Source organism: Dama dama, chromosome 26, assembly GCF_033118175.1.
Source record: "Dama dama isolate Ldn47 chromosome 26, ASM3311817v1, whole genome shotgun sequence".
NCBI classification, from domain to species: domain Eukaryota; kingdom Metazoa; phylum Chordata; class Mammalia; order Artiodactyla; family Cervidae; genus Dama; species Dama dama.
The window spans coordinates 25,133,555-25,254,692 of NC_083706.1; the positions used below are offsets into that span (position 1 = coordinate 25,133,555).

At 39.2% G+C, this 121,138-nt stretch overlaps 1 protein-coding gene across 1 annotated transcript; it reads left to right on the plus strand.

Moving 5' to 3' along the window:
- The first annotated feature begins 18,071 nt into the window (after nt 1-18,071).
- On the plus strand, nt 18,072-91,767 carry ENPP1 (ectonucleotide pyrophosphatase/phosphodiesterase 1). The gene is made up of 25 exons (XM_061130433.1): nt 18,072-18,290; nt 52,993-53,065; nt 55,683-55,799; nt 56,885-57,010; nt 57,893-57,953; nt 58,998-59,095; nt 60,911-60,990; nt 61,871-61,990; nt 62,868-62,977; nt 66,639-66,704; nt 67,009-67,081; nt 69,233-69,341; nt 70,540-70,671; nt 72,165-72,196; nt 72,968-73,095; nt 74,096-74,165; nt 75,103-75,190; nt 77,356-77,525; nt 78,360-78,411; nt 79,692-79,843; nt 81,697-81,826; nt 82,877-82,957; nt 83,785-83,917; nt 86,107-86,269; nt 88,456-91,767. The coding sequence occupies exons 1-25, from the start codon at nt 18,072-18,074 to the stop codon at nt 88,624-88,626; spliced, it is 2,754 nt and encodes a 917-aa protein (XP_060986416.1). The 3' UTR covers nt 88,627-91,767.
- The last annotated feature ends 29,371 nt before the right edge of the window (nt 91,768-121,138 follow it).

Below are 121,138 nucleotides of genomic sequence, written 5' to 3' on the forward strand. Positions count from 1 at the left end.
GATTAAATTAGGGGAAAGAGGATCAGGGAATATCCACAGTCTTCCTTATGAAAGGATATTTGCATGTTCCTTATAACCTGAAAACTGCTGTCATCTTGGAATCACAGACTCAAGGGAGTAAGAATAGTCCATGATGGGTCAAAGAGAAGTAATACTAAGCAGCAAACAAGTCTTATGTGATTTCTTTAGAAGTGAAGTTCTTTATAGTTGGGGGAGAGCAGAGGAAAGGCAGGTCTATTTATCTCACCACAGACCTTATTTTTTTTCAAAAATCACAGTGACTTTTACATTTAAACTCAAATTTTACTTTGAAATAAAAGGACATTTTTCTTGCACAGAGTTCGATATATTTAGAAATTTACTTTGGATCCTCAAACATGTCTATAAATTTACGCTTTATCACCTTGGGATAGAATGTCCTTTGAAACAATTAAGAAAAACCAGTTTGCCTACTCTGGGGTTACAACCTATAGACACGTTTTCAGGGTAAAAAAACCTGTTTTCAAACAGTCATGGTATGAAATTAGAAATGAACGTTAATCTAAAACATACAATATTTACAAGTTATGTTTCCCAATACTAATTTAGTTTGAAACTAAAAAAGGAAAATCCTAGGAATTTTAGAGGATACAACTGCCAACCCCAAAGAGACAAATTCACCCTTTAGGGATAAATAGTTCACCTTTGGTTTGTAACTATGCCATAGTAATTACAATAGGAACAGTATCACCAGCCCTAGAGGTCCCTTAAAATTTACAAAGTGTTTCAGGTTCAGAATCTTAATTAATATTTCAAACAGCATTTTTGGAGATTATCAGATAGTATTATTACCCTCATTCTTAAAATGTGGAAGCCAGAACAGATAGAAATTAAACAACTTCGCTCTGGTCATCCAGTCATTAACTGGAGAAATGAGGACTTCAACAAAGGTATTCTAATTCCAAAGCCTTTTCTCACCACGAAATGATGTTAACCACCTTTAAAAACAGCTGCAGACCCTTCAAAACTACCATATTTGAGTGCAGTCTGTTTGGGATCCATGGATATTGGGCACAACATAATCATACCCGTCCCCTTCCCTCTCTCCAGACAAAAATCTTCTAATAAAATACCTGCAACTAACAGAGGAAGTTGTATGAGTAAATATATTTAGGAAGCAGATTTTCCAAACAGGTTAAATCCTGAGAAACAACTATTTTTAATAACTTTTGTGACTACTCTGGGCTCCACATAAACAGATGGACACCTAAGTACTTAGCATGTCTTTAGCACATTGTAGAAATGGTATCATGAAAAAGTATGTGAAATACTGAAGCAATAATACAGGCATGGGCTTCCCTGGGGACTCAGTGGTAAAGAATCTGCCTGCCAATGCAGGAGACCCGTGTTCAATCTCTGGGCCAGGAAGATCCCCTGGAGAAGGAAATGGCAACCCACTCCAGTATTCTTGCCTGGAAAATTCCATGGACAGAGGAGCCTGCTGGGCTGTCCATGGGGTTGCAGAAGAATTAGACAACAGCTGAGGAGACTTACCAATTAGACAACAGTACAAGCATCCTGACTCAGCAATGACTTTTCCTTCTGTTTCTTCAAAATGTGATAAGTGTAGCTTCATGCTCTTCCCAGAGATGATCAGAATGATTCAATAACAATTTTTGGACATGCTATGTCTACATTCTGCTTTGGGTCCATGCCTGGCACTCCAAAAGAATTTATCTTTCTACCTTTCAAAACTATCTGTTCTCTGATGGAAAAAAGGACTACAGAATGATCTCACTCTTTTTTTTTTTGCAAACCTTGGACTTTTTATTTTGTATTGGGGTATAGCAAGTTAACAAAGTTGTGATAGTTTCAGGTGAATAGGGAAGGGACTCAGCCATACATATACATGAATCCATTCTCCCCCAAACCTTACGTCCATCCAGGCCGGCACAAAACATTGAGTAGAGTTCCATGTGCTATCCAGTAGGTCCTCGTTAGTTATCCATTTTAAATATAGCAGTGTGCACATGACCTTCCCAAACTCCCTATCACTTTCGCCTTACTCTTCCTTTTTAAAGGCTAGTACTCCCACCTTGAGGATGATGCTGAGGCCGTGAGAGAAAACACAAGTCCACTCCAGGAAGTCACTTCCTCTGCTATCTGCCTGCCAGATCAATAACTAGTCATGACTTGGGGACATGATGTGCAGCTGGGGAGGTGCTGGACCTGCTAGGGAAGGACAGGGACTGAACAGATGAGATATAGAATCTAGTCAATGCATGCAGGCAGTCTCTAGGAGAGAACTGTTGGGAGTGTGCCAGATCAAGTGGAATGGAATATAATGCATGATATTTGATAGAATAAAATATAAGTTTATCGACACAGGGATCCCCCTCTCTTGACACAGGGTTTAACGCTGGTAGAGTCCACTGAGGATGATGCTAATATATTGCTGGATTGACTTCAGAAACTTTGGGGAAATAATGGCTCACTCTTATTGAAGTAGAAATTCCAAAACTCCCTGGTAAGTGGTTAAGCAGGGGGTCAAGAGGCTCACAGAAGAGGGCATGCCAGAATGGATATGCTACATAAGCCCAGGAAGCCTACCAGCTGCGGGAGAGCCCAGAAGAATGCAGTTTACCAAGCCCACAAAAGGTGCACGGATGAGGGGGCACCAGTGTTACTGGGGGGCTCAGTGATGTTGTCTTCTGGAGGCCAGGGCTGGAGGTTAGGAGTAGCTCTACAGAACTAGGCTCCCTGAAAGTCATGGAGATAACAGAAGCCAGGTGATGGAATTTAACCTTCCGAAGCGAAGGAGATGTGATTATCATAATAAAGAGCATTGTAGGAGTAGCAAGTAGAAGAGCCTGAACCACCAAGAGCTATGCAGAAGGTTAATGGAGCATGATGTTCCTAGGGCAAGATAGCTGGGCAGACAACAAGGGCATTGTCCGGTGTAAGCTACAAAAAAAATCAGGATAGATAATTAGGAGGGTGAGGGCCAACAGCCCAGTAAATGTCACAATCCTTAGCCTCGTTTCCAGAACTGAGCCAGTTTTCAGACCTGTACCATACTGAGTCAAGGGCAGCTGTGTCCCCATGAGGGTGGACCACTGCCATACCACAGCAGGTGGAGGCATTGATGACTCTTTCCAGTTCTTTTCCAAAAGGGGTCTATGGCCATTTACTAGGTAATTATACTCTGGGAAAAAAGGATACACCCAGACTTTCTGAGAACTGTGGAATCTAATACCTGACTTGATATTGAAGTCAAAGACCTGTGGCCTCACACTGATCTCTCTAGTTAGATTAGGGGCGCGTGTTGGCCCAGCAGTAAACAGAGTTCTGGCTCATGCCTGGCTCGTGTGGGGCCCATGGATTGACAAAGCGCTTAGTTCCTCAGGCCCTGAAAGTATAACTGGAGTGGACAGATTTGGCATTTGCCCGAATGCTCCTTTGGATTCCTTGGCCGGTTGGTAACAGCTATCACATAGTGGGAAGGCCAAGTCCAAGCCTCTAAAAGTGCCTCTGCTGGCCAAAACAGTGAACCTAAAACAATTTCACGTCGCTAGAGAAATGGCAGAAATTTGTGTGACCCTTAAAGATGTAAAGGATTCCTAGGCAGTGGTCTCTATCATGCCTACATTTAATTTACTGACCAATTAAAAGGATGGCTCCTACATAAGCCAGAAAGAGCCTGGCAGATGACATTGGGCAACTGCAAACATAAACAAGTCATAACTACGTAACTGCAATTGCAGCTGCTGTTTATATGTGGTAGTGAGCAGTGGGGGCTGCTTTAGGAGGTCGGCAGGGAGTTCATACACCAGAGATGTCTTCAAGTACATTGACTGATGTTAAGGATCCAGCTAAAGTTGAAGGTGGTGAATGAATGATTGCATCTATTCTCCGATATTTTGAGCTTTAATGCTCAGAAACCTAGATATAGGGTCTAAACGGCTGTGTTTGTTTCCTGGGCTGCCATAAGAAAGTTTCATACACTAGATGGCTTGGGAGACTTCCCAGGTGGCACTGGTGGTAAAGAACACCACCTGCCAATGCAGGAGACATAAGAGATGTGGGTTCAATCCCTGGGTTGGAAGATTGGGAGAAGGGAATGGCAACCCACTCCAGTATTCTTTGCCTGGAGAATCCAATGGACAGAGGAGCCGGACAGGTTATAGTCCACAGGGTTTCAAAGAGTCGGACATGACTACTGAAGCTTCTTGGCATGTAAAACCATAAGAATGTGCTCCCTTGCGGTTCTGGGAGGCTAGAAGTCTGCCATCAGTGTCCGTAGATCAATGCACTCTTTGAAAGCTCTAGAGGAGGGTGCTCCTTGCCTCTTCCAAGCTTCTGGTGTTTCCTGGCTTCCAGTCGTGTAACCCCAACCTCCATCTTTACATGATGGTCTCCCCTCTCTGCCTTCTTCTCTGTTGTACGTTCATGTAGGAAAAGCCTACACTCATCCTCCTCGGCTTTTCCTCTACACTCACATTACTACTGTGCTCACAAGGCTTATGACGCCAGTTGTGTATGGGGTTTTCTTGTATCATACAATTCTGTGACACCAGCTGGGTCTCCTACAATTTAACTCACTTTTGACATTATCTATTTGGAGACCATGTCAGGTCCCATAGGTTAAGGACTCAGTCCCACAAGACTCAATCCACACCACTTTTGATGTCAATTGCAAGTGATAGGTCCCCAGGTTATCCACAAACTCTGACTTAGCTATGAACTGGAGATTCCACGGTCCCCTCCTCGGGTTAGATTAATTTGCTATATCAGTTCACAGAACTTGGGAAAACATTTGTTTAGGTTTTCCAGTTAATCAAAAATAGGATAAAAGATACAGATAGCCAACCAGATGAAGCGATACATAAGGTGAGGTCTGAGAGGATCCTGAGCGTTTCTGTCCCCATAGAGGTGGGGTGCCATCTGAAAAATGATGAGTTCACTAACCTAGAAGCTCCCTAAACTTTGTACTATTGGGATTTTTATGGCAGCTTCCTCACATTAGGCATGATCAATTATTAACTTCATTTCTAGCTCTTCTCCCTTCTGAAGAAGTGAGGAGGGCAGGGCTGAAAATTTCAAGCTTCTAATCACTGTTTGGTCCTTCTGATGATAAGCCCCCATCCAGGAGCCCACTCAGAGTTAACTGTTTAGAACAAAAGATGCTCCTAGTATTCTTATCTCTTTGGAATTTACTAGGGTTTTAGGAACCCTGTCTCTGGCCCAGGGTCAAAGACCAAATATTAGAACAAGAGATACTCTTAGTGTTCTTATCACTAGGAACTGGGAGCAGGTGTGTGTGTGTGTGTGTGTGTGTGTGTGTGTGTGTGTGTGTGTGTGTGTGTAATGTGATTTTGACACCTTACTTCTGAGGTGGAGTCTGTGTTTCTGTTCCTTGAAACTATTTTTTTTTTAATTATTATCCATTAGATTTCATTCATTCTGCTTTTGAACACTGACAGTCTTACAAAGGTCTGTTTTTGCCACTCCCTGTTTCATTTGGGGGTTATTTCCTCTAGGAATACACCTTTTGTATTAGACAGAGGAGCAAGTTTGTATTGACTTCTTAGGCAGTACATGGAGTAGCCTTTGTGACTAATGTGGAAGTGACAGTACATGATTTAGAAGCCAGGTCATAAAATTCAGTAACTGCCGCCTGGCTTTTCCGGCAAGTTTGTTCTCAGAATTTAGCCACAAAATTCTGAAGAAGCCCAGGTCCCCACATGGAGAGAGTACAAACAGGCATTTTGGCCAGTAGCTCAGCTGATGTCCCAGCTAATAGCCAGCTAATAACTGATATGAAAAAGTACTTTCAGATGATTCCAGGCCCCAGATGCCTAGTCACCCCAGCCCTCACGTCTTTCCAGCTGAGGCCCCAAACATTATGGAGCAAAGATTAGCCTTTCTTGCTCTGACATTTCTGAATTCCTAACTTAAAGAACCTGTGAGCACCATATAGCAGCTTTTTAGTTATACTACTAATTTGGGGGTGGTTTATTAAGCAGCAATGGTACCTAGAATAGGCAGGGGGAAAATAGAGTATTCAATAAATGGTTCTGGAAAAAAAGTAAGTAGACATTTGAAAAATAGAATCCATATCTCATACCAAAATAAATTTCATATGAGTCAAAAAGTGAAATGCATAAACTTAAATGAAAACATTACTAGGATACCATTGGAGAATTTAAAAAAGAAAGCTTAGAAGGAAGATTTGTCGAAGTGTGATATAAAATTCTGAAATTATGAACGATCAATAAATATGACTACATAAAATAATACATTGCTTGGGAAAAAATCATAATCAAGAGTCGTAAGTAAAGTCAAAAGATCTTGACTATATGATGGGTCAGTAAGGAAAAGACCAACAATCCAGAAGAGAAGGGGACTAATGAAAAGAACAGTCAATTCTCAGAAAAAAAGAACTGCAGACTCTTATATAAAGAATGTCAATCTCACTCATTATCTGAGAAATGCAAACAAACAGTACAATGAGGTACCCTTTTTCACTCAACAGACAGGCATAAATAAACCTGAATCATGAAATGTGGGAATTAAAAGTGTGGGTCCTTGAATCAAAGCTGACTGACTGACCTTGGGCATATTTGTTAATTTTTACCTGCCTCAGTTTCCTTATCTGTAAAATGGTGATGATAACAATCATATTTATCACTTATGGTTTGTGAGGATTAAGTGACTTAATGTATGTAAGCCATTTATAACAGTGTCCAGAATTATAGTAGGCTATTATTACTGTTAAACTGAGAGGTTAGGGTTGGGAACTGGAACACTTACACACTGCTTAAGTCAGAGCAAATTCATTTATTCCAGGTAAAGGGCCATTTGCCAGGATCTTTAGAAACTAAAGAGCTTCCGTGGTGTCTCGGATGGTAAAGAATCTGCTGCAATGCAGGAGACCTGGGTTTGATCCCTGGGTTGGGAAGATCCCCTGGAGAAGGGAATGGCTACCCACTCTGGTATTCTTGCCTGGAGAACTCCATGGACAGAGGAACCTAGTGGGCTACAGTCCATGAGATCGCAAAGAGTCAGACACAACTGAGCGAATAACACTGAACTTGTATCAATGTCTATTAGAGATATCAGTGGCTTGAAGCTTTTGCTCAAAAAAAGCATCTCTCGACTCTTTGCCAGACAGGTCTGTCACCAGCAGCTGTTTCCCATCCAGTCCCAGTCATGGCTTACTGCCAGGGAGTGGGAGAGCCTGCTTGAGTGAATCCTTAAAGTTCTTTTCATCTCCGCTCGCGAGTACTATCCCGTGTTTCCAGGACAGCACCTGCTAGAGGGTAGGGCCACCCATTCTGCTCACACGGCAGCCTCTGCTCCAAGCGTCCCTGCGGACAGACAGACCACGGCTAACCTCGTGACCCACAGAGTCCCCGTACCCCGTCTTGAAAGACATAACGTTTATGGACATGAAATTATGATACATTTTATAATTTGTGACTTAAAAGGTTCAAATATCTCTACTCTGAAGAAAGTGTAAAAATAACCAAGATGAATTTTTTATGCAGTATTTTTTCATTTTGTCAACTTGCATTCTGACGAAATGTCTTTGCAAGTGTAACTGTATATGACTGAGGAGAAAAGACATGACATTCATAACCTACTATAGATCACTTGCTATTTACAGTGTCTCAGAAATTAAAACAAAAAATATCTTTACTGATTTCCTTCCTCAGCATCATTCTGCAATTTGCTTTCTTCTTGGCTCTCCTTTCAGATGTATTCCTTCATATATACTGGGATGTCCCTTATTTTCAAAAAATACATTTGAATCTATTTCCTAATTTACCATTTCCTATGTTCAAAATGTACATACCTGAATTACATTTCAAATGTATATTGTTGTTATTATCCCTTTTAAGCTTTTTTTAAATATCTTGTCAATTCCAGTGCTTCCCAAAAGGTTTCTGGCAATATTGGGGGATCTTGGCTTATTTTCATGTATAGAAGGGAATCCACAAAACTGGATGTCCAAATAGTTTCCAGTTTCTGACTCATAGTCAATCTATCTCATTTTTTCCTATGCACAGATCTTACACAACCAACAAAAGCCATGTTTCAAAGTCATCTGGATCTGTGGTCTCCTTTCTATTAATACCTCTTCCTTATCTTTCAAACCTTGGTGCAAGCATTTTTTCCTCAGGGAATCCTTTGCTGACCACATGCTACTACAGATTGATCCACTCCTACAACAGACTGAGTCAGACATTCCAGTTATATATTCTCCCCTCTTATACTATTTTTCTTTACCATAGTGTTTATTATCACTTTTTCCTTCCAGTTCTCAGCACTAACTTGATTAATATCTATCTCCCTTCTCTAGACTCAAATTCTTTGAGAAGACTGATAGTCTCTTCCCCATATACCCTGAGCCTAGAATAACTCTTGGCTCATAGAGATTCAACAAATATTCTGTGAGCAAATAAATAAAAAGAGGTAAAAAAGTGAATGAATGACTAAAGTCCCCAGAACCGTGACCAGTATATGACAGTATTTAATAAAATGATAGTTAACATTATTACTGCTGGTTTCCATTCCAGAGCAGATCTATTTGCTGATTATTTCCAGTTTGTTGCAAACTTGATTGTGACTTCAGAAACTAAAAGTTATGTGCTCCTTCAAATATGTTCCTTCTTATAGTTGAGTTCTTGCCTATTGTGGTGCAGTATACAAATATGTAGAGATATAAAGATACATGTATATATGTATACATGTGAATGTGTATAAAGAAAGAATAAATCAACAAATTTTCAGATGCAAAAATATGTGAATAATCTTTCTAGTTAGTAATCATGCATATTAAACATATATTCATTTTGATTTCATTTCATTTCATTAATAAAATTTTAGTATAAATTTTACAAATTCTTATCAGGATTTCCAAAATCAAGAATATATGACTAGAAGTAAGCAAAGTTAATTATTCACATATTTTTTGGGAAAAGTTTGATTTTGTTCTTTTTAATTTGAACACTTTAATAGAAATTATAAGTTCAAGGTTTTCATTTTTTTTTAGAATAAAGTATGATAATCTCAATAATATGGGGATCTCTGGATAATTAATTATTTTTCTGCTAGAGTAAAGTTGACTTCCATTTTGATTCTCAATTTGGTAACAGCAAGGACTCAGAATTACTTGATATTAGATTCACATAGAAAGTTTGAGATTTGTGATTGAATACCATTTTATTGTTACATTTAACTTCTTAAAATGAATTTAGACAATGAAGATTTTGAAAGCACCCTTTCCCCGTTGAAATAATTTTCTAAACAGAATACTTACACACAGCAATACTTTTATAAATTTTTCTATTGGAACCATAATGTCACAGCTCATTCTGTCTTTTAATTGGCTTGTTAAACTTTTCAGTAAACTTATCTAGCTTTCTTTGAGTTGCAGAGATACGACTTGAAGATATGGCTGGACTCTTATTCACCCCATCACTTTGTCTATTCAGCTCCTGGAAGCCAACTGTACATCCCTGGTCTCTCTTTCTCTGCCTTGGGCTTCAGTGCAGACTCCAGAGCGTGCATTGCAAGCACACTGCTTGTGCCTGTGGGTTTCATGTGGACGGCCCCTTAACCCTGAAATATCATCCTTCTCATTCTTTGTCTGACTAACTCTTTCCTTGGATGTTACAGACTATTAAAAGAAGTTTCCATGATCCCTGTTCTAGTCTTTATGTATGAAAGTAGAGGAACCCACTAAAATCAGATTATGGCCCAAATGAGGGGCATTCTTGAGAACAGAGCCACAGGGAAGATCCAAAGACAGCTCGTAAAGTAAAGCTGGGTCACAGAGGTTGTGGGAGGGGGTGCTGAAAGTAAGGAAGTCACTTCACGGTTTTCCCTGACTCTGCTTCTTTCCAAGTGCGCACTCCATGCATCCCTTTCTGTCCCTACCACAGGCCTCTGCTGACTCACCTTGCAGTGTTCAGTGTGGTCGCTGTCAGCATCATGACTTTTCAGCTCTGATTGCAAAATTCTGAAGTGACAACAAACCTCAGCGCCCAAGACAGAGAAAACCCCAGTCGTAGCCGAGTGAATGGACAGGCTGGATTTCTGTGAGGCATCTGATCAAATCAGTTGTGACCACAAGAGCAGGCCCATGTTCCAGGATGTGTGGGGCTGTACTTTCTAGTGGCTTTCAAGTGAACAGGTTTTCCAAAGTGGACTCCAGGAGGTGTAAGTGATAAGAATCATTAGGACTATAACCCTCCAGTTTGGGATTGGCACCTTTCTATGGGCTCCCAACACATTGTGCCAGCCTTTGGTAGCTCTCAACATACTATATTACAGTTACAGTTAGTGAATATTTCTGGCTTCCACACTTGGCTAGGAGCTTCTCATGAGGATGGACCATTCTTGTTTTTCTTCTTTATCCAATGCTTCTAGTACAGTCCTTAGTATACAGTAAGTAATCAATAAATGTGTGTTCCAAGGGGTTGATGGATTAGCATTCAGTATGCACACCTACTCCAGTACTTTGGCCACCTGATGGGAACAGCTGACTTATTGGAAAAGACCCTGATGCTGGGAAAGATTGAGAACAGGAGAAGGACACAACAGAGGATAAGATGGTTGGATGGCACCAACTGACTCAAAAAAAAATGAGTTTGAGCAAACTCTGGGAAATGGTGAAGGATAGGGAGGCCTGGGATGCTGCATTCCATGGGGTCGCAAAGAGTTGGACACGACTAAGCAAGTGAACAACAATAGCGGTGCACGGTGGCGGTCTATCTTTCATACTAAATATATCTTTTGTGACTAGTAATTAACCAAATATGCTAATATGGTAGTTTCATGCCTTTTTGCTCTGGAGTCCTAGAGTCCAAAGGCTGTGTTTTATTTTCTCCACGGAATAAACCTCTGGGTTTCTGCTGACAAAGTGGAAAGAGATAGTCACCATTGCCTGAACTGGGGAGAGGGTCTGGCCCTCTAACTACTCCTCAAACAGACTTTGAACCAATTCGTCCGTTTTTTAGTCCTACCTTCACATTCTCTAACAGAAGTACCTGGTGTAGCCCATTTTATGTATAAATCTGGTTACGTCTTGCTTTACTTTACTTCTGGTTTAAATTTTCTTTGGTCTGTTAAAGCATTTATCAAGTGTCCATCTGTTTTTCCATCCAATTATTGTGTAATTGTAGTCATGTCTTGCCAATTTTCTTTGCCCCTGTTTTTATGCCTTAAAAACAAACAAACAAACAAAAATGCTCTTTTGGCCTAGTGTGGTTTTAGGAGAAAAGTGGAAGTAAATGTATATGTTTGACCCATCATCTTTTTCCAGATGTCCCTGTTTGCATTATTTCTTTTTTAAAACAAATTTTAAATATCAGCTTTATTGAGGTACACTTCATACAGTAGAACTCTTTGATTTTAGGTCTGTTATTCCAAGAGTTCTGATAGATATTTGCAGTCATGTAGCCACAAAAATCATGATGCAGAACACTTCTATCACTCCAGAGGGTCCCTGTGTGCCTGCTTACAGTCAGTTTCCTCCTCCCATCTGGGCAGACACAGGCCTGCTTTCCGTCACTACAGTTTAGCCCTTCTAGAATTTCCATAAAACTGTTTATAATATTCTGTCATCATTTTGATGCTTGTAGAATCTGCAGTATTCGTGTCATCTGCTTCACAATATTGGGAATTTGTGACTTTTCTCTTTTTCTTTCTGATAAGTCTAACTAGAGGCTTGTCAATTTTATTAAGCTTTTCAAAGAGACATCTTCTGGTATCATTGAGATTCTTCATTTATTTGTTTTTGATTTCATTAATTTCTATTCTTCACTTTGTTTCTCTTACATATAACAGTTCTTAGCTGCCTGTTATTAATATGATGAAGAAACACTTTTAATATGTTTTGTCTAATATTATTATACTGGTAATATAAGATTCCTTTGATTGCCAATTCTCCTATTATTAGTTAGGGCATTGCTTTGAATGTTTTCTTGGTCATACGCTTTTCTATTTTTGGTAAGTAGTTGGTAACTTTTTTTTTTTAATAGAATTGAATTGTCATTTTTTTAACTGTCTGGTGTTTCAAAATATCATTAACTTTAAATGATTATAAAGTTTCTTACAAATTAAGAAAGATCATACTTATCTCTCATTTATTCAATCTTCTAAAAAATGTTTGAAAGACCAGGAGCTATGAGGTAATTTTTTACAATCACCTATATTTTTTCATATGCATTTATGAGGGTTTTTATACATGTGTGTATATTTACATTTTTATCTTTTAGAAGTTTATATTGGAATAAAATTAATGCCCCCTTTTTATACAGTGTTTCCAATATTTTGGTTTCAGGTATCTTAAGGTGTAAAGAGGAAAAGCTTTTCCCTCTCACTATTTTCCATACTATGAGAGTTAAAGATCTTTCCTACATCGGGCCAGACCTAAGCATCTGACAAACTGGTTGATGTCACCGGCACAGTGAGAAAGAGGACATTCTTATTCTTTGGGGCCCACAGTACAACATTCCTCCTGTCTCCCAGATTTTAGCCTATCCTGCAATTGTTGTATCTTTGTAGCAAATGGTCTCTCAGATGAAAGAGAAGGAAGGCCGTGTATTTGTCTCAGACTTAGTCCTCTGTTTTCCACGATCACACTTAAATAAGCAGCTTTGCTGACCACATCAACAGAAAAAATGAGATGCCCTATATTAATGAATCAAAAAAACAAGTCAGGATCTTTCCTATATACATGTTATATGTGATTACATGACTTCTAGGGGTTAAAATGGATAATAACTTTGAAAAGAATGATGAATTAAATGATTATTTTTTTCCTCTGTGAAGGATCGAATACCAGGCCACTAAAATTCTCCACCTGCCTCAGAGATGGGAGAGGAAGATACGGCAGGCAGCCTTGGCTTTATTATGCCTAATATACAGATATATACATATTTTATACAAGTAATATACAAATATAAAGGATTTTTTTTTATCAGTTTTCAACTGCAAAAATATAGTTATAATATCTACTTCAAAGATATATATTGTAAAACCTATTTTAAAGACAGATACTCTTAAAAAAGAAAACAATTCCTAAATTTCTTAAGCTCCCACAAACAAATTAAGAATGAGGCCTGAAAGAATTGAAAGTTCAGTGTACTGTAAACCAGGGGAATACAGAACTCAGGAGATGATGCATAAGAAGTTCCTGCTACACTGTAATGAGAGAAAGTTGACTCAGATTCTGTGAAGTGTGGAAACAGAAGGGGGAGACTGAAGTGCGCAGGTAGACACCTTCATGACATTTTGACCTTTTGTGAGCTGAAATCCTGGATGGGAAGGTAAGCATTAGCTGGGCTGAGTAGAATGCCTGAAGCAGAAATGCTTCCACCCAACTTTCTGATTGGGCCTCTGCTGGCAGAATGTTCCCCTCGTCCACACGGAAAGGGCTTCTTCCAAATGAAAACCAGTCACACATCGTGGCCAGTCAGAATCTGAGGTAGCCCTGAGCCGTCACTGGCTCTCCTGTGGGAAAGGAGCAATACTGAACTTCCCACATGCCTTTTGGGGACGCCGAAGTTACCTCAGCCAGTAGAGTTACCCAGCGGGCGTTATAGTCAGAGATACTTGCTAGTCAGTTGTGCTCAGTCGTTCAGTTGTATCTGACTCTTTGCAACCCCATGGACTTTAGTCCACCAGGCTCCTCTGTTCATGAGATTTTTCAGGCAAGAATACTCCAGTGGGTTGCCATTTTCTTTCCTAGGGGATCTTCCTGACCCAGGGATTGAACCCGTGTCCTCTGTGTTGGCAGATGGATTCATTACCACTGAGCCGCCTGGGAAGCCCTAGTCAGAGATAAGAGGACCCTAACTGAGAGGGCCAACTGTTTAGACCATGTTTGGATGGAAGACGTGGCTGTACTCAGAAGTGGTTGCAGCCCTACCATGAGCTGGGGTAGAATTTAATCAACTCTGAAGGATTCCTGAGCCTTGTTGGAGCAAGAAGACGGGTCAGGCATTTACCAACCGCACTCTGAAGCAGCGCTCTATTATAACCTCTAGAGCCACTGCGCATGCCTGCCTGCTCAGCCGCTTCAGTCAGTCGTGTCCGACTCTGTGCGACCCCACGGACTGTAGCCCCCCACGCCCCTCTGTCCACGGGATTCCCCAGGCAAGAAGACTGGAGTGGGTTGCCATGCCCTCCTCCAGGGGATCTTCCTGACCCAGAGATCGAACCTGCGTCTCCTGCATTGCAGGCAGATTCTTTACCCACTGAGCCACCTGGGAAGCCCTCCTAGAGCAACTACCAAGAAAATAACTTTAGAAAAGCTAAAATTCAACAGATGAATTACCATGATATAAGAAAGCACATTTAAAACAGAAGTTTAAAGAAGTGAAGAAGAAACAGAAAGACAAAAAAAAGATACGGGGCATAGAGAAAACAAGTAGCAGAGTGGCAGGCGTGAATTCAGATGACTTGGCAACCCCAGGTTTTGTTCAAAATGAGGTACAAAAGAGACAGTGGGGTGGGGGACAGGGGTAGCAGAGACAGCAGACAACCAGAAAGTGAAGACTGTGCTGCCGTTCCCTTTAGGTGGGGTCTGCACTGGCCATTTTCCCACAGCTTCCATGACTTAATTGCATTCACTTTCAGATTTTGTTACCTGACTGACGAGGTGTTTTTCCTCCATCCCAGACCAGTCAGTATCTCTTCCCGGTACCCTGGGCTCTCCCTTCGTACATGCAAATCCAAATACCCAGTGGGGGCTCTCAAATCTTCCCAGAAATTATGCTTAGATTATATTTAAATCATTTGTACTTAAGTTGTATTTAAATATTTTAACCATGCATAATTTATGTAAAAATTAAAGTATTTAATTGTCTTACAGGGGTAGGGACTGGATGATTTAAATATGGAAAGGATCCGTCTAAACTTTTGTGTAAAGTTAGAGAAATGTAAAAAATTTTATTGACATATAGAGATAGTGTAATTTTATGTATTATTTGTAGCTCCAGTTTATAAATGAGGAAACCAAGGCACAGAGAGTTCTTATACTCTGTACAAGGTCATGTTGTTATCCAAGCTTCTTCCAGGGGGAATATTTTCACGTTTACAAAAAAGGAAGAGAAACCAGGATGTCATACAAAGCTTTAAAAATGAATTAATGTCATGGAAAAAATTTTTTTCTACATCTCATAAAGATGAAAGAGACTTGTGGGTTTTTTTTTTCATTTTCGACTGGCCTAGATGTCTTCCATGTTTCACTGGGGAACTGGAGGGATTTCAGCTGGAGAAGCTTTGGAGCAGCTGCTAAGATAATTACTCTATTGTATATTTCATTTTTAAAAAACCGAGAAAAGTTGTTTCTCAACTTCGAGAAGCCTTAGTTCCAAACACAGCAAGTTGGTTGCGCTTGGTGTTCTGGTCTTACTCACATCCCAGAGTTCCAGGCACCCAGGGGAGTGTTCACATATTTTTGTACAATACAACCTAAGGAATCATCAAATCTTACCCTCTCATCTCTACTGCCATCCTAGACTAGAATCCTGTCATTCAAGGCAGAATGGTTTAGGACTACAGACGACACATTGCCCACCTTTGCCCACCATAGATTTCTCCACTAACTGGAGAAGTCTTGTTACATCTTTATGTCTTTTGACCTTATTGTACTTTGGGCGTGTGGAGTGTTCACATATTTTTGTACAGTACAACCTGAGGAATCACCATATCTTACCCTCTCATCCTTACTGCCATCCTAGATTACAGTCTTCATTCAAAGCAGAACGGTTTAGGACTAAGGATGACATATCGCTTGTTCACTTTTACACTAACTGGAGACGTTTTGTTGCAGTTTTATGTCTCTTGACCTTATTGCACTTTGGTGTGTGAGGCTATCCCTCAGATCATGTTGAATATAAAAAAGATGGAGGCTAAACTTGTCTATCACTCAGTTTGTGGCTAAACAACATGAGTGGCCTTCTCAATCCAGTTTTATTCTGATTTTAGAGCTTCAATTGGATTTTTTATAGTTACCCATAAAAGTCCCAGTTAGCATGAGGCGAGGCCTGAGCATAAGGCAAAGGCCACATCCTGGTGGCCTGTGTGCCAGGCCCACCCTGCAGATGTGTTACGTTTTGTTTGGCCTTGAAAGTGGTTTAAAGAAATTGTTTTTCTGAATTTCATAGACAAAATTTTGCAATCTGGAGAATTCACATAAACATCTAAATTTCCTGTTTCTCTTGAAAAATCTGCCTATCTGGCCACAGTGGGCACAGCAGCCTGTTGAGTAAATGCCACCACCTTTGACAGGGTACAAACTCACATTCACTCTCTGCCTCACTCTTTTATGTTCCTGCTGGTCCTGGCTGTTTGAGTCCATGACCATGCAGTCCCCTCCACCAATGGGCCAACTCTTTAAAATGATTTGTTGCCTTGGGATGCAGACAATACACCTACTTCATTTGCTTTCCCAAGTTCAAAGCCATTGGGAATGTTTCTGCTGTGGTGCTTTTAGAAGATCTGACACTCATTTGACCAGTCTCCATGGTGTAAATCTTTGTCCTTGAATCTGACTTTTGGGAACACTCAAAGGAAAATTTAGAGCCAAGTTTGGGGTGAAAAATATGTGTGACCATGTAATAGTGAAACCTGTTTCTCTTGGGTGGTTTGGTTTGTAAGCTGACTCAAAGGTAATTAAGGGAAAAAAAGGCTCAATCATGTTCTGAGGCCTTTACTTCTTCCAGATGTCCATTACCCTTTCCACTGAGCTGTCATAATATCCTATGTGTGTTTCTATTATGCATCTATGATTTGGGCTTTAGTTTTTTGTTTACTGCCCTCTCTCCTCTTTGATCAGACTGGGAGCCGCTTGGGAAAGATCTACTTTTGTTCATCTTTGATCTTGTTGGAGGCCATTAGCACTGTTGAAAGCCAAGAGACTGAACTGAAGGATTCATTATTGAATGAGTGAATGAATCAAAGGACCTAAATGGAAAGCGGCCCAAGATAATTATTTTAAAGGGGACAACAAACTATATCATAGGCATACATTCTTATTAAAAAATATATTTGTATATATTCCTGAAATCAAAATGAATTGAAAAATTAATCGATATTGGATTGTATAACTTTCCCTGCTCACTAACGTCAGCTCTGGTATTGAAAGTCACTCGTGACTGCACACGTGTGGTCTTCCTAACTGATAAGCAAGGAAGTATAAAAGCTGTAGAATCAAAGGTGAATAAAAATCCACCAAGAATTACAGCCTACAGCTCGTGTCCTAGTTTGAAGCAAAGTATCAAAGTATTTCAGATGTTAAATGTTTCGGTAGCAGCAGCAACCTCACGATAGCGCAGCGCCGACACGTCGAAGCTTTCGATGTAGAAAGTCACTAATAAATATTTCACAAGAGCAGCAGCCCCACCCCCAACACCTAAAATCCCAGAAAATTAAACCTCATATATGTTGTTGCATTTGTAAAATCAGGTGTTTTAAGGTTGGATAGTCCTGAGCAGCGTGAAGTATTCAGGGAATTCTTGTCTGTTTCTACGTAGGAGAAAAAGAAGGGTCGCTTCCCGCCCCCGCGCTGTACCCTATAGCCTCTCTGCTTGTCCATCCAGAAACAGAGAGGTCCATCCCGACTCCACTCTCCCGCCTTTGAGAAGCCGCACAGGCGGCCGCATCCTCCCGGTCCACCCGCTCTATTTTGGGGCCCCATGATCTCATGCCCTCTGCAGACCACACGCTGCAGTTCCAGACCAGCCCGCGCCGCGAGGCCACGCAGGGCGATTCCTGCAAGTGTTCGGACGGTGCCCGAGGCGCGAGGTAGGCAAGGCTTGGAGGGGGAGGTTAAAGACACGCCCACGTGAAGGACCCAAAATAACCGACACGCTGAGTGCCCGAAATCAGACAGGAAGCCAAATAATCCGGGGCGTTGAGTTGCTTTCCCCTCACTCGCAGCGCCGGGCGGCGGGCGCCCAGCCAAGGGTCTGGCGGCGAGGGGCGGGCGCGGCGGCGGGCGGGACGGGGCGGGGCCGGCGCGGAGCCTATTAAAGGCGCGGCGGGGCGGCGGGGCCCGAGCGCCCGGGGCCACGATGGAGCGGGACGGCTGCGCGGGGGGCGGGCGCGGCCACCGGGAGGGCCTGGCCGGGAACGGTCGCGACCCGGGCTCGGGCCGCGCCGCCGAAGCGTCCGGGGAGCCGCCGGCGGCCGCGTCGCTGCTGGCCCCCATGGACCTGGGGGAGGAGCCGCTGGAGAAGGCGGCGCGCGCCCGGCCGGCCAAGGACCCCAACACCTATAAAGTGCTCTCGCTGGTAGGTCCCCGTGGCGCAGCGCGCGGGAGGGCGGGGAGGGCGGCGCCCGCTCCCGCGCTGCGAGCGTGCGGTCAGCACCCGCGGCCCGGAGAGAGACAGCTGTGTGCCGCTCTTCGTCGCCTTTTGGCTCTCCTCTGCGGGTTTTTATCCGTGCTCCTCACCACCGAGCCTTCTCTTCCTCTCGGGGAAATAGCCCACTCTCGCTGGCATTACTGATGCTCCGAAGGAACCTGTTTATGAAACCAGGCTGTTAAAAATCGTGATCTTTAGAAATCCCACCGCTTTCCCCCAGAGAGTACAAGGTCGTTCGTGGGGAAAAGTGACCAACCTGAAAGTTGTCGGTTTTAGGATGATCGACAAGGTTTTTCTTATTTTTTTTAATTTAAAATTTTAATGTGATTTTTTACCTCTTTGGGGATATCCTTTCTTTGTATTAACCGATTCCACTTGAAAGATGTAATAGAGTTCTTTAAGTTGTATCAGGAACTTTAGAAAGTACTTTTTCTCTTGGCTCTGCTTAGGCATTTCCTTGCAGCTGTTAAGAAACTCCATCAATATTCATGTTACGTGAATGTGAAGAAGTGTTTATGATTCGTCGTCCATTCTTCCAAAAGTACCTATTCGGCCTCTGCCATTTCGTTGGTACAGTTGCAGGATCCACAATCGATTTCAGGAAATGTGGGGGTGGTTTTCCCTTCCACATCTATGGCAGGAAGTACTGGACCCAGAATCCTGGGTTCTTGCTTTCATGGTCTTTATTAATTGCTGGGGCCTCCTATAACTTTCCCCAAACGTCAGTTTCTTCAATGTTAAAATGAGGACATCATCTCCGTGTGCATCACATAGAGTTATTGTGAGGGTCTGGTGGAATAATGTATGTGGGGAAGTAAATTTGAAAACCACAAGGAGATGTAATCATTTTATTGTATTATGTGGAAGTGCCATTTCCATGTAAAGTGCACCTTAAACTATATTGTCAGTTAAGGTTTTATGATTGGACAATGCAGTGTGGAGGACATCTTTTCTGATATTTGAAATCTTTCCTTTCATAAACTTTCCTTTTTCACTGTGTTTTGGGTGTCATGGAAATGATACAGTGCTTTGAGGAACCAACTTTCCTAAAGAGATGGTGTCATATAATTAGTACTTAAAAATAAGCTTAAGATTCAAAGAGTAAGTGTCTCAAACCACATAAATGTTTGTATCTCAAGATATATTTTGCATCATATCTCACTGTTTAAGAACACCTGATACTTAGGAGAACTTAGTCTTTTGAGTCACCATTTTTGTTTTTGTCAGAGGGAAACCTTAGCTTTTGCAACACTGTTACTTAATATTTTGCAGTTTGGCTCAGGCATTCAATAATTGTACATTGAATCTGTATGTAACTCCCATGTGAAATCACTTCTACCTGCAGTCTTAAAAGTTTGCTAAATTTGCCAGTTGCTAAATTCAGTTTTAAAATCTTTCCTATTCATTTACCTATAAATCCACAGTAGGTATCAGCAGAGATCTACCTTTGGAGCATGAATTTCAGTCTTTGACACCTGCCATCAGCTGGTCAAATAGCATTTCGTTTTACTCTGTTGATACAACTCTGGGCTTTGACATGGAAATTTCTTTAATATTGCTACAAGTAGGACAGTCATGAGAATGTTTAACACCATTAGGTGGGGTCTTTTGCTGTAACACATGTTGAATTGAAAAGAACTCTTACTTCATGTCTTTTGAGGAAATACAATGGGCCATTAATATATACCCAAACTCACTGCTGTGTTTTTGAAACTGTTTTAATGAATGGTTTCAGGTGAAAATGAAACCGTGTGACTCAGTGGTAAAGAATCCCCCTGCCAGTGCAGGAGACGGGTATTTGATTGCTGGGCCGGGAAGATCCCCTGGAGGAGGAAATGGCAACCCACTCCAGTATTCTTGCCTGGGAAATCCCACAGAGAGAAGAGCCTGGAGGGCTACAGTTCTTAGAGTGGCAAAGAGTCAGACACGACTGAAGTGACTTGGCAGATGCGGATGCACGCATCCATTCTTTCCCTTCCCTGCTTCAGTATCCTTCTTCCTCTAGACCTTCCCAAGTGATGCACTTCTAACGGGAAAAGTCTCCAAAAGGAGCTTGACAGTTGTCACCCAAGAGCTCTGGGGCATGTCTTCTAGAGAGAAGCTGCAATTACAGCAAGTGAAACATCTGCACTGTTTTCATAAAGCTGAAGAAATAGGTTGACTAATTGCATCTGAAGTTGGGATTACGAGAGCCCAAACACTGAGGGTGTCTTCGGTTTTCATCTAGCAGGATTAACACAAGAGTTACCTTCCGGAGAGATAAGCAGGGGCCACGGGACTGTCTCATTTTTTCTGAAAGTGCTTCAGATACACTTGAACGGTGGAGGGAAGGGGGAGTGGATGCAGGAGGCACAGTCCTGCCCTGGCTTCTCCACATATGACCCCTAAGCAGACCACAGGCTCTGCTCTGGAGACGTTGGCCCTGGTCTGTGGATGTACTCATGCCTAGGCACTGAGCCAGGCTGGGGGAAACTCCAGGAGGTCAAACAAATATATGCTTCAGTAGATATGTTAGATCGGAATGCTTTTTCAGGTCCCACATTAAGTTCTGAACTGAAATGTCTGCTTCCACTAAGGTTGTTCCTGGACATTAATTTGAAATAGCTTTCCTGTTCCCTGGCAGGGTTTTCAACCACATTGCAATACACTTTTCCATTCTTCAGTTCACTCTTCCACAACATCATGTTGTGTTTGTGACCTCTTGCTGTCCTTATGAATACATATACCTGTGTGTGCGCGTAGGTGGCCTTGTGTGTGGGTGGTGGTGAGTGAAGGCAACTTTCACCTTTTGATGAAAGAGTTCTTTGTAAGTGGCAGAAGTTGCCCTTGTTGATCAGAAGTTTTAGTGTGAAAGTTATTAATTCCGTTAGCTTCTCTCTCCCTTCTTGTAACACAGCATCTTCTTTCCAGACTACCACCTGGAGAATACTCAAGATAGAGCTCTGCTGGTAATCCAACTTGAAATTGACATTGCTTTTTGGTTTGTAAAATTTTATATCTGCCCAGCCATAGTTGAGCATTTTATTTCAAAAATGACCAGCACATCTTAGGGTCTAGAAATGTGTCCTGTTTTCCCTTTATGGTGTTTTGTTTCACATGTTCTAATAAAATGTACTCAAGGTTTCTAGGAACTCAGCAAGACTGTTGTGTTTACTGCTGGGCCTATGGTACCTCACTGTCAGTGTCTGCTTTTGGTTGAATGAATGCAGTACGTTTTTACTTAGACTGAGTAACACGTTGACTTGGAAGAGGGTAAGCTAGGAAGACTGAATACACAACTATATACTCATATAGTCGATTGAAAGTCAGGAATCCAAATACAAATGCACTGATTGGGCTTCCTTGGTGGCTCAGATGGTGAACAGTCTGCCTGCAATACAGGAGACCTGGGTTTGATCTCTGGGTTGGAAACATCCCCTGGAGAAGGAAATAACTACCCACTCCAGTATTCTTGCCCAGAGAATCTCATGGAAGAGGAGCCTGGCGGGCTGCAGTCTGTGGGGTTACAAAGAGTCGGACACGACTGAGAGACTACTGCTGCTGCTAAGTCACTTCAGTCGTGTCCGACTCTGTGCGACCCCTTAGATGGCAGCCCACCAGACTCCCCCATCCCTGGGATTCTCCAGGCAAGAACACTGGAGTGGGCTGCCATTTCCTTCTCCAATGCGTGAAAGTGAAGTCGCTCAGTCGTGTCAGACTCTTAGCGACCCCATGGACTGCAGCCCACCAGGCTCCTCCATCCATGGGATTTTCCAGACAAGAGTACTGGAGTGGGGTGCCATTGCCTTCTCCAGACCGAGTGACTAAGTGTGCAATAGAGATGACACTTGTATCAATTCAGGGATAGGATCAAAATGGGAATGTCATTTATTTAGCGCTTAGTGAGATAAAAGAGGCAGTGAATGAACGACAAACAAAAGTTCCCAACTAGGGTCAGCATACCTAAGAGGCCAGAGGGCCTTCATGATAACTTGGATTCAGAATCAAGATCTAGCCACTGGCCATGCCGTTAGAAAGAAACAGCCCAGGTACGGTGCTCCCGCGGGCACGAGTAAGGTCATCCCTCAGGTACAAATGAATCTCCTTTGCTTATGCCAAGGCCTCTTCTGTGACTTTGCTGTTACATCCCAGCTTCCATTTGTATGTGGTTCTTTTAGGGATCTGTTATCTTCAGCATTGCTTTCTATGACTTCCTTTCCTTCTGGTTTGAGTCAGATTCTAGTCTTACTCTCTCTCACCATTGATATTTCAGCTGTTGCTACTTCATGTGGCCTCTTAGGAACACACAGGTGCCCTTTTAGCCTTTCTGTTTTTTTCCAATCTATTCCCTCCACTTTTTCATTACCTCTAGGCTCTCAGTTTTGCCATCTCCTGCCACATCACATCCTAATCATGACTCTGAAGAGAATCTCTGGAACCATATTGAGAGACCTCATGCATTTTCTATGGTAAAGAACTGGGGACCAATAACCGTTTTATAATATTTATGGATTTTTTAAATCAGCTTCTTATCTTCCTCCAGGTAATCCTTTTTTTTTTTTTCCTTCTCAGATTTAAGTATTAAAGGCAAATGAAAATAGTTTTAAATTCAGTTTTGTTTTTGAGTCTGATAAATTTCATTGCCAACTATCTGTGTCACTGTTAAGACATAGAAAATGTATTTCATCTATATAATGGACATTTTAGAGAAGCCAAAGAACTTAATCATGATTCATGGCTTTTTGGAGTGGAGGGAAGGGGGAAAGCCACTTCAACGTTCAAACAACTTAGGGACAAAAACCTTTTGAAATACAACTTGTAATTAGAGATCTGCTTGTGGTTAACATAAACATGCCTCCATCAACCATGAAATATACCCCAAACAACAAAAAATAAACAAGAAACCTTTTAGCAAATGACACCAAGCAGAACATAGATTACCCTTGTTAGTCTAAGCTCTGTGCAACAAGAACTGATATTCAGAAGGCTGACCCAGTATGAAAACCCTTTGACATCAAACAAGAGGTAAGTTATGTATTTACCAAGGAAAGAAAGTATCAGTTCAGTTCATTTGCTCAGTCGGGTCTGACTCTGCAACCCGATGGACTGCAGCACCCCATGCCTCCCTGTCCATCACCAACTCCCGGGGTTTACTCGAACTCATATCCATTGAGTCGGTGATGCCATCCAACTGTCTCATCCTCTGTCATCCCCTTCTCCTCCTGCCCTCAATCTTTCCCAGCATCAGGGTCTTTTCCAGTGAGTCAGTTCTTTGCATCAGGTAGCCAAAGTATTGGAGTTTCAGCTTCAACATCAGTCCTTCCAATGAATATTCAGGACTGATCTCCTTTAGGATGGACTGGTTGGATCTCCTTGGAGTGCAAGGAACTCTCAAGAGTCTTCTCCAACACTACAGTTCAAAAGCATCAATTCTTTGGCGCTCAGCTTTCTTTATAGTCCAACTCTCACTTCCATACATGACTACTGGAAAAACCATAGCTTTGACTAGATGGATCTTTGTTGGCAAAGTAGTATCTTTCCTTTTTAATATGCTGTCTAGGTTGGTCATAACTTTTCTTCCAAAGAGTAAGCATCTTTTAATTTCATAACTGCAGTCACCATCTGCAGTGATTTTGGAGTCCAAAAAAATAAAGTCAGCCACTGTTTCCACTGTTTCCCCTTCTATTTGCCATGAACTGATGGGACCAGATGCCAAGATCTTAGTTTTCTGAATGTTGAGCTTTAAGCCAACCTTTTCACTCTCCTCTTTTACTTTCATCAAGAACCTATTTAGTTCTTCTCTTTCTGCCATAAGGGTGGTGTCATCTGCTTATCTGAGGTTATTGATATTTTTCCCAGCAATCTTGATTCCAGCTTGTGCTTCATCCAGCCCAGCGTTTCTCATGATGTACTCTGCATTTAAGTTAAATAAGCAGGGTGACAATATATAGCCTTGACATACTCCTTTTTCTATTTGGAACCAGTCTGTTGTTCCATGTCCATTTACAACCTGCTTCCTGACCTGCATCCAGATTTCTCAAGAGGCAGGTCAGGTGGTCTGGTATTCCCATCTCTTGAAGAATTTTCCACACTTTATTGTGATCCCCACAGTCAAAGACTTTGGCATAGTCAATAAAGCAGAAATAGATGTTTTTCTGGAACTCTCTTGGTTTTTAGATGATCCAACAGATGTTGGCAGTTTGATCTCTGGTTCCTCTGCCTTTTCTAAATCCAGCTTTAACATCGGGACATTCACGGTTCATGTACTGTTGAAGCCTGGCTTGGAGAATTTTGAGCATTACTTTACTAGCATGTGAGATGAGTGCAATTGTGCAGTAGTTTGAGCATTCTTTGGCATTGCCTTTCTTTGGGATTGGAATGAAAACTGACTTTTCCAGTCCTGTGGCCACTGCTGAGTTTTCCAATTTGCTGGCATGTTGAGTGCAGCACTTTCACAGCATCGTCTTTCAGGATTTGAAATAGCTCAACTGGCATTCCATCACCTCCACTAGCTTTGTTTGTAATGATGCTTTCTAAGGCCCACTTGACTTCGCATTCCAGGATGTCTGGCTCTAGGTAAGTGATCATACCATCGTGATTATCTGGGTCGTGAAGATCTTTTTTGTATAGTTCTTCTGTGTATTCTTGCCACCTCTTCTTAATATCTTCTGCTTCTGTTAGGTCCATACCATTTCTGTCCTTTATTGAGCCCATCTTTGCAGGAAATGTTCCCTTGGTATCTCTAATTTTCTTGAAGAGATCTTTCCAATTCTGTTGTTTTCTTCTATTTCTTTGCCCTGATCACTGCGGAAGGCTTTCTTATCTCTCCTTGCTATTCTTTGGAACTCTGCATTCAGATGGGTGTATCTTTCCTTTTCTCCTTTGTCTTTCGCTTCTCTTCTCACAGTTATTGTAAGGCCTCCTTAGACAACCGTTTCGCTTTTTTTCCTTTTTTTTCCTTGGGGATGGTCTTGATCCCTGCTTCCTGTACAGTGTCATGAACCTCCATCCATGGTTCTTCTATCAGATCTACCTCTTGATTCTATTTGTCACTTCCACTGTATAATCATAAGGAATTTGACTTAGGTCATACCTGAATGGTCTAATGGTTTTCCCTAGTTTCTTCAATTTAAGTCTGAATTTGGCAATAAGGAGTTCATGATCTGAGCCACCGTCAGCTCCCGGTCTTGTTTTTGCTGACTGTATAAATCTTCTCCATATTTTATAATAATATATTTAAAAGAACTTTTCAAACGAATGACCAGAATGTTCTGATAAATTTTAACTAGAACATTCTGTTTCCTGGGTATTTTAGTTATTTCAGATTTGATGACAAGAATTAAGATAGCATCAATAGTACTCTTCATTTTATCTTCCTGCTTTAATAGGGAATAATGTTTGGTGGAAGAGTAGGTGGTAAAAGTTCAGATGATTATGTTCATATAGCACCTTGCACTTTCAGAAGCATTTTCTCATTTCTTTTTATTTGACCCTTGTCATATCAGCCCCTCTGAAATAGGAAAGTATGGTTACAGATAAGGGAAACTGAGGCTTGCAGAAGTGAATGAGTTCTTCATTAGGGTGCATAGGTTCCAGCCGGGAGGTGTTAGGACCATAGACTCCTGGGCTCCAATCCCAGACATTGTGATTTAGAAGATAGGAAATTGTTGTGGAGTGAAGGCTTTTGTCTCATCCAAATTCATATGTTGAAGTGCCCACCCAGCCACGTGTGTTTATGGAAGTGGGGCCTTTCAGAGGGAATTAGATTTACATGAGGTCATGAGAATGAATCTCTGATGATGGGATTCGTGTCCTTGTTAAAAGAGGGAGAGAGAGAGGAGATCTGAGCAAACATGCCCATCTGTAGAGGAAAGACGGTGTGAGGACAGTGAGAAGGCAGCCATCTACAAGCCAGGAAAGTAGCCCCACCAGGAAACACATCTGTCAGTTCCTTAATCGTGGACTTCTGAGCCTCTACAGCTGCGAGAAGTACATTTCTGTTACTTAAGGCACCCAATCAGTGGTACTTTGTTTTAGCAATTTGAGCAGATTAAGATAGGAAGGGACCCAAGAAATCTTTTATACAAGTACCTCAATTTATTCAGATATAGTTGGTTCATTTACTCCACTTATAGAAACAGTGGGTTAAATTTACAGGCAAAAGTCACATCATTTGTGAGTAGAGGACTATAACTCAAAGGACGTTTAACTACAGATTTTTATTCTGGACTAATGACACACCCCCTCTCCCCCATTCATTTTCCTCTTATCAGTGGGAAGTCAATAATCATGTGAGCTTCCAATGTATACCAATTTTGGGGAAAGTGACTTTCCTCTTCTTAATTTGAATTTCCTTCTTGGTACATCTTTAGATGCACTAGAACAGGAAAATAGAGTCATGGTGGTCATTTTGGGGTGAGTGAATTTTCGCTAGCATATCTCATTTGTGGGTCAGTCATTTCTCACCATTTCTTAGAACTTGACATAGATTTAGGTGCAAATATCCTACCGCTGTGGTTTGAGTTCTTTAAAGATCTTTCTATCTTGGTTTTCAGGAAGTAGTCCTCAGAAAGTAACTTGTTCTCAGAGCCGGTATCTTCCTTTGATACACTTTTTGGCATTAACAAGCATCTGGAGCCTTTTGTCTCTCTGAAGAGAGAGGGAGAACTGAAAAAACTCAACAGTTTTTTAAATGATGCTGTGATACAATAAAATAAATTTAACCATCATTATGAGACTTTTTTTCCCCAAATAGTTTCATATTATTCCAGGTTACCTGTAAGTGATTTTGGATAAATGCATTTCAAGGCAAAAGGCAACACAGGTGGCAGAGTTTCAGCCAAAATATTTCAAGCAACAGTTCTCAAAGTGTGGTCTGTAGATCTCTGAGGGGTCCCTGAGAGCCTTTCAGAGGGACTATGTGTCTAAACCATTGGAACAATGATAGACATTATTTGGGCTTCCCTGGTGGCTCAAATGGTAAAAAATCTGCTTGTGATGTGGGAGACCTGGGTTTGATCCCTGGGTCGGGAAGATCCTCTGGAGGAGGGCTTGGCAACCCAAGTACTATTGTCTGGAGAATTCCCATGGACAGAGGAGCCTGGCAGGCTACAGTCCATTGGGGTTGCAGAGAGTCAGAGGCGACTGAGCGACCAAGCATGAAAACTGCTTGCACCTCAGTGGGAATGGGGGCGGTGGTACCAACTGTACATGGCCTCCTGCATTTGCAACTGAAACCAGAAAAGCCAGTTTCATGTACTGAAGCAGTAAAAATGTCCTCGATAGAGCAGATTTCATTATATCAACCTAAATTACCTGCCTTGTTAGTATTCTATGTGACACAATTGGAAGTCTGCCATTAGCACATCTGCTGCAAACTGAAGTATTGTTTCTGGAGGAAAAGCAGTCGTGTTGTTATTTGAGTTGTGAGCTGAACCAGCTGCCTTTTTTTGGCGGGAGGGAGATATCATTTTTATTTGAAAGAGTAGCTGACAAACTGGTTATTCAGACTTGGGTATTTGGCCCACATTTTCTCAAAAATGAATCGTGTCAGCTTGTCACTTCCAGGGAAACAAAGTAAGGTACCTGCTACCTGTAATAAAATCCAACCTTTTAGGTAAAAATTGAAATTTTGGAGAATTTGACTCTGCCATTGTAAGTTTGACAGCATCCCAATCCTTAAAGATTTTTCTGATGAACTCGATGGAGATAATAAGGGATATGACTTTTTTCATAGGCTGTAGTGATATATGTCAATGTTTGGAAGAATACATAGCTCAGTGGACCAATATTTTCCAAAGGACCAATGAATAGATTTACAAAAATATGTATGGGTATAAGTTCTAATCAATGTACAAGAAAGAATAATGGGTTTTAATGTAACAGTTAATTAATATTGTTTCAAGTTTGAGGTTGCATTTTTCCTTTAAGAAATTACAGCCCATCAATAGATGAACGGATACAGAAATTGTGGTACGTATATAAAATGGAATATTACTCAGCTATAAAAAAGAACACATCTGAGTCAGTCCTAATGAGGTGGATGAACCGAGAGCCTATTATACCGAGCGTAGTAAGTCAGAAAGAGAAAGACAAATATTGTATATCAATACATGCATATGGAATCTAGAAGCTAGAAAGATGGTACTGATGAACCTGTTTGTAGGACAGTAGTGGAGATGCAAACATGGAGGATAGACTGTGGACATGGTGGGGGTAGGGGGGTGAGGCGAGCTGAGAGAATAGCATGGAAATGTGCATTACCACGTGAAAAATAGACAGGAGGTGGGGGTTTGATGTGTGACCCGGGGAGCTCAGCTCAGCGCTCTGTGACAGCCTCGATGGGAAAGGGGCTCAGGAGGGAGGGGGCGTATGTGTGTCTGTGGCTGATTCATGCTGATGTGTGACAGCAACAAACACAATATTGTAAAGCAGTTATCCTCCAATAAAAACAAATACATTCAAAAACGAGAAATTACAGCCCATAAAATTTTGGTGTCATTTTAAAGAAGGATGTGCGCAATTATCTGAGAAGGCTTTGTAGGGTCCTCAGTAATTTGTAAGAGTATAAAGTGATTCTGAGATCAAAAGTTTTGAGAATATGTACTTTAAGGAAAGGTGTACATTCAGTACTATTTTAAGAACTAGGGAAAGAGGGAAAGGAAATTAAGACATATAAAAAGGATCAGCTATTTACAACAATTTTATCTTTATTTAGGTAAGGTCCTTTATTGATTTCAAAATATTGATACTTTTCATCTACTACCTTTGTTTGGTCCAAACCACAGCTCTGTCATTATCTTCATGTCAGAGATGAAAAAGAGCATACTTAGAGAAAGTTGGGGAGCTTTCCAAGATCACAAAACTAATAATTCTGTTAATCTCATTGCTGTAGCTTATTGACAAATGAAGTTAGACAAAATTGGATTTAAAGTATTGTTATCAGCTGTTTGAAGGTAGGGAAATAACTTAAATTTCCTGAATATCAGCTTCAATAATCATTAGGTAGACTTCATAAAACTCTGTTAGGTGTTAGGAGAATTAAATTAAATACAGTTTACAAAGTGGCACATAGTGTAACTTGAGTAAATAGTCATCTTTCTTGTTATTATTGAAAGCTGCAGTATTACTGAATTTTTTATTTTATTTTTTGTTACTCAGAAGATACTTACAGATATCTTTGCAACCCAAAGTGTGGTCTGCAGACTAGCATATCAGAGTCATCTCCTTGGAACTTGTACAAAATGCAGAATCTTGGGCCCCACCCTAGACCTACCATACCAGAATCTGCATTTTCATAACCCCCAGGGGTCTCTCTGCACCCTGAAGTCTGAGGGGTTGCACTCCATAGGTATACCAACCTGAATTTCTTTAGAGCTGGGGGTTCCAATCAACCCTTGTCCTGCCACTGACTTCATACATAATGTTCTGATTAAAAAACAACGAAATGTTCCTTAGTGACCTCAACTGTGTTGGCACTGGGTGGAAGGGGTGCTGCTGTTGGTCACATTTGTCGCTCTCCTTTTTGAAGTTAAGAGGCACGCTGGTTAGCGCTGCCCTGGCGCCTGTCATGCGTACAAACGTTGCATGAACAGCCTCTCACTCCTTCCTGTGCGTTTTCCCTTTCCTAGGAGTCTGCCTTTGCTCCGACGGCTTTCTTCAATTGCCTTGCCTTACTGTACCCCGGGCTTGTCCTTTAATTGTTCCTTTTTTTTTTTTTTTCCATTTATTTTTATTAGTTGGAGGCTAATTACAGTATTGTGGTTTTTGCCATATAGCTACCAGTCTTCTGTCTTTGCTATGATCTGATAACATGTCCATGTTCTTTCCAGTTCAGCCATTCCATCTATCAGAATATCAAGTGGATTTCACTTTACATTGCTCCATCAATAGAACTTTTCAACTCAACGTTTCCACTGCAGCGCCTTCTCAACAATCCACCATATACTTGACACAATGCCCAAACAAAGGAATCTTAGATCAGGGCTTTCTCAGGTGGTGTTGAGTCAGGTTCAACATTCTTGGCACAGAGTTTATTCCATAATACTTCATCTTTCAAACACATATGCTTTTGATAAACTGCCACCCAATACCATTTAGATTAGAATCTTTTGGAGACCAGGAGAAACAGGTGAATGAAGTGTATTCAGGTGGGAAGGTGGAAAGGGTGTGGTTTAGGAGCATTGTAAATATTGTTGGTCTTATCTGTTTTTGGATTAACTAGAGAAATAAGTACAGAACAACTCTGCTTGTATGGTATGTATTTAAATACCTTCCTGATCGGCTCACAGGAAGTAAATGTGAAGAATGTTGAGAGAGGAAAGTGTAATTATGCCTGTGTTTCTTTGAAAGTTTCTTTGAAAGTTTCAAAGAAAAAGAGAACATTGATTTTTGTGGGAAGACAGTCAAAGATCTTGAGAGACAGGGGTCATGTAAAGAGTCCTAGACTTGGAGTCACAAGAATAATTTGCTCTGTGACCTTTGAGCAGTTTTTTTTTTTTTTTTTTTTTGCTTTCTCTGACCATAGCCTGAGTGTTTTGGATTAGGTGGGTTTCTTCTAGGTCTAAAAATCTTTGTATGGACAGCTTATAATATTTTTCCTTTGTTATAAGGATACTACATATTGCAGAAAGTTCAGAAAGTACAAAAAAGTATTAAGGAGAAAATAAGAATTGTGTATGTGCTATTATCTGGTATTAATATTTTGTTCTTTTCCCTCAACTTTTCTGTGTATGTATTATTTTTTTTAAAGAAAAATGGAATCATGCTGCTGCATATACTGTTCTGTATGCTTTTTAAGCTTATATTTCCCTTATGAGATTTTCCCATTGCTAGACAGCTTTTTACTGCACCTTTCATGAATGGAATTTTGAGAATTTTATCAACTTTAGTTCATGGGGTAATCTTTGAAAGCATCTCTGCTCATACCTCAGACATAATCATTCCACAAGAATTTAAGTATTTTTTAGGACACAGTTTTTTCTTTTTAATTGGAGGCTATTTACTTTACAATATTGTGGTGGATTTTGCCATACATTGACATGAATCAGCCACGGGTGTACATGTGTCCCCCATCCCGAACCCCCTCCCACCTCCTCCATCCCATCCCTCTGGGTTGTCCCAATGCACTGGCTTTGAGTGCCCTGTTTCATGCATCGAACTTGGACTGGTCATCTGTTTCACATATGGTAATATACATGTTTCAATGCTATTCTCTCAAATCATCCCACCCTTGCTTTCTCCCGCAGAGTCCAAAAGTCTGTTCTTTTTTTTTTTTTTTTTGGCATTTTAATTCTTTTTTTTTTTTTTTTCCAATTTCTCCTTTATTTATTTATTTATTTTTTCCAGTGGGTTTTGTCATACATTGATAGGAATCAGCCATGGATTTACACATATTCCCCATCCCGATCCCCGCTCCCACCTCCCTCTCCACCCGATTCCTCTGGGTCTTCCCAGTGCACCAGGCCCGAGCACTTGTCTCATGCATCCCACCTGGGCTGGTGATCTGTTTCACCATAGATAGTATACATGCTGTTCTTTTGAAATATCCCACCCTCACATTCTCCCACAGAGTTCAAAAGTCTGTTCTGTATTTCTGTGTCTCTTTTTCTGTTTTGCATATAGGGTTATCGTTATCACCTTTCTAAATTCCATATATATGTGTTAGTATGCTGTAATGTTCTTTATCTTTCTGGCTTACTTCACTCTGTATAAGGGGCTCCAGCTTCATCCATCTCATTAGGACTGGTTCAAATGAATTCTTTTTAATGGCTGAGTAATATTCCATGGTGTATATGTACCACAGCTTCCTTATCCATTCATCTGCTGATGGGCATCTAGGTTGCTTCCATGTCCTGGCTATTATAAACAGTGCTGCGATGAACATTGGGGTGCACGTGTCTCTTTCAGATCTGGTTTCCTCAGTGTGTATGCCCAGAAGTGGGATTGCTGGGTCATATGGCAGTTCTATTTCCAGTTTTTTAAGGAATCTCCACACTGTTCTCCATAGTGGCTGTACTAGTTTGCATTCCCACCAACAGTGTAAGAGGGTTCCCTTTTCTCCACACCCTCTCCAGCATTTATTGCTTGTAGACTTTTGGATAGCAGCCATCCTGACTGGCGTGTAATGGTACCTCATTGTGGTTTTGATTTGCATTTCTCTGATAATGAGTGATGTGGAGCATCTTTTCATGTGTTTGTTAGCCATCTGTATGTCTTCTTTGGAGAAATGTCTGTTTAGTTCTTTGGCCCATTTTTTGATTGGGTCATTTATTTTTCTGGAATTGAGCAGCAGGAGTTGCTTGTATATTTTTGAGATTAATCCTTTGTTGCTTCATTTGCTATTATTTTCTCCCAATCTGAGGGCTGTCTTTTCACCTTACTTATAGTTTCCTTTGTAGTGCAAAAGCTTTTAAGTTTCATTAGGTCCCATTTGTTTAGTTTTGCTTTTATTTCCAATATTCTGGGAGGTGGGTCATAGAGGATCTTGCTGTGGTTTATGTCAGAGAGTGTTTTGCCTATGTTCTCCTCTAGGAGTTTTATAGTTTCTGGTCTTACATTTAGATCTTTAATCCATTTTGAGTTTATTTTTGTGTATGGTGTTAGAGAGTGTTCTAGTTTCATTCTTTTACAAGTGGTTGACCAGTTATCCCAGCACTACTTGTTAAAGAGGTTGTCTTTTTTCCATTGTATATCTTTACCTCCAAAAGTCTGTTCTTTATATCTGTGTCTCTTCTGCTGTCTCGCATATAGGGTCATTATTACCATCCTTCTAAATTTCATATATATGCATTAATATATTGTATTGGTGTTTTTTTTTTTCTGTCTTACTTCACTCTGTATAATAGGCTCCAGTTTCATTCACCTTATTAGAACTGATTCAAATGCATTCTTTTTAATAGCTGAGTAATATTCCATTGTGTGTATGTACCACAGCTTCCTTATCCATTCGTCTGCTAATGGACATCTAGGTTGCTTCCATGTCCTGGCTATTATAAACAGTGCTGTGATGAACATTGGAGTACACGAGGATACAGTTTTTGTTTAATTCATCCCTCAACTCCATCTCCATTGTCTTTGTTTCTTCTTACGGTTTGATTATTAGTTTTCTGAAAATAATGACTTCCTTGAACTGTATTTCCACTCTGAATTTCCCAGGTACTGCCACAGCACATGTGGGAAAATGTGTGCTCCTAGATGCAGTGGTCTTTTTAGCCTTATTTTTCATTATTCCAGTAACAGTGTTACCACTCGAGGGTTTAGCATTTATACCTTCATGCATTCAGAGCAGACCTGGGACAAATGTATGTAGCCATTTATCAGTCAGTATTTGTCAAGCATGCAGATCAGACTCATCACATGGTAAGTGGTATGTGCTTGTTGAATTTCGCATGACTTTCTTGAGTTTACTCTTTGTCCAACCCTAGGTTCAGCCCTTTATTTCCTTACTTGGCGTAGTTATGTAAGGCAGGAGGGAGCAAATGTTGTGTTGGCTGGTGACTGAGCCTAGTCTGGGACCCACATCTCAAGGGACTCTGTGTCCCGTATGTTTTAGGGGACTCGCACATCTTATATGCATAACTTGGATTTAGAGGTTCAAAGAGTTCAGGTTGTTTTTCAGCTTCTGCTCTGGTGGTATTTTACCAATTTTAAAGAATCATAAAGGGCCTCAAGATGCCTATCTCATAAATGTCCAGCTCTGTTAAAAAAAAAACAACAACAAAACCCAGAAATCTACATTACAGCTCAGACTTGTACTGTTCTCCAGATACACTTTGTAGAGATCATTTCTGTTTTTCACCCTAGGAGTGGCCTTTCACCTGCTTTTTTCTCATCTAACACCAGGCACCCCCTGAAATCCAACTCAATTCACCTTCCCAAAGGAAACACTCCTTTACTGCTCTTCAGCCTGTGTCCCTTGTCCCTGAATGACTCAGTTTCCACTTAATTGTTCAGAGGGCAGAGAGCTTGGTGGTTAAGGCCCCGAATGCTGGAGTTGCATTGTTTCTCTGTCGGTAACTGCTATTTCCTTGGGCCGAGGGCTTCCCAGGTGGCGCTAGTGGTAAAGAACCTGCCTGACAGTTCAGTCTCTGGGTTGAGAAGATCCCCTGGAGGAGGAAATGGCAACCCACTCCACTGTTCTTGCCTGGAGAATCCCATGGTTAGAGGAGCCTGGCGGGCTACAGTCCATAGGGTCACAAAGAGTCAGACGTGATTGAAATGACTTAGCACAGACACACGCATCCTTGGGCACAGTCCCTTAACTTCTCTGTGCTTAAGTCACCTCACCTGTAAATTGGAGATACTAGAAGGCAATGGCAACCCACTCCAGTGTTCTTGCCTGGAGAATCCCAGGGACAGAGGAGCCTGGTGGGCTGCCGTCTATGGGGTCGCACAGAGTCGGACACCACTGAAGCAACTTAGCAGCAGCAGCAATGGTAGTTACCTTGCAGATTTGTCTTGAGGATGAAATGAATTAACCTATGTAAACTCGTTAGAAAATTGCCTGAAAGATAGTAGATGCTAGATTAGGGGTTACGATTATTATGGTGATAGCTAGTAACTTATTCAACAAATATTTAAGAGTTCCTGTTGTGTGAGCAGTAATGGTTAAGAGGCGAGGAGCTAATTGGTAGTGAGGGGAGAGGAGAGACTTGTTCTCATGGTCCATCCCCATAGGGCTGGACGTTTACCAAAGAATCCTCCAGGACTGTTTCTCACCACCTGTGACTGGTGCTGCCTAGAGTATGCAGGCCTCTGAGAAGAGATAGTGAGAGGGAGTCAGTTTAGTCGGAGAGATGTAAGAGGGTGTCCAGGAGGAAGTGATGGGCAAACAGCAAAGGATTCTGAGGGGCAGCGGCAGCATGTACAGAGGGCCTGGGGTAGCACGGATGTGGTGTGACCCAGAATCGGGAGCTGACCAGGTTGCTGGTGGGCAGAAAGATATGTGGTGGGTAGAGACAGGAAGGGTAGTCAGGGGCCAGGTCCAGGCAAGGCCTTGCAAACCATCTCAGGGCTTTGGAGTTTTGCTTTTAAGAGCAGTTGGGAATCACCAAAATGTTTTTTTTCTGTTTAGTTTTGTTTCTATTTTTGCTCATAGTAACAAAGTTTCACTTACCTTTTGGAAAGGTCATTTTAGCTTTAGTGGCAGGAACAAATTAAAGAGAGTGTGTTGCATGCAGAAAGAGCACTATCTTCTTTTTTTACTTGGCTATTTCATAACTATTTACTTTCTCTTTCCTACTGGATTTTTAAGTTTTACATGTGGCTATGCAAGTTAAAATTTGCACTAATTAAAGTTAAGTAGCATACAAAAATAATTCAATTCCTCATCACACTGGCCACTTTTCAAGTGCTGGCCGTGATGTGCGGGCACCACCCTGAAGGTCAGCACAGACAAAGGGAACACTTTATCATCTTAAAAAACTGCATAATGCTGACGATTGTAATATCATAAGGTTTTTTTTTTTTTTTTCACTTTTATGGTCTTTTCCCAGGAAGTAATAATGAAAATGTACATAGAACAAATGTTCTTTGCTGAAGAAATGGTTGTTAGAACAAAATTAATTGCTTAAGAGGGGTGAGTTGTGAATGTTCTTACAAGTATAATTTTAAGATTCCTTATCCAATGAATGTGTGTAATTGAGTTGACTTAAGCCAGAATATACATATTAAAAGGTGACCTTTCTGAAATTATGGTTGCCTCCTAAATTTTAAACCTGTGTATCCATTATCACATTTTAAGTTCTGTCTTTAATTTGTCACTGTCATTGTGATTGAGAATAATTGTGATAGAGTGTTATTGTGATTTTATTGGGTCTTTACAGAAAGTAAGGGGTCATTTTTAAGCTCCCTGTTAATCCCATTCTCTGTCTTCAGGAGGAATGACCAAAAATCTTCTGGAAGTTATCTTTTTGTTGTCTGTTTCCACTGCTCATTTTTCAAGAATAAATGCAGGGAATGCTAGTCATTATGTTCCAAAAAATAGTTCTGAAAAAAAAAAAACTAGAAATAAATCACATAAACTGAACATGATGTTCTGTCTGGTTTTTTTTTGGTTTCTTTGTCTCTGACCCACCACCTGAATAGGCAGGTATCTGCTGAGGCAAGGAAAGCAGTGTTATTTGTATAAAGCCCATAGCACTTCACCTTAGCCCGTCTGTTCCATCCTCTGCCTGAGGGCGGGAGGGGCTGTCCTGTACCATTAATAAGCGAGTTTGCTCTCTTTCCTGTCTCATGAACTTAACAACACTAAAATCACTTAATACTATTTTTATTTAGTGACTCATGTCTTTCTTGATTGTAGGTTCTAAAGAAACAAATCATTTTCAGAATTATTTTGACAATGCTTTCCCCCACCCCCACCCCCCACCTCCTTGAATCCAGCTGAAGCAAAAAAGATCTAATTAAAATCTGTTCTGCATCTAGGGGACTGAGAATCAAAAACAAGTGAACTCTCAAAATGGAAAGTTCTTTGCCCGTATTAAATGTAAATTCATTTATGCCTTGGGGTGTGTGTATGTGTGTAACTGATGTCTAATTATTTGCTATGCAGCCAGGGTCCAATTAGAAAAATAAAATCCATACCTGGTAATTGAATCTAGAGAATTTAGTATAAGAAACCAGTTACAGAGGTGTTGGAAGAGCTGAAAGTCAAATGTTGGAAAAACTGAAAGCCGAGCGGGATGGTGCGTGGAAGAGTAACAGGAGGAAGCTTATACTACCTTGAAGGCAGGAAAGATGAAGGGAAAATCTGAAGAACGTGGAGCTGGCAGCCAGGAGAGAAGCTGAACCCTGGAGAGGTGAAGCCTCTGCCGAGGGGTCCTGTCTGAGGCAAGGAGAGCAGGGAAGATGTATGCTGACTGTATTTCCAGCCATCCCCTCTCCCCCCACCCCACATCTTCTGCGGTGTTTCCCTGGGGTGATGCTGGCGTCAGGGAGCCCCAGTAATGTAGTTAGTTAAGAGGTCCTTTCTCTGGGGTAGAAGCACAGGAAAAAGGCAGCATCGGAGTTTGGGTTTCTCAGGAAACAGGTTCAGAGATGGAGGCTGGCATGCCAGGGGTTTCATCAGGTTCGCTCTTGAGATCGGCTCCTGGGGAAGGGAAGGGACTGTGGGGAAGGTGAGGTGAGCTGTGATGCGGTCTCACCACGGAGGCAGTTCTTTCTGGCCTGAACCCTTCAAGCCATTGAAGAGGGTGCAGTCTTTCCTGGGCCAGGGGTGTGGCCTTGGGCAAATGCTCTCTTTAGCGGGGACAGTTCTTGTCTGGTGGCACCCCCAGCACCTGGAGGAGTAATTCCTTCTTTTTTGAAGGGGAATCCAGGCAGCTTATTGCAGTGTCCGCTGCTGATGGGGCAGATACGAAACCATGTCTGCACGTGGTTTATTTTTGTTAATCATATGATACTGAAATCATATGAAGTGTAAGTCCAGCTTTCTCACTTAACAATATCATTTATTGTTTAAATATTTCCATGTCCCAACCTATCACTCTGTTAAAAATATATATACTTTAAAGATTTATTGACAAAATAAGAAGTGCTTATCAAATAGTATTACATGTGAAAAGAAACAAAATTGTATATAATTTTTTAATTGAAAAAATTATATATAGAATAATTTCTCAAGTATGTAAATATATACATTTGTGTGTGTGTATATATATAATACATGCATATATATACCTGCACGTGTAAAAATGAATGTATATATATGTGCATTTTTTAAGAAGTAAAGGAAAATAGACCAACGTTTTTAAGTAGTGGAAATTTTGTAGTGGAATAATATGGATTCTTGCCTATTTCTTTTTTCAATAAACTTTTTATTTTTAGAATACTTTTGGATTTACTGAAAAGTTGCAAAGCTAGTACAGAGTTTTCATATGTCACACACCAGTTTCCCTGTCTTTAACAACTTATATTAGTATAGTACATTTGTCACAATTACTGAACTAATGTGGATACGGCCCTGTTAACTAAAGTACAAACTTTGTTCATATGTCCTTAGTTTTTTTGTGATGTCCTTGTTTGTCGTTCTGGTGTCCTATCCAGGAATACCAGGTTATGTTTCGATGTTATGTCTAGTTGGGTTCCTTTTGGCTAGGTTTCTCAGACATCCTCAGACTTTCTTTGTTTTTGATGACCTGGACAGTTTCAAGAACTGGTCGTGTATTTTGTGGAATGTGTGATGTTTTTCTCATGATGAGACTGGGATTATGTGCTTTTGGGAGGCAGACCACAGGGGTGAAGTGTCATTCTCAACACATCATATCAAGATTCTGTGCTATTAATATGACCTCATCGTTGATGATGTTAACTTTGATTACCTGGCTGAGGTAGTGTCTATGGGGGTTCCCACCTCAAAAATACTCTCTTATGCCTTTCCGTTTTGTACTCTTTGGAAGAAGTCACTGTGTCCAGCCCACACTTAAAGAGTAGAGTTAGATTTCACTCTCAGGGTGGAGTATCTGCACAAATTGTTTGGAATTCTTCTGTACTGGAGATTTGTTTTTTCTTCACCACATATTTATCTATTCAATCATTTTTTTGTATCAGTATGAACTCATTAGTATTTAATTTATACTTTGTGTCGTAACCTAATAATACAGTGTTTATAGTTTTGCTCAAATTGTTCCAGCTTTGGCCTTTGAGACCTGGCTTCCGTGTCCCTTTGACACACCCACATGGTTGGATGTGTGTGTCTTCAGTACGCCTTTACTTTCTGGTGCTAAAAGATGAGTCTAAAAGTCTGCAACTTCATCACACGTAGTTGCAGTTCTTTTTCTTGTGATGAGAATTTTCAGGACTGACTCTCTTTGCAACTTTCAAATATACATTTTAGTATTATCAGTTATGGTCGTGATACTGTACTTTTCCAGCACTTCTTACTTATTTTAGAAATGGAAGTTTATACCTTTTGTCATAGCCAGTGACTGTGTGTTTGTATGTATGTATGTAGCCTTCCCTTACTTTCTGGTACAAGATTCTCAGAGTTTTAGGCTCCTCTCATCCTATTTTTTCCCCCTAAATGTTTACTAGTCTCTTGATACTCTAAAACTAGTGAATATAACCAATGAGTCCACTTCTTCACCTGAAACTTAGAAGTGGACTTGTGTAAATGTGCATACCTGAGCTCTCTGTGCATTTACCAAAGGAAGAAAAGTATACGTCACACCACTCACATCTCCTTATCACTCTGTGGAGTAGTTTTTAGACATTTCTCTTCCTCTGTGAAGTGATGAAGACCCAGGTCATTACTTCTGAATGAAGCCGGCCAGTTGTGTACTTTTGGCAGAGTCAGCTCTTAGATTCCTTCACTGACCAGGGAATTTAGGCATAAAATCTGGGAGGAAGAAAAGCAAGCATGTTCCTTCATATGGTCAGGAAACCATATTGGTTAGTACTACCAACTTTGATAAATTTGTCTCTGTTCAGCGTCTGGTCATCAGCTCTAATAGACTCAAAAGCACCTCATCGTTTTTGATGGGTCAAGGATTCAGGAAAGGCTTGGCTCGGCTGGTGTGGCTCATGGGCATGCATTTGCTGTCAGTTGCAACAGTAAGGAATGGAGCTCCTTGAAGTTGGCCAGGCATCTGTCTCCCACTTCAGGTAGTTTCAGAACCTCCCAACTGGTCTCTGCTGAGATAGTCTGGGCTTACTGCATGATAATCTCAGAGTAGAATGCTTGCATTGGGGCTGATGGCTTTAAGAGTAAGTATTTCAGAAATAAATTTACATAATTTTAAAGTAATTGGATGGTGTTTTATATTGTTTGGAGTTCAGTTCAGTTGCTCAGTCGTGTCCGACTCTTGTGACCCCATGGACTGCAGCACGTCAGGCTTCCCTGTCCATCACCAACTCCTGGAGCTTGCTCAAACTCCTGTCCATCAAGTCGGTGATGCCATCCAACCATCTCATCCTCTGTCGTCCCCTTCTCCTCCTGCCTTCAGTCTTACCCAGCATCAGGGTCTTGTCAAATGAGTCAGTTCTTCACATGAGGTGGCCAAAGTATTGAAGTTTCAGCTAATGTACTTATATTAATTCAATTGTTTTTAACAGAAATTTATGTTATTTGCATATCTTTGCTATTACAAATAATGCTACAGTAAATAAATATCTATGCGTATCCTTATCTGCTAATGTGAACCTTTCTATCAGGTAAATTAAGAGATTTGGAATTGCAGGAGTCAGTCAGTCAGTCAGTTCAGTCGTTTAGTGGTGTCTGACTCTTTGCGACCCCATGGAATGTATAGTCCATGGAATTCTGGCCTGGAGAGTGGGTAGCCTTTCCCTTCTCCAGGGATCTTCGCAACCCAGGGATCAAACCCAGGACTCCTGCATAGCAGGTGGATTCTTTACTAGTTGAACCACAAGGGAAGCCCAAGAATACTGGAGTGGGTAGCCTATCCCTTTTCCAGCAGATCTTCCCGATCCAAGAATCGAACTGGGGTCTCCTGCATTGCAAGTGGATTCTTTACCAGCTGAGCTATCAGGGAAGCCACTTTTCTTAAGAAGCTGCAGTAATTCTGAAGATTAAAGAGAGGCCACAAAAGTGTATTTTTCAATATTGAAAGCAGAAGACAGTTAAATAAGCCATAGACCAAAATCAGTGTTGATATTTAATAATTTTGTAATTCCGTGTGGGCATTACCCACTCTTGGATGTAAATAGAAACTCTGGTTACCTGCCAGGTTTTTAAGAGGATCCTGCTTTGTGTTGAGGTGTTTCCTGTTACTAATCTTCTTGATTAGGTGTGTCTCAGGATTCAGTGAAGGTATAGCAGTCATGGAGCCAAGGTGGCCACCAAAGCTGAATCTCTGCTGAGACTGTTACTTTATACACCAAATGGACATTTTACACTTTGACCTTTAACTTCAGAGGGAAATAGTCTGTGAAAACTATCCCTGAAATCTGGGAGAAGTGATTTGCTCACTCAGGCAGAAGTTTAAAAAGTAGGGGATGTTATTTTCCTTTGAAAATGCTTGGTACTTTTGGAAACAAAAATAAATGATCATGTTTTTCTTTTTATTGTATCTATATGAAAGAATGGATGTTAGCTGAGCCTATTGTGGTAATCATTTCACTGTGTATGTCAATCAAACCATCATACTGTATGCCTGAAACATATATAGTGATATATGTCAATTATTTGTTAATAAAACTGGGGAAAGAAATCAGTGAACATGTTAGGAAAGGAGAATTACCAGCCTAGATAAATCAGTTCTCTGGAGACCTTTCAGGGTCCCAGGAAAAATTTCCAATATGAAGAATATGGCTCAGGTGAGTGTTTGACTTGTCTTCTGCTTCACCTGGGGAAGTAAGGCTTCAGGGCTACTGTTTCAGGTACTTCTCATGACAGGCCTAGGAGTTTATCCCAACGGTCTGCATTCAGGAAGAAATCTTAATATATGTATGGATTTGGAGTAGCAGTCCATAAGAGAGGAGGGTACAGGATGGGGTTGGGATGATCCAAATAAAGATAAGATCAAATGTCAAGGGAAAGTAGACTCATAGATACTATATATTTATTAGGGAGCATAGAAAATAGCCAATCTAAATCAATAAAGGGACTGTAGATGACGTGATTTTCTCAATGTCACAAAACTCCCAAAGTAATACACAACTTAATTTGGATATAAAGGCATGAGAGTTATTGATCTCTTTGAGATTAGGGCTGCAGCTTTCTTATAGTTATATGTTTAATTGAAAAAGGATAGAGTTTTAAAAATAATTTCCCTACAGTTTATGGTATGGTAACATTCTAACCTTGTTTCTGTTTTCTTAAGCTAGGATTCTCATTTGATAGTTCATCTTAACATGTTCTCCTAAAAAATTTTTTTTTCAATTATCATGACTAGCTCTTGTGGGCTACTGATTTGAACTTTCCTTGAAACATTTCTTCAAATGCTTATTTTACAGGCATAATTTGTTGAAAATTAGGAAAATGATTAAATTTGCTTAAATACCAAAGGTGTAAAACCCTTTTTTTGACTATTATAGCTTAGACAAGACTCTCACATTTTTATCTGCCCAAGAGACTAGTGAAACCAAGTGTGTGCTGTGCTTATTTTGACACTCTCCGACATAAATCACAGCAGGATCCTCTATGATCCACCTCCCAGAATACTGGAAATAAAAGCAAAAATAAACAAATGGGACCTAATTAAACTTAAAAGCTTTTGCACAACAAAGGAAACTATAAGTAAGGTGAAAAGACAGCCCTCAGATTGGGAGAAAATAATAGCAAATGAAGCAACAGACAAAGGATTAATCTCAAAAATATACAAGCAACTCCTGCTGCTCAATTCCAGAAAAATAAATGACCCAATCAAAAAATGGGCCAAAGAACTAAACAGACATTTCTCCAAAGAAGACATACAGATGGCTAACAAACACATGAAAAGATGCTCCACATCACTCATTATCAGAGAAATGCAAATCAAAACCACAATGAGGTACCATTACACGCCAGTCAGGATGGCTGCTATCCAAAAGTCTACAAGCAATAAATGCTGGAGAGGGTGTGGAGAAAAGGGAACCCTCTTACACTGTTGGTGGGAATGCAAACTAGTACAGCCACTATGGAGAACAGTGTGGAGATTCCTTAAAAAACTGGAAATAGAACTGCCATATGACCCAGCAATCCCACTTCTGGGCATACACACCGAGGAAACCAGATCTGAAAGAGACACGTGCACCCCAATGTTCATCGCAGCACTGTTTATAATAGCCAGGACATGGAAGCAACCTAGATGCCCATCAGCAGATGAATGGATAAGGAAGCTGTGGTACATATACACCATGGAATATTACTCAGCCATTAAAAAGAATTCATTTGAACCAGTCCTAATGAGATGGATGAAACTGGAGCCCATTATACAGAGTGAAGTAAGCCAGAAAGATAAAGAACATTACAGCATACTAACACATATATGTGGAATTTAGAAAGATGGTAACGATAACCCTATATGCAAAACAGAAAAAGAGACACAGAAGTACAGAACAGACTTTTGGACTCTGTGGGAGAAGGCGAGGGTGGGATGTTTCGAAAGAACAGCATGTATATTATCTAGGGTGAAACAGATCACCAGCCCAGGTGGGATGCATGAGACAAGTGCTCGGGCCTGGTGCACTGGGAAGACCCAGAGGGATCAGGTAGAGAGGGAGGTGGGAGGGGGGATCGGGATAGGGAACACATGTAAATCCATGGCTGATTCATGTCAATGTATGACAAAACCCACTACAATATTGTAAAGTAATTAGCCTCCAACTAATAAAAATAAATGAAAAAAAATTTTTAAAAATTGTTTTGAAGTGTGCTTTCTGTTATCAGTAACTCCTAACAGATTGTGGGTATCATCTTCTCTTTCATGTATATAGTGTCATATCTGAATGTTAAAACATATCTGTCTGCTATTATCTTTCTTTGTCACTTAGGAAAACAGTTAAAAGCTCAGAGTAAACATGGAGGGGGGAGCCATTAAGAGTCGGTATTTCATAATAATATAAATATTGCATAAATATTTAAATATTAATTTAATATTTAATTAAATAAATATCTAATATTTAATTAAATATATATCACCTTCTGACTTTATTTTTCCTTTATTCTTTTTTAAAGGGGTATGAGAAAAAAGAATCCCAAAGAAAGTGTGTAGCTTTTTAATGTGAATATTATTTCTTTTTACTTGTGACTAGAATTCACTTTGGTAAAATCTGTTATACTCAGCATGCTACTGATTTCCCTTATTCACTAAATATGAAAAGTAGTTGGTATTTTAAGAAATGTACCAGATTTCATGGTAATATTTCTGAATAAATTAGAAGTGAGTGCTGTTGGGAATCATGGTATACATCCAGCAATTCTATTAATCATTATTATAAAAAAAATTCATTGATGGTAGATTCTTGGAAAGTCAACCAAAAAATCTCTGTGATATGTCATTGAAGCTTGTTTTTGTGAACTCCTATCTTAGCATCTCTCATTTTAAAGGCAATATTTTCCCTTCTATGTTTGTGGAAACTGCTGGTATCCACAGAGCAGAGATTCTTTCTGTCCATAAAAGTAAGAGTCTCTCTGAGGGAGGTGCTATGGCTGGTGATCATAGATTGCTTGTAACTCATACAGAGGTCTTATTGTGCTTTAGCAGCTGGGTTTGGGAAGGTAATGACATATCCTATCCACGTTCTGGGCTTGAGCAGGTGGTTACCCCACATGCAAGGATCTGTGCAGAGTCAAAGGAGCCTACCGTGGTGTTCCTTTCTGTTACACTTTCATTAGCCTTCTGATTTGTCCTTCCGGTTATTCTTATAAGCAGTGGTTTGGTCGCCTTGATCACCAAGATATGTTTGGGGTTTTGCTGTCATTTTTGTGTATGTGTGTATTATAGTTTAAGAAATTGCAAGTTATTGCTTGAAACGTCATAAAATGAGTCTCCATTATACTTTTATTTTAGCACCTCTTCTCTGCCATTGTAATCTTCAGCCTATGCTAGTTATAAGCTGATAGATTTGTGATAATGACTTCCGTGACTTCTGATTGAGACTTGTCAATGAGAGAATAAATACTGTCATTGTTTCCATAATTGCCAAAGCTGGCATAATGGTGAGGGTAAAGGACATTCAGTTTAATACAGTTATCATATGAGATGTTCCCTTGTATAGTACTGGCAGACACTAATATTTCTTAAATTGATTTTGATTAGGTTGAACATGGGTCAGAGAGACAGAGATAAAAAAGATATGTTTTTGGAAGCTATCAGAAATTGAAATACAATTTTGAAGTCATGAACTTAGTTTTATAAAGAAATTCTGCCTGCTTATATATCTTATATGCTGTGTATTATATTATAAATATATTATGATGTATTAAAGTTAGAACATCCTCTGAAGGACCATAGCTATTGTGTAATTTGTGGTGTGTTTCCCATGTGTAAAGATACATACGAGGTAATCTCACTTGGGCTTCCCTTGTGGCTCAGCTGGTAATCCGCCTATAGTGAGGGTGACCTGGGTTTGATCCCTGGGTTGGGAAGATCCCCTTGAGAAGGGAATAGCTACCCACTCCAGTATTTTGGCCTGGAGAATTCCACGGACTGTATAGTCCATGGGGTCACAAAGAGTCGGACATGACTGAGTAACTTTCACTTCACTTAATCTCACTTTATCCACCTTAAGTTGTAAAGATGATCTCAAACTTGATGATTCTCCGATGTTTTTGGCAGAAGCAAACATAAATGCTTTCTTGAGGGAAACACCTTCATCCTAGGCTTCAAAGAATCCTGGAAATTTTTAGCATAAGTGAACAGAATACATTTAGAAACGATCAAGCACACACTGGGAGCAAAAACCAGCAGAAACATCCCACAGCAGAAGAAGACGAGCAACAACTTCAGATGATGGTATTATCAGACTCGGATTATAAAATTCTTGACCATTTTTTAAAGAAAATACGGGAGAAATAATAGGGAATTGAATTAGGAGAAGAATTTCTTGTGATCTTTCTTTGTGATACATACTAGTTAATGTCTTCCGAACTACCTTTCAGCTCACAGATTCTGTCTTCCACCACTCTTCCTTTCTTCTAATGTGAAGCCTAACCCCTTAATTTTGTTCATTTTATTTTTCATTTTATTCCTAGAAATTTTATTTGGTTCTTTAAAAAACTTTGTAGGTTTATTGATTTCTGATAATATTATCTATTTTCCTTTCATTTTGGACACTATTTGAAGAAATGATAACTTTCTCAAACTAATGAAAGACCCAATCCATAAAAGAGCTATATACCAAAAAAAAAAGAATAACATGGCAGAATATAATGGTAAAAATTAAAATCACTGAAGGTATAGAAGAAAAATATCACATTTTTTTCAGTGTGACAGGCAACTGAACTCTCAATAGCAATGATTAAAAGCATAAAATAGTACAAAGAGATGAGATCTTCACTGTGCCAAAAGAAAACAGTTGCCAGGCTAGAATTGTATACTCGTCCAGAAATATCTTTTAAGAATCAGAACAAAATAAAGACATGTTTATGCAAAAATTACTGAGAGGCTCTGCCATCAGGAAAATTTTAAAAGATTTTTTTAAGCAGAAGGTAACTGATTTCCCAGATGGAAGGTGTAAAGGAAAAAAAGGTATTAAAATGCATAAAGTTGTAAATATTTGGGTATACCTGAATGAACTTATAAAATCACAAGGTCTTAGGGGCTTAAAAGTTAGAATAAAAGTTATATTAAAAGAGAAGGAAGGTGGGAGGGGGGATCGGGATGGAGAATACATGTAACTCCATGGCTGATTCATGTCAATGTATGACAAAACCCACTACAATATTGTAAAGTAATTGGCCTCCAACTAATAAAAATAAATGAAAAAAAATTTAAAAAATAAAAAAAGAGAGAAGGAAGTCTAAAAAACTATAACCTAAACATCCATATCAACAACTTAGTAAAAGAAAATCCACTAATATATAAAAAAAGAAAAATCCAGAAAATTAGACCTGGGATATGGAAGAAAAAAAATAAGGATAAGACCAGAAGTCAGTAAAATAAAAAAATAAACATAGTAAAGAGATCGACAAAGTAAAAGACAATTTCTTTGAAAAAGTAATATTACCCCTAGTGAACCTGCTTAAGCAAAAAGAAGGCAGCACAAATTATATCAGGAATGAAAAAAACACAAATCCAATGCTACGGATACTGAAAAGATAACAGTTATTGTAAATCATTTATATCAATATATTTGAAAATGTAGATGAAGTGAAAAATTCCAAGGAAAAAAGGCACCTTATCAAAACTGAGTCAAGAAAAATTAGAAAATCTAAATAATTCTGTAACCCATGAAGAGATTGAACTAGAAATCAATAAACTTACACAGATCTTTCTAGGTCCAGACCTCTCCATTAGTTCTATCCTCCAAGGAAGAACTAACTCTGATCTTACACATCTTTACTGCTTATTTTATGAAGTTGGCATGGACTTTTACTTTAAGATCTTTTTATTGTTAGTGTCCTGGTATTTTACAGTGATGTGATTAAGTACGAGCCTTCGATTTATTATTCTGGATGCTTGATATTAGGACCTTTTGATTTCAGGATTTGTTCATATCTTCTTAAATGCCATTAACAATGCCATTTAGATGGGTTTGTTTTAAATATTTTTTTCCTCTTCCTTTTTTTTTTCTTTGTTGTTTATCTTAGATCTTTTCTTTTTGTTCATTTTGTATTCTAAGTTTACCTCAAATGATGGGTGAATCATGGTGGTTGTTCATTGATGTTTAGCATTGAGGGATTAGGTAGGTTGAATGGAGGCAGAATTTGTTGATTAGAGTTTACTTAGAGTAAGTAGTAAGTAAGTGAGTAAGTAAGTAAGGCAGGGAGGAGCTTCCTGTTATGCTGAAGATCCCTAAAATGCCAGAATGAGGTAAACTTTACTCTGGATCACTAATATCCATGCTAGCTTCTAGGTTCTCCAGTATACTGATCCTAAACGTATATGGGTTTGTTATGGAAGCTCTGAGCCCTTGCCATTTTGAAACCGAACCCCTTTCTGCCAGGCAGATGTCAGCTTCTTCAGAGCTTTAGGTTTCACTGAGAGTTTGGGTGTGAGGCTTGCCCCTAAGTGATGTGCTTGCCCAGGGTTACTGTCTTCTTTCCCCATTTTCATCTGACCCGTTATATAACATCTCACGCCATTTGGGGGAATCTTCATTGAGGTCAAATATAACTAAAATGATGCTGTGTGTAAGAGGCTGTACAAGAGTTAGAACTTTGTCTTTAGAAAGCTCCTCCATCCACTCAAGCAGTTGTTCTAACTTTTGTACTGAACTTTGTAACACTCCAGAGTTCTTCAAGAACAAGACATTATCTTTGGGCCTCTCATATCTTTGAGTCTCGAGTGGATATTTCTTGGCACCAGACTTTTTGCATTAAGATCTAATCCTCGTCCTCTAGGAAAGGAAATCCCCTGAAGACTTCAGCAGTGTCTTGGTCTGAGTTCTTTCAGAGTGGTTTCCAGAAGTACGCAGCTTTGGTCAAAGGTCAGAAGACTGATAGGCAATGTGGTCAGATAAGTAATTCATCTTCAAGTTGGGGGGGGGGGGTCTGTCACATTTGAATACCAAATCCAGCCATCTTCCATCTCCTTAAAAAAATTGCTTTTTGCCTTTATTCATTATAGGTGCCCTTTATATAAAGCAGACATAAAGGCACTTAACAAACTGATTGATTTTGTCAACTCACATGAAGAAAAGGGGGGAGGTTTATAGTTTTCCTCCAAGTTGTGTTTAATTAGTGTACTGATTTTTCAGGTCAGCAGTTACTGGACGCCTGTGTGTTAGGCCCTGTGCTAGGCCTGGAAAATACCAAGATGAGTAAATAAATCCATGCCTCCCTGGAGCTCACAGTCCAGTCAGAGGCAGACAGATAAACAGATCTCTCAGAGCACGGTCAGGCTGCAGTAACTGGGAGTGAGGAAGAAACCTGAGCGTCCTGAGGACAGAGCGTCTCCTGAGAGAAAGCAGGCAGAAGAGTGACTTCGCAGACTTCCACAGTGTCACCAGAAGACCTTTCTAGAATTTATAAATCCAGTCATGTTCCTTCCATGTTCAGACACCTCAACAGCTTCTCAGTGACTGCCCTGAAGGCCACCTTTCAGCCACTCCACTGGTCCTCCCCCACCACCGACTGCCCACTCCCTTCACCACCTGACCGCTTAAGTTCGAATCTCACCCCCGTCACTTACGAACTGTGATCCTTGGCAAGTTGCTAACCTCTCTGCAACTATATCTTTAAACTCGGTAAACACAATCATCTGTGTCTCAGTGTTACTGTTAGGATTAAATGATTTGATATAAAACTCATAGAATAGTGCCTAGCACGTAGTAAGTACCACCGAAGGGATGGTTACTACTGTCCTGTACAAGTGATGGCTCTTACTGCCATCATTGTTGTTTCCTCTTTCCCAGACCAGTATGATTTCCTTCCCTGGCATCACACAAAGCACCGTTGCATAGATCTGTTCCAGAATTAGACATCAGGCCCCTCTGTTGGGGCCCTAGCTGAACCAAAGCTCCCCCCAACCCCTGATTGCTCAAGGAGTTCTTTCCCACTCAGGTGTGTGCTGCTAATAACGAATCTGAGTTTGGTGCAGGCAAGTCAGGCTTTTACTCAATGACCAGAGAATGGAGAAGGGGTGTTCATGCTCCCAAGGTACGTTCTCCCCGAAGGGAGGGGAGTAAGTGAATTTTAAGGGTCAGGAGGCAGACAGGACATCAGGGCTCTAGGAAAGGGGTGGAGACTTCTGGGGCAGCAGGGACATACACAGTCCTTCCTGCCCCTTTGCACATGGCACCAGTTGTGCCTAGCAGAGTACAAATCCCCCTCTTCCCCCAGGTAGAGATGAAGCATGGTGATGAAGCAAAGGTAACTCTTGGACATCTCCAGGTTTCATCTGCACAGGCGAGATCCTGTGGTCAAGTCAGGGCCAGTTCAGAGCGATTGACCACTGTGTGTCTCTCAAAGCACATATCTCTCTCAGTAAAACTTGAAAGCATCTGCCCAACACCAGGTGCTTTTGAAACATGGAGATGAGTCAGGGCCAGTGTCCAGCTCTTAAGGGTTGGTATGGGAACACAGAGATAAGTCAAGGCATGGAAAGTGGTGACATTTATCCTACTTTATCTGCCCTCTTGGAGCTGACTGGTTCAGTCTGGTTTTGCTGCAGGACTTTGTGGCATCATGTTGATGAGCCACAACTAGCCTTTACAGTTAAAAAACAGTTTCTGCACCTTTGCATGGGTGACACATTGGCACTGTCTACATTAATTCTTAGGTTGCTTCTCACTATCTCATATCTTTATCATCAATAAATTCTAGAGTTGTTGTCCTGAGTAGATTATCAACTCAGATTAGAGATTTCACCACAAATTCTTTTTTGCTTTAATTTTGTACTTCTCCACAGAATTGAAATCCCATGCATATTGCAGGCACTCAGACCTTGTTTATTGATTGAAGGGGAAATCCTTTTTTGTCCAGCTCTGTCTTCGTGGTGTCTTTTTATAACCATTCTCTCCTTTTCTTTCTCCACTATACTGTTAGCATGTTAACACTTTTTTTACATATTTCTACTGTAGCTCTCGTCCAGTTCTGTTGTAATCATTCATTTTAATGTCCACATGCTTTGTTTCTCTGGCAGGACAGGAATTGCTTTCATTTGCATCTCTGGCCTTTAGCAAAAGGGTTTCACACAATAGCCACATATTTAGATGAGTACTTGATAAAGAGAATAATATGCATTATGTTAGTGAAGTGAAGTTGCTCAGTCATGTCCGACTCTTTGTGACCCCACGGACTGTAGCCTACCAGGCTCCTCTGTCCATGGGATTTTCCAGGCAAGAGTACTGGAGTGGGTTGCCATTTCCTTTTCAGGGAATTGGTGAGAACAAAAAAAGACTGAGTGATTTCTTTGTACCTATTTTGTTTCAATAAATATCCAAGAAATAATTCAGATCCTCTAAACAAGCAGGAAACTCCAAGTAAATATTCTTCTAACATAGAGGCAAAACATGCCAACAACTTTTCTTATATGCCTCCAAGCTTCATGATTTTTAAGGTAAAATGTAGATACAGCATTGTTCAAACTATTCTTGACAGGTTTATTACAAAGAAATAAACTTTAATTTTCATGGTTTAAGTTGTTGTTATTGTTTAGTCGCCAAGCTATGTCTGACTCTTTTGCAACCCCATGAACTATAGCCCTCCAGGCTCTTCTGTCCATGGGATTTTATTACAGAATGCTAAATACAGATTAGTTCGACTGTTTTTTCATTTCCCTATATATTTACAGTTGACAATAAGAGAGTTTTTGTTGTTTTTGATAGATCCTTTAGAATCACCCTTCTATAAGTTTGTGTCGCTTTATACCATCAAGGCTTAAGAAAACTTATTAGTATTCTCTTTTGATACCTTGTTCTGTTTGCTATTCTTTACTTGTTTGTTCAGGCTCTTCTTCTGATGGCTATTTATTTTAATGGACATATATACGTTTAGGTTTTTGATTTCCCAAAAAGGAAACTGACCTAGACCCTGTTGCATTTTAGGCCTGCTATTCTTTTACTATTCTTTCCTTTCCCCTCGTTTTCCTTTGAGATGAGTCAGACCTGCTTCCTTAGTTTTCCTGCCCCTCCGTTTCTCTTTAGTTCTGCAGTCCCTTGACAGTAGGCATCCTGAGGACAGAGGTCATGTCTCCTTTTTACCAAGTACCCAGTACTTAGTCCGCAGACCAGCATATGGTCAATACGCAGTATATTTTATTTGAGGGAATGAGTTCAGGAAAGTTAAAAGCCTTTACCCACCATCCACCCTGCACCATTCACCCAATCCTCCTGACTCTGTTATCGCTTCGTTTTGGTTTTCAGGAAATGCCATACCACCTTCCCAGCCTGCAAAAGGAGGCTACTCATTACTCATCTGCTGCCTCCCACATCCCTTCCATCCTGAAGGCCTTGCTTTATGTGGGTTTCCTCTGCTTGTCCTCTCTTCCCTTCCATCAGCTGTGCCTGGCAGTAACACACCATCATGTCTCCCTTTCAGAGCCCAGCTGAGAGGCTTCTTTGGTGAAACCTTTTCTGATCTCCTTCTCACTAAACACCTTAGCCTTTCTTCTTTAAACACTAGAATTCTGCAACCAAATATGCGCCATTTGTGACTTTGCTTTTTCCCAAAAAGCAAAGCTCCCTGGGGTATCTCTTACTGTCTGTTTCAGTGCATGATGTAATCTTTACATGTAGTTGGTGCTCAGTGCAGATTTTGCTGGATTGTCCAGAAATGTGACATTCCAGAGAACTGCCGCGGGAGCTCCATTCCACTGAGAAATATTGAAGACAATTTTGTAGATTTTTCTGCTCCTTTTTTTTCTAACTCACAAACTTCTGTCATTGTTCTTGGGAGTTGTATGGTGTAACCACTTATATTAAAATGTCAAAGTCCAGAGTACTGGAGAATGAGAAGGTGGCAAAATATTAGAACTGGAAAGATTTTTAGGGATCCAGGGAGTCCAGCCCTTTAATTTTGTAAGTGAATAAATTGGTGTCTGGAATGTTAAAGTGACCTGCACCAAATCTATACATAGTTAGTTTATGGTAACATTTGGGTCTTGGATGTAATCTTTCAACCCTGTCTGTTGCTCATTCCCACAAGCTGTCACAGTATATATGAGGACACTGTTTAGGTTTGTGTAACAAAACTGTTAGAAGAGGCTTCTGATATTATCATATTACCTTTTATGGACTAAAAAGTAGAAAATTGAGTCGCTTATTAGGTTTTCCTTTCCTCTTCTTCAATTATAAGTTTTTGGACTGGATTCACTTGCATCAACTGGGAAATTTCTGACTATATTAACCTAGGAGGGCATTGATTTGTTTGCTAATCTTTAAGTAAGATCTTCGGTCTTTTGGTTGAAGTCGAACACACATACAGAAAAGTACATGAAGCGTAAATGTGCAGTTTCAGTTTTTACAGTGTACATGTCGTGTGACCAGCACCCAGATCAGGAAACAGAGCAGCACCGACATGTTTGGAAGCATTTAAAGAAATAAAACATTTGAAGAAATAAAAGGGCTTTGAATGAAACGACATCATTTTCTTTTTTTCTCCTGACAGGTATTGTCAGTCTGTGTGTTAACAACAATCCTTGGTTGTATATTTGGGTTGAAACCAAGCTGCGCCAAAGAGAGTAAGTAGTATACTAATTCATGTGTGCCTGGGCGTGTGTATGTGCCCCGCGCGGGTGCAGGTGATAGCCTTCTTGAGAATGTGATTGAGACAATAGTTATGTCCTCATCCCTTGAGTACTCCATGCATATGTGTGCATACTCAGTTGTGTCCAACTTTTTGGCGATCCCATGGACTGTAGCCCACCAGGCTCCTCTGTCCGTGGGATTTTCCTGGCAAGAATACTAGAGTGGGTTGCCATTTCCACCTCTAGAGGTGAGTACTCTATAGATACTGCAAATTTGATGCTAGTTTGAGCATTCTTCTTGAAGATCTTTTATTATTTTAGCTGTATACTATCTACTTGCAAAACTTCATCCCAAAACAACAAAGAGGGGTTATGACCGCCCCCCCCCCAAAAAAAAACAGTGAAAGGCCTCAAAACAACAAAAAAGAACAAAGATACAAACAAGCAGACATGGATGACAGGTTCTTATGCAGGAGCCTGTCTCCCTGACTTCCTCCAGGGACTCCCACTTTTACTCTCTAAGGCGTTAGGTGCTGGAGCAGCCCTGAGGTTACTAGGTAAACAGCATGCCTGGGCAGCTGGAAGCATCCTTACATGCTTGTAAGTCTTTTAGAAGTGCAGTCATTTCAAAACAATAGTGATATTTCTAAGCTGTTACTTACATTTTTCTTTTTATGAAGTTTGGTAATCATGCCAACATGGAAAGATCACTATAAATAATAAAACTTTGAATCACAGTACATTGTAGCAGTCATTATTTTGGATTTGAAGTAGTTTTTTATTTTTACTCCTTTTAAATCATTGATGAATTCCTAGGGAATTCAGTTTTGAAAACTGAACAAATCCTTCTATTCAACTATTCCATAATTGTACTATTAGTCATTTTTTTAAAAAAAATAGTGATTGTTAAGTTTTCATTTATTTTTAAAATGAATGAAATGTAGTAATTTTACATATTTAGGCAGCAACAATTCAGAGCAAACATATCAACATTTAGTAAAATTAAGAAGCTACATATTTTAGTGTTCACCTATGTAGCGTTTAAGCACTAAGTAATTCACCTTGAGTTTAGTTTAGCACATAAAAATAGAACTGAGTGATTGAAAACACAAATTTTAATCTAAACTCAAGGTGAAATACATATTATTTTTTAAGTTAATGAAAGCATACTGATGATCTGCAAGTAATAGCTATTATTATGATAGTTTTCCCCCTTGGATCAGGAAAGTTAGTATTTTTGACCCTAGAAATTATTATTGTCATTTCATGTCCTTAAAATTGCCTCATTTCCTGGTGTCAAATGAGAGTTAAATTCCGTGACAGTGTCTTCTTGGGTCAGAGGACCATGACAACCATGAGCAAGGATTATTCCTTTTTTTTTCTTTTGGACTTCCATTATTCTACAAGTGGGTTGTTTTTCTTACCACCCTGATTTATTTTTCATTAAACCTAGATCGTTGCTGACACCTAGTAAAGAGTCACAGCGTGAATGTTTTAGATTAGTTGTTATTGGAGTGCAGTTGTTTTGCAGCACTGCGTTAGTTTCACCCGTAGAGCAAAGTGAGTCAGCTGGACACACACCCCCTCTTGTTTGGATTTCCTTTCCACTGAGTCACCACTGAGCACTCAGTAGCGTTCCCTGGGCTATGCAGTGGGTCCTCATTAGTTATCTCTTTTATTCAGAGTGTCAATCGTGTATATATGTCCATCCCAATCTTCCAATTCACCTCACCCCTCCTCCCGTCTTGGTGTCCATCCATTTGTTCTCCTTGTCTTGTAAAGTTGTTTTTAATGCAAAGTGTTTTCCTTCCACGTCTGGCATTTGTCCATTTAACAAAAACTCACTAGTACCAACTGTAGTCACGGCTCTTGCTGGATTCCTGGGGTACAGTGTGCTGGCCAGCGTCCAGATGTGGTCCTTGTCCCTAAGAAGTTTGTGGTCCAGGTTGAGACTGGGTTAGTAACCAGATGATCTAGTTACAAATGAAATTCAGTGACTGAAAGGGAGGATGAGGTTTCATATAAACTTTAAAAAATGGAAAAAGCATCTAGACAGGGGAGTTTGGGAAAGCTTCTCAGAGGGAGCCAGGCTGGATCTGAAGGTGCAATGGACACATCAGGTGTGGTGGGAGATGAGTCCAGCAGAACATTTTCTGCACAAACACATTACTTCTTTACACCAGACTGAGGGTGTCGTAAGTCAGGTGCTCTTTGTCTTCATGAAGTTTTCAGAGATTATCAGTTTTTAGAGAACCCTACATAAAATATTCAGAACAAGCTCTTCTTATTTTTCCTTTATTTAATATTCTATATGTATTTAAGTTTCATTAGCCCCTTAGGGTTTATACTATATAAAAGAAAAAAAATTATCTTTTGTTTCTATGGCAAGAGATAAAATTGCAAACTTGATACATAAGGTTACTGCCTTCTGTCTGTGTCACTTTCTATAGGTATTTGTGAAAAGATTCTTGGTTAGCTTTTTGCCCATCCCATCTGTGTTTTCTAAAAGAGTATTTAAACCAACTCAATACTGAACTTAGGGTACATTAGCTGATGTTTGCTTTGTATTTATGTAATGATTAGAAACATCTAACTCATTCGATATTTTCAGTTAAGAGTTGCAAGGGTCGCTGTTTTGAGAGAACATTTGGAAACTGCCGCTGTGACGTTGCTTGTGTTGACCTTGGAAACTGCTGTCTAGATTACCAGGAGACGTGTATAGAACCAGGTAAAAATGTGCAGGGGAAAAGATGGGGTAAAAGAGCAAAGGAAAGTTCTGCATCTTTTAGGTATGTGATTTACCTAACCCATTTGAGATTTTAAAAAATTTGTCCTTTGTATTTCCTGACACAAGCAAAATTTGCATATCTTGCCTTTGTTAAAAATTTTATGGATGGCAGCACTGTGCTGGTTTTCAGTATTTGCTGACAGCCTATATAGTCTAATTTGCATTTTACCTAAGTTCAAAAAGGCTGATTAAAAATATATGACTCTTTCTGTTATGGGCTTATTAAAGCAAGAGTTCTTAAGACATCCACCTAAACTTTAAAATAAAGCTATCAGACTGTGAAAAGTTTGATTTGATCTTTTTTACGTATGAAAGTGAAAGTATTCATCACTCAGTCTTGTCCAATTCTTTGTGACCCCATGGACTTTAACCTGCCAGGCTTCTCGGTCCATGGAATTTTCCAGGCAAAAATACTGGAGTGGGTTGCCATTCCCTTCTCCAGGGGATCTTCCTGACCCAGGGATTGAACCCAGGTTTCCTGCATTGCAGGCAGATTCTTTACCATCTGAACCACCAGGGAAGCCCATAGAATAATAACATTTAAATGATAGCTAGATTTAGAGAAATTTGGAGAACTCTGGCAATGACTGGTGGAATAAGCCAAGATTGACATGGGAGTTGTATAATAAAAGTTACGTCTGTTTACATTTTATTTTTTATTTTCTTAATTAATTTTTATTGGAGTATAGTTGCTTTACAATGTTTTGTTAGTTCCTACCTTACAGCAGAATGATCAGCCATATGTATATTAATGCGTATATTCCCTCTCTTTTGGACTTGCTTCTCATTCAGCGTTTACATTTTAAAATGATGAGATTCTGGATTTTTAGTGAAATGATAATTGTTGCCTGCGTATTTTCTGTTGGTTCAGATTGACCACTGTGGTGAAAAGTTCTGTGAGTCACTGAGGGTGAAGAAATGGTCCATCATCTCTCATAGATCACGTTCTAGAAGACAACTCTGTGTTCATTTTGGACATGTTGAATTTGGACCATAAAATGTGTTATGTTGACATTTGTTTCTAGAGCGGATATGGACTTGCAGCAAATTCAGGTGTGGTGAGAAAAGGTTGTCCCGAAGCCTCTGCTCCTGTTCAGACGACTGCAAGGACAAGGGAGACTGTTGTGTCAACCACGGATCCGTATGCCGAGGTCAGGAGGTTGTACCTCACCAGGCTCAGACACAGGCTGACATCTTCCTAGGCCTCAGAGGGGGTTGGCATGGGTGTGTTTTTTACAGTCGAAGTCATAGTTATTGACGAACCATATTGGCTGAAAAAATATCTTAAAGGCATTTTTTTGAAGAAAGTTTCAAACATATATACGTGAATAGAGAGAATATGTAATAAAGCTTGCATCACCCAGCCTAATAACCATGATTGTCTACACATGGCTAGTCTTTTTTATCTATAGTCATACACTCTGCTGCTGCTCCACCCTCAGGTTATTTTGATATTAGCTGCATATTTAATGCTGTATTTGTGGAACAATCACTTCACAATCTTGGCTGACTATGTAACAGGTTCTTTCATCGTAAACGAGGACAGTGTCTGCCTGATGTTGAGAGAAGTTAGTGTCTAAGACTCTATGTAAGCTGGTGTTACTCTGATGTCTTGCCTAGGTGTTGCAGGGTTCCTTGAAGTTCTTTGACAAAATTTGACTCTGTATGAGAGGAACTAAGGCAGAAGATTCTGTTGGGTGGATAGGAGTAGGGTTATAAATCTTGGCTGAAAATATTATTAATGACAATTTGAAAATGGAAAAGGTGCCTTCAAGTTCTCACAAATACAGCAATATGTTTTAGTCTTGCAATTATAAATTCATTCTTTAATTCCTGATATCAACTAACTCTTACTTTGAAATAGAATAACTCTCTATTTGTTCTATTTCCTGAGAATCACACCCCACATGATCTATGTATCTCTTAATTTTTTTTTTCTTTTTTGGAATGTGTCCTAATGTGTCTCACAAACATCACGACCATTGTTTCTGTTGAATGTGTTCAACTCACTGTACTTCTTGAAAATATTTTAGGGGAGAAAAGCTGGGCAGAAGAAGAATGTGACAGCATTGATGAGCCACAGTGTCCAGCAGGGTAAGATAATACTCTGAGATACTAATGTTTTCTTTTATAGAAGTACCATTCTTTCTCTTTCCAAATTGAAAAGATAAAAATAATAATAATTATTCATTGGTTCAATAAATATTATTTTTAGTTAGGCCTTCTTTTGGCATTGGTGGTATAGAAGTGATTATGGCATGACCCTCTCCCCCAACGCCCCAACCCTCATCCCCCACTTCCCACTCCTGGTCTGGAAACTGGAAAAAAAAGAGAGGTTATGAATATTTAATGTTAATGAGTGCTGGGTGGAAGAATTTGTGTCTTCCTTCTTAGGAAAAAAGGATCTTTACTTTCATTTGAAGTTTTTCAAGTTGAACTTATAACAAATTACTTTATAACTTTAAAAAAAAAATTTTTGGTTCACTTATGTATTTTCAGGATAACATGTCTATGAGAGATGTTACATAATTTTTATAATTTGTATTTTCCATTTTTTGTCTAAAGTATTTTATACAATACCTTATGTTTATAAGGTCATCAGGAAAGGTTAGTGTAGAATTTGAAAAGTGGAAATTTGGTGACAGTGTTAGACATGTTTATCTTTGTTCCACTTGAGATCTATGTAATTTGAATTATTAATCTTCAGAAATATATTATGTGTTTAAAATAATGATTTTTCCAAACTGTTAAACATTATAAAGCTGCCCTAGTAGAAACAAGAACACAATTTAGAATATGCTGTTTGTTAATATTTATTCTCCTACAAATTGGAGAAATATTATTGCATTTTGGTTGCATTTCGTCTGTCTTTTAGAATAGCAGGGACCATAAATGATGGTCTTTGTATGGTGCCTCAAAATGGGATGAGTGCTCAGTCAGTACTATTTGATAATGTACATGATGAAATACAAAATCATATATATGAATATAGACACTTCTAAAATATTCTTTATAAAGATGCTTGTTGAGTTTGTTAGTTTACCTTAGATTACATCCCGACCTCAGTGGAAAATGTTTACTGGATCTGTGTCTTCTTTCTTCTTTACACATTTTTTGTCTTTCTTTCTCATTACCCAGGTTTGAAACACCTCCTACCCTCTTATTTTCTTTGGATGGTTTCAGGGCAGAATATTTACACACTTGGGGTGGACTTCTTCCTGTTATTAGCAAGCTGAGTGAGTAACAGAGTATACTATTGGAGTGCCACAGTGTCAGTAGACTAAGGAGGCAGTCTCTTTTTGGAAAAATACGGCAGAATCTGTGTTACTAAACTTCTCCATTGTAAAAGAGTTAAACCCTAGTGATAAGGACCTAGTCTTTAATATTATAATTGTTCTAAAACTGCCTTTTAAACAACTGTAAGATAATAATGATTATCTCGGGGTTTTTATTCCTTGGTTACAGATGTTAAGGATAAGACATACTTTTTTTTGCCCTTAGACTTTGGATTCATTTTGTGGACAAACTATTTATATATTTATTTATCTAATATGACTACATCTTAAAGTAGAATTTCAAAAACTGAAGGTATTTCTTAGATGAATCTAGTAGTGCAGACATAGAATATTTACTTGTTATTTATTCTTTAGTATCATGAGTCATCCTTCCAATTTCTTAATTAAAAGTTAGTGATGCAGTAGTAGAATAGTCTTTTCTTAGGATGAATGCAAAAGTTTTAAATCATTAACCACCAGTAATATGGGTATCACTCGTATCATCGTTATTGGAAAAAAAAAATTAAATATGGGTATAAAAGCTGAAGAACATTACTTGTTATCAGTGATCAGTATTTAAATAGCCACAGTGTAATACTGGACTGAAATGGAAATAAGTAAATTCACTATTTTGGTATTCTTCTGGAGTTCTGAGACATTATTTGTTGGACTTGAATATTTAAATGTCAAAATCACTCTCCATAATCACATAGGTCCATTTATTGTACTTCCTTTGTAAGAAACTATTTGGAGAACTAAAAATTTCAGTTTTTAATTTCTACTGGGAAGAAAGTAGTTTTTATAAATAATCATTTGACACAAAAGTCTTTAGGAAAGAGCTTACATGGACAAGAAAGACTCTGTTTTATCAGCCAGGCTCACGGGCTTTGAGGCTTGCATCTGGCCCTTTGTTATCATCGGGGGGAAAGTTTGTTTCCATAGCATTGAATACAATATCCTGAGTGCAGAAGTAAGGAGCCATAGGTACCTATATGTGAAGTTGGAAGGAACTCAATACATAGTTAACTAAAGTCCTTGCTTTGGGTAATTAGGAAGTATAGCCTATAATTCTGAACTGTTTGGAATGCAAGGAGATAGATAGACATGTACCAGCCTGAGGAACATTTTGAGCAATGAGGTATTGAAATGCTAGAATCATTAGTGATGTGTTCCCTGCTCAGTGGTAGAGACAGAAGAGGAAAGTGACTTTAGGGCTAAATCAGGAACAGTTTGACTTCTGTCCTTCTCGTATTAATACTTGAAGCCAGAAGATGCCTTTTATCATTAAAGCAGTGTTGAATTTGTCTAGAGTTAACTGGTTTGGACTTTAGGGTGGGACAGTGTCCTCCTAGCTACTGCTTCATTCTTGTTTTCATTTTGCTGAGTTAGCAACTAGGGAAGTTTGTAGTTTTGTTTTGGCTGTTTGTTTTTTTTAAAAACTACAGCTTGTATTTAGATATGTTACCACCAAGTAATAGCAAAGATCTAGCAAGCATCATTATGGTCCATCTGGAACTTAATGTTATTAGTAAGTATGGGATAAATATTTCATTGGCTTAATTATTTTAATTTTTTTTAACTAAAAGGAAAAACTAGCTCTCAACATTGAGTTTGAATCCACAATGTTGCTTTGTAATTCACCCTGAATTTTTAAATGGTTGTAAATCCCTTCTGGATTCATGTTTTAGTACTATTCAGAAGTCTGTGGTATCAACGCTAAATGAAGGAAACGGATTGTTAGTTGTATTTAATAACAATCTTTTTTTCCCCTTGTAGAAACCTGTGGGACATATACTAAAAACATGAGACCAGTATATCCAACAAAAACTTTCCCCAATCACTACAGCATTGTCACAGTAAGCTCTGGGTTTCAATTTTTATATGTTCACAGAAGTGAGATGTAAATATAACATTTTTCAAGAGAATAATCAGATTTCAGATCAGAAAAAAATAACTTCTTTTTCATTGTGTAGTTAAGCAGGGAAACTGAGGTTCTGGTCCTTGCTCTTCTACTAACCTGTTGTGCCCTTGGGAAAGTCACTTTACTTTCTGGGTCTCCATTTCCCATCTGTGAAAAGAGGTGATTGAAGACCCCAAGAAATGATTTCTTAATTCCCTTTCAGTTTAAGATTCTTAGGTTCTGTTCTTTCTGATTAGTTTTTAGCTTACTTTATTTGAGCCCCAGATTGTCTGCACTCACAGGTCCTCAGCCGTCTTTCCAATCATTTCAATGTGTGAGTCTAAGCAAACCACTTTGCCTGACTCTAGATGTGATTACAGCTCTCTTTTTGTTTCACTTTCAGATTTAATTTGGATCCAGAAAAAAAAAAAAAATGTAGAATTCATTAGGCCCCAGGGTTGAAGCCAGAGAATTAATACTTGACTTATATTGGTACAAGCTATTCTTGGACCCCAATCAAAAAGGATTTTGTAATGCAGAAATTTTTCACTGAGCAATCCAAAAGGACATCTCAGTAATTTTTTCAAAATTAAGAGGCTGCCACCATTCCTAATTTCTTTTCTCCTATTACATAAATTAAAGCACAAGTACTACATAAAACCTTAAGCAGTTGGTTGTATTTTGATAATACGCAGTGTTTTGTCCTTCTCTCCTTAATTAAGCTAGATTAAATTCCTTGTAGCTTCAGTTGTGTATTTCTCTCTGATGATTTTGTTCTGTAACCTTAACATTAAAAACTCATAACGTGCATAAAACTTGTATTTTATGTTTTTTAGGGACTTTATCCAGAATCCCATGGCATCATTGACAATAAAATGTATGATCCCCAAATGAATGCTCACTTTGCACTTAAAAGCAAAGAGAAATTTAACCCTGAGTGGTACAAAGGAGAACCAGTGAGTTGTTTATTTAGCTGTGAGCCAGTTTTCTTTTCTGCTTAATGCTACCTTTTTGTCCTAGTAGCAAGAGCAGTAATCCGGGGGTAATATTTTGATTTACACAAAACTAATTGTTTCTGCAGGAGTAAACTATGACTTTGTTTGCATTTGCTGACTTAGAAGATTCTGATTGTGATTTAGATTTTAATTTTTTTTTTAAATTTTAATTTTAATTTTTAAAAATTGCCACAACAATTCTATAAGGTCTATTTGAATAGTTTTGATATCCCTCTTAAAAGGAAAAGAGCATGATGTTAATTTGCATGTTATAATGTCAGATTTTTAGCTCTGATATTTAAAACTGTGATTTTTGGGCAAATTATTCTTTCTGTGCCCCAGTTTTCTATACTGTAAATAATTCTGTTAACTACCTCATAGAGTTATTGTGATGATTATTTAAATTAATAATCTAAGTTGCTTATAGGAGTACCATTTAGAACTGTAACTGGCAATAATAAGTGCTCAATAAATGTTAAGTTACATAAGCAAAATATGTCAATAAGTTAAATATATATATATTTGTGAATTTTTCTTTTTTTCATGATTTTTTTTTTCTTTTAACAGAAGCCTATTAAGTAGAAGCAAGTCTATAAAAGTTGCAGGAGTTACCAATTGTTTATATTCTTTAAGTTAATTTAATTTCTGATTATTTAATTTCTTTTTGCTGCTGTGCAAAATCTCATTACATGGTTGTTTTGTAGTCTAACTGCTGGAGCTTATTGACATCAAAACTTTCTAGCATTTGAGAGGAAAACATTGACAGTTGCACGAACACAGTTTCCCAAGAAATCGGTGCTTCCATAATTTCCTAATTTTCCTTCCCTGTCTTCTCCAGATTTGGCTCACAGCTAAACATCAAGGCCTGAAGACAGGCACGTTTTTTTGGCCAGGATCAGATGTGAAAATTAATGGAATTTTCCCAGACATCTATAAAATCTATAATGGGTATGTATAACTGTACTTTTTCTAGGACCTATAACATAGAACATTTTATTTTCTTATCACAGCCTGAGTTCTGGCATTTGAATGATATGTTATCTGAAAAATGAGAGCTATCAAAATAAGAACTCTATTTCAAAGAGTTTTAAATGGATGGATGGTAGATAGATAGTAAAACTAGATGAGGTGATTTTTTTTTTTTTGGAGGTTTTCTAGAAAGCACTGGTGGTAACATGTTGGAGTTTGTGTTCAGATCTTTGGATAGGAATAAGAATTGAAGTCCTGGTGAAAGTAGCGGTCCTGAACATTTTCACTCCAGGAAGAAAGAACTAGGAGAAGGAGCCGAAAGTATTAAAGGGACAAATGTAGGAGTGACCCTCTGGTGTCCAAAAATACTATTTGAAAGAAGATATTAATGGCACCTCTAGATTTGCATTTTCAAATTACTTTTTTAAACATTCCATCTATAGTGGAACTGATTAGAGTAACCTCCCTTTGATATTCAAAATCCATGAGGTATTGTGGAAGAAAAACAAAAACAAAAACATGCAACTCACGCAACTTTTTTTCTGGAAGACTCCCTTTGGATCATTTTAGTGAGACTAGCAAAATAATTTGGCTTATACTTGGGGAATTTATGTCATAAAACCAATACAATAGTGTATTTGAGGGACGAAAGGGAAAGTTCATAAATTCCAAATAAGAAATGCATATTTTCTTTGGTAACCTTATGCTATTGTTTATTCTTTGTGGTTCATGTAAGCACCTTGTTATTTGCCATTAATTTCATTCCGTGGATGGTAATTGAGATTCTATGCACCAAGCACTGTCTTAGACTTGGAGAATTTTGCAGAGTAGTGATACACGTTGTCTGGCCTCTTGAGTTCTGATAGAGACCTTCTCAAGGAACAACCTAGTGTACTTGGGGTTGGGCAAGCACTCTGATGGAGACCTGGAAACAAAATTCTGTGCCCAGAAGAAGATGTCATTAATTCTGCCCAGAAACTGTTGCCTGGAGAACTGTCTGCCCATCAAGTGCCCGTTTCCCAATTTTACTGAGAGTCATCAATGAGTGGGTTCATCTTCATGAAGTCTTCATGAGGAAAGAGTGTGTTGACACATGGGTTATTCATGACATGGCAGTTCCTACTCTCAGGTACAGGAATAAAATGGGAAGCAAATTTTTACCCCCGACTACAACTTTCATTTTTTTACAAACTTTCTGTTTGTTTAACTTATACTCCGAGCATATCATGAGAAATGCCGGGCTAGGTGAGTTACAAGCCAGAATCAAGATACGTGGAAAAAACAACATCAGATATGCAGTGGCAGAAAGTGAACAGAAATTAAAGAGCCTTATGATGGAGGTGAAGGAGAAGAGTGAAAGAGCCAGCTTAAAACTAAATATTAAAAAAATAAAAAACTAAGATCATGGCATCAAGCCCCATTACTTCATGACAAATAGAAGGAGTGATGGGGGGAAATAGTGACAAATTTCCTCTTCTTGGGCTCTAAAAATCACTGCAGATGGTGACTGCAGCCATGAAATCAGAAGATGATTGCTTCTTGGCAGGAAAGCTGTGACAAACCTAGACAGCGTGTTGAAAAGCAGAGACATCACTCTGCCGAAAGAAGGTCCAATATAGTCAAGGCTTTGGTCTTCCCAGTGGTCATGTACGGTTATGAGACCATAAAGAAGGCAGAATGCCAAAGAACTGATGCCTTCAAACTGTGGTACTGGAAAAGACTCCTGAGAGTCCCTTGAACAGCAAGGAGATCAAACCAGTCAATCTTTTTTTTTTTTTTTTCAGTGGGTTTTGTCATACATTGACATGAATCAGCCATGGATTTACACGTATTCCCAATCCCGATCCCCCCTCCCACCTCCCTCTCCACCCGACTCCTCTGGGTCTTCCCAGTGCACCAGGCCGGAGCATTTGTCTCATGCATCCCACCTGGGCTGGTGATCTGTTTCACCATAGATAGTATACATGCTGTTCTTTTGAAATATCCCACCCTCACCTTCTCCCACAAAGTTCAAAAGTCTGTTCTGTATTTCTGTGTCTCTTTTTCTGTTTTGCATATAGGGTTATCGTTACCATCTTTCTAAATTCCATATACATGTGTCAGTATGCTGTAATGTTCTTTATCTTTCTGGCTTACTTCACTCTGTATAATGGGCTCCAGCTTCATCCATCTCATTAGGACTGGTTCAAATGAATTCTTTTTAACGGCTGAGTAATATTCCATGGTGTATATGTACCACAGCTTCCTTATCCATTCATCTGCTGATGGGCATCTAGGTTGCTTCCATGTCCTGGCTATTATAAACAGTGCTGCGATGAACATTGGGGTGCACGTGTCTCTTTCAGACCTGGTTTCCTCAGTGTGTATGCCCAGAAGTGGGATTGCTGGGTCATATGGCAGTTCTATTTCCAGTTTTTTAAGAAATCTCCACACTGTTTTCCATAGCGGCTGTACTAGTTTGCATTCCCACCAACAGTGTAAGAGGGTTCCCTTTTCTCCACACCCTCTCCAGCATTTATTGCTTGTAGACTTTTGGATAGCAGCCATCCTGACTGGCGTGTAATGGTACCTCATTGTGGTTTTGATTTGCATTTCTCTGATAATGAGTGATGTGGAGCATCTTTTCATGTGTTTGTTAGCCATCTGTATGTCTTCTTTGGAGAAATGTCTGTTTAGTTCTTTGGCCCATTTTTTGATTGGGTCATTTATTTTTCTGGAATTGAGCTGCAGGAGTTGCTTGTATATTTTTGAGATTAATCCTTTGTCTGTTGCTTCATTTGCTATTATTTTCTCCCAATCTGAGGGCTGTCTTTTCACCTTACTTATAGTTTCCTTTGTAGTGCAAAAGCTTTTAAGTTTAATTAGGTCCCATTTGTTTAGTTTTGCTTTTATTTCCAATATTCTGGGAGGTGGGTCATAGAGGATCTTGCTGTGATTTATGTCGGAGAGTGTTTTGCCTATGTTCTCCTCTAGGAGTTTTATAGTTTCTGGTCTTACATTTAGATCTTTAATCCATTTTGAGTTTATTTTTGTGTATGGTGTTAGAAAGTGTTCTAGTTTCATTCTTTTACAAGTGGTTGACCAGTTTTCCCAGCACCACTTGTTAAAGAGCAAACCAGTCAATCTTAAGAGAAATTAACCCTGAATACTCGTTGGAAGATTGATGCTGAAGCTGAAGCTCTAGTATTTTGGTCATCTGATGCAAGCAGCTGACTCATTGAAGGACTCCCAGTCCTTGCTGGGAAAGATTGGAGCAGAAGGAGGAGAGGACATCAGAGGATGAGGTGGCTGGATGACATCACTGATGCAGTGGACATGAACTTGGGCAAATTTTAGGAGATGGTGAGGGGCAGGGAGGCTTGGCGTGCTGTAGTCCACGGTGTTGCAAAGAGTCAGACATGACTGGGTAACTGAATAATAATGAACAACAACAACTTTCAAATGTGTAAAAGCTTAATGTTTGTCCATAGGTCGGGAAAACAATTTTAAGTTTTCAGATGAAACTCTTACATTGCTTCAAACACATTTGATGTCTTGAATTGTTTTAATCTCTCTGAATGCAGTTTTTAGTAAGACATGCATTGATATTTTAAACCCTAACACTTGTCACATGTTTGTTTCATTTTATCTTTCATTTTAGTTCAGTACCATTTGAAGAAAGAATTTTAGCCGTTCTTAAGTGGCTACAGCTTCCTAAAGATGAAAGGTATGTAGATGATTAATTTCCACTCTGAAATACTGCTTTGTTTCATAAAAATGTCTGAATATTTTAAATAGATGACAGAAAACTTTGCTATTGCCTATGATGTTTTATATCCAAATGAACTTTTTAGTGACTATTACAGCCGCGTTTCGAAGAATTCTAAACATGTAAATTATTTCTCAGCACTTTTAGAAATGTTACTCCAGTGCTGTATAGCTTTTATTCACTATCATTTGTTGAATTATTCTTTCTATTCTGTTTTACAATGTGTTCGTAAAATATTACATTTTGATACTGTTTGATTTAGACCACACTTTTACACTCTGTATTTAGAAGAACCAGATTCTTCGGGTCACTCTTATGGACCAGTCAGCAGTGAAGTAAGTACGTTTTTATCACTGGTTATTTCATTAAACCTGGTAGCATCTCACTGAACCTTGCTTTGAAGCAGATTTCTTGATCGAATCCATGATTTCTAGAAAGAGTGTTAAGGACATTTCTATTAAACTGAAAAGATGCACTTTAATCAAAAGAACTGGGAACATTGTTTGATTTTATGCTATCTACGGTGCTGAACTGAACAAATGATGAGTTAAATTCTGTATTTTTAATTTCGAATGAGACCTGTCACTCTCCACCCTCTGTCCTCTTTCTAGCAAAACCTATCTCCACGGATTTCAGTGTGGTTACGACCCTATGTGCTCTTGCTCTGATTCTGTCTGCCAGCTCAGCAGAGATGCTCTTTCTGAGAGGTGGGAGACACGTGGCCGACAGCACGGTCGTGTCATCACTAGACTGAGGAAGGTTTCCCATACCTCTTATGTTAGTCTAAGCAATTGGCCAGATGCTAATATAATTTTTATTCTTTCACTGTCAAGATCCATCTCTAAGTCAGTTTGGCTACAAGTAAGTCTAAGGGTCATTTTGTAATGGATTATCAGATCATATAAATTTTAAGACCAAAAAAAAATTTTTTTAAGACCAGTATTACTTTTGTGTTCACTAAAGATTTCCCTCTTGAGAAACCTGTATGCAGGTCAGGAAGCAACAGTTAGAACTGGACATGGACAACAGACTGGTTCCAAATAGGAAAAGGAGTACGTCAAGGCTGTATATTGTCACCCTGCTTATTTAACTTATATGCAGAGTACATCATGAGAAACGATGGGCTGGAAGAATCACAAGCTGGAATCAAGATTGCCAGGAGAATATCAATAACCTCAGATATGCAGATGACACCACCCTTGTGGCAGAAAGTGAAAAAGAACTAAAGAGCCTCTTGATGAAAGTGAAAGAGGAGAGTGAAAAAGTTGACTTAAAACTCAACATTCAGAAAACTAAGATCATGGCATCTGGTCCCATCACTTCATGGGAAATAGATGGGGAAACAGTGGAAACAATGGCTGACTTTATTTTTGGGGGCTCCAAAATCACTGCAGATGGTGATTGCAGCCATGAAATTAAAAGATGCTTGCTCCTTGGAAGAAAAATTATGACCAACCTAGACAGCATATTAAAAAGTAGAGATATTACTTTGCCAACAAAGGTCCATCTAGTCAAGGCTATGGTTTTTCCAGTAGTCATATATGGACGTGAGATTTGGACTATAAAGAAAGCTGAGTGCAGAAGAATTGATGCTTTTGAACTGTGGTGTTGGAGAAGACTCTTGAGAGTCTCTTGGACTGCAAGGAGATCCAAACCAGTCCATCCTAAAGGAAATTAGTTCTGGGTGTTCCTTGGAAGGACTAATGTTGAAGCTGAAACTCCAATACTTTGGCCACCTGATGCGAAGAGCTGACTCATTGGAAAAGACCCTGATGCTGGGAAAGATTGAGGGCAGGAGGAGAAGGGGACGACAGAGGATGAGATGTTTGGATGGCATCACCGACTCAATAGACATGAATTTGGATGAACTGCAGGAGTTGGTGATGGACAGGGAGGCCTGGCATGCTGCGGTTCATGGGGTCGCAGGGAGTCGGATATGACTGAGCAACTGAACTGAACTGAATTGAAAGATTTCCCAACATAACTGCTTTTCTGATTCATCTTCATTCAGCGTCCAGTCCATTGCTTTTTAAATCATATTCGTCAATTTATAAACTCGGTTAAATGCTAGTATTATTGGCTCATCAAAACCTACTTTATCTTAAAACTTAAAAATCCCAGTCCATGTTACTTGGATATCTTTCAGTCGATGAGAGATCATGTTGAAAGAGCATGTTTCATAATACAGTAAAATACACAGACTATAAGTAAAGATTAGACTGGTTTGCTATAGGCAAAGATGCACAAGAATTTCCCTTGGGTGATTTTGCTGCAAGAGAGGAGCAGAGAAATACCAAAGGCAGTTTGCCAAAACCATATGCCATTCTGTGTCCTTGTGAGAGTCATGCAAAATAATGCAGTTTGTTTGGAAATAATGGGTTTTGTTCCTAGAAGTTCTAGTTTTAAAAAATTAAGTACACAGAACCCTAAGAAGCATTCCATGAACACTTTTAACTGCATGACATGAGACTGTCTCCCTTTCTTAGGTCATCAGAGCTTTGCAGAGGGTTGACAACATGGTTGGCATGCTGATGGACGGTCTGAAGGAGCTGAACTTGCATAGATGCTTGAACCTCATTCTCATTTCAGATCATGGTAACCTGAGTTTATATCATTTATCCTTCAGGTTAAATGGAGCTTCCAGAAGTTTACTTGATTGATTACTGTTTTATTATTTCCTCTGACTTTTATAGCTAATTATTTCTTGAGGAGAACCTTTAGAAAATACTACATTAAATATAACGTACAAGTGAAACAGAGAACTCACAGACACCTAAGAGCTTATTAACCACGATGCATTCGTCTCCTGATTTGGGGAGGGCTTACGTCAGGAACTTGGGTTTTTTTTCAATATTAGATTTTGGTAAATCTACTCTAAACATTTTAGGCATGCTTTGAACAGATTACTATGTGCTGCTTCTATTTTCTCTAGAATGATATATCTGACTTTAAAAAGGAGTATGTGTTAATTTTGGCAGTATTTTGATCTAACTCTTACTTACTGTGACCTTTGGAACATGTTTGTATGCAGACTTGGGACTGTAAAAGTGATGTGTATTACAGGAAAATCAGAAAAAGCTTCTTTTTGTTTGTCCTTGTTGTTATTATTGTTTGCTTCAGAAATAATTATTGAAAACTATATTCTAGAAACAGTCCTAAGAAGATGTATTCTAAAGAAGCCTCCAGTCTGAAAATGAGATGAGTGTTTTAAACTCCTAGTTAATATACTAGTTGATTATGAGAAAATAACTGTGCTTTCATATTCAGGCTAAAACTGTGATACTCTTCCCCATTCACATAAAAATATTGTAATACATAAATAAGAAACACTGAACTAATTTTGGATGAAGAGAAGGGAAAATATTTTTTTAAGTGAAGTGGTAAATATATGTGAAGCTCTGTATCTTACCTGTTAGATGTTCAACTATCACAAGTGCTGCATGCGTGTGTACTAAGTCACTTCAGTCGTGTCTGCTCTTTGTGACCCATGGACTGTAGCCCACCAGGCTCCTCTGTCCATGGGATTCTCCAAGCAGGAATACTAGAGCGACTTGCCATGCCCTCCTCCAGGGAATCTTCCTGACCCAGGGATCGAACCCACATCTTTTAAGTCTTCTGCACTGGCAGGCAGGTTCTTTACCACTAGCGCCACCTAGGAAGCCCATCATGAATGCTGACCTCATGTTTATTGATTTTAATTCTGGAAGTGAAAGAAATTCTGTCCTACATGTTAAAGGTTTTTTATTAAAGTTGCAACATGTGTGGGGATTTTTTTTTTTTTTTTTGCTCCTAGGCATGGAACAAGGCAGTTGTAAGAAATATGTGTATCTGAATAAATACTTGGGAGATATTAAAGATGTTAAAGTTGTATATGGACCTGCAGCTCGACTGAGACCCTCTGATGTTCCAGATAAATACTATTCATGTAAGTCTATCTCTGTGCTAATTTTGAATATGATTATATTTACAATTAGTGTGCATGTGCTCAGTCATGTCAGACTCTTTGTAACCCCATGGACTGTAGCCTGCCAGGCTCCTTTGTCCATAGGATTCTTCAGGCAGGAATACTGGAATGGGTTGCCATTTCCTACTGTAGGGGATCTTCCTGCAGGTGATCCCCAGTACGGGATCCCTGACCCAGGTATCAAACCTGGATCTCTTGCGTCTCCTGCATTAGCAGATGAATTCTTTACCACCTGGGAAGGCTCTATATTTACAATACACTCCTCTGAATCATATCTTTAAATTAAAGGTGATCAATTAATTTCTTTTTCATGATTAAATATCCAGGACTGGCCTTCTGCACCCAAAGGGATTTTATGGGACTGGATGTGAGGGCAGAAGTCTAACCGCTAATCTGTTATTCATGACTAAGAATGTTATTTGATGAGCTTGGTACAGTTTTATGTTATCATGTGTATTTTTCTGGGGCTTCCCTGGTGGCTCAGATGGTAAAGCATCTGCCTGCAATGCAGCAGACCTGGGTTCGATTCCTGGGTTAGGAAGATCTCCTGCAGAAGGGAATGGCAACCCACTCCAGTATTCTTGCCTGGAGAAGTCCATGGACAGAGGAGCCTGGCGGGTACAGTCCATGGATGGCATCGCAAAGAGTCTCAGAGACATGACTGAGCAAGTAACACTTTCACTTTCATATTTTGCTTGTGTTGGATTCCAGATTACTTATAGGGAAAAAAGCTCAAAATTTCAGCTACATTTATTCAACTTTAATTAATATTATTTCATTAAAATTACTTACAGATATTATAGCATAATATTCCATTATGAGGAAGAATGCTGGATGAAATGATTAATTCTATAAGCAACTAATTTCTCTTCCCAGAAATGACTTTCTTAAACTATTCCGAAAGCAATGAGAATGTGTTTTGTGAGCAGAGAAGAAGAAATTTCACATTCTCTCTTGACCACATGTCATACCCAAACTGCCAGGAAATTTTAAACATTCATTCTTTTGAAAATTAAGCCTGTTTAAGAACTGATTGTTATACCCTTCTTTTCGATTACCATCCTTGGTAATTGTAAAATACTAAGAGTAGTTTTGTTTATCATTCTGTTACAATTACCTTTGAAATGGAAAGAGAAAAGAGGTTTTTCTGACAGTCATCAGCATTGGATTAGGTTTGGGTATATGCAGTGCTATATGTTTCAGTAGATATGGTTGAATATTCATGAGGAGATGTGGATTTCCCTCCAGGAAAATTGTTATGCAAGTATATTAACATAGTAACCCAAAGCATAGACTCTAACTTGTACAATAACAAGTTTTAATTAGTACTTAAGAAAAATTATTAAAGTAGTGTGTGATTGTTTTAAATGGATTTGTGTCTGACATGCTGTATTTTTGTATTATTTTTAATGGTAGCATACCATTCAACTATTCTTGTCTTTATCTCTCTTCAGTTGATTATGAAGGCATTGCCAAAAATCTTTCTGTGAGTATCTTTATTCCCCCATTACCGTTTTGTTGCTAGTTTTGTATAAAATATATTTAGAAGAAAGTTTTGGTATTTGATTGGGAGATTGTAAGACTTTAACCTTAATCTATTTTTTTTTTTTTTTTTTTTTGAGTATCTGGGCCAACATTTAAATGCCCTGTGGTTTTTAAAGGCCTTTAAGGACATATCTCAATAATGTAGGTTTTTAAAATTTTAAGAATTTATTTACTGACATTATTAAATTTATATGACAGTACAAGAAATAATTGAAAACAATAGGAGGGGAAACCCTGTGGCCATACTACCATAAACACTTAGCATTATGATATATTTCCTACAAGTTTTTCTTGTGTTGATTTCTTAAACTTTTGTCCTGATGCTAATTTACCTATATTCCATTTTTTTTTACTTGATGAAAATTCTTACAATTTTAAAGAAAGTTCTTAAAATTATTATAAGAGTATTTGAAAATAGATTATCAGTAGTAGCATAAATACAAACTGGTGTCTCAATCTAAACATCCTAGGGCTCTTATGCAATAATTAGAATTTCCTATAAAATAAGAATATATAATAGTTGGGAATATGCAACTTGTACATTATATAAGTAGTGAAAACTCAGTTATTTTTGCATCTATGACTTATTGGGCATACTGATTAAACATTTGGGAGAAAAAAATTCATATGGACTTAGGAAGCAATTTCAAGAGCAGTTTACACTGAAGAAAATATGGAAATAATGGTTTTTCTTTGCCTCTTACAATTTCAGTGCCAGGAACCAAACCAGCACTTCAAACCTTACCTGAAACAATTCTTACCCAAGCGTTTGCATTTTGCCAAAAGTGACAGAATTGAGCCCTTGACATTCTATTTGGATCCTCAGTGGCAACTTGCATTGTAAGTTCTGACAGTCTCCCAGGTAAACCTAGTCATCCAAGGTAACCATTGGGTCCTTTCCAATGATGGGGTAATATGAAGACTTCAAATATGATTCTTTTTGTCCCAGTTTCTCTCAGCCTTGGACTATTGACATTTGGGATCAGACAATTCTTTGTCCTGTGTGTTGTGGGATATTTGAAAACATCCCTGGCTTCTACTCACTAGATAAAAAAGTACTTTTGATAGTTGTGACAACAAAAAATATCTGCAGAAATTGCTGCAAATTCCCTGGTGAGAGGGGTCACTTCCAGCTAAGAACCACTGCTCTATCCCCTCACATCCATCTTGATTATTTCTTATGTTCCACTTGCCATTGTGTCTCTTCTATATGTTATAGTTATGCCTAATAATACCTTCAAAGTCTAACAAATGATTGGCAAAAGCTCTTTACTTTATAATAATGAGCAATTACCATCTTCATTAGACAGAGATTTTTTTTCATTCTTGTTATACTAAATCTATCAATAAACCTCAGTTTATTGGTATGTTCAGCAAATTATTTGGATCATGCATATTGTTAATATCTCAAACTTGATCATTAACTTTTGGAAACCAGGAAGCCAGAGATGATAAATACATACCCTGTCCAGCAAAACTTAAGCAGTAAACCAGAATTCAGTCAACAGAATTACACTGTCTCTCCCTTATTAGAGAACTGTACTTTCAGTGTTTAGAAAAAGAATATGAAAGAAGAGAAGGTCCTTATTCTCATGAGAGAACTAACATTTAGTTCTCTAATATGTTTAGAGAACTAAATTTAGAACTAATATTTAGTTCTCTAATGATAACATATCTACTATGTTCCAAGCATTTCTTTAGGCTAAATGGTATAATTTTTACAAATAAATTGTTAAATACAAAGAATAGTTACTCTTTATTAATGGAGATAATGTCATGAGTGTCGATTTTGCTTTATGAGTGGACTTTGCATTATTAATTTGTATTATGTGACAATTAGGAATCCTTCAGAAAGGAAATATTGTGGAAGTGGATTCCATGGCTCTGATAATGCATTTTCAAATATGCAAGTGAGTAAACCTATTCTACTTTAAAAATTATAGTTTATATCTAAAGAAAAAACTGATATATAAAATTTTAGACTTAAAGACATAGACTGTCATTATGTGTCTTTAAAGAGAATTAAAGAGGCACATTCTTTCATATAGTTGTTTTACTTTGAACATTAATAGAATTTAAAAAAATTTATGTTTCATGAATGTGTGACTTACACTTTGTGTGTGTGTATGTGTGTGCGTGCGCGCGCATGCGCACACTCAGTCGTGTCCAACTCTTTGTGACCCTGTGGACTGTAGCCCACTAGGCTCCTCTCTCCATGGGATTTTCCAGGCAAGAACTCTAGAGTGGGCTGCCATTTCCTCCTCCAGGAGATCTTCCCAACCCAGAGATCAAACCTGTGTCTGCTGCATTGGCAGGCAGATTCTTTCTCACTGAGCCCCTGGAAATATGGAAGCCCATATTTCATACTATATTTCTAATAATTATTTTTTCATCTATTTGTACTTCATTGAGAATGTTGCTTCACAGTAAATGAAAGGCAGTAATTAATAGGTGGAAAGATAACATACTTATGTTCTAAATAAAGATAATCCCCTCCATTTGCCTAGAACTTTAAAAATTTCAAAATACACTCATATCATTATCTGATTTGATCCCTACAGCATGGTGAATGATGGGCAGAGTAAGATTTAGATCCCATTTCACAGTTGAAAAAAGATTTCATCATCATTTTGTTCTGGTTGTCAGGTTAGGAATTGTGATAAAGTTAAGAAAGATATCCTAGATGTCTTTAGATTAAATGTGCAACAGGGATTAAAATAATATCCTAGAAGGTCCGCTGGGCACAGTATTTTTCCACTTATCTTAATATAACCAGTTTGTATATGTACAATGGGCAAAGATATAAAATACCTTTTTAGTGACCAGTTTCTTTTCTGGCCAACGTAGGCTCTCTTTATTGGCTACGGACCTGGATTCAAGCACAGCACTGAAGTTGACTCCTTTGAAAATATTGAAGTCTATAACTTAATGTGTGGTAAGTGTGAACGGGTAGCTCTTCTCCCTTCTGAACACAGAGCTGGAATAGATTGTCAAAAGTAGGTCACATGCCGGGCACCTTTCAGGAAATGATGATAAGGCAAGATCCTCATATTTCCACCTTTCTTCTTCCTGACCCAGAGTCATTGAAAAAATATGCAAAACATAGCTATCTGTTTCCACTAGGCTGCACAGTGGTGAGATATAACAGTCAGAGCAGACAGTCTATAAATGCCAAGCGCTTGGGACTTTGCTAGGCCCTAGACTTAATGAGATGACAGTTGAACCAGATCAGGGTGGAAGCCAGAGAAAAGAGTTTGGAGGTTGTGAAAGGTAGAAAAAACAGGTGGATCCTCTAGTAGCAATAATAGTTGAATGGACGGCAGTGTCAAGGTTGCAGAAATGGAGGAGAACACTCTGGCTATATTCTTAGTTTACTCCATACCTTCTCAACTAGAGCTTTTATGGTTGAGTATTGCATTTAAAATATTGCTTCCTTTTTCTGATAACAGTACTGGAATTTATAAAACCTTAAATGTGTCCTAAGTATTGACATAATTCTTTTAGTGGGAGCCTGAATACTTAAGTGAGTTAATTTATCCTAAAGCATCTAAACAGTGCCTGGCATATAATAAGTGCTTTACTGTGTAAGTGTTTGCTGTTGTTATTATTAACAACATGAGTCTTAGACTTGGACTGAGCTGATTTTGAATCCTAGGTCTACTATATTAGTAGCTTGAGACCTTTAGCTAAGGAAGCATGCTGATTCCTGGCGTGCATGTGTACCAAGTCGCTTCAGTCAAGTCCAACTCTTTGCAACACTGCAGACTGAAGCCCAACAGGCCCCTCTGTCCATGGGGCTTTCCAGGCAAGAATACTGGAGTGGGTTGCCATTTCCTCCTCCAGGAGATCTTCCTGACCCAGGGATCGAACCCACATCTCCTAATTCTCCTGCATTGGCAGGTAGGTTCTTTACCATCAGCGCCACCTGGGAAGCCCACCTTGGAGAAATTGAAATTCAGTTCTAGACTATTGCAATAAAGTGAATACTCTAATAAAGCAAGTACATGAGTTTTTTTTATTTTCAGTGCATATAAAAGCTATTTTTACACAATAGCGTAGTCTACTAAGTCTGCAATAGCTTATGTTTAGAAAAATGTACAGACTTTAATTAAAAAGTACTTTATCGCTAAAACATGCTAAGCATCATCTGACAATGTGGGACTGTCACAGACCTTCAACTATAAAAAAATCTCTGGAGTGTGATAAAATGAAGTACAATGAAATGCTTGTTCCTCGGATGAAAAGCTATGGCAAACCTAGACAGCGTATTGAAAAGCAGAGACATCACTTTGCCAACAAAGTTCTGTCAAGTCAAAGCTATGGTTTTTCCAGTAGTCATGTACAGATGTGAGAGTTAGACCATAAAGAAGGTTGAGTGCTGAAGAATTGATTCTTTTGAACTGTGGTGTTATAGAAGACTCTTGAGAATCTCTTGGACAGCAAGCAGATCAAACTAGTCAATCCTAAAGGAAATCAACCCTGAATATTCACTGGAAGGACTGATGCTAAAGCTCCAATACTTTGGCCACCTGATGCAAAGAGCCAACTCATTGGAAAAGACCCTGATGCTGGGAAAGATTGAGGGCAAAAGGAGAAGGGATGACAGGATGAAATGGTTGGATGGCATCATTGACTCAATGGACATGAGTTTGAGCAAACTGGGAGATAGTGAAGGATAGGGAAGCCTGGCGTTCTGCAGTCCATGGGGTTGCGAAGAGTCAGACATGACTTAATGACTGAATAACAATGAAATGATGTCTGCCTGTATTCATCTACCAAATATTGACAACTTAAATATATTTAGCACGATTGGCATATAATAAGCATTCAATAGGGGATAACTATAGTTATTGTTTACACTAAAATTTATAAATTTTTATAGAGAAGCACAGCATGCATATCAATATTTCCATCAAGAATAACCTGATCATAAATATTCTACAACATGAGAGAGAGAGATTTTTAGTTTTATTTTAGGTAAAGAGTTAAGGACTCTTATGTAGATTTGGATTTAAAAAATAAAATTCATAGTGCAAAACTACTATTTAGTTTTGAAATTTCTTAAGTAAATCTTTATTTACCATTCTTGGAATTGTGCAGATTTACTGAATTTGACCCCAGCTCCTAATAATGGGACTCATGGAAGCCTTAATCACCTTCTAAGCAATCCTGTCTACACTCCAAAGCATCCCAAAGAAGTCCGCTCCCTGGCCCAGTGCCCCTTCCCAAGAGCGCCCAGGGAGAGTCTCGACTGCTCGTGTGATCCCTCAGTAAGTATTCCGAAGATATTTAGCCCAGTGGCTATGGCTTTATAGCACCTTCTGCATAGCGTATGCTGCAGAAATATATGATGATTGAATTAAAATCTGTGAGTGGGAGCGAATGTACATATTTTCAACTCTAGTGACATATGCCGACCTTTTTATTTTTCATTTTTCCCCCTCTTAGTTTTTACACCCTCGCTGTATTTTTAATCCCCTGGTATTGAGACTTGATCTGGCTGCAGGCTGCGAGGAGGCTAGCTGAATTCTGAAATATACTCAATCCCAGAATCCGGGCTGCCCTCCTAAGCAGTGAGGTCTTTTATGAACCAATCTCAGTATTCCCTCTCTCAAATACATCCCAACCTATTTTAAATTTAGAAGGAAAATATTTTGGGGGATGAAATGAATTTATGACCCTTCATTTTTACTCCTATCTTAATATGTAATTGTTGTAAGGAGATGACAATATATGACAAATTATAAACAAAATTGATCGTGTCCATAAAAGCAGACATTTGAGTAGCTCATCTTATGCTCTGTCTTTTGTTTTAGGCTTAATTTATGCTTGTAAAAGACCATAAGAGTAGAGATAATAATTATAAACAGTAGTTATATTCTTATTTTTAATGACTTGTGTTCTGCTGTGCTAATAATTTTGTCTTTTTGCAACTATTATCCCTATGTTTTTATCCTCTTCTTCAAAAAAGTAACTTCACTTGTACAGAATGGTTATAATTTTATCTTTGTTGTGTGGTGGCATACTTAAGCTGTAGAAGTCATTTGTTACAAAATTAAAGCACACTTTTCAGTCCTCAAAAATTGTATCATTAATTTTTTTAGATTTTGCCAATTGTGGATTTTCAGACACAGTTGTATCTGACCATGGCAGAAGGTAAGCAGGCTTTTCCTCAACAATGTGAAGCTCAGAATTAGTTTGGGGTCATTGTTTGAGAATAACCAATAAAATAAGGTAGCAGTGGAGGACCAGCTGATGAACTGGGTGAACTTCTTAGCTTGACAATCTAAACTGTTAGTCATAAGGAAGGAAAGGGTGTTTACAGTGGAAGTGGTATGTAATGTAATTAGTGGAAGCTGAATCACTCTTTATGGACTCAGTGGAGTATTTTGAGATTTTTGAAGATATTTATAGGTTTATATTATAATAATAGGTCCTCAGATTCCATTTAAAATACCTAAATTTCTGTTTCACTTAGTTCTTAATTATAAAGGAGTATAAATTGATTTATCTAAAGTTACTTTTTCATAACTCTCGAACTAAAATTAAGCATATGCAGACATCTGACGAAGTGTGGATATTTAGTATCCCTTTGATATCCCTTGACACAGTCTCAGATCCTTAAGTTACTTGGCTAACAGTTTTTTCTTGCTGAAATACAAAAGTGAATTCTGCATGCTCTTGACTTGGACTTCTCTCTATGAAATCTCTATAAATGTGCAGATTAGAGAAATTTTAGATGACCCCAAGGTGGCAAAGTGTCATGGTGAAAAATGACACCTTTGGAACTGAGTAGATATGGGTTTGAATATGAGCTTAGAAACCATATGTCCATGTAAAAAGTATTTGTTCCCTATAAGTTGCTCTTTTCTCATCTATAAAGTAAGTATATAGCCTCAATTTATAGGAGTCCATATGAACTAAATTCAATGATATATACAGAGAATTCTATAAAGCATCTGATGCTTGAGAAAAGGGCAATAAATGGTATATGTACTATTATTCCATTTGGTGTAGTCTCATAATTTCAGTTTAAAATTTTTGCTTTCTGAGTATACACATCATCCAGAAAACTTTCTTTTGATATTATGTCTTGGAAAATAAGTAATAAAGATAATATTAAAGAATTTTAGTAACATAAGTCCTAGTTACTGAAATTCCCAGCAATCTCGTGTAGTATCTTCTTGTGATATCTTAATATCACATTGATATTTCAGGATCTACATAGGTACACACTGTTGTGAACCCCTTTTGTTTTTTAAAAAATTATTTATGGTTCTGTTATTTGTAAGTAGTTTGGTTTTACAGTTACAAATAATTTTTCAATGGGATTAAGTAGAGAAAAGAATCAGATGAGTGTGTATCATTATATCTTACCATGGAAAGCATACTAAGTGTGTTTGAACAGTGGTTTCACGTTCCCCCTATGACCCAAGAGAAGACCATTAAGCGTGGCGCTTTACCCTATGGGAGACCCAGAGTTCTCCGGAACAGCACTGTCTGTCTGCTTTACCAGCACCAGTTTGTGAGTGGCTACAGCCACGACATCCTGATGCCCCTTTGGACATCCTACACCATCGACAGAAATGCAAGTATTTGCCACCTCTTTGCCTCTGTGTGGTTATTTTATATTATCACTAAGCAAAACTTTGACAGCATCATTTCTCACTGTCAATCTCGGCTCTGTAACCAGCTCCCAAATTAGAAGATCACTGAACCGAGAGTCAGAAAAATTAGGTCCTGGTTCTAGCTTGGCCACTGACTAGCTACGTGGCTTTGACATTCAGAGCAAACCTTTGTGAAATGAGGGTATGCAGTGAAGGTTTCTCCCAGGCTTTGTTTGTTTTTTTTTTTTTTTTTTCCTTGGTTTTAATATTTGATGATGCTAATTTCTAATTTCATGACATCACTTTTACAATCAATTAGAGTTATTATTTCTAAATACAGAGCTGTGTAAGTACAAGGATTTCCCTCAGCTGCCCAAATCTTGGGCCCTCAGGGATGGAGCAGGACATGGAAGCTCAGTAACCTCACTGCGTCTCCCACCTGCCGGGAGACCTCCCAGAGCAAATCAGAGAGAGGCCTGGGGTCCTGTCCCCCACCCAGACTAGGGGAGCTCAGCCTCGAAAGGAGCCAAGATGTTCCAGAATAAGACCACCGTTCTCCCTCACCCTCACCCTCTGGATGCTGTGGTAGCAAGATAAATGAGGAAAGAAATAGAGCTTGAGAGAGAGAATGGGGGAAGGAGATGAGTTTTACATCTTATCTGGAAGTAAAGTTTTAAACTAGTTGTTCACTCCCTAAGTCGTGTCTGACTCTCTGCGACCCCATGGACTGCAGCACGCCAGGCTTCCCTGTCCTTCACTGTCTCTTGGAGTTTGTTCACACTCAACTCCATTGAGTCAGTGATGCCATCCAACCATCTCATCCTCTGTCACCCTCTTCCCCTCCTGCGAGGGGGAAGAAACTTTCCCATTCTTTCCCAGCATCAGGGTCTAAACCAGACTGACCAGATGTTCAGAAACTGAAAATGTCTGGTAAGATATAGAATGCCCTTAAGGGATAGAAAGGGGATTTGAGAGAGTTTAGTTGACTATAGCAGTTAGATTTTAAAAACAGTTATTGTTACTACTCACTAAGATTGTTCATGTATATGTAATTTTTGTATCTGTGTGTAGAGAGAATACACACACACATTCACATATATATGGAAAGTTTCTACCTTAATTTGATGTTTAATTTTTGAAGAACATCTTCAAACATTTCAAACACTTTTTAATTGACTTTATAATATTGAGTTCGCCAAAAACTTGATTTGTGTTTTTCCATAACATCTTCAAAACACTCGAATGAACTTTTTGGACAACTCAGTATATAGCTTTTTACCCAGTGTTTTGTAGGTCCCCATCCTGTTTATTATAGTTTAATGTCTTAATTATAATGTCCTTGGACTCTGTTTGAATTTTCAGTTTTCTTATATAATGAAAGCTGCAAAAATTGAGTCATCACTGCTCATGAGGTTTTCATATCAAATTACTGTTCAGTGGCTTTCCCCCACTGCCCGCCCCCCGCCCCCCCAACTTTTGGCTGTGTTGTACTATGAAAGAGTCTGATCTCTAAAAATCAGCAATTCACTACACAAAAGTTAGAAACTGAATAGACAAAAATATTATAAACAAAAGTAGCACAACATGGTAGGAAAAACTTGCGCATATATGACAACTGATTAATATCTTTAATATTATAAAGAGTTTTTACACTTTGGTTAGAAACAAGATGAATACACTAATAGAAAACTGAATAGTGGAGCAGGGCGTGAACAGACAACCAGAACTCCATGATTTTATGATGTGGTTTACCTTTGATTTATTATAAAGCTCTAGCGTTTTGTTCTGTTCTGTATGCCTCATCCCTGATTGTCCTTTTCATTTTGTTCTTCAGGACAGTTTCTTTACAGAAGACTTTTCCAATTGTCTTTACCAGGATCTCCGAATTCCTCTTAGTCCTGTCCATAAATGTTCATTTTATAAAAATAACGCTAAACTGAGCTATGGGTTCCTCTCCCCACCACGTAAGTTTCTTCCTCTCTGCTGTTCCCTTTCCCTTATGTTTTTTCTTTCTTCCATTTCCTTTTCTTTCTTATGGAGAAGTGTACATCTTGTTTATTTACTGGTGAAAACTGTGAATGGGACATAGAACTATGAGGGACATTTTTCAAGTATCTAAAACTTGAGTTTTGGAAACCTGTTTACTTTTGTTTGGAGGGTGATGGATTTAGGGTAACCACTGTAGATAGAACATTCTTCACTTTTCTACATTTCTTTTAAACAGAATTTGAGAAACTCAGGTCAAAAGGATGCATCAGGGTTCTTAGGAAGGAGATAACCATTTTGTTGCTTAAAAAGAAAACTCTGATTTGTCAAAGAATGAGGTTGGGAGAACCTGAGTTTCCTTGCTCTTTCACTGATACAGGCCCCTGGGGAATGGCTTTTTTTTTTTTTAAATCGTGTTCTATTTTTTCAAGTGGCAGATCTGTATGTTAAATAGAAGACATTTTGAGGCCAGCCTAAAAAGGAAAAAGTCAGAGGACTCCAGTCAATACACTCAATAGCCAGTCCAGTCCCCAGAGCAAGCTTCTGAAGTCAGAACTTGGCTTTTGCGTTATAAAAATAGGTCCAAGCCAGAAGTCCATACAAAGAAGCCTTGTACAGCATTTCAAGGCAGACATCCCTTGTGATGTTTTTTTTTGGTTAGTAGGTGTTCTGAAGCCAGATGTTCTCTTTTTTTCTTTTTTCTGTGAAAGAGTTCAAGGAAAGATTGTTGACACAATATACTTTAGTTGAAAATAAGGCAAATGAGGTAAAATTTGAATATGTTTCATTTGGGCCCTTCATATTAAAGATTTCATTTCTTTGATAAATTCATTTTGAAGAAGAAAAGATCCAATTTTTTTTTTAAGGGACCTGATCACATTGCATTTCCCCCCCCTTGATCTAGTACCTAGGAAAGTTTTACGAGTTTAAGATGATAACCCATTTTTTTAAATACCCCCATGAGAAAGTATAGTTCTTACTGTGATTTGTAAAGAATGAAATAGTTGTTTTTGTTTTTTTCTTTGTAGAATTACATAAAGGTTCAAGTCAAGTATATTCTGAAGCATTACTTACTACTAATATAGTGCCTATGTACCAGAGTTTTCAAGGTAAAATTTTTAATCTTATATCTTATAGTTTCAAGTGAATTTCCCAAAATTATAGGTATGATTTATATGTAAGTGACTGATCCTCCAAATTAAATGACTAAACATCAAATATGTTCTTATAGGTTTGTTTAACTTAAAAAATACCAGTACACAAAAAAATCGTACAAGAATTGAATTATGATATAGTCCCATATTTATTATTATGCTTTATATTTAAGTGTCTACAAACACTTTTGTGGGAAAAGAATGTAATGTTCTTCCTAACTTATCTAGCTAACGTAATCTACTAATATATATTAAATTTCAGTCTGTTGCCTTATTTAACTATTTAGAAGTTCTTAATAATTGTTTTTAATTTAAAATGAATAGATTTTACATCATTATTAATTATTGCAGCTATTGGCTTTTTTAAGAATAAATACACATTTATACTTTAAGTAACTTACAGAGCATACAAGGAAAATTTTATTGTAGTTTACCTCTGGAATGCTTTTGAATAGTTCAAAATTCTCTAGAATATTTCCCCCAAAATACAGATGTTAACAATAAATTTGAATAGCTTGCCTTGTTTGTGTTCTTATATTTTTTATGCTTAGTGATAGTATTTGATCTCAGCTTCATGGTAATACATATGTTCAGGGATGCCTGAAGTAGAATTGAATTCAGCGTTTGCTGGTTAGTCTTTCCAAGAGCAAAAGCTGATTGTTGGCCAGACTTCACTTTATCCCTACTTATGACAAATGCTAATTTTGATTCATAATTTGACTCATGGTTGATTTAAGTCATCTTGTTCTTTTGACACTGTAGCGTCTTCCTTCTTGTTTCAGTTATATGGAACTACTTGCATGGCACCTTACTGCAGAGGTATGCTGAAGAAAGAAACGGTCTCAATGTTGTCAGTGGTCCTGTGTTCGATTCTGATTATGACGGACGTTATGATTCCTTGGAGACTCTGAAGCAGTAAGAACATATTTCATTTACTCTTAAATACAGCTCTCAAATGGGACTACCATCCAGTTGAGTCAGCAGAACTTGTTCTATCTAACTATACATATTTGTATAGCTGACATTTCTGATTATGCAGGAAGCCCCTTGAAATAGCTGATTAATTTTGATGTTTTGATATTCAGTAAAATATTTTTTAGATGAAAGTAGTGTTTATCCCCCACTCAGCTTAGGTGAATCATTCTATAGCTCATATTAAATACTGAACTCTGCCTTTTGTTAAGAAGATAACAACAGTGTTTAAAATCTCTTTCTGTGGCTATTGGGAAGATGCCGTTTTAACTAGCAAACTGCCAGTTTCAAGATAAAGAATGAAGACATAAAGCCATAGTGCCGCGGTGTTGCCGTAGGTTGAATGTCGCAGCTTTCGGTTTTATCCAAGTCTGCTGCAAGGGGAATTTGTTGCAGGAACAAACGTGGGGTGGAAGAGGATGGCCATGTCCCAGGTCACTTCTGAGTCCCTGGGATGGCCACCAAGTGTGGGTTGCTGGCTCCACACAGGAAAGACTTCAAGAGCGAGCCATAGTAAAGAGAAATGAGGTTTATTCAGGGAGATACACACTCCATAGATAGAATGTGGGCCATCTCAGAAGACAAGAGGCCCCAGGGTATGGAGTGTCAGTTTTTATAGGGGTGGGTAATTTCACAGGCTAATGAGTGGGAGGGGTATTCCAGCTCTTTTGAGGAAGGGGTGGGTATTTCCAGAAACTGGGCATTGCCCACTTTCTCGTCTTTAGAGTCGGCCTTGGGACTGTCATGGTGCCTGTGGGCATGTCATTTGGGATGCCGATGTGTTGCAGCAAGTGTATACTGACCCCCAAGGTCTAGTGGAATTTGAATCGTCCGCCACCTTGGACCTAGTTTGTTCTAACCAATTTATGTCACATCCTTGGACTGTGTTATGTTTTTAAAGGTTGTGCCCTGCCCCCTTCCGGTCTCAGAATGATACAGTGACCTTGAGAAACCATCAGTGGTGCTCTCATAAAGGAAAGAGGAAGAACATTTTAGAGATTGGTTAATCTTCATTAAAACAATTGCAAAAACTTTTGCATTCATACTAAGAAAAGACTATTCTACTACTGCATTACTAACTTTTAATTAAGAAATTAGAAGGATGCCTCATGATACTAAAGAATAAAACAATTGCAAAATTTTTGGAAGCAATTTTGGTTCTTCAGTCTATGAGAAAAGTGGAGTGAAACACCCACTGGGATTCAGCCCCCTTCTGAGAACCACTCCCTTAGGCTGACTTAGAGGTTACTGTTTATACATGTACACCTGTGACCACTTCATTTGTAAAATTATATTTTTAATATATTCTTTAAGGCATAAGGATCCTATGTAAATGCCTCAGAGGTAGCAGCAGGAGAATGGGTAGAGAAGAGAACTTATTCCTTTCCCATTCACAGCTTCAACTGGAACACGTTTTAATCTGCTTCGTGTATAGTGGCTCCACATAAGATTGTGTTTGTTTGTTTTTTTAATGATACCACCACTACCTTAAATTTTGAAAGATAACTAAAAAACCAAATGAATCTACCTTTTTTTTTTTCCCCAAACAAATCTAGTCTTCAGATCTAAGGAAATAGAATTAAGATGAGGTAAATGTGTCACTTGGGACATCTTTCAGAATATGCTTTAATTAAAAACAAAAAGTAAAAACAAAGTTATAGGATAGGAAAGAAGATCCAGTTAAAACAACAGCTTCTCTGAAGGAGCTGGAATGAAAAAATCTCAAACCAGTTCTTTCTCTTTCACTCTCTGTTCGTAACTGCCTGGAGTTTAAAAGATTCTCAGTAATGCTTTAGAGTCTTGATTGTACATTTTCAAAATTGATGATTTTTTTCCCTTAGTGTCTCAGTTCCAATATGTTAAGGTGGAATTACCAAAAAAATACAAAGTTTTAATAAATTTCTATAAAAAGTAACATTATTTGGATTGTGTTTCTATGTCTTCTAATTCTTCTTTCTCCATCTGGCAGAAAATGTTGAGGTATTATGATGACTAACTTCTTACAGTATGTTTAATTATTTGACTGAATTCTATTGGGGGATGTATTGTATTAAAAATATACTTGAGTGAGATAGTAATTAAAGGGAAGATAGTTATTTTTTTCTTAAAGTGCGTATTACCGTATTTTACAGAAACAGCAAAATCATCCGTAATCAGGAAGTTCTGATTCCAACTCACTTCTTCATTGTGCTAACAAGTTGTAAAAACACATCCCAGACTCCCTTACAGTGTGAAAATTTAGATCCCTTGGCTTTCATTTTGCCTCACAGGACTGATAATAGAGAAAGCTGTTCGGTAAGTGGCCTTTGTAATTTATCTTTAAGCATTGATATATAAATATATTTGTGCATGTCTTACATCTGACATTACTGTGGGAAAAGAAGACATAACTAGAACATACATGTTTGAGATTATAGAATGGTTTTAAACTTGATCCTCTTAGTTTATTCAAAGAAGATCATTCTTGTCTGTTAAAAGCAGTAACAGTAAGATCAAAATGTAAAAACTTGGTTGACGTCATATGGCTTAGCCACTAAATCCATGTATAAATTCTGGGCCCTTCCCTGGAAAAAAAAGGCTGCAATAGATTTATGCTTACATTTCACTAACCAAACTGATGTTAAGTGCCTTGATTTAGGTGTTTTCCTTTTCCATCTGTACCATTCCAAAAGCTAATACACCGATAACTTAAATATAAGCATTTAACAAATTCTATAATGGCAGTATAACTAGAATACACTGAATATTGGACTTGAACCAGAAAGTGAATCCTTTGAAGGTGCATCACATGTACTTGGTCTTCCATGGTGGCTCAGATGGTAACAAATCCACCTTCAAAGCAAGAGACCTGGGTTCGGTCCCTGGGTTGGGAAGATCCCCTGGAGAAGGGCATGGCAGCCCACTCCAGTATTCTTGCCTAGAGATTTCCCATGGACAGAGGAGCCTGTGGGCTACAGTCCATGGGGTCACAGAGAGTTGGACACGGCTGACCGACTAAGCACAGCACATATACTTACTGACCCCTTCTGTTTCATGTCTGATACAGTGACCAAAGATTAGCTGGATGTTGGCGTGAGAGAACAGATGTCTTTTATTTATTCATGTAAATGCTGGAACAGATGGCCAATATCTACTGGCCGAGTAGTCTACTGAGTCAGGCTCTGCCCTTGAAAGCCAGGGTGAAGGTCACTGGAGTGGAGGAGACTGATTGAAGCAGCTTCTGGGTGGCGGATGATTGGAAGCTGATGGGAAAATGGAAATTATTGATCTGTTCCCTTTTATGTGAAAAGTCTGTATTTATTATTTGCAACTAATAATATCGTCAGGGCACATGAACCTTTACTGAAGTATGTCTTTAAAGTATAATCATAGCACACCAGCCAGTGGATATGTTCTTCATCTGACTTTCTCCAGTAGCCATTTTCAGAAAAATTTACACCAACATATGGATGTATGATTTCCATCCCTGCTTCCATGTGCCAGAGCATAAGCCTTTAATTCTTTTTTGGTCTCATATTAGCTAGAACGTCACTACTTCTCCAGAAGTGAAAGTGTGTTTTTCCACTTCCCCTAACCCTTTCTTCATTGGAACTGTGTAGATAACTGATTCTGATAAGAACTAGCATTTATATAGCTCATTTGGACACATCATTGTGTTTGATCTTCAGAACAACCCTGTGAGGAGGGCGCAGGTAAGAGAATTAGTATTCAGATGTTAAATAACTTGCCTCAGTTTACCTGGTAGGATAATGGTCGAAGTAGAACTTGAGTCCAAGTTGTTGTTGACTGTTTGCAGCTCCATGGACTTCAGCATGCCAGGCCTCTCTGTCCCTCACCATCTCCCAAAGTTTGCACAAGTTCATATCCATTGCATCAGTGATGCCATCCAGCCATCTCATCCTCTGATGCCCTCTTCTTTTTCTGCCCTCAATCTTTCCCAGCATCAGACTTTTCCAATGAGTTTGCTGTTTGCATCAGATGACCAAAATACTGGAGTTTCAACTTCAGCATCAGAGCTTCTAACCAGTATTCAGGGTTTATTTCCCTTAAGATTGACTGATTTGATCTTGCTGTCCAAGGGGCTCTCAGGAGTCTTTTCCAGCACCATCGTTTGAAGACATCAGTTCTTCGGCATCAATCCAAGTTCCTTTATGCTAATTCCCATATTCTTTGCACCATGGCATGTCGCTTCTGTTTTCCAACATTTTTAATCCCATACTGTTTCTTGCACCAAGGCAATGTAGGTACATCTGTTCCACATACACTTTCCTCAGATTTAATACATCTATTAAACAAACATGCGTGGTATGTATTGGATGGTGAACTGCTCAAGAGCAGGGATTATGCCTAACAATTCTCATGGCATCTGCTATTTAAGAGACAGGGTGTCATGGCTGATTACAATGAGGGAGATGCAGAGTGTGTAGGGAAGGTGGATTGAATATTGTCCAGTGACTTTTCTTCCTTTCCCACCCTCATAGCATGGGAAGCATGAATCTTTATGGGTTGAAGAGTTGTTGAAGCTACACAGAGCTCGGATCACAGATGTTGAACACATCACCGGACTCAGCTTCTATCAAGAAAGAAAAGAGCCAATTTCAGACATTTTAAAGTTGAAAACACATTTGCCAACCTTTAACCAAGAAGACTGATACTTTATTTTATTCCAAAAACAGGACAGTAAATCTTTGTGAAAGAGCCTTCTGTTTTATACATCCTCTATTTACACTGTTGGATTGTTTGGAGACTGTTGACCAGAGTTAGAACTGGGAATCCTCTGTGATACACGACCTTCTCAGGGAAACTTGTGGCCTCCGCGTAACAGTAGGAAAGTGTTCCTACTGAGTCTCACACATGTTTGAATGTGTAAGAATTGTTCAGATTTGGGAATAAAGACAGATCATACCTAAAACTGCTCTTCTACTTCTCTTAAGGGCAGAAGGAGCTGTGAACATTCTCTGGACACCAGATATTTGAATCATATTATCATTAATCAATTTCTATGATGCCGACAAACACTAGACTAGTGAATAGGATTGGAGTAGACCATGTTTCATTAGTTTATTCACAGGAATTTAAAAGTGATTCTGGATTCTTTTTAACTAGGATATTCATTTATTTTCATTTTAATCAGAAAAGTATATGGGAGCAGAAATATTTGAAGCCCTATTTTTATCTCTTTTATACACCCCCTCAAAAGCTTACTATTTTTTAATTGTGACTGAGTTTCTTCAGATTTAATGATTCTTTCAGGTTAAACTTTAAGGGACCATCTGTATTGAGTGTATCTACCCTTTATAAAATTTTATTCTACATTTGTACCAAAAAAGAAAAATATTCCAATCTGATCACTGATAATATAGGTTGAAGATAACTCCAATAATTGTTACTTTATACTATTAAAAGTGTGTCTTGTCTTAGTTAAACTTCATGGGGCTTGTCAATTCATGCAAGATAGCATTTTTCATCCAAATAATAGGAATGTTTTCCTTTATAGACAAAAATCACCCTACTAGCAACAGAGCTGTCCTGAGATGTTCATTCTGAAGTTCCATTGATTTGAAGAGAATGTATTACCATCATTTATTATCTTCTTAATACTCATGATAAATGAACTTGATTTTCTTCACTTCGTAGACTATATATACCGTTCAGTACCAACCTGTGAATGTTCAAAAGCTACATTCATTTTTTAGGCTACTTGAATCTGATTTAAGTGCTATATTAATACACCAAAAGTCTGTATTTGTCCTTCACATTCCACTTGTTCTTCAATAGCATAGGGGCCCCAAACCTTCTGATAATACAGCTTGCATCTGAAAATTATTTACTAATTTAGAAAGTTTTGTTGATTTTATTTTAGTCCCACAGATCCCTGAGGTTATATACATTTCCCACCCCCCCAGACTCTTTTTTCTGTTTTTCAGATTGGGCAATTTCTATTGCTCTATCTTCAATTTCACAGATTCTTTCCTCTAATTCATTTTGCTGTTGAGCCCATTCATTGATTTTTATATTTCAGTTATTACAGATTTTTTGTTTCTAAAATTTCCATTTGATTCTTCTTTTTAGCTTTTTCCTTGCTGAGAATTTTTATCTCTTTGCTGAGACTTTCCAGTTTTGCATTTGTTTCAAACATGTTCATAATTGCTTATTGAAGCATTATGTTGGATGTTGTAAAATCCTTGTCAGATAATTCCTACATGTGTTGTCTTTATGTTGGCATCTGTTATCTTTTTTCATTCAAAAATATTTTTCTGGTTCTTGTTGTAATGAATGATTTTCAACTGAAACCTGGATATTTTAGGGATTATGTTTGAGACTGTGGATCTCATTTACACTTTCTGCTGTAGCTGCCTTTAACAGGGGAATTGGGGGCACTATCCTATTAATGCCAGTTGTGTTAGAGTCCAGGTTTTTTCACCCTCTATTGACACTTGGAGTGAGGAGAAACCCTTGTTGCTGGACAGAGTGGGAATTCAGTATCCTCCTCTGTCTCCATTGATGTCTCCCTGCCTGGGATGTGCTAGGCTCCTAATTAGCGCTTCCACGTGGTCTGCACTGATGCTGTGGACAGGGGTGGCAAGGAAAGTTGTTTTTTTTTATCACTAGTGGGAATAAAATTACCAGTTTCCTACTCAGCCGTCTCTGATGCTCTTCTGGCAGAGAACTTGGGGCAACTCTTCACAGCCTGGCAAGCCTCTGTCTTTCCTGGCATGGTGATGTTTTTAGTTGGAGTGGAGTGGTTATTGTTTTGTTTCTTGCTAGGCCACTCCTCTTCTGGTCCTTTGGCTGGAGAGATAGCAGGCCTTTCTTGGGGTTTCTTTTTGTCCTTACTTGTTGGAATATCCAGGTTGCTGACTTTTCCGGCAGCAAGTCTGGGATATATGAACTAAAAGGAAGCCCAGGGGGACTCATTGCATGTTGCTGCTTGGGTCTTGAGGTCCCTAGCCTGTCTGCCTTCTCCTCTCCACCTGTTAGAATCTTCCTATCTTTCTTTTATATATAATAACAAAGCTTTTTATCTGCACTTCACAGAAGGATATCTACTTCTTTATAGAAGTATCTTACTGATTTTTATATATTCTTCAAAACACTGCATAGAACATCTTAGCAGATCTTCATTAAGTGGATAGACACCTTCCCCCTTTGCCAGACACCAGGAATAACAGAAAAAAACAAGTTACAGTCTTTTCAGTCTTGAAGAAAGGGAGGAGACATAAGAAATGTAAATAATCCCAAGTGTGGTAAATGTTCTAAAGGAACCATGGGGCACGAAGGAGGCCCTGGTGCCCCTTGGCAGTGAGGGTGATGGCTTACTAGAGGAGGTGATAGCTGGGCTCAGACTTGAAGGGTGAGTTAGAGCTCTTCAGGGAAATGGGTGCAGGAAGGGCATTTTAGCCTCCCTTGGATGCATACATTTTGGGCATTTTTCCATTTACTGCTATTGCAGATATTTTCTACAAGTGTCACTGTGACCAGTTTACAATAAGCAACTATTTCATTTTTTTGTTGTTGACCTCCTGTTCTTAAAGGAAATGTCAGAATATAAATTCTGTGCTGACTCTTTAAAGGGAAAGGCATGCACATCTGTTCCTACTTCGTTTTCACTTGCTCTTATACAGCATTCTTTTTTTTTTCCCCCTCTTGTCTGGAAAGAGACCCTTTCTTCTACTCTTTAATCAACTTAAAACATACGATTAGTCTCCAGTTTGAATGCTAAATTCACATGATCATGTATGGAAATGTTTTTATCTTACTTTTCTCAATAAAGGCCATCCTTTCCTTTCAAATGAACAGCAAAACTTTTATTTATGCCTAATTTTACTGCCCTATCTCTCGTCAGTACTTCTTAAATGAGGTAAGTAACTCTCATGCAAAATTTTCTACTTGGTTAGTCTAGTGTGGCAGAGCAGAAAATCAGGTGAGACCTAAAAATATTTCCAGGAATCAGAGCAAAGAGGGCAAGCCTTAGGGAGAATAGGTGAATGTTTAGGTTCCAGCGGGATAAGGAGATCCATAGGACAGCTGGGCTGATTGGTCCCGTTTAAGGAGATAAGACAGACCAGGCGGAGAGAGCCAGACCACCGGGTCCTGCGGGAGGCTCTGACCCCCTCGTGACTGTTTTCTGCCATTAGCTGCAATAACTGTCCCGCCCGGATCTGTGGGTACGTGTTTATCTATGATTGAAACTGTTGAACTTTGAAACTTAAGTGTGATCACACTTCCTACTGAAGCCTAGCACAGGAATTAGGTATGTGGGTGCTTTCACAAGCACCAAGTAAATTTTTTTATGACTATACTTCAAGGACATTTTCCCTGATTTTTTGGCCAGTCTAAATATTGTTAAGATAGAAAAAACCTCTATAGAATAAGTGTCTCTAAGCTAAGAAATGTGGATTTACAAATAAAAGTTGTGTATCCAGAAGACCGGCTGCTTTCCTGCGAGGACGTGTGTGTGTGTGTGTGTGTGTGTGTGTGTGTGTGGAGGGCAGGGGCGGGGAATGGGTGGGGTTGCATCTCCGGGGACTGCTATGAGTTCAAGGGTTGTAGACAATTACCCACAGCTGTGTTGTCCGAAGGAGAGACAAGATCCAAAGTTCATTTCAGGTTAACAAAGTGAACAGCCATTTCTGATGTGTGACTGACTATGCTTGTTTTTTGGTATTTTAATTACACTTAGCTATATTTCAAAGTAAAAACAAGTAACATATATAAATGCAAGGCATATAGAAATATCTTTCCAGTGTTTAAAATGATCTGAAACCAGAAGGAAAGACTCCAACTTAAAACTTATATAAATTTTTTCAACATGAAATTTTCGTATTTATCTTCTCCATAATATATAGTGACTGGAAAAAAAAAAGATGTTTACTAGAAATCATATGTATACCAGGAACCATAAATGTATAAAATACAGTTAGTTTACTAGGAATGAGTATTACGCCTATGGGATGGTAAAAGGAAGCAATATAATCCTACCCCAATGCAATTGTTTTTTGGTTTTTTTTTGCAATTGTTTTAAATTTAACTTCATACTTGCCCCCAAGCACTCAATTCAAGGGACAATTTGAGGGTTTTAATACAAATATCTAACATATTATTTTTAAAACTCATATCCAATTTCACTGTAAATCAGAAATTCAGAACTCAGAATAGACTTCAGCTTTCACAGAACAGAGATACAAAACAATTTAATAAATATACAGGAAATGAGTTTTTTACATCTTTTGATAATTTTGTCCAATGATGTCCAGGTATTTTTCACTATCAAATATCATTTCTGCCTACACTTAAATGCAGTAGTTTGGGGTTTAAACAAAGGAAGAAAAATAGGGGTCTCAGTGGAAAGTTTATAAGCTAATGAAAGCTTGAAATGATTTTAAATGAGAACAAAATATTCTCAGTCCAATGAATAGATCTCATTGCTCCAATTTTCACAATTTAAAAAAATCTCAGATAAAACCTACAATTCTGAGTTCTTGCTCATAAACTATTATATACCTTGACACAACTTCACTGTCTTGAGTTACTCAGTTTTGTTAAGGTCCAAACAGAAACAAGCTGGTAAATCTATGAGGCTTTTATTTGTGTACTATCTTGTTTTTAAGGTAACACCACTGATTAACTCAGTAGCACACTTTAAGACCACAACTAGATTAGATTCAATTAGAACAAAACTGACAGTAAGTTTCAGAGCTGGGCTTCCTCTGTTAAGGAGTTAGGCATTAGGGATGAATTGGGCAACAGGGCAGATGGGATGCCTGTCCTCTTCCCTGGTACTTACTAAGTTCTAGCCCAAGGCACATTGGGGCTTCCGCTCTGCAATTCAGGAGACCTGGGTTCAATCCCTAGGTCAGGAAGATCCTCTGGAGAAAGGAATGGCTACCCACACTCCTGGTATTCTTGCCTGGATAATTCCATGGACAGAGGCTACAATCCATGGGGTCACAAAGAGTCAGACACGACTGAGCTACTAACCCTTCACTTCCAAGGCAGATGTCCTTAGGCATCCTCTTCTCTATTCCCCTAAGGGACTGGTCATGTGCTCATACCCTCCTAGACCTTGGAGACTGTAGACAGCACCTCCCCTCAAGACTAGACATTCTTGTGCAGTTGTCCCGACTGCCTGTGTTCCCTGACCTGGGCACAGTGTTGCTAGATGGCGTTGAGACCTAAGAGATTGTCCCCAGACTCCTTAACCCACTCCCATGCTAGGTCTAAGTACCTGGCTTGCTAAAGGCAGTCTGCAACCATAAAAGATAATAAAATAGTTTCAGGGTAATGTGGTTATAGGTATAAGAGGATTTTTAGCTTCCAGCTGGGGTTTCCAGGAAAAGACCTGGCAAGATCGTCTCCTTATCATAAACTGTGTAAGGAAAATGAGAAGTCCCAAGAAGCTGCATCATCTATACTTCTGTCAGCCTGTGATTTTCTGTTAACTTTGCTGACTGTATCCTTTGAGCTTATTTCAGAATACTGTAACTTTGATAAGATGTGTGTTGAGTGAAATTGAGTTCACTGTTTCACCAGGGGTACAACTCAATACTGTGGGATATTACCCCCTCTCCCCCCTCCCCCGCCCCTGTGGTTTGAATTGTCAACAAAAAATTAATCATTAATCAATCAATCAAAGAAAGAATTGGGAAATTTTAACTGAGTCAAATTTGAGGATTATAACCTGGGAAGAGCATCTCAGAAAGCTCTAAGAACCGTTCTGCCCATTAGAAGTCAAGGCACAGTTTACATAAGTTTTTTGAGGCACAGTGCAAGTTGCTCAGTCATGTCTCACTCTTTGCAACCCCATGGACTATGGAATTCTCCAGGCTAGAATACTGGAGTGGGTAGCTTTTCCCTTCTCCAGGGGATCTTCCCAATGCAGGGATTGAACCCAGGTCCCCCACATTGCAGGTGGATTCTTTACCAGCTGAGCCACAAGGGAAGCCCTTGAGGCAGAAGGCTATATATTAAATGAAGCATTAATGATTATATAAACCAGATTTCAGCACCATGATGGTGGGTCATGTGGTCCTTTACAAAATCAAAATACTATCTTCTAAGGAGTTATCTTGTTGGTACTAGGGGAATGTTGCTGTTTATGGTTGAATAGGTATTCCTGGTGATGGGGGAGGTTTGGTCCATTCGTAATGCAGCTACACAATGCGTGGTGAAGGGAGAGAGGAGGCCAAAGAAGACTTTTTATGTTTACATTTTTCTTATCTTGCCATAAATATGAATTCCATTTCACATAACTCTCATTTGGTATTTAGCATGTATTTCGTAAATTGATCAATGGTTTTCGTGTATTTATTGTCTTGTCTCCAAAGTTATTTCTCACTGAGGACAGAAATAATCTTTATATTCTCTGTCTCTAGCACAGCACCTTGCATGCAGTAGCTGTTCAATTTGAAAAATGACCAAGTGAATAAAAACCAGTGAGATGATCCTAGCAAAGCATCCATTTAAGATTGCCAAGGCATCACAGGTTGCAGAAATGCAGCTGAAGGACAATCACACTGAAATGAATAATTCTTTGCATCCCTATTTTTAAGTTCCAGATGGAATTTTCAATAGAATATCTTTTTAAAAGAGTTCATTTATAGATATATTTCTAGTGCACAAAGCAGAGTTTTTTAAAATAATAGATCAAGAATCCTTTCAAAGGCCATTCACAGTTGTTTCATTGACTGTATCCTGTGGAAAGTATGATGCCTGATGAACTGAAAGCACAAGAGGGAATTTTTAGAGCTTTGACGTGTCAAGTGAAAACCCCTCCACAAAGCACGTAGTGTTTCCCCAGTAATAAGCTGTCATCATAAATATTCACCGGCAAAGGTGGATCTGCATTGCAGGGCCACCCAAGCGATGTAACCCACGCCCCAGGAGCGAAAACTTCTTTTTTTTTTTTTAACCATACAAGCTACTTGTGTTTTATCACCAGGATACCACAAAGGCCTGGAGCAAAATCAAACTGAACTGGTTTAATCCAAGACAGTGGACAAAGAAAGCTAAAGGTCACTACTTTCCATGCCTTGATTTCTCTGTTTCCATGCCAACCCCTCAAGGACTGACACTGGCCCTGGCCCATTCCTGTGTTTGTTTCAAAAGTACCTGGTGTTGAGCAGAGATGCTTTGCAGCTGTGCTGGGAGAGACGCCTGCTTTGAGAGAGACACAGCAATCAGCTGCCCCCAGCTGGGCTCTGACTTGACCCCAGAACCATGCCCGCACAGGTGAAACCTGGGGGAGAGTATAGTTCCCTCTGCTTTATCACCATGCTGAGATCTCCCCGCAGGGAGGGATTTGCACTATGCTTGGCACAATTGGTGCTGTATGCAAAGGAGCTTGGAAGACTGCACGTGTCTGGGCTGCCCCTTGAAATCCCCACCCCTTTCCTGGAGCCCTGCCGACCTGTCTGCCTCTTGATCTTTAAAATTCCCTTACTCCCTTCCCCTGGGGAAAGGTTGTTTTGGTGCTCAAGCACCTCTTCTCTAGTCTCTGGCCATTGACTTTTCATTCAATGGCTTGGTGTAAGTCTATCTTGCTTGCTCCAACTGTTTCATTATTGACAGTGCAAACCTGAGCGAGAAAGAACCTCCTGAGCTCAGGATGGGGATGGGGGTGAAGGGAGTTCAGTTCAGGTAGGGCCCCAAGAGGGGCCCTCACATCTGATCTGGTTCTCATGTTCATCCACTCCAGTAACACCTTCTGCAGTAGGGGAAAACAGATCAGCCTGGAAGGAAATAAGTAGGTGGTAACAACCACCCCGGAGCACCTGGAACAAATGGATTTCAGGCTACTTCTGTTTACCAAAGAGGAGAGATTTTCCTCTTTCCTAACTCTTCCTCCTATTTTTGAAATTTAGGGCAGTGGAATCTAGCATTGCCTATGATGGTAGTGAAGTAAGAAGTGTTAGAGGTGGGTTAAGTCACCCCAGCCCTCTCTGATGGAAGGTTAACAAATGACTAAACTTAAATTTTCAAATAACCAGTGCATCAATAATATTATTATGACAACAAAAGTCTTTGAAATGAGATCAAATATGATAATTATAATAACTACCCATTACTGGATGCTTATCTTGTTCCAGACATTGCACTACATGGTTTACATATATTTTCTGAACAATCCTGTAATGTGAAAATACTATCTAACTGTGGCTAGTGGGTTATCCCTGGCAGGGACTTGAACTCAGATCCTGGCAAAGTTCATATGTTTAAGGAGTATATCATGTTGCCTTCTTAATAAACACATGGAAAATGTTCAAGTCATCAAGTTCTACTGCATCAGTAACTGAACTCTAAAACAGTTCTTGAAATACATTTATTAATAGTGTAAATATTAATAGTAGGACATATAACCAATTTTTCAAAAAGCTTTTTAAAAACATAAACAAGATACATTAACCCTCTATTGCAAAATGGGCAAAAGTTTGGATTAAGGCATTTGTAGGAAAAAAATGCAAAGAGCAAACCTAAGTGCATAAAAATGTTTTACTTCATTAGTTAACATTTTTGTGCTTACCCCACGGTGAAAAAATTAAAAAGATACACATCTCCACTGTTTCAAAGTTAATAGGCAGTGAGACCTTGAGAACGGCATCACAAGACAAGATACTCTGACATCTCTGACAGCAATTTGATGACTGTGTTCTGAAATCTAAAAATTGTCCATAAACACTTCAGTCTGAAGTGTTCAAATCTGAAGTCTTCAAATTTGTTCTAAAGAAACCATTATCCAACTGTCAGAAGATACAAAGTAATATTCAATCTAAATGGTTGGCTATTATTAGAGAAACAGTAATAGTATAGTATATTCATATAATAGATGCTCTTAAAATGTGATGCTTATTTAAATTTAGTAAAGTAGAAACTTCACTTTCAATTTCAATAGGAATTGAAAAGGACAGCTTCTAAAATAGTATATGATAATGTATCCATTTTCATGAAAGGAAAAAGAAAATCCCTTTTCTTCCTCTTTCCCCTTCTTTCTTTTCTTCCTTCTCTTTCTCTCTGTTGTTCCTTCTGGAGGTAAACACCTTAAAATATTTACAGTAATTGTATCTGAGTGGCGGGATTTGGAATAATCTTCATTTCTTGTTCCTCTAGAATGCATTAATTTCATAATCTGAAAGGAAACAGTAAAATTCATTTAGGAAAAAAATATTTTAAAAATTCATAAAGTATCTGATGGAATTTCAGTTGAGCTATTTCAAATCCTAAAAGATGATGCTGTGAAAGTGCTGCACTCAATATGTCAGTAAATTTGGAAAACTCAGCAGTGGCCACAGGACTGGAAAAGGTCAGTTTTCATTCCAATCCCAAAGAAAGGCAATCCCAAAGAATGCTCAAACTACCACACAATTGCACTCATCTCACACGCTAGTAAAGTAATGCTCAAAATTCTCCAAGCCAGGCTTCAACAGTACATGAACCGTGAACGTCCCGATGTTCAAGCTGGATTTAAGAAAAGGCAGAGGAACCAGAGATCAAATTGCCAACATCCGTTGGATCATTGAAAAAGCAAGAGAGTTCCAGAAAAACATCTATTTCTTCTTTATTGACTATGCCAAAGCCTTTGATTGTGTGGATCACAATAAACTGTGGAAAATTCTTCAAGAGATGGGAATACCAGACCTCCTGACCTGCCTCTTGAGAAACCTGTATGCAGGTCAGGAAGCAAGAGCTAGAACTGGACGTGGAACAACAGACTGGTTCCAAATAGGAAAAGGAGTATGTCAAGGCTGTATATTGTCACCCTGCTTATTTAACTTATATGCAGAGTACATCATGAGAAATGATGGGCTGGAAGAAGCACAAGCTGGAATCAAGATTGCCGGGAGAAATATCAATAACCTCAGATATGCAGATGACACCACCCTTATGGCAGAAAGTGAAGAACTAAAGAGCCTCTTGATGAAAGTGAAAGAGGAGAGTGAAAAAGTTGTCTTAAAGCTCAACATTCAGAAAACTAAGATCATGGCATCCAGTCACACCACTTCATGGCAAATAGATGGGGAAACAGTGGAAACAGTGTCAGACTTTATTTCCCTGGGCTCCAAAATCACTGTAGATGGTGATTGCAGCCATGAAATTAAAAGACGCTTACTCCTTGGAAGAAAAGTTATGACCAACCTAGACAGCATATTAAAAAGCAGAGACATTACTTTGTCAACAAAGGTCCGTCTGGTCAAGGCTATGGTTTTTCCAGTGGTCATGGATGGATGTGAGAGTTGGACTGTGAAGAATGCTGAGTGCCGAAGAATTGATGCTTTTGAACTCTGGTGTTGGAGAAGACTCTTGAGAGTCCCTTGGACTGCAAGGAGATCCAACCAGTCCATCCTGAAGGAGATCAGTCCTAGGTGTTCATTGGAAGGACTGATGCTGAAGCTGAAACTCCAATACTTTGGCCACCTGATGTGAAGAGCTGCCTCATTGGTAAAGACCCTGATGCTGGGAAAGATTGAGGGCAGGAGGAGAAGGGGACGACAGAGGATGAGACGGCTGGATGGCATCACCAACTTGATGGACATGAGTTTGAGTAGATTCCAGGAGTTGGTGATGGACAGGGAGGCCTGGCGTGCTGCGATTCATGGGGTCACAAAGAGTCAGACATGACTGAACGACTGAACTGAACTGAAAACTGAAACTGGCAGCATCTGAAGTGTCTGTCCCCACGTCTATATAGGTGGTAAACAGTCCAAAGAGCAGAAAGTACCCAGGACCGAGGGATATTGACTAGATACAAATTAGGAGTTTATATGTGCCATGCACTCACACTGCTGGTTGCCATGGCAATGCTAACACAATTCCAAAAGGCACGTTCTGACCTGAATTCTGCCATGCTGCACAAGACATGTCTTTTATCATCTTCCTTTCCATCTTCTGCGTGCACACACACCTGATCCTACTTCCTTCTGATCCTCCTTCCTTCTGATACATCAGAGAGGAAGTGTGGTTCTTTTCTTCCCCAGACCTGACTCCTCACTGCCTGGAGGACTTTTTTTTCTTAATGATTGACCCTTCTTTCTCACACACACGTCTCTGATTCCTACTTCTGAATGATCCCATGCCTCTGCTTTGACTACGCGTGTGTCCTTCTATTTACGTAAAGTATTTACCCTGTTGCGTTTGCCCTGTCTGACCCCCTCACAATCTTCTCTCACTATGGGAGAGAACAAAAAAGTGACTGGTCTTTATTTCCTGACTTTATTTCTACCCCAACCTCCCCCTTTGTTTGGAGCTCCGGTTTCAGATCACCTCCCCAAACATCCTTACTTCCTGTAACCTCTCTTAAAAATGTCATAATTCCTGGCACTCCCTGGTGGGCCAGTAGTTAACACGTCACCTTCCAATGCAGGGGGTGTGGGTTCAGTCCCTGATGGGGGAGTTAAGACACCTCACATGTCATGGCCAAAAAACCAAAACATAAAGCAGAACCAATATTGTAACAAATTCAATAAAGAATTTTAAAATGGTCTGTATCAAAAAAATTTTTTTAAATAAATTTTCCTAATTGATAGATTTAATTTTTATTTTGGAAATTTAAAAATATATTGTAAAATATAAGGAAGAAAATAGCACTCATCAACACAGGCTCCCAGTGATAACATTCTTTCTAGTTTATTAACTTCATGATTGTTGCATTAATCTTTTTGTTTTGTATTTTCAAACATTATGAGTATTTCAAGCATCTTTACATGATCCTGATTCCATTTTTCAGCAATATTTTTCTTCTTTATTTGTAATTTATTTTTTCTATATTATTACTTCTTTGAGCCTGTTATCCCCCTTTTTTAAAAAATCCTTCTGTTGTTCTATGTCTTCCTTAAGTTTATTTTTTGGATTCATATTTCTATTAACCTGTTCTGTAATGTGAAACATTTCTTCCCACTTTTTTGACCTATGTGTTTTTCTTCTAGATGAAATAGATGAAATGAACCCTCCCTTCCTCCCTTTCTACAATCCTTCCTTCCTAACCCTCATCTACCCTCCCTTCCTTCATCCTTCCTCCTTTTTTATCCTGCAATAATTTGCTGAGTTTAATGCCATTTCTTTTTATATTACTCATTGCATATTATTCTGAGATGAAGCAATCATCTAGTTGCATCTGAGAAATGTTTGTGTTTTCCTTTAAACTACTGTGTCAGGGAGGAATAATTTTGTCTGCTATTCAATTGTCTGAAGCTCAAGGGCAGAGTAGGGATGGATTGAGGTTGTCTTAGACTTTCTATGATATTTGGGATCTTTCCTTCTGCAGAGATTGTGTCTCAGAGAACTGTACACTTCATCTTTGGTTAAAAAATCCTATGTTGGATAATTTTGGACTTTGACTTATTTCCCCAATTTAGTGCAGACCAAGGAGATTTCACATATCTGTCAACTGTATTTTCTCTTTCTGTTTCACTGGTTTTCCTCCTATTATGTCCTTATTTAACCATTGGAGTAGATTGTTGGTTTTTTCCACTCTGAATACATCTTTTCAATACGACTTTGCTGCTCAATCCTTCGAATGTGGGCTAGACTTGTGACTTATTTTGACCAACCAAAAGTGGCAGAAGTGACTTTTTTCCACTGATGAGGTTGTCCACTGATGTGGTCACCATGTGGCTTATGGTTTCAGCTCTGAAAATGCTCCTACCACCATGTAAGGAGGTCAGTGCTTAACAATTGAGTGATGAGAGACTGTGTAGGAGAGAGACTCAACTCACAGCCTGTTCTAAGGGCCCAAACCAGAGTGTGAGGCCACCTGATGGTCTAACTCCAGTGCAGCTGCCAGATAACTGCAGCTGAATGGACAACCCCAAAGGAGACCAGCAAAAGGAACACCCAGCTGAGCACACCCAAGGAATCATGAGAAATATTAAATCATTATTTAATGATTTAATTATTAATCATTATTTAATGATTTAATGTCTTAGGTTTTTATGCAAAAATATATCATTGGAAAACCCAGCAGTGGCCACGGGACTGGAAAACATCAGTTTTTATTCCAGTACCAAAGAAGGACACTGCCAAAGAATGTTAAAACTACTGCACAACTGCACTCATTTCACAGGCTAGCAAGGTTGTGCTCAAAATAAGCCAGGATTCAGCAGTATGTGAACCAAGAACTTCCAGATGTTCAAGCTGGATTTCAAAGCAGAGGAACCAGATATTAAGTTGTCAACATTCGTTGGATCATGGAGAAAGAAAGGGAACGCCAGAAAAACATCTACTTGGGCTTCATTGACTATGATAAAGCCTTGGACCGTGTGGATCACAAAAACTGTGGAAATTCTTAAAGAGATGGGAATACCAGATCTCCTCACCTGTCTCCAGAGAAAGCTGTATGTGGTTCAAGAAGCAACAATTAGAATCGGACATAGAACAACTGACTGGTTCAAAAATTGGGAAAGGAGACTGACAAGGCTGTATATTGTCTCCCTACTTATTTAACTTATATGCAGAGTATGCGTGAATGTTGCTCAGTCATGTCCAACTCTTTGTGACCCCATGGACTATACAGTCCATGGAATTCTCTAGGCCGGAATACTGGAGTGCGAAGCCTTTCCCTTCTCCAGGGAATGTTCCCAACTCAGGGATCGAATCCTGATCTCCCGCATTGCAGGTGGATTCTTTACCAACTAAGCCACAAGGGAAGCCAAAAATACTGAAGTGGGTAGCCTATCCCTTCTCCAGGGGATCTTCCCAACCCAGGAATCAAACTGGGGTCTTCTGCATTGCAGGCGGATTCTTTACCGACTGAGTTATCAGGGAAGCGCATATGCAGAGTACTTCCCGCAAAATGCCAGGCTGAATGACTCACAGCTGGAATAAAGACAATAACCTCAGATATGCAGATGATATACCACTCTAATGACAAAAAGTGAAGAAGAATTAAAGAGTCTCTTGATGACGGTGAAAGACGAAAGGGAGAAAGCTGACTTAAAACTCAACATTCAAAAGACTAAGATTCTGGCATCCAGTCCCATCACTTAACGGCAAATAGAAGGAGGGAAAGTGGAAGCAGTGACAGATTTTATATTTTTGGGCTTCGAAATCACTGCAGACAGTACCTGCAACCAAGAAATTAAAAGACGCTTGCTCCTTGGAAGGAAAGCTATGACAAACCCAGATAGTGTAAAATTGAACCTAGAAAACTGCAGCCGCGGCGCTTTAGATTCCAACACTAAAGAGCAGTTCGCCCCCTGCTGGCCATATTAGAATTGTTCAGTTCAGTTCAGCCACAGCCGTGTCCGACTCTCTGTGACCCCACGGTCTGCAGCACGCCAGGTTTCCTTAACTGTCTTTCACCATCTTCCGGAGCATGCTCAAACTCATGTCCATTGAGCCGGTGATGTCATCCAACATCTCATCCTCTGTCGTCCCCTTCTCCTCCCTTCACTTCTCTTTGGTCTTTCCCGGCATCAGGGTCTTTTCAAATGAGTCAGTTTTTTGCATCAGGAGGCCAAAATACTGGAGTTTCAGCTTCAGCATCAATCCTTCCAATGAATATTCAGGACAGATTCCTTTAGGATTGGCTGGTTGGATCTCCTTGCAGTCCAAGGGACTCTCAGCAGCCTTCTCCGACACCACAGTTCACAAGCATCCATTCTTTGGCTCTCAGCTTGCTTTATAGTCCAACTCTCACATCCATACATGATTACTGGAAAAACCATAGCTTTGACTAGATGGACCTTTGTTGGCAAAGTGATGTCGTGGAATAAGCTGGTCATGGAATAAATGCGTTCCATGTAAGATTTGCTGTTGTTCAGTTGCTCAGGCCTGTCTGACTCTTTTGTGACCCCATGGACTTGTAACCCACCAGGCTACTCTGTTCATGAGATTTCCCAGCAAGAATACTGGAGTAGATTGCCATTCCCTCTTCCAGGGAATCTTCCCACCCAGGGAATGAACTTATGTCTCCTGAATTGCAGGCAGATTCTTTACTGCTGAGCCACCAGGAAAGCTCCATGTAAGATTGAGTGCTTTTATTTACCAGAATATTTTCTATAGAGACACTAAACTCCCAGAGCCACTATCTATAATTATTCACTTATCATTTTTCCATTTCTTAACGTGAATATACAGTTCATTTGGGGATAGCTCACTCATCCTCCAACTTTTATTTAACCCTAACAGGTGCCAGGAACTGTGCTAAACAATTTTCAGAGATGACATTGGTGTGGATCTAAGTTTGGCATCTAATAGAATAACATAGACATGTAAATTATTAAATGAAATTTAATATCCAGTAAGCCTAGAAAACTGCACTTGTTAGATTCCAACACTAAACTAAAGAGCAGTTAAAGTTTATATCAAAAAGCAGTTGAGTTTACATCAGTAAAGTGTTATCAATGTGATGGAAATTGTCTGTGTACTAGAGAATAAGAATGAGGACATAAAGGAGGCAGTGAAGAGGTTCAGCAGAAGTGTCATTAGTAAATTGGATTCCTATCCTCAGAATTCTCTAAGATGAAGTGATATGATCGCACAGATACATTAGTTATATATTTTAATATGTTCTCCATTTTGTCTCTAGTTGGATTTTTTAAGAGCAGTTTTTATTTAGAAATAATCACAGAGTCGCAGGAAGTTGCATAAATAGTATAGCTAGTCCCCTGCCTCTGTCCCCGTTTCCCCAGTGATCGGGGCTCCAAGAGAGAAAGCTGATAATGATATAAAGTGTGTGCATAATTCTGTGTCAGTTATCATATGTTTAGATTTGGTAAGCACCGCTGCAATCAAAATAGGGAAGTATTCCATCACCACAGACCTCCCAGTGCAGTATAGTCTCAGAGAGTCACACCCACCTCCTCCAGCATCCCTAACACCTGACAATTGTTACTCTGTATAAGATGGCATTGTCCCCTACATCATGTCTAATAGCAAGACACAGACATGTAAATCATGGAAATCAAATGAAGGAAATATACTAAGGTATTTTGTCATTTCAAGAATGTTATAAATGAATTCATATAGGATGTAATTTTTTGATGTTACCTTTTTCCCCACACAGTATGATATCCTTGAGATCCATCCAAGTTGTTCAAGTTGTTGCATAAATCACTAGTTTGTCCTTTTTAATTGCTGACTGGTGTTCTTATTATGAATGTTCAGATCTACTTACTCATCTATTATAGGACATTTGGTTATTTCCAATTTTTAGCTAGTACATGTAAAAATGCTATGAAGACTCATGCGTGGGTTTTTGTTTAGACATAAGTTTTTATTTCTCTGGGATAAATGTCTAGGAAGACAATTGTTGGGTTATATTGTAAGTGTATGTTTAGTGGTTTTTTGGTTTTTTTTTGAGAAATTGCCAAAATATTTTCCAGGGTGGCCATATCATTTTACATCACCACCTGTGATGTATGAAAGATCCAGTTTTCCTTCATCCTTGCCAACAATCTGGGTGTTACTATTTCATTTGTCCTGTTTTGACAGATGTGCAATATCTCATAGTGATCTTAATTTGCATTCCCTTATTTGCTAATATGTTTTGATGTCCTTATTTGCCACCTGTAAGTCCTCTAGTGCAATATAGTTCATGTTTTTTGCTTATCTTTTGATTGAATGGTTTATTTATTTATTTTTTTACTATTGTATTTTGAGAATTCTTTTAAAATTCTGGATATGAATTCTTCATCAGATATGTAGGTTTGGAAATATTTTCTCTCAGTCTGTAGATTGTCTTTTCCACCTTAACAGGGATTTGTTAAGAACTTTTGATGCATTTGCTTAGCAAAATTAAAATGCTTTTAATTTCAGTGAAGTCTGATTTATCCTATTTTTTTTAATGAATCATGCTTTTGGTGTCAAGTCTAAGACCCCTTCACTAAACATTTAGGTCCTGAAGATTTTCTCCTGTGATTTCTTTGAAAAAGCATTACCATTTCATGTTTTACATATAACCCTATGATCCAAAACTTTGAATTAATTTTTGTACAAAACGTGAGTTTAGGTTAAGGTTAATATTTTTCCCTACAAGTATTCAGTTGCTCCAGCATTATATGTTGAAAAGTATATCCTTCTTCCATTGCATTCCCTTCATACCTTTGTCAGAAACCAATCCGGTGGATCTTTGTGGCTCTATTTCTGGGTTCTCTGTTCTCTCCCATTGATCTAGGTGCCTATCTCTCCATCAACACAGCACAGTCTGTTTACTATACCTATACAATAAGACTTAAAATCAGGTAGGGTGAGTCCTCCCATGTGATTATATTTTTTCTTCAAAATTGTTTTAACTACCCTAATTACTTTACTTTTCCAAATAATTTTAAAATAATCTTGACCTTACTAATAAAATATCTTCTGGAGCTTTTACAGAAATTGCAATAAACGTATGGTAGCACTAGTGGTAAAGAACCTGTCTGCCAATGCAGGAGACATAAGAGATGTGGGTTCGATTCTGGGTCAGGATGATCCTCTGGAGTAGGAAATGGCCATCTGCTCCAATATTCTTGCCTGGAAAATTCTATAGACAGAGGAGCCTGGTGGATTACAGTGTGTGGGGTTACAAAGAGTAGGAGGCTGGTGAACACACACATACACAGGCACAAATCAATCTGGAGAGAATTGACGTATGTTCCAAAACATGACCACGATATGCTTCTTCATTTATTTATATCTTCTGGGTTTTTTTTAACTTATATTTTAGTTTTCATCATGTCCTTTGTAGCTCATTCGGTAAAGAATCTGCCTGCAGTGCAGGAGACCTCAGTTCGATCCCTGGGTTGAGAAGATCCCCTTTAGAAGGAAATGGCAACCCACTTCAGTATCCTTGCCTGGAAAATCTCATAAACAGAGGAGCCTGGTAGGCTGCAGTCCATGGGGTCGCAGAGTCGGGCACAACTGAGCGACTAACACTTGCTTACTTATTAGATTTACACTCAGATTTTTTTCTACCATCTGTAAATTGTATTGTGTTTAAGATTTTGATCTACAAATGTTCATTGCTAATGTATAGAAATACAATTCATTTTTGTTTATTGATCTTGTATCATGCAATTTTTCTGAACTTTTAAACTAGTTCTAGGATTTTTTCAGATAGATTTCTTGGAATTTTTTATGTAGATAATCATACCATCTATAAAAGAGAACAGTTATATTTCTTCCTTTCCAACCTGTACTCCTTTTAATTTCCTTTTTTGCTTTATGTCTCTGATTAGAACTTAACAGTATTATGTTGAATAGCAGTGGTGAATGGGTATCCTTACCATGTTCCCAATTCTAACAAGGGAACATTACTTTTTCACCCTTAAAAATAATGCTAACTGCAGGTTTTTTGATAAATATTGGTTGATAGAAATGCCATTTTGTTTGATTTTTCTCAGTCAAATTAAATCTGAACCTTAGTTGCTATGTTTATGATGAGGATCCACTTTGTGTGTGTGTAAAAACAGTAGGTTTATATAAAACAATTAGAAAAATAATAAACAATACTGTTATGAAGAATTTTCCTTTACTCTTCAAAGCTTCTTTCAGCTCATCTAATAATCAAATTAACATGAAAAACAGGATGAACAGGAGAAAAAGTGGAACGTGAAGTAGCTCAGTCGTGTCTGACTCTTTGTTGACTGTAGCCTACCACGTTCTTCCATCCATGGGATTTTCCAGGCAAGAGTGCTGGAGTGGGTTACCATTTTCTTCTCCAGGGGATCTTTCCAATCCAGGATCGAACCCAGGTCTCCCGCATTGTAGGCAGATACTTCAGCATCTGAGCCACCAGGGAAGTCCTAAAACAGGAGAAAAGCAAAATTTAATTTTAAACTTATGGGGGCTCCATGAACATGAGCAATTCAAAGACAGAAAGGTAAAATGAAATCTGTATGCCATTCCTAGTTAGGGGTCTGGGGCTTCCAAGGACAGGATGGTCATTACAAGACAATAAGAAGAAAAGCAGGTGTGGGGTAACTGGATGTTTGCCCTGCCACATATATGGGCCACTTAAATAAAATTGATCCCTTGCCGGGGTCCAGCCTCGGCAGGATCCAGGGGATACCCTCAGGATGAACGGCGTCGGCGAGAGAGAGAGAGAAGACACGTGAGACCAGCCTTGATAGGGCCAAGTCTGCGAGGGAGAGAGAGAGAAAGAGAGAGAGAATGACCAGACAGGGGTGTTTGCAGGGTCTGGCAGAGCCTGGCAAAGCTTTATTTTTTACGGTAGCTTTTATACCCTAAATTAGTACATTTCTAAGGGGAAGATAGTTTAACATTACATCAGCTTGTTCTTCATGAAACCAGGGTGTTTTCTGCATACTTCTTTGTTTATGAGGGTCTTGTACATTATCTTCTGGCCTTGGGGCCTATTGACATTTTATGACCTAGGTGAATGCAAAGCTGTTTTCCGTAATCTATTCTTTAATAAACACAAAGGTCAGTCCTTTTGCAGAAGTTATCAGTTAAATTTATCTAAAAGGTTTACCACACAAAGACTCTGCAGCTCTGGTGAGGCAGCCCCTGTTTAGCATTCCTGGTTAAAATTAACAATTCTAAACTCTTATTTTTCTAAATCTTTAACTAAAACCACTTTTAGAATAATATTTTTATGTTCTCTAATAGGCTTCCTCACCCCCGAAGGGCTCTGTGCCTATTAGGGCCTTTATGTGATCAGGTTCTTTATGCTGTTTTATGATTAGGGTATTATAAGCAGTCATGCATATTAATACCAAGGGCATAAACGCATTTGTCAAGCAAACTAAAATACCAGCAAAGGAGTTTAAATTAAAACACTCCTTTCACCCTGGATAATCTCATAAAATACCACCACCCGGGAAACTTATTGATTAAAGTTCTAAATTGATTCTTATTTGGAAAGAGATCGGGGAAGGCCTTCTGTGCCTGTGTCACAGAAATTAGGGAGTAGTCTATTGAAGCAAGCATCAGAAAGACAGATATCATCTTTAAGGTGAGCGCCGGGGGCAGCTTTTCGGAATCCCTGAAAACCTGATCCGCCTTGCCCGTCAGATTTTCTCCCTCATGACCTTGTCATGGGTGGGATCTTGTGTGCCGGCTCCCGGCAACCCCTGGCAATAATTCTAATTCTGGGAAAGACTCCTAATTTAAATGCTTCTAACCTACAGAAGAGGCAAAATTTCTCCTGAATCCACAGAGTCTCCATTGCTTTTAGTACAAAATAATCTACCCACTAGAGTGGGGGGATTCACTGTGGGGAGAGTCATTCTGAACCCCTTCAATACAAAGAAAACACACTCCTGTGTTTTTTCGTAAAGTGACTATATGAAAAGTAGTGATCACATTAACAATTACTTGGTCAATTGCTTTAAAAATATCTTTTGTACTTTCTCTTGGTTATTGTCTTTCTTCTTATCACAAAGTCTTCATCCTTATGAATTAAAGTAAGAAAAAAAAACCAAATCACCAACTACAGTTGGCTCTTGCCATTGTGTTTATGTAGAATTGATAAGCTGTAATCACTTTCCCAAAAAAGTGAGGTGACTGGCACTTTATTGATAGGATGAAGTGGAAAATCAAAACCTTTAAAATATTATTAGATCTCTTAGTGAAACAGAGTGAAATATCATCATAGGACCTCTTCACTTTAGGAAATATTAGGGGCATAGGATGCACATGAAGTAGGTATACAGAGGCCCTGGGAATTCCTTGGGGAGCATTGCCTGGCATTTCGAGTATCCATAAGAGCTCTGAACACTGAGAGTATCCTGCAAGAGTATCCTGAAGACGTGCCTTCTCCAGCATCGCAAGAGTCACTGAGGCCTCGGCCAATCAGTGGAGACCTTCCCCAGGCAAGTGGAAGCTCTCGGCACGGCCAGCGATGGCTGCCGATTCCACTGGCACATTTCTCTGAACGGTTTGTACTATCTTTTTTCTACTGGCGTTTGCTTTAACAACAACAGTGATAAACCGAGGACAAACAGCCCAGAAAAGATAGCTACACGGAGTTTATTTGGTTCTTGACATAGTTTGTCCAGCAGCAGTGCTTCTCTTCCTCCAGCAGGTGGCGCTAAGTGATTATGAGACGTACTATAATCGCCCTGACGATCCTAGTACCTTGGGCTGTTTGGAAAAGTAATTCTAAGGGTGTATTGGACATCGTGCTTTTCTGAAGTTATCTTTTAATTTGAATATCTCCTGAAATATTTTTATTTGGTGCCTCTAAACTAGTGAAGTGGTACCTTCAAAGCATAAAGCGGATTTTCAGCCGAGCTACTTTAGTTGAAGGGGCGGCATGAAGCCACTCTCCCCTAGATACAGCAGAAAGACCCTGCTTTGGCTCAGCTTCTCATTGGAACAACTGACCAGTAATTCTAATGACTAGGTGACTAACCTCCATCTGAGATGTCTGACAGTCATCTCGAATTTAATATGTTCAAACCAAGCAGTTATGCCCTGGGTCCAGCCTCAGTAGGCTCATAAAAGCTGATTGATTATTTGTCAGAGATTTGGCATTGACTTTAAATTGGTAACTTGAAATTGACTATCATGGAAACAATTACAATAGAAACTTTCTATTGCTATAAACCAGTGCCCTCCAGCTGGTTGTTAAATATTCACCAATATTACACTTATCCAAACACGCTTGCTTTGTTCCTTAACCACACCTCTTCTCTTGCTTACACATCCTATCAATTCCCAAACCTCTGATTATTTCAGTCTCCAAAGTCCAGTTTAAATTCACTTCCTCCTATGCTCAACTAATATTTGACAAGGAAGCTAAAACTACCCAATGGAGAAAAAATATTCTCTTCAATTAATGGTGCTGGGAAAATTGGATATTCATATTTAAAAAAAATGAAACTGGACCCCTATCCTACACTACTCACAAAAATTAACTCAATATGGATTGAAGACTTAAATATAAGACATGACACCATAAAACTCCTAGAAGAAAACATGGAGAAAAAGCTTCTTAACATTGGTCTTCACAATGATTTTTATTAGATGTGATTTCTAAAGCGCAAAATAACAAAAGCAAAAATAAGTCAGTAGGAGGACTGTATGAAATTAAAAAGCTTCAGCACAGCAAGAGAAATAGTCAGCAGAATGAAAAGATAACCTACAGAATGGGAGAAAATATTTGCAAACCACGCATATGATAAGGGGTAAATATTCAACATATACAAGGAACACGTATAATTCAATAGTGATAATAATGAATAATAAAATAGTAAAATCCAATTTTTAAAATAGGCCAAGGGCCTGAATAGACATTTTCCAATGATCAACAGGTACATGAGAAGGTACTCAACATGACTAATTATCAGGGAAACGCAAGTCAAAAACACAATGAGCATGGCTATCATTAAAGAAGCAAGAGATAACAAGTGTTGATGATGTACAGCTTATAGCAGCTGTCTAGAAAGCAGTATGGAAGTTCCTCAAAATAAAACTATCGCGTGATCCAGATATCCCTCTTTTGGGTATGTATGCAAATGAAATGAAACAACTGTCCGGAAGAGTTATCTGCATCCTCATGATTGTTACAGCATTATCTACCACGGTCAAAACACTGAAACAGTCTTTCCAGTGGATTGATGGATAATGTGGTGTAAATGTACAACAGAATGTTATTTGACCACAAAAAAGGAGGAAATCTTACCACCTGCAATAACATATAAGGACTTTGAGGGCATTATGTTAAGTGAAGCACTTCAGACAGAAAAAGACAAACACTGTATGAATTAAAAAAAAAAAAAAAATACTGACGTTACAGAAAGAGAACAGATTGGTGGTTGCCAGAATTAGGAACTAGGGGAAATAGATGAATAGCGTCAAAAGCTAAAAACAGAAAAAAAGGATTCACCTCCTCCGGCAATGACACTGAGCTTGCTTCTCCACCCCTATCACTCCCATTCACCCTTAACCCCACGCCTCTGGCTTCCACCCCTATCACTCCCCTTCACCCCTAACCCCATGCCTCTGGCTTCCACTCGTATCAATTCCCCCCCTCCCCTAACCCCATGCCTCTGGAAGATTCTGACTTGGTTTATGCCACAGGGTAAAATACCCTTATTTTATAATAGGTATTTCTCAGGAGTCTAGCGAGTAGATATTACACTGTGGGTTTCCACTGGGGACTTTGAGCCCGCGTCTGAGACATCATGGTATCCTCACTGGCTGTGGTCGAACTTGGCACATAGTATATACTCATATGGCTGTGGTTTGGGTTATTGCCACAGAGTAAGTTTGCTTAAAAGAAAAGTTGGCTTAAAGCTCAACATTCAGAAAACGAAGATCATGGCATCTGGTCCCATCACTTAATGGGAAATAGATGGGGAAACAGTGGAAGCAGTGTCAGACTTTATTTTTGGGGCTCCAAAATCACTGCAGATGGTGATTGGAGCCATGAAATTAAAAGACGCTTACTCCTTGGAAGGAAAGTTATGACCAACCTAGACAGCATATTAAAAAGCAGAGAAATTACTTTGCCAACAAAGGTCCATCTACTCAAGGCTATGGTTTTTCCAGTGGTCATGTATGGATGTGAGAGTTGGACTGTGAAGAAAGCTGAGCACCGAAGAATTGATGCTTTTGAACTGTGGTGTTGGAGAAGACTCTTGAGAGTCCCTGGGACTGCAAGGAGATCCAACCAGTCCATCCTAAAGGAGATCAGTCCTGGGTGTTCATCGGAAGGACTGATGCTGAAGCTGAAACTCCAATACTTTGGCCACCTGATGCGAAGAGCTGACTCATTGGGAAAGACCCTGATGCTGTGAGGGATTGGGGGCAGGAGGAGAAGGGGACAACAGGATGAGATGGCTGGATGGCATCACCTACTCGATGGGCATGGGTTTGAGTAAACTCCGGGAGTTGGTGATGGACAAGGAGGCCTGGAGTGCTGCGATTCATGGGGTCGCAAAGAGTCGGACATGACTGAGCGACTGAACTGAACTGAACTGAAGTTTGCAATTCTTCTACACTGATCATTTCACCCCAACCAAATTATTAACATCACTTTTTATTTCTCTTCTTCATTCACCCTGTATATTTGCTACATTTTCCTCAAACCAGGACCCACGATGCACCCGCACGGCCGCCTCCCAGCACCCCATCTTTGTGTGTGCTCTGCCCCGTCCCCCCGGAGTGTCTTCACCCTCAGGGTTTTACTCAGATGCTGTGTCTCTTCTGTGGTGCTTTTTTCTCTCCTTAGTCTTTCAATTCTGCCACTCTAAGTAATCTGATCTCTCCACAGCATGTCTCCAAACTTGTCCACTAATTCCTAAAATTCCGTGAAAAGGGGAAACTGAACTAATCCACTGTGGTTGACTGGACCGCATAGGGGGATGCCAGAGTTCATGAAGAATATTCTGAGAGCCTTGCCAAAGTCACTCCCTTGTCCAGACCAAACTGGAGTGTGAGTGATGGATAGAGATTTCGGATGTGGGGTATAATGAAGGGGAGGAGGGCAAGGCTGGCAGGACGTGAGTTCTGTCTATTTAAAGCCGCTGCCTGTTTGGCAGCCCTCCCTGAGGTGAGAAGGCCATCTGTGCTGTCATCCATATCAAAGGTACAGTTAACACCCTCCGGCCAGGTCTGTTAGCCTTCCTCATAAAAGCGTGTTTGGAGAGCTATCTCTGGCGAGGGAATTTGGGGTGGAAACTGGAAGAAAGCAAGCCTGAAACTGAATTGGGAAAGTAAGAGATATATCAAGGGGGAAAAGGCAACAATTTTGAAGTGGAAAATATCTCCTGAGGAGTAAAAATAGTAGCTTTTAGGTGGCATATGAGGCAGCCGGGCTGCTAATGCTTTCATTAGTCGACTTCTTGTGCCCCCGGGAATGTGCTCTGAAGGCCGATTGCTGCCTTCAGCACTTCTAACCAGCGGGTATCACTACTCTGCCCATGGATTCTGACATTCCAGCAAGACAGGTAGCTTAGCAGAGTTAAAGAAGCTTTGTTTTGAAAAAGCTGATTTAGCAATCATTTTTCAAGAATTTGTTGGGTATCTGCTAAGAACAGATACTAAGTATCTGTCAAGATCATCTGCTGAGTGTCTGCCAAGAACAGCGACAGGTGCTAGGAGAGGGAGAGATACAAAAATAAACACGTGATTCAAATTCTGTTTTGCTTTTTTCCCCCTTTGGTGCTTGGGATAAAGTGAATGGTTTTCATCTGGGAAGACAACATAAAGAATGAAGTGGTTGCTTATGCTAAAAATGATTCTACCTAGTGATTTTTTTCCTGGCCTCACTGTGAGGCATGTGGGATCTTAGTTCTCCAACCAGGGATTGAACGCGTGCCCCCTGCACTGGGAGGATGGAGTCTTACCCACTGGACCACCAGGGAAGTCCCTACCTTGCGGCTGATGACTCTCCGAGCTCACTCCTCTTCTTCATTTCAACTTAGCACACTTTTAGTAAACTTGTACCCTGTGCTAAATACTTTGATGGGCCCTAGGAATATACATTTGAGTCAAACATCATCTATTTTTTCTTTAAGAAGCTCACTGCCTAGTGCTGGAGGCAGATTCGTAAACTTCTAACATTATCCCTAGATCAGTTATAATTGATGGAGGTACAAACTTCAGGGGAGACATGTCAGAGAGAGAAAGCTGAAGGAGGCATTACGGAGGACTTACAACAGTTTGCTGCTATTTTTCTCTCTTTCACTCGTATGCTTTTTCATCACACACTTGCTAGGCCCTGGCATCCCTGATTCAGAGAGTAAAGTTAGACAGAATTTTCCAGTAGGAAGAGAACACTACCTGTGACAATTAGGCTTTTCCACTGAGCCTCCAGAGTCCTCTCAACACGAAACCCAGGGAGCCATTCAGAGACATTGCCATTTGCACAGGACAGAGACCGATTTTTCCCCTTGGTCTCCCTCCTGAAATGATGCTCTGCTCCTCCATTCCTTTAATTCTTACCGGTCTAAAATTCCTGTTTCTGTGCTTAACATTCCCTGATGAAAGATTATTTCAGGCTTTGTAATTTTAAATTGTGAACTTATCTTCATCCATGGAAATTCTCCACAGCCTGGCTTGGGAATGTGCCATTCCAAAAAGGCTTCCAATTTGCTTTAGTCAGACACACTGAAGATATTAGCATTTGCGGACTAACTTTTGTGTTAATCTCCTAGCTTGAGGGTTCCCAGATTAAATAATTTCAAACCTGTTTCAAACCTCGAACTACTTATGAAAAGACCCACAACTTTCAATGTCAGAAGAGAGGTTTCTTCCTAATCGGGTAGAAAAAGCCATTTATCCTGTGCTAGTAGTTTGATTTTTTTTTTTGTAGACCATCCTTTCAAGTGTTCTTGCTTTACTGGGTGGGGAGCTTAGGGTGGTGATCTTATTTTCATTTCTATCTCTTGGCTTCGCACTCTGTGTTCACGTGGGTGCTAAGACCCCAGACTTATGTTTTCTGGGACTAGAAACCCTCCTGGACAGCCCCAGTGTTATTTTGTATTTATAGCTTTAGTTTTTAATATCTTATTATTTGAAGACAGTATAGAATTCCTTTTTTTCCCCTTAAGAGCGCAACCATGCATTTTAAAGATTTTTGGTTACATTTTACCCAGAATTTCTTGGTTTAGACATGGTAGGAGAATGTTCAAGTTGTCTACCGCCCAGAAAGAGAAACTATCCAGCAAACACTTAATACCTAAGCCATCCTTAGCATCCATAGACACACATGAAAACAGAGTGGGGCCTGTGACAATGTCTGATTATTTCGGCCTCTACAGGTTCTAGATATAGAAGGCTGTGTCCTGCCTTCTACTCCTTATGGCAGAAACAAATAATATATTAATAGTTCAGGCATGAATCAAATCAACAATTTTTAGTATACAAATGTGGTCACATTTCTTTATTTTTTATAGAATCACTTTAAATCCAACTGCCTTTACTGAAAGAGTCTAGTGTCTCTCTGTTAAGGCTTCACCCTCTCCAGAAAATTTTTCAAGAACTCCTAGGGATTATCCACTACGAAGGGAGTCAGCCTCTTTAATTAAGACCCAGACGGAGAGCTGCCCAGCCCCTCCGCGCAGCTATGCCTATCTCTGACACACGGGGTCGCTGTTGAGCCGGCGTCCCGCTGTGTCCGGGGTTGGCCGGGTGACTGCTCCACGTTCATCCCTGCTGGTACCCTGGTTTGGACAGCAAGGTTCCACCACAGCTCTTTTAGTTCATTCCCAGATCTTCAGCAACTGTTTCCTAAAGTTGTGACTGAGTGGCTGGGCCTGAGGGCCTTTTTGCCTCAGCCAACTGCTCTCCCCCGCGGCTCACCTCACTCATTCTTGCCTCCTGTTTTTTAACAGTGCTTATACTGTGTATATTTTTCTCAAGGATATTAATTAAGCTCCCATTCTTTTAACTTCTCCCTTATACTAAAAAAAAAAAAATCAAATTTTATTAGTATGGTGATTTACAATCTCATAATTTACCAATACTCAAAACTCACCGTATGCAGGTAATACTGAGACCCAGAAGAAAAAAAAAAGTGACTTTCCCAAGAGAATTCTACCAATTAATGGAAAAATTGGAGCGCCGCTGTTCTCTGTACAAATAGTATATCTTTCAGACACTAACTCTTGCCACACAGAAAGCAGTTTGAGGTAGAAATCAAGCAACCCCTGTATATCTTCAGAAATCTTTTCTTATTTAAGTATGCGTGCTAAGTCGATTCAGTCATGTCAGACTCTGTGACTCCATGGACTGTAGCCCACCAGGCTCCTCAGTCCATGGGATTCTCCAGGCAAGAATACTGGGGTGGGTCGCCACGCCCTCCTCCAGGGGATCTTCTCAACCCAGGGATCAAAACTGTGTCTTCTGCCACTCCTGCATTGCAGGTGGATTCTTTGCTGCTGAGCGACCAGGGAAGCCCTGTCTGTTCATTCCTCTCAATAACTGTCTGTTCTTCATTGCCGTTAGTGCAGGAGTTGCAAAGTGAAAGTCAAAGGCATTCAGTCGTGTCCGACTCTCTGCAACCCCATGACCTATACAGTCCATGAAACTGTCTGGGCCAGAATGCTGGAGTGGGCAGCCTTTCCCTTCTCCAGGGGATCTTCCCAGCCCAGGGATCAAACCCAGGTCTCCTGCACTGCAGGCAGATTCTTTACCAGCTGAGCCACAAAGGAAGCCACAACACTAATGTTTCTCAAAGTGTGGTCCTTAGACTAATAGGATCAGCATCACCAGGGATCTTGTCGGAAAAACAAATTCCGAGATCTCACCCAGACATGCTGAGTCAAAAACTCTGGGTGTGGGGCCCGACAGCCTGTTTTCACTGCCTCATAAGAAACCCTGTCAGACAACACGTATAGTCTTTTATCTGTTAGATACTCTGATACAGTGCTTGACCAGGTACCTAAGATTTTGAAGGTGTTAAAAAATGTTTGCAATTTGAAAAACAAAGTAATCTCCAAGTCACAGAAAGAAAATACCCAACTGTAAATCAAAATTAACACATTGGTCACAACACAAAACAGTATGTCAGTCAACTAAGCCTAAATTCTTAAAACTACTTATATGTTTAATTAGAAATGTAGGTGTCTTTTAATATGATATGTGTATCTTCAAAATAGGTGCATACTTTGGTCTTGTTTTGTTGTTTAATTCTTGAACGTAGAGATTCAATTTCTCATATGGCATCTTTGTAGATGAACATTAAATATGCAGGAGGGACATCATCAATTTCCAGACATGTGTTCAGATGACCACAAATATTGGCGTAATTAAAGGAAAGAGAAAATTACTATGCTGCAGTGAACTCCCACTGAAATGGCTTCTTAAACTAAATTATTATAGACAAATGAAATGAGAAAGAAAAGACAAACCCAAACTATATAGCCCTAAAGGTTTGTTACGGAAGGGTATCAAGCTTGATTTCTATTTTCTTCTTCTCTCTGCTCATTTACCTGTATATTCTCTAATGTAATGACATGAGATATTTAAGCAACATGAGGTGGAAAAGAAGGAATATTTATTGACTGCTTACCATATATCAGCTTTTGTTGCCTGCGTGCTCAGTCACGTCCAACTTTGCAACACCGTGGACTGTAGCCAACCGGGCTCTTCTGTCCATGGGATTTCCTAGGCAAGAGAACTGGGGTGGGGTGCTATTTCTTCCTCTGAGGGATCTTTCCAACCCTGGGATGGAAACTGTGCCTCCTGTATCTCTTACATGGTAGGTGGATTCTTTACCGCTGATCCGTGGGGGAAGCCCATATATCAACTACTATGTGCCTCCTACATAGCAAATGATTGGGAGAATTCACTGAATGCAATACTAAATTCAGTATTCACATTAAAGAAGAAGGCGTTGACTATTGTTTCTTTTTACATATGGGAAATCTGTAGTTTAGGAAGTTTAAATTACATTCTAAGGCTGCACAACCATAAATATGGATCCAGGATTAAAATATCTTTGAGACGCTAGACACTCATGATTTTTCCACCTAGCATGCTACCTCTCTGAGGAGTAGTGTTAATAGTGAATATCAACTCTGGACAATTTTTACTATACAAGACATTTGGGTGCCATTTATTATTGTTTCAGGATCTGGAAATTTGTGAAGTAACTAAGCCTTTCTATGCCAGCATATGTAGGCATATGTACAAAATAATTATTCTTTATGTATGAGAGGTCCATATTTGCTATATTTGAATTGAACTTCAAAAGTTGACATTTAGGGGAAAAGTTTGTTATAATAAAGTCTATTTTGAGACTTTATTACTCCCCATTCTCTTATAAGACTTTAAACACACCAAGTTCCATCAATCTGTTTTGTATTGGTTGCTTAGAGGCAGTCTGTGGCTACATCATGATTTGTCAGCTCTACAGAGTCATCTCCTAAAAATAGTGCTATTGCTTGGTTATAAGGTTGTAAGAGAATAGCCCATAGCTACTATTGACAGACAATATGGTGTTATTGTTACTGGGACCAGGGCAAGTGTAATATGAAAGGCTTAGCTCACAAACACTCCTTTCATCCAAGTCTCTATTCTGGTTCCTAAAAAACATATCTCATTGAATGCTCAGAGCTCCCCCGCCTGCTAGCTCTCTGTCATCAATAGTTTAAGAAAGAAGTCTAATTAAGGAATGGAGATTCAACTCCTATAATTTGCTCAGCAATAAGCTTACCCAGCAAACAAAGGTCTCATTTATTTTAGTCCCAATGAGATTGTAGATGAACATCTATTCATATGACCAAATGTTCTTGACATTGAGAAGTGGAAAAAATGTTATTAAAAAGTTTACATAATATTTGATCATTAAAAATTATGTTTATTCAACAATCCAGAGCAGGGGTCCCCAGCCTCTGGAATCTAATTTATGATCTGAGGTGGGGCTTATGTAATAATAATAGAAATAAAGTGCACATAAATGTAAAGTGCTTGAATCATTTGGGAGGCACCACCCCCCACCTGCAACCCTGGTCCATGGAAAAATTGTCTTCTATGAAACCGGACCTGGATGCCAAATAACAAGTCATACACAAAAGTTTTCCAAAAGTGAATTGTGATTGTCAATTTTAAACTTAATTAAAATTAAAATAAAGTTCAGGAAGTAGTTCCTCTAGTTACACTAGACTCATTTCAACTGCTCAGTGGCCTCGTGTGGCTAGTGGCTGGTATGGTTGTGATGTTTTCTCATGAAGTCTCAAATTGCATGATCACATCCAGACTCAGAGGATGATCTTCCTGTTCTGAAACTCAGGACAGTTGAGGCTGCCTTTATGTTTCGTAATGAAGAAGAGATGAGATTAGACCTGGGAGTCAAACTCATAATCTTGGTCCTCATCAACCAATGTACTGAAGGTGAAAAAACATTTTTATAAATATATGAAGCAGTGGCTAGATTCCAGAAGTTTTCTTGCTGGAATTAGGGGAAGAATCACCTGATTTATCATTAAGGAGAAACCATGGAAACAATTTTACTAATTGTATACTAATTATTTTTGCTTAAGAAATCAAGTGGAAACCTAGTGATATATACTTCAGGCTGGAAACATGAATTCAGTGGGAAATAAAATATATCAGAGGGCCGAGATGCTCCATCATAGTCCCAGAGAAATCCATTCATCATTGAGGTCACATGGATCTAAGAGTAATAGAGTTTATGTTGCAGAGTAATACAATGAGAGCAGGATATGAAAATCACTGAATCTTGAGAGCAGACGTGCAGCTTTACCCCTGAAGGAAATTGCCTCAACAACTGAACAGTTTCCATCAGACAAGTTAAATCGAGAGGAATCAAGACAAGTTAAGTCAAGAAGAGGAAATAGGCTTTTCAGGGATCAGAATCAGTGACCCTTCACTGAAAGTTCAGGACAGCCAAATGCCCAAGGGAGGAACCCTGGGGACCATTCAGGCAGGGTCTTGCAAGGAGCCCAGAAAGGCAGCTACGGACCTTTTGGAAAAACAGACAGGCTGAGGATGGTGTCAGTTCAGGAGTTCTGGGCCTGGGAGGGGGCAGTCATTTGGGGCCAGAAAGTTGAAGGCACATTTTTGCCCTGGGTCAACCACAAAAATGTGCTAAACTTAAAAGCCAGTTTTTCAGCATCTCCCATCTCCCCAGAGGCCAGTGTCTGCAGCCATCAAACTGTGAAGGCCTCTCTTTCCAGGCTTCTCCCACTCAATCCTATTCCTCAGGTTTAATCTCAAGTCTCTGGCTTTTGTCCTGCTATCTTACACACAGATTCTCTACTTTGATCTTTGGACATTATCTGACTTTTAATTTCTTCTCAAAACTGTCTCTGGACTCCATGTTTTGAGGTTGTGTTTTTCCTCACCCAGAATAGCTTTAGGATAAAGCATTTAATCCATTGGGTAGTATACGCACAAATCCTGGAATCTATGAAAATTTTAGAGATTACCCGCCCCCCTACCCCGGCAGAATATTTTAGTCCTGGAAAAAATATTTATGGCTCAGAATAATATAAGACTGGAAAATTGAAAGTATTAAGTGCCCAGGGAGCTCAGCTCAGTGCTCTGTGATGACCTAGAAGGGTGGATAGGGAAGGTGGATGGGGATGGAGGATGCGAGGGAGGCCCAACAGGGAGATATATGTATAGATAGATAGATAAAACTGATTTATGTTCTTGTACAACAGAAGCTAACACAATATTGTAAAGCAATTATATTTCAATGAAATAAATTTTAAAAATAAGATTTACAAATATAACACTATGTCAATTGTATTGTCAAATTTAGTATTTATACCAATTTCACTACCTTTGAGTATAATTTTAGAAGTTGGA

Excerpts from the sequence above, each read along its gene's own strand:
- ENPP1 (XM_061130433.1), top strand. The coding sequence starts at position 18,072 with ATGGAGCGGGACGGCTGCGCGGGGGGCGGGCGCGGCCACCGGGAGGGC. Across the intron at positions 69,342-70,539 it reads CATTCTCATTTCAGATCATG|GCATGGAACAAGGCAGTTGT; the intron begins GTAACCTGAGTT and ends TTTTGCTCCTAG. Across the intron at positions 79,844-81,696 it reads CCTACACCATCGACAGAAAT|GACAGTTTCTTTACAGAAGA; the intron begins GCAAGTATTTGC and ends TTTGTTCTTCAG.